We start from the raw sequence: 101,566 nt of genomic DNA, 5'->3' as shown, positions 1-101,566 counted from the left end.
CAGCAGCAACTCCCGGCCCCTTCACCGGTACACAAGAGTACCACAGGGGACCCAAACGACTGGTTGGGAGGGCCGCAGGCTGGGCCCGTTACCTGCCACCGCCACGCGCGTGTTGGTGCCAGGAGGGCGTGGGGAGGCGGGCCAACCTCGCCGTGAGGTTTGAGACACGCAAGAGACAGGGTACGTAGGTGCCGCCGTGGAGCTTGCTCAAGTCGCCTCGATGCACCGCAGATCGCCCGAGGTGCAGATTGCTGTATGTTTCGGATAGAGCCGATCTTTCTGCTAAGCATAGGTTAGTCGATTATTCATTGTTTGAAGGTCGGCCCGGTGCACTCACCGTGGGCCAAGGCCTGAGCCTCAGGTGGTGTGGGCTTTGATTTGCGATGTGTGCGAATGCCACAAACACGTTAACACCTGACCCTGAAGTTCTTGATGAGCCCGGCTTGCTGCTTTGCCTTGAGCATCTGGAATCGAGAGCAAACAGGAAGAGATTGGACAGAAACGAGAGAGCAGTGGCCTAGCCAGGTGAAAGAAAATGAAGAAAAAGGAACAGTACGGAGATCATCGTTGGTCCTGGTACAAAAAGCAGCGAGTGACGATGACCCGAGAGTGAATGAACCGGCCCACCCGAGACCAACCCTTCACCTGAGTTGGTGACATTCGTGTGTGAATGATCCGTAGTCGAGGACGGTGTCAAGGCTAGCAAGCCCAGGTGACATTGCCGGTCGCCGGCCATGGTCTCAACAACGATTGAATGCGACCAGAAGGAGGTCATGCTGCGATGAAGACGGCCGAAAAGCTTGGTACCTCCGCACCTTAGGAGGTTGTAGTGCCAGTGTTGATCCAGGGGACGACCCTGCACGTCATCCAGATCGCGCCGGGTCAGAAGTCGAGTAGTTCAAGCAGGGAAGATGGAGGTTCGCAGACAAAGTTGCTCATGGTTGTCGGGACAATGAAAGCGGGAGGCAAGGTTCTCAGAACCATGGTTCCCTAAGAGAATAATCCCGCATCAGCTCATCAACTCTCGTGCCGATACATAGATGGTTCACCCTTCCAAGCGTGCGCGGACGAGCTCCTCCATCAATCATGAGCCTCAACGCAGTAGCGCAGGCAGCGTAACCCCAACCGCATGAGCAGTCCCAAGATCTGGGGGAAGAGGTGGGAGCCAGGGACCTTCATGCAGGCCAAGCCTTTCAATATGGCTCGTCGCTACCTTCTCAAGCTCAAGATGGCCCTCTAGCTGAATGGTGGTATTGAGAGCATGAGAATGGAGAGACCCCAGTTGGGATCTGTGTCGAAGCAAGAAGAGCAGACCAGCACACTGCTTGGACTTTTTTACGCAAGTTGTCAGAACAGACGTCACTTTGTCCCGCAGGGTCCACTTCAGACCAAATTCAAGACACCAAATAGATTGACTACTCTCCCGCTGCTGCTGCATACTTGTTTCTCCAGGCGAAGAGTCCATGTTTGACCACCCTTCTTTGCACTCCTTGGCTCGTCAGACTGCAGTGCGGTAGGTGACGAGCAGTAGGGTAGCAGCCACATCCGACTCTCCCCCTCTCCTCAACGAATGTGGAGCGAAAATTGCAATCTAATAATCACAGCGCGCATTGCTTGTTAAGATCCGCAACATGCATGCATGATCTTTATCGCCGATGGCTGGGAAGACAGTCCGTTGCCTTTCGTCTCCCGGGTCAGCCAAGGTCGAAACTTGACTGTGAAGGTCTTTGTCACGACCTCCTCCAGACGGCTTCGCCAACACGGCACTGTTGTCTCTCCACTCCTCTCGCTTCCTCTCAGTTATCATCTCAAACTTTTCACCAACTCAAACCTTCGACACAGCAACTAGAACATCTCGTTTCTTGCAGGAGTACGCACTGAGATGGACTGGCGTGTTCCGTTGTGTGTGAAAGCACTCTCTTTGGAAGGACTGATGCCCCTCTCGAGGTGTTAACCTTGCCAGGTACGGGATTGAGGCCTGAATCAGGCGGCCCGAACTAGAAGTGGCATGGGGCACGCAGCTGCTGTTGGAGGCCTGCGCGTCCAAATGAATGGGTCATTTGCTAAGCCGGCTCGGATTTCAAGTCATCAAGTCCTGTAAAATATGCCGTGAAACGGCCTAGTCAGTGAACTGATCGCTGGGGGACAAAGGGCTGCTGGGGTAGGCAGCGAGGGGGTTCATCTCGTCCGATATGTTTGTTTACGCCCATGGCAACAAGAAGGCCGTGGATGCGGAATTGCCACAGTGAAATCATCCATGGTGTCATGGGTTTCGGCATCCTCATTCACAGGCCCCAGATCGGATTTTGATAGACGCTGTAGCTGTCGCCGTGTGCGGACGCGCCCAGGAACGTCGTCGAGCTTTTCTATGCGTGCGGAATTCTCATACCACTCAAAGTCTTCGAACTGGAGCTTCTTGACTCGCTGTCCTGGGTTTTTGTTGTTGGCCTTGTCGTAGCGATGGTTGTGATGGTGGGTAATTGGCTTGCTGTCAGAACCTACAAGGGAAAGTAATTAGGTCTCGTCCTAGCGAGGCACTTGTTATAATAGAGACTCACCCTCTTCCCCATCGTTCTCACGAAGGTCGTAGTTGAGCACGAGATTCTTGATGCGCTGCTGTTCCTCTCGCTCCGCCTGTTGCTGGCTTCTCATAGCAACCGCAAAGTGGGAGTCAGTGGGAAGTTCCAGCGTTCGGGTCTGGTCACAATTAGCTCTTATTCCCGCATTAAACATGGAGGAGCTGACCTGTTGCTTGTTCCCCTTCTTCGTGAGCACCGAAAACGCCATTTTAGGGGCCGGGGCTGGTGCCTCGGAATCACCATCGCCTTGGTCCATGGAAAGGGTTGCCTCTCGCGGCCTCGACCGGACTGGGAGCGCGACGTCAAACACAGGGCGTCGGTCGAGCTTCCTGGATTCGAGACTGTCGGACATCATCTTCGCATACTCTCGCTCGAAGTCAGCATCTTCCTCGGGGTCGATTTCCTCTTCCTGCCGAGTGACGATGATAGCCTCGTCGACAGATTCCTCAGAAGTCGTCTGCCGGTCCTCGTCCTGCTCCGCAGATTCTTGGTCAGTGATTGTGTAGCTGGATACCGGAGGAACCAAACGCACTTCATCGTCTTCGTCTTCATCTTCATCGTCAGATGCTGCAACCTCATCCTCATCGACCTCAGCATCGTCATCATCATCCACATCTGCCATCTCGTCTTCTGTCGACGAACCACTGCTGTCATCATCTTGTTCTTGGAGCTCTGGTCCATCAAGCCCAGCCGCCTTTCGATCCTGTGCTAGGACCAGCTGGAACGCCTTGCTGGCCTCCTCCAGGTTTGATGCCAGCTTCCACTGCGGTCTGGTACCAGTGTAGATGTCGTGAACTAGAAATTCGATGTCCATAGGCAGAGGATTCTTGGTGAAGATGTAATACTGTACGTATGTCAGTTGAGCCACTTCTCGGTCAAGTGGGGGGAACATACCTGAAGGAAGGAGAGGAAGTAGTCAAGCTTCTTGCCTGCAGGACCCTTATTAAAGTAGACACCTGAAGCCTCGAGGATGAAGTAGATGAGGCGGATGCGGAAAAAGTCGTCAGGCAAATCGAATGGATTCAGCCGCCCTGGAACCGGCGGACCGCCGTGACCGAAGGTCATAATCTTGTACATGACATCGAATACAACGGCGTGTTCGACCAGACGATAGTTGTAGATCTCCGCCAAGTACTTGACCTCCGCGATGCGCCGCTGGTTGTTCTTGAAGTCATGTTGCTCCAGACCAGCACTGATAGACTCGGCAACGTTGTCAACAACGTTCACGACGAACTCTGTGCGATACCTGTAGAGGTGCGCAAGCAGAGAGGCGAGAAGGTGGATTGCACCATACTTGACCTTGCCGGGCTTGGAGAAGACCTTTTCGAGCGCCTGTCGGACCTAGATGAATTTGTTAGGGCGGACTTAACTCTGCAGCTAGCGAAACCTGTCACTTGCCTCGGCTTCTTCCCAGTGCATCCTGCGGATTTGTCTCGCGATCTTATCGAGAGTCCGCTTCGACAAGTCCACGTAGATCAGCTTTCTCACGAATAGCTCAAGAGGAGTTCGTTCCTTCTGCTGGATGGCAGGTCTCTCGGGTGGATCGACATAGTAAATAGCGTTCTCAATCAGCATCCGCTCGTTGGGTCCGATGTGTTGCACGGATTTCTTGCGCTGCAGGGTCTCCAAGAAGGAGGTCATGCGAGGCGAAGTTTCCGGGTTCCGCAGCAGGTACCGACCGCAGTTCTCAAGGAGGTCGCAAATGATCTGAATGTTCATTTTGGAAAAGTCGTCCAAGCAGACCTTGAGGCAGTGGAAGACGGTGTGCTCAGGGACAATGCCAAATTTGGTCAACTCCGCTAGGTAGCGAATGTTGCCAATCCGGACTTGAGCCAAGAACTCCTTGCTCTTGCGGGCTTGCAGACTGCGGAACTCGGCATCCAAGTACTCGATCACACCTTTGGGAATATCCGGCATGTAGCGACCGAGGGTGGCAATGAGTCTGGCCCAGCAAGGGAGAAGATCACCGCGGTTCTTGGGGACATCCGTGAGAGCCTTGACCAAGCGGTTCCGCGACGCCTTGGAGTTGAGGAAGCAGAAGTCGATGGCAGTCTGATCAATGGTTTCCTTGGTTGTAAGGTCAGGCAGACGCAAGATGATGGCATCGACCTGAGCTCCGATGGTCTTGTTGGCGATCGCAGTCGTCTGGTCGTCCAAAGAAGTATCGGCTGCCTTCAACGCATCACCGTTTTCGGCAGAGTCAGCCTTTTTGCCAACTTGCTCATCACCTTCGGGCTTCTTTTTCTTGGCGTCCTCGAGGAGAATTCCAGGAACCTTTCCCTTGAGATCTGCAAGGTTTTCGTAAAAGCGGCGCTCATCCTCGTCCTGCCAGATGCCTGCTCCATCTCCCTGTCCACGCAGGTATTCGCCCGCCTTCACGATGCCGATACCCCCATTCGCCAGCGCATTCGAAGCTTCGTGGTCCTTCAGATCTGGCATTTCTAGCCCTAGAGTGTCGGCGAGAATTTGGGCGTTGGCAACCAGGCGTTCCTGGGCTTTGAGTTGCTTGTCAAAGTTCGCCTGTCGATCTTCGAAAACCTCTCCGGATTTGACGTATGCCTCAGCATTCTTACGGGACTGGGAGAAAATAGCCTTCTGATCTCGGAGAAGGTGAGTCTTCACATCTTCGAAATAGCGCTTGAGGATGTTCTTGAAGCGTTCCTGAAGTTCAGGTGAGACCAGAGGCGGGTCATCACTTGACAGCTCGCCATCCTCGTTCTCCCCAGAACCCTCGGTTGCCTTGCCTACGCCTTCTTCATCCGCAGCTCTCCGACCTTCGGTTCCTGCTGTCTTCCTGACACCCAAGATATCCCAGGCAAAAGTCTTGACAAAGGTGACGAGCAGGGGCAAATTGGAATGATCACGATCGTGGCCCAGCAAGTCCTTCAGGACCTCTAGTGGGAAAGGCTCCGCGCCGCCTCCCTTCGTGCTCCGGGCCTTCAGCTCCGGGATCTTGCCGGAAGCAGCCTTGACAGAGTCGTCGGGAATAACGTCATCGAGGGTCCTCAAAACGCCGACGAGCCAGAGCTCAGTAATAACTCGAAGCAGGGCCTTCTGGCGGAGTGGCCGCTGTTTCTCCTCCTTCTCTCGTACATCCGGAGGCAGGGATTTCAAGTAGCTCTTGTCTAGAGTGGCGATGCCCCGGCCAAGCTGCCATGCAAGCTGCTGGGTGAACTCATCGGGCCCGAAGCGCTGGTGCAGGGCGCTCACAATCTCGACTCCAGCCTCGACGTCGCCTCCTGTGGCCTTCAACTTGGTGAGTCCTTCGTAGCAGGCGGAAATTATCTCGGACAGGTATCGGTGCAGGCTGAGGGTTCGGATTTCTTGAATAAAGGTGGGCAGGGTGGCGGCTGTCACGGCGGTGCGCAATCGCTTGATGTAGGCGGTGTGCTTTGCCAGTTTCGAGTCGAGGGGCTTATTGACCTCGAACAGGTCTGGGGGTACGCCTCGTCAGCGTCGCAGGAACCACGGAGTGCGGAGTCATGGGGGCACTCACCAGTCTCGCCCGCCCACGCGCGCTCGTTCAGAGAACGCAATTCACCTGTGGCGTACCATGTCAGACTCCAGACCGAGGACGGCACTCTTCGAAAAGTCTCAGCTCTCGTGGGGGACTCACGTTTTCTAGCGCGATCCATCTTGGAAGCAATGGATCGCGAAGGGGTTGATTTTGAAAGTAGAACCAGAGACTAAAGTGGCTACATTCGTAAATGTTTGGTGGGCCGGTCTAACTAAGGGTTAGACAGCCCGGAGCGTTGGAAGCGACAGTCGGCGTCAACTTCGGTAGGCATCGGGGAGGCAAAGGCGACCAAGAGAGCCTTATGACAAAGGCACCCTCTGGCTGATGGCGATGGCCGTTGTCGCTGTGCTGGGAGAGTTGGGTTGTGTTTGTACTTGGGGAAGGGAGGGCACAGCACAGGCAAGCCAAGCTCGTGTTGGGCTGCTGTGGTCTCGCGGCTGGCGGGTTGTCAGGGGAGGGAAGGGGCGGGTGGTGGTGGTGTTTGTCTCGGTGGCAGTCAAGGCGGACGGGATCATTGAAGTTCGGCTCCCAAGGGTGGCAGTCGTCGATCACGACTGACTGCACTGCGCTGCAGGAGTGGAACCTTGTAGGTGGAAGGAGCATGCATACCAGTCAAAGCGGCCGTCAGGGAACCTGGTTGGGCCAGACAGTTGTGGTGGGGCCTCAGAATATCGGATAAACTTGGTGAATTACAAGGTGTGCTAGGCCTCCTGGTGCGGGGCGCAGGTATATGTAGCGCGTGGTACTACCCACCTAGATACCTATCTAGACTGCTGCTAGACCACTGCTAGACCACTGCTAGATAGGTATCAATGTACAAGTGCCAGACAATGCATCCCAACACAATCGATACACTGTCGACTTCGAGTAAGAAATCCCTCGACAACCAGAAGCAAGACTGGGTCCTGGACCCGAGAAAGCATCGACACAATACTACATTGTAGCCAAAAATAGATTTGGGAGGTCTATTTGTTCATCAATAACTCTACTGGTATACACAGCTCCTTACAGTGTACATGCATGTAGACGACCATGCAAACTGGCGGGTAATTATATACACAACAGCATATCAACAAGGGTTCCGTCTTTGTCAAACGGTCGGCCATAACTCATCGACACATCATCTATCCTTGCTGCCACCAGCTTTGGACCCGTGTGAGGCCGACGTTCGAGGAGGTCTCGCAGCAGCGGACGTGAATATCGCAGGCTTCTTGGTCGTGAAAATCGCATCCTCAGCCTTGCGCAAGTCTTCCGAAATAGGATCGCTCACAGGAGATCCCAATGTCTGCGAGTTGCGGGAAGACTCAGGCCTTCTGGGCGTCCAATCCTCGCTGGCTGAATCATGCACATCGCTCCACTGGCTGTCCCCGTCGTCGCTCCTGGCGTCAGCCATCGTTTCGTCGTTCTCCTCGCCCCAAGACTCCTGCTTCACCGAGGTGCCTTGGCCTGCCCCGGCGAGATCCATCATGTCCAGGAAGGCCTGGGGCACCTCCTCGTCCGCGACATCTCCCAGCCGTTCCTTTCGCAGCTGTTCCCTTCTCATTTCCTCCTCCAGCTGCGACTGCTTCTCGCTCATGAGGTGCCTTCGCTCTGTCTCGTCATCCGTCCGAATCAACGTCTTGACAGCCGCCATGACTCCGGGGCACTTGTCCACGATGTAGTTCAAAAGCCGGTCCGCCTCAGGACTCCAGGACGCCATTTGCTCCAAATCCATGTATGCCTTGGTCAGTGTCAAAAGCGTATGGGTGATAGGACGGTTGACCCTAGGGCTGGCACCCTTTCGGCGCATGTCGAGCGGCAGCCTCGTCTTGGCATCGGATACCGCGCGGCGCACCCGCTGCCAGCCCAGCCAGTGAGGCATGAGCTGCTCCTCACACACGATGAAGGCCTCACGGAACTTCTTCATCGAAGCAAGGAACTGGACATAGTAATTCCAGTTCTTGCTGTCCAGCTGGAACTTGGACTGTAGGACCGTGGATATCACCTGGCGTAGGCCATCGGCATCACCCTGTGCAGCATACATGCGCTGCATCGTCTTGAGCGGGTTGGTGAGGATGTACCGCATGGATGGGAGAGGCTCGTCCCTTGTCGTTCCCGGTGCTCCCACATGGCTCATGTGAATTGCGCGGTCGAGTATCATGTTCCACAAGTCTTTGACTTCGGCATAGTTTCCATCGTAGAAAGCCGATAGCATCAGCGACTCCAGCAGTCTCAGCGGAGGCTCCTGCATGTTCGCCGCCTCCGGGGATGAGTTCTGCCACAGCTGCAAGATCTCTGGTACCGCCATGGTCTGCCTCATCTGTGTGAAAACAAAGATCAAGACAGAGGCTAAATCTGTGCGATTTGCTACGGTGTCTGGGAAATTGAGTGTCTGAATCCATATATCTCCAAGCTGCTGCGTTCGCTTGGGTCTCCGCGCGGGCTTCATCGCTTTTCTGAATTGTCGCAAGGCCGAGGTTAGTAGGACATGTTGCTTGCCGTCATCCTTATCTGGCGACCTTTGGGCCAATCCACCTAGGGCTTTGAAGACTCGAACCATAGCCTCGTTGCTCTTCGGCATGCCCAGGTCCCGGAGGATGGTGCTGCTCTCAAGGGCTTTCATAGATTGCCCGCTCCTGAGGAAGGCACTCATCAGCAAAGCATAGTGCCTCAGAGTAGGCTTGAATGAGTGACTTTTGACGGCAGAAGTCAGGAGGTAGAGCGCATGATGAGGTTGCCTGCATAGTGCCAGCCCTCGGAGGAGGTGATCGTATGTTTCGTTGTCATAAGGGACGTCGTGTTCCGTCATCGCCACGAGAAGGCGGTTGACGGCCGTTAGGTCGCGCCGAGAGGCCTGGTGATACAGCAGGGTGTTCCACAACACGGTGCATTCCTCCCGCTTGAATCGGCGCGCTTTCGTTGTCATGACGCAGATTCTCTCCGCATCGAGGTGTCTGTCGTTTTGGGAGTAGGCTTCTACGACACAGTCGACCATGGCCATATTCGGTTCAATGCCATCGTTCTTGGCCATGCGGTATAACTCCAGCGTGAACTCGAGATCTCCTCTTGACCCACTGAGGCCCATCATTGTGCCGTAGCTGTACTTGTCAGGCTTGCAAGCGTCTTGCAAGACGGTGAAGACACGGATCGCCGTGTCATATTCCCCGGCCTTGGCATGTGCATTGAGTAGCACGTTCCAACAAATGACAGGCAGGTTGGTACCGTAGTCACTCTGAAGCTTATTGAACACGCGCCGCACTTCGCCGAGCTCGCCCTTGACAGCTTGGACGTGGAGCAGAGGGAGATACTCCGGGTTCCTGCTGCCCACGGGGGATTTTCGATCAGGGTAGTCTGTCCCGTATGCATCCCACAGTCGCTGCACGGCAATTGCATCACCGCGGCGGGCATGAAAAGTCATGTAGAGCCGGTAACCAGGTATATCCAATTCATTGAAGCGTGTGTGCCAGTCCCTCATCATCATTTCCATGCCGCCAGCATCATCGGCAGGGAAGAAGACTTTCTGCATCATCTCACGCATGACGTGACCGCGGAGCTTCACCCCTCGCAATTTTCGATACTGCCTGTAGAGCTTGATTGTGAGGCTGGGGCCTAATTCTTTGGAATGGCAGATAAGATCTTCGTAGAGCAGATGATCCTTGAGTAGATGCAGCAACAGGGCGAGGTCGTCTCCCTTCATTTCTCGCCAGTATTTGCGGATACATGGGGTGACCACCCTGTCCAGCAAAGTCTTGGAAAACTCTGGATCCTGGCGCACGACGGAACGGCTGGACGTGTCTATGCGGAATACGAGGGCCTTGATTCCGTTCCCAATCTCCTCCATGGAAAGGACACTCTCAATGTGCTTCCACTCGAGTTCCTCGGCGTCGACTCGGTGTGCATCCGGATATCTTTCCCAAACGTCTCCAAATGTCTCCCACTTTGAAAACTTGATGGCCAAGGCGAGTAATTGCTCCATACTTCGACATTTTGTCGCGTAATCGAGGAACTCGTTGCGAATCGCCCTACGTCGCTCTATGTTTGGGGCACTATGGTACAGCCGCCATGCGTGGATGAAGTCGGAGGGATCTTCAGTCTGGAAGATGTCATGCAGTGCGTCCCATCGAGACTTCGAGGGCCGCTTTGCCGTTCTCTGCGCTGGACGAGCCGGAAGCGCGGGCGATTCTGCTTCTGGGTCCGTAAACGAGGTGCTCTCATCATACTCGTCTTCGTAGTCCTCGTAGTCTTCGTCGAATCCTTCTTCTTCAAACGCAACTGCATCGTTTGTCGACTCATTGCCAACAGCGGAAGTTTCTGGTATCTTCTCAGCCGGGGGCTGCGACTGAGACTGCTGAGCTGAGGCCGCTGACGAAGTAAAGAGCCGAGGCACAGCACTTCTGAGGAACAGCCTCGGCCGCTCGTATTTATCAAGAGCTGAAGGGGACAGCCTCCTCAACAGTGACGTCGCACCATGGGGATTCAAGAAGTCGAGCAAGAAAGTAGAGGCCGTCAGGGGTTCCGACCTTGGGTGCCGAGAGACGGGGAAGATATTGAGTGACCCGAGAGGGTCCCGGACGAGTGCCTGCCAGACACTGGACAACTCGATCTCAGCAGCGCCATGGTTCCAAAAAGTGCTACGGAGTCTTCGGTGCGACTTGAGCGAGATTGTTGTCGGAGGGAGCACTCGTTGGAAGTTGCATGGTTCCAGACTTGCGGCCGTTCTTTCAAGCATTGGTATGAGGCAACGGTGCAGACTGCTGGGTTCGGGGAGGGTTGGGATAGCTTCGATTCAGGTCATTATATGTCGGCACGACTGAGGTCCGGAGGGAAGCACGTCAGAGGTCAGCAGTCTCGCTTTACGACTCAAGTCATTGAACTTGCCGCTTCAAATGCGGCCATGAGTCCGTAAGGGAGGTGTGCGTACTTACGCGCTTCATGCTGGAGTATGATGCCGTCACTGTCGCCGCTGTCGCCGCTGTCGTTCAGAGATTCGCCTTCCCGGTCGCGCTAGCACTGGGTATGGATTACTTTCGTCATGTGCCTGGAGTTTGAGGACGGATGGACAGTTGTGGGCTGAAGCATTGAGGAGGGCCACCTGAGCTGAGTTGTCGTGGTGGAGCAGCTCGGGCCTGGCTGGAAGGACTCTGGAGTAATTCTGCCGTCGATGATCTCTTGACTTCGGCCAGTGGCGCAAGGTCTACACGAGAAAAAAAAAAGAACGGCCCGGGACCGCAGGGAGCTCGTGCCCGCCCGCGTCCGGTTTTTGGCAGGGATGTGTTCGTTGCCTAGGTAGTGGACCTGCCAACTGACCGCGACCCCAAGCTTCCGTAGCTCCCCCAAAGGGCCAATTTTTGCGGGGCACGGTTTGCGATGGATGCTTGAGTGAACATCGAAGCAGGAGCCCCTCCACAACTTCATGTTCCCCAAGGCGCATACTGCACAAGACCGCCTATTCCCAGCCCAGAGAGCAGTCTTCGGCCAGCACAGTTGGCCTCCACTCTGCGTCTGCTCTCGCCCATGACAGCATAAATCATAGATCATAGATATCTTGATTGACAGGATTCAGAAGCACGCGCGACCATCATGGACACCACAAAGATCATCCTCGACACGAGGCTGGAGCTGCTCGACTACGCAAATGACTACACCACCTACGCCTCCAAGCTGACCACTCGCCTCCGAAGCACCAAGAAGAGGCTGGGAATTCCGGGAAAGAGCCATGGCAAGCCATCGAACGTCGACATAACTCCCTCGCAGTTGGCGCAAAACCATGAGTGAGTGTGCGCCCCGGCCTGTCTTTCGCGACCAGCACGAGGAGCTAGGCGCTGACTCCCACGCACAGGTTCATCCAGGTCCCTCTCCTCAAGGCCGAGCGCTGCTGGGCCAAGTCCATGGCGTGGCATTCAAGAGATACCATCAATAGCGACACCCGTTCCAACATTGTGTCGAAGCTCGTGAAAGCTGTCAAGGTTGTCGAGAACCTCGTTGCCACGTTATCCGACAGCGCAAGCGGTGCGATAACTTCAGATGTTCTCAGCGCAAAGGCATACGCCGCCGTGCTGAAGGGCGACTCGTCATTCCGGGCCAAGAGGTGGGAAGAGTGCCTGAACAACTACAGTGTTGCAAAGGTCATCTACAGCGCATTGCCGTCGTCCAAACTGGAGGGAAATACCTTCAGAGACTATGTCTCGGGGTCTGTGGATACCCCTCTGCGGTTTGCGCAGCGCCAGCAGAATATACCAACATCGCTGTCCCTCCTGTCTCTTGCGAAACAGCATCTGCCGCAATCCGACAAGGCTCTGGTCTCCGGCGTGGAGGAGGTCGCCCCTGGCTTCCTCAAGCAGGACGAAGATGCCGATATGGCCAACGGTGGTCCCCTCAAAACTGTCACATGGAGGACTAGGGAGGTTCCCGTAGAAGACGCTGAGATTGCCTCGAAATTGGCAGCCCTGGAGACTGCTGCTTCCGAGTTGTCCCAAAAGCTGGGTTCTTCCCCTGACCTGCGGCCGAATGTTAAGGCTGAGGCCTACGACAGTGTTCTTGAGATCAGCAACTATGCGATTGAGGCGACGCTTCAGGCCATTGACGAGCTCAAACAGCAGAGCGTGCCTCAAGGCGACCCAAGGATGCAGAACCTGGCCATACTGCGAACTAAGCTTAACTACGATTTGTTGAGTTGGCAGATAGGGCGAAACCGCGTTCTGCTGGGTCAGCAGGATGGCGCCGTGCTAGAAGACGGCCCAGGCTTGAAGAAGGGCAGCGCTGCAGACACCGAGGCGCCCGCAATCAAGGACAGCCAGCAAGTCAAGCAGCTGGAGAAGAAGGCAAACGTGTATAGCAAGACATTGCAGATCCTGGATGCGGCAAAGGAGCTTCCAGGTGTCGCGGCAGACGAGCATCTTGCAGCAGAGATTGACGCCGTGTCCAAATATTTCACAGCGTTGAAGTAAGTGTCTGCCGGGTTGGTAGTTTCAAATGTCTTCTTGCTAACCTGCAGTTAGGTCTCTTGCAATTGCTCGGTCTCACACACTGATCGGTAATCCTGCGAATGCGCTCGCTCTCATCAAGCACGCTCATGACCAAAGCCAGGCTGCTTTGCCAGTAATTGTCAAGCACAATGAAAGCAAGGACACTGGCCTGAAGACCATCGAGGTCGTCAAATCAGACGCTGAATTCCTTCAGAACCTACTGAAGGGAGAGCTGCAGCGTTGCCGGGCGCTGGTCGAAATTGCCAACCTGCGGAAGCAGGCCGACAAGGGAGACTCCAAGGCGGCACAACGGCCCCTGATCGACAAGCTCGGCCAGTACCCCTCCAAGGGAGTTAACCTCGAGAACATTGTCACCTATCCTCCAAAGATGGAACCTATTCCCATCAAGCCATTGTTCCTGGACGTGGCGTGGAACCACGTCCAATACCCCCAGAAGCAAGCAGCGAAAGCGGGCGCTCTCGAAGACAAGACGAACGCCAAGTCTGGAGAGCCTGAGAAACAGCCTGCTAAGAAGGGCTGGTTTGGATTCGGCAGGGGCTAGGAGGCTCTCCAGCGGCAGGAGATTGGGAGCCGGAGCCGAGGGCCAGCCTGTCAAATGGCCCGTTTTGTGGTCGGGGGCTTTATATACTGTATGCCACTCCATGGCGATGCCTCGTCGTCTTCGCGAGGCGTGGAGGGGTAAACATGTATGACGACAAAGACCATAGCTAAACCAGGCGCCGTGCAATATCAATTAATCAAGTCAGCGAGGCGGGCAATTGGCTCGTTCGATCTCTTCGCCCCTATTGCGTGAAGTCCCTGCCCTATGGAATGTGGATGTGTATTGCGCGGGATTGCCTGGCGCGGAGGCGAATCCTCATTCCTGAGGATCCGAGGAATCGTGCCACCATTCGATTGCATCTTATAGTTAGTATGCACAGTTCAATGGACTCTGACTTCAACTCCTTCATGCGTCAATGAGACTCAGACACAATGCAGGATGCAAGCGAAGTCGAGGGCTTCCTCCATCAACAGCAGACACGGAGGGAGCCCACCAAAACACGATCATTGTTCGAGTACACCAAAAACCTTCTGTTTCCCCAACAACAACGAAAACAAACCACAGAGCCGGACGAGAAACCAAGAGACGACATTGATGAATTTGAAGAAATAGTGCTCCACGATGACAAGACCCGGCTATGGAAAAGACTCCAGCTCCGCACCTTCATCACCTCCCTGACAGGCCTCATCCTCACCATACTCTCCTTCGTCTTCGGCGTCGGCTGCGGGCTAGGCATTGGCATTCCCTACTACGGCGGCTCCTCGCTCTCGCACGTCTTCAGCCGGCCGTCCGACCACCCCAGCGGGATACCCGACAACCTCCCCATCATCTCCGGGGCCCAGCTGACCAACAGGACGGAGCTGGACCTCGACACGGGCTTCGCGTTCCGTGGCTTCCCGCAGGTGAGGGAGTACGACTTCACCATCACCCTGGGGCTCGCCGCGCCCGACGGCGTCTGGAAGCCCATGGTGCTCGTGAACGGGCAGTCGCCCGGCCCGCTGATCGAGGCGGCCACGGGCGACACGGTGCGCGTGCGCGTGACGAACATGCTCCCCAACAACGCCAGCACGAGCGTCCACTTCCACGGCGTCGACCAGCGGGGCACCCCCTGGATGGACGGCGTCGCGGGCGTGACGCAGTGCGGGATCCCGGCGCGCGGCGGGTCCTGGACGTACGAGTTCACCGTCGCCGGCCAGAGGGGCACGTTCTGGTACCACGCCCACGCCGCCGTGCAGTACACGGACGGGCTGTACGGCCCGATCGTCGTGCGGGACCCGGAGGGGGAGATGGTGCCCGCCACCGACGCTGAGAGGATCGTCTTCCTAGGCGAGAATTATCATACCTACGCTGGGGAGCTTGCGGGCCACTACCTCGCGCCCTCGTCGCCCTGGGAGCCCGCCGAGGCCGGCGTCGAGCCCCTGAGTGATAACCTGCTGATTAACGGGCAGAACACGTTCGACTGCTCCGTGGCGTCGACCACTTTCAACTCGACGTTCCGGCAGAAGAACGCGCCGGAGTGCACCGGTGGGCAGGTGTATACGACGAGTGTCCGGCCCGGGACCACCATGCGGCTCCGGCTGATCAACCATTCCTCGTACCTCTCATACTGGTTCAGCATCGACAGGCACCCGCTCACCATCGTGGAGATCGACGGGGTCGAGGTCGAGCCCATCGTCAGCCAGGGGGTGCACGTCAACATCGGGCAGAGGTATAGCGTGGTCATCACCGCGACGGAGAAAGTGGGTGACTACACCATCAGGTCGGCGCTGGAAAAGGAGTGTTTCTTGCCTTATAGCACCTACATCAGTAGTGGATTAGAGTCAATAGGGTATCAGGCCAAAGGGATCCTGAGGTATGAGCGTGATGAAGAGTCGGAGGGAGAAGAAGCATTGCAGGAACAAGACACGGATAAGGAAGAGGAGGAAGAAGCAGAGACGAAAAATCCGTGGAGCTGCGGCGACATGCCATTCGATATGCCAAGCCCGTGCGGCAGAAGGAAGCACATGAGCTACGCGAGGGAGACCCAACCCACATCGTAGACTTCCAGTTCCGCCAGGTCGGCGAGATCAATCGCATCTTCCTGAACAAGGTGAGCAACATCAGCACGCTAACCCACCGTCATCCCAAATACCGTACAGCACCAGACAAAGCTGACCGTGAACCAAAATTCAAACAACAGACCTCCTGGAGCCCCTACCAAGACGACGCAACCCTATGGCAAGTCGCAGCCAACGAGCGAGACAACGACTTCACCACAGACGCAGGCGGCGTGTACCACAACTGGGGGTTCCGCCTGGACCAGCAGGTCCTCCTGGTGCCAGACGGCAGCGGCGCCGCGCAGGTGGCCATCAACAGCCTCGACGCCATGGAGCACCCCTTCCACATGCACGGCCACAGCGTGCAGGTCGTGGGCTGGGGGCCCGGGCGGTACGACCCTTCTTCCTCTTCTCCCTCATCGTCGACGACGACGACCTGGAACCTGGCCAACCCGCTGCGCCGCGACACCTTCACCGTCCCCGCCGAGTCCCACGTCGTCATCCGCTTCAGGGCCGACAACCCGGGGATCTGGGTCATGCACTGCCACGTCGCGTGGCACCTCGAGGCCGGGATGCTGGTTTCGTTCTTGGAGCGGCCGGGTGATCTTAAACGTCTTGTGGGCGAGATGGACACGGAGACGAGGGCGCGCTCGGAGAGCTTTTGTCCCAAGAGAGCCGGCCAGGGTGTATGATTTGATCAGGGGTAACATTAGCGGTGCAACATTCATGGCGTTCATTTCACCCGGCGCATTCGATGTCTTCACTATACAAATGGCAGGACACAGTAATAATTTGAGCCAAGATGGTTGAGGGGGGTTGTCGTATTATCTTGCGTTGTCATCAACATCTAACAATTGTACACACATTTCGAGAGACCTCTGTCCCCCCAAAACCATGCCGTCGTAGTGTCATCCAGAACCCTTTCGTCAAATGACCTGGCCCCAAAAAAATCGAACGCAAAAGAAAAGTTTGTTTTGATGCTCAGAACGCCGTCACCGCCCAGTTTGGTGATTAGACACAGGATAAAGTAGCGTAAAATGAGGTGTTGTGGCAGCCCGTGAAGCTGCCGGAAGGGTGCGGAGTATATGAGTACAGAGTGGATACAGGGGTGAAGAAAAGAGGTCTATCATGCTCCCGCGCTGCTTAGACACACATGGCCAAAAGTTGGCGTGAAAGGGGTATAATAATGTCGCTGATCCGGTTTTTCCGAGACTAGGTTTACTTGGTCTCGTCCTTCTTCTCGCCCTCAGCAGCACCCTCAGTGTTGGGAGCCTGCTGCTCGCCGGACTCGGCACGGGCCTTGTGCATCTTGTCGAAGAGGTTCAAGCTGGCCATCTGGAGCTCGTCGGTCTTCTCCTTGATCTCGGCAGCGGTCAGGGTACCCTCGCCGGCCTGGCTCTTGGAGATGAACTCGCGCAGGGAGGTGATCTTCTCCTTGATCTGGTCGGCCTCAGACTTGTCCAGACGGTCGGCGAACTCGTTCAGGGCCTTCTCCGTGTCGTTCACAACGCTGTCGGCGCGGTTGGCAGCCTCAATGGAAGCCTTGCGCTCCTTGTCAGCCTCGGCGTACTTCTCGGAATCCTGCACCATCTGCTCGATCTCGTTCTCAGACAGGCCAGATCCGGAGGCAATGGTGATGGACTGGTCCTTGTTGGTGGACTTGTCCTTGGCGTGGACGTGAACAATGGAGTCGGCATCGATGTCAAAAGTGACCTCGATCTGGGGAACACCACGGTGGGCAGGAGGAATGCCAACGAGCTGGAAGTTTCCGAGCATCTTGTTGTCGCGGACAAGCTCACGCTCACCCTGGTACACCTTAATCTCGACAGCGGTCTGGAAGTCGGCGGCAGTGGAGAAGACCTGGGACTTCTTGGTAGGGATGGTGGTGTTGCGGTTGATGAGACGGGTGAAGACTCCGCCGAGGGTCTCGATACCCAGGGACAGAGGGGTAACGTCCAGAAGCAGGAGGTCCTTGACCTCACCGGAGAGCACGGCACCCTGGATGGCGGCACCAATGGCGACAGCCTCATCAGGGTTCACAGACTTGGCGGGGTCACGTCCGAAGATGCTCTTGGTGACCTCGGTGACCTTGGGCATACGGGTCATACCACCAACCAGGATAACCTCCTGGATGTCCTTGGCCTGCAGGTTGGCGTCCTTGAGAGCCTTCTTGACGGGCTCAACAGTCCTGGAGATGAGAGGGTCGACCATTTTCTCAAGCTGAGCGCGGGTCAGCTTCAGGTTGATGTGCTTAGGTCCAGAGGCGTCGGCAGTGATGAAAGGCAGGTTGATGTCGGTCTGCAGAGAGGAAGACAGCTCGATCTTGGCCTTCTCAGCGGCCTCGCGGATACGCTGGATAGCCATGCGGTCGCCAGACAGGTCGATTCCAGAGGTCTTCTTGAAGTCCTGAACCATGTGTCGCACAAGCTGGATGTCAAAGTCCTCACCACCGAGGTGGGTGTCTCCGTTGGTAGACTTGACCTCGAACACGCCGTTTTGGATCTCAAGCACGGAGATATCGAAGGTACCACCACCGAGATCGTAAACAGCGACAACGCGGTCAGCCTCCTTCTCCAGACCATAGGCCAGGGCAGCAGCAGTGGGCTCGTTAACGACACGGAGGACGTTCAGACCAGAGATCTGACCGGCATCCTTGGTGGCTTGACGCTGGGAGTCGTTGAAGTAGGCGGGGACGGGTGACGACAGCATTCTTAATGGGCTTGCTAAGGTAAGCCTCGGCAGTCTCCTTCATCTTCTGCAGGACAAAGCCACCAATCTGCGAAGGCGAGTAGTTCTGGCCACGGGAAGACACCCAGGCGTCTCCGTTGGTGTGCTGGACAATCTTGTAGGGCACCTCCTTGATGTCGCGCTGGACCTCAGCGTCGGAGAACTTTCGGCCGATGAGTCGCTTAGTGGCAAAGAGGGTGTTCTCGGGGTTAACGACGGCTTGACGCTTGGCAGCGACACCGACGAGACGCTCACCGTCCTCAGCGAAAGCGACCACTGATGGCGTTGTGCGGGCACCTAGAAGTGGGTGTTAGCGGGGTTCGCGTTTCGACTTGAACGTGACAGTAGCAGCAATGTTTGAGAAGTAAATGGAAACTAACCCTCTGAGTTCTCGATAATCTTGGGGGTCTTGCCCTCCATGATAGCCACGGCAGAGTTTGTGGTTCCGAGATCAATACCGATCACGGCGCCCTGAACCTTGCCATCTGTTGACTGGAACCGCGACAGGGCGGGAGTGGCGGTTTTACGCAGGAGACCTGCAGAGCGCGATGCTCTGGGGAGCTGTGGTGATGGCAAAGATTGTCAGTGTCCCAGATCATCACGACTGTGGCGAGCACTAGATCACGGGAGGCGGGCGTGGACTTACAGCTCTGGACATGCGCGAGGCGAGCATCTTGATCTAATTAAAGAAAGATATTCTACAATACAAAGTATGGTGTAGAAGGTGAGGATTGCAACAAGGAGAGAAACAGGACGTTTCTTCTGATGGAGGTTGAGGGTTGAGGGAAGGGAGACTGTGGACTTTGTGGTTGGGGATGGACGAAGCAGAGGTGAAAAAAGCTCAGAAAATATTTGCCAATGGTCAAGCAAGGTAATGACGCTCGCTCGATGAGCCGCCGACCCCCCAGCCTGTGGGAGAGAAGCTTCCCGAAAGATTTGCCTGCCAGGCCTGCCCGACCCCAGCCGACGCCTGGCCCGTGCTTCCCGGAAACGCGGGCGGGCGTAGGCTCTGGGGTACGTACCTCCCTAGATCCAACCGCCCCAGTACCTCTCCCAGCGAAAACCCGCTCAAAGGAAGAAGAGGGTCCATTGTCCAGCCAACTAGAGGCGTAGGAATTGATTGCCAATAGAGCCGACTCACGACAGATGCTGGCTGCCTCGCCTACCAAGTAGGCGGACGAACCTCGGTAAGTATCTATTAGTCTCGATACGGTATGCACCTCGAGGAACGATGCTGCAAATTACCTACGTATGGTGACAGAGCCTGAGCAAGCAAGTAATTGGAAGGCAAAGGGACAGAGTGAGAGACAGTGTTCCGTTGCACAAATATCTGGACTATCACAAGCAATTGAGCCTCTCACCAGGCAGTCGGGCTGACGATGATGGGACGCTGGACACTCGGTGGTGAATGTCACGGTCCGTCAGATGCGTGCAAAATCGAGATCCACGCCACAGGGTTTGGAGAAGGTGGACAGAAAGGTGATACTTTGGATCTGCACCAAGTGGGCATATTAGCCGCAAGTACCTCTCTGTGCCCCTGTCGCAGCTATTCTTTATGTGGGAAGCGGAAGGTTGCCGCCTCATTGACTGCTGCTGGCAAATGAACGTCATTCAGATTCCTCTTTGCCTCGCCCTTTGCCTGGGCAGATCACTCCTCAGCTTTCAACCTTGTCATCCAACCTTGCCTCGCCTCGCCTCGCCTCACATCACCTCGCTTTGGGCCAGACGACCTGCCTATCTATTCGGTTATCCGTCTCCGAACCTCGCTCGCCCCTCTGTGACAACGACGACCTAATAACGCGATCTCGGAGCACCTCGTCAATCTCATTCAGCCGCTCATCTGCAATCCATTCCATCACCCCCATGACTCGGCAGCCTTCAGTCTGAGCCTCGCAGTCGGCACCATGGCCGTCACGGACGATAGAATGTAATCAGTCACCTCCAGCCCTCCAGCCAATGTCGCATGCACTCTCTTCCTTTCGCACACGCTCACTGTGCTGTGCTCACCCCCCTGTGGTGGGGATCGGCTTGGCTAACGGATGCCCGCATGTAGCTATCATCCGACGGACGCCCTCATTCTCCGCAAGCCCAAGCGACACTACCGCGTCGGTCTGCGCGTCGAGTATGTTCTGGTTCCCGGCGCTGTTTCGCCCAGGTGTCATGGTCTAACCTCTTTGTCTTAGACACTGGCAACTGCGCTCCCAAATCGGCCTGTCCTCGCCGCGCTACATCTACTACCCCGGGGGGAACGAGAACAACCAGATCCATCGACTCGACACTGCATCCCACGAAAGCGAAACAATCAAGATCCTCACCTTCGCCCCCCGATGCCTTGTGGCCAAGTATGGTTGGATATGCGCCGGTGGTGAGAACGGCGAGTTCGTGGCCGTACAGGTGGACGATGAAAGTGAAGGGGGCGATCTAGGCCGCAACAACGTCGAGAGAGACCTATTTTCGAGATACCGTCGATCTTCCGCCAACAACGGCCCCTCAGACCAAGACCACTGGCTCAATGCTTTCCACGATCATGTCCGAGCCGGTTCACCCGACGAGCGACTGCGCCTAGGCATCGATCCGGCCTCCCACAACGACAGTGACGACTCTATGCCACCCCTGATCCCAACCAGCCCTAGGACGCAGCCGAGTTCCGACAAGAGTCTGCACGCTCGTTCCAAGACATTTGGCAGGGATCGCGTGAACTGCATCACGCTTTGGACTCCGCAGGTTTCCAGGGTTGGGTTTTTCGAAGGAGCATACTCTACGCCAGTGGCAGTTCTTGCAAATAACGACAAGCACGTCACAGTGGTGGGATTGCGGGATCAGGACGCAGTGGACGAGCTGACCTATCCAGACTGTGTCAATCGCGCCCTAATTTCACCAGACGGCCGCCTGCTTGCCGCTGTCTGCGACGACCCTTACTTGTATGTTCACGAGAGGGTGGCAAGGCAGAACACTTGCCCCGGCCTGTTCACGCGCAAGGAGGATTTCGAGTGGAGACTGTGTGCAAAGATACCCCTCAAAAGCCAGCGAAAAGAGGATCGCTCCGACCAGCGAGGTAGTTTTGCCGCCTGCTTCTCGAATACCGGACGGTTCCTCGCTGTGGGGACTCAGTATGGCGTTATCTCCGTATTCGACACTGCCTCATTTGTTGAGCCAGGTAGCGATCCCCTGATCACTGCTTTCACTTCGTCAAGAGCAAAAGATGACGTGGGTGCCGTTCGTGATATGGCTTTCTGCCCGGGACCATTCGACCTGTTGGCATGGACAGAACACCGTGGTCGCGTCGGTGTTGCGGATATTCGGAGCAATTACGTTTCGCGTCAAATGCTAAATTTGAACGACCACGACGGGTTCGAGCAGATCATGATCACGGAGAGGGGTTCAATCGACCCGCGACTGCTGGAACGGAACGACAGCGGAGAACTCAGCTACTCAAGTATCTCGACTGCAGAGAACCGACGGGCAGCACGGCGCCAAGCCACCGACTACCACCCTCCGTTGACCCCGGAGGAAACCATGGTGATAGAGGCGCTTCAGGAGCACCGTAGGCGCAGGGAGCAGGCTGCTGCTCGGAACAATCCCACATCCGGCTCCAACATGTCGAGGTTGATGGAACGCCTACACAACAATCGGCAGCAGCGCGAGAATGCCACTGCACTGGCCCTGAACGACTCCAGCTCTAGACTACGCTCTGAGGCAAGTAATTCCCGCCGAGTAGGCGACATATTGAGCGACATCCAAAGCCAGCGCGACCGTCTCCGCGACCAATCTGACCGTCTTCGCGAACAGTCAGAACGAGTACGCGCGCGCCGCCTCGCAGTCGACGAGGCAGAGAGGCACAGGCTGTCTGGCGGCTCGATCCGGGCCCTGCGCGCGCCCCTCGTGCTCCCTCAGAGCAGCGAGTCGCCGCGCCAAGTGTACATCAACAACTCGTACACCGACCTCGAGGCCCTGTACCAGTCGGCGTTCGAGGGTGGGGCCGCCTCGGGGGACGGGCCCTACGAGCCGGGCCAGGGCGAGTCGACCGGGAACAGGACGAGGGACTACCTCTCCGTGTGGAGCAACATGCTGAGGGACAGGGACAACGAGGGCGAGCCGACCAGCCGGCTCGGGCGGGCCCGCCTGGACCGTCTGGTCAACATCCCCGGTGGCCGGGTCGACCGCGAGGACGACGACACTGCCGGGCTGGCATGGAGCGAGGACGGCCGTATCTTGTGAGTGACCACCGTTCCACACAAAACAGAAACAACCTACTGACAAGGACATCTCAGAATCATCGGTGCCGTGGACGGCATATACGAGTTCCACGTCGACCTGTTCAGCAGGCGGGTCTTCCCCAGCGTGGAGATGCGGTGAGAGGGTGTGTGAGTGAGACAGTAAGACGGCGAAAGGGCCTGCGAGTTTGCGTGTGTGCCTGGTGTATATTCCTTGACTGCGGGGGCGTGGGGACTGTGTTACTTTCATAAGGATTGGAGCTTTGCAAACGACCATTGGCGGTGCATCGGCGTTGGGACGGGTAATGCTAGCAGCACGGCATTTGGAAATCCCTCGTGTCTACAGGCGTCTTGTTTCTTGTTTCTCCTCTTTTTTTTTTCTTCTCTCCTTCCTGCATGTTATCAAAGTCAGCTCAAACCCTGGTCAACCTCCCCCCGTCTCTCTCGGAGGTCTCTTGTCTTGGTCCTGCCCCCGTTGTTGTCTTGTCTAATTACTTCCCCCGATCGAGAGCATCGGCTTGACAGAAAAAGAAAAAGTTCGTCGTCCTATTGTGCTTATTGCTTATTTGCTTCCTTGGCCGCACATGTGTACATTGCTATTCTCAGGACGACGCATCCTGTTCCGGTCTTGTGCGTGTGCGAGTAAATAATGGTCAAGTGCCGGAGACCATGCGGCTTATATAGTTCAGATTGATAATTGCCCCCAAAGAGTGGATTGACTTTGACAGTCCATCCTCGGATCTGGGACTGCCTCCGACGTGATAGCGGTGACTTGCAAATGTGAGGCCGAAACGGTTGCTTCGCAAGAGACTCGGGCAGAGATCTTACGTTCGTCTCGGGCTATGGGATCTTATATCTATTGTTGCGATATCAAATTACGGCGGCGAGAACGCTCCATCCCTGGAATCGCCGTCACTCAGACAGGCTCCAACGTCATGTAGCTGTTGAAGAGACACCCATCTGAACATCTGTCAACCTCTACTGCCACGATCAGCCAACGACATCTTGACCAAGACTTGTATGCCGCCACTCATCTATACAGCAGCCCCTCGACCGTCTCCCCAATAGCAAGCGAGCTCGTCAGCCCAGGGCTCTCGATGCCCAGCAGGTTCACCCACCCCTCATACCCCTCCTCGCGGCGGATCACGAAATCATTAAACCCCTTCCCCTCCATGACCGCCTGCCGCGCCGCCAGCTTGGGCCGGATCCCCGCGTAGTCGGGCGCGAGCGCGCCCACCTCCACGCCGGGGAGGTACTTCTTGATCTCCCCCGTGGCGGCGGCCATGCGCGCCCCGCTGACGGCCAGGTCCTCCGCCGAGTCGACCCACTCGACGTCCGGGCCGAACCGCACGCGCCCGCCCATGTCGAGCGTCAGGTGCGTGCCCAGACCCCCGGCGCCCGGCTCGGGAGCCGGGTACACGAGGGTGCCGACGCGGGGGTGCGACGCCGAGTACGAGAAGTAGTTCCCCTTGGCGTAGTAGGTCCGCACGTGCCGCTCGCGGGGCACGACCATGTTGTGCACGTCGCAAGCGCCCAGCCCGGCCGCGTTGACGAGCGTGTCGGCAGAGATGGTGCTCTCCTCGCCCGACTGCGCGTCCCGCACCGTCACCTCCCACCCTGCCTCCCCCCTCTGTCCCAGGGGCGCGACCCCAATGACGTGGCTGCCCGGGCTGAACGTCCCGCCCGCGTCCTCGAGGTGGCCCAGCAGCGCGACCATGAGGCCATGACTATCCACGATGCCCGTGGTCGGGCTCTCGAGGCACCCCGCCTCGGCACGAACATGCGGCTCCCTGCGCGCGAGCTCCTCCCGCCCGACCCAGCGCACGGGGACCGCACCGCCCAGCGCCCCGGCGCAGTGGTCGTGGACGCGCTGCAGGGCCCCGCGCTGCCCGGGGGTCTGGGCGACGATGAACTTGCCCGTGTTGCGGTGGGGCACGGCGTTGGCCGCGCAGTACTCGTACAGCAGCTGCTTGCCGCGGATGCAGAGGGACGTCTTGAGCGTCGAGGCGCCGTAGTAGATGCCCGCGTGGATCACCTCGCTGTTGCGCGACGACGTCTCCTGGCCCGGCTGCGCGTGGCGCTCCAGCAGGAGCGTCGCCGGGTTGCGCTGCGCCAGCGCCCGCGATACCGCGAGGCCGACCACGCCGCCGCCGATCACCTGGGGGGCAATGTCAGCATGGTGTTTTGCGTAGTAAGGTCCCGTTTCCCGGTCTCATTGGGTTCTAAGGGGGAAGCGATGGTATGAGATAGACGGTGTGAGGTGAAAGAGGGGGGGGGGGCTGAGCCGGCCGATGCTCCAACCATCGCCTCAACTCCACGGCGAACCTCATAGCTCAGCCAAATAACTGAACTCACTCACCACATGTGCGAAATCAGCCCGTCTCGAGACAGTAGTCGAGAACAGCCGGCCATGCCCAGCGCTGCCGCTGCACTCTCCCCCAAGCAGTTGGCGTGCTGCGATCTGCCTTCTCGCCACGCTCGAAAACATGTTCCCTTCTTTTTAATTTTTCCCTCCCTTTCCCTAGTGAGAAATCCCCGCCTCTCACTCCCCAGCTTAACTATGAATTCTGCCACGAATCCGTGAGGATATCCGCAGACAGAGTCTTCTTGGTGCAGGTCCCAAGGGCCCCTGACAGTAGTGTGGATGACGCAATCGCAAAATACCCACACGGGGGAGTTGAGATGGAACAGGACTGGAAGGCTTTTCGCCAGAGGCAAAGCTTTTCAGGTAAGGAAGGGAATTTCCATAAAACATCGACTTGATACAACTTTCGAAGAAGAAGGGTCCATAGTTGGAAAGATGTGCGAGATCGGAGAGGCCGATAAGGACGGCTTCACCACTTACTTGGTCGAAGCCTGCTCTGCCCTCGTAAGTGGTGGAACGGGCAGTAGGTATCTATGCACCACTGCTTCGGCATATCACTGCGAGCAAGAATTCAACACAGAAGATTTACAGCTACGCACACAACGCACTTCTATTTTTCGAGGTATAGTGAGACTTTTCTATTCACTTCCCACATGTACACTCAATCTGCTTCCGTCAATCAACAAGACACAAGACCAACAGCGCCGGAATATGCGGAAAGAATGGTATCTCAAAAGCAAAACTTCTCCTACCGCCAATGCTTCTCATGTTACCATGCACATTCCTGACCGCACATCCTCTCTCCTCCCTACTGATACTGATTCTGCATCCCTACTACTCCTCAGGAAACTTGTCCGTCGTGGGCGTGGATGGCCCGTTGGAGTGGGAAGACATGGAGTAAGGTGCCTGTCAAGAAAATGTCAGTAAGGCCCGACTCTATCCCAGTTTCAGAAAAGAAGAACGGGGAGGTATGACACGTACCAGAACCTGCCTTGCATTACAAACCCGCCAGGCCAGCCTCCTCACGTTCCCATCCGCAGGCACAACCGCCGGCGCGAACTCGATGCCGAACATGTTGCGGATCGCATACACCACCCGCTTTGCATATTTGCTGTCCCTCTCCACGTGGCTGCCGAACCGCTCGTCGACCGTGCTGGGCGCGATGTCGTTGTCACGGTCCAAGCAGTTGCGCACGACGGGGAGGAGTGCCGCTTCGATCGCCTGCTCGTCTTCCTCCTCGAAGCGGCCGATGCCTACCTCGAACGGCTCGCTGACCGACATGACCTGGTGCGAGCCATCGTGGTGGTAGCGGAACTCGAACACACCTTGGGTCCACCAGAGCTTGTCGCCTTCGAACACCATCTCTCCCGAGACCATGTCCGAGTTGGGCACTGGCTCGTCCGATTTAACCACGCCGGTGCTGTAGGACTCACCGTAGAATTCCGGGGTTGTCGGAATCCAGCGGCCCAAAGACGGTACTTCAGTCTTTTCCCGAGATCGATTGTCGGTGACCATGTAGAGCCCAACCCAGTCCTTCTTGCTGTGGTTCGCGGGCGCCGTCCACTTGACGCGGATGGGAGCACCATACTCAAATACATGTGTCTTGAAGTCCTTGTCCACGCGGGCCGTGAGACTCTCTTTTCCGGTTGCCCTCTCGCTGACAGGGGACACGGTGGAGGTGCCAGTGAGGCTTAGCGAGTAGTCCTTGGGATTGAGGCCAGCCAAGTCAGGAGGGATCCGCGTGATGGTTAGCCGAGCTGGGTACTTGTTGAACAGCGCTGTGGTGTCGCGAGCGATGCTAGACACGCCACTCGCAAGCATCGGGCCTGCAGTGGTGATGACATCGTCGACGAAGTGCCTAGTCTCGTCCAGGACTTTGTCCACGCTGGAAGACCAGCCCTTGACTGGAGGAGGAAGGGAGTTCTTGATAAACTTAGTGAGACCCGCCTCCTCTCGGAGATTCCCAGACCCATACACCTTGTGCATGTGTGGTCTCTCGACGAATTCGATGTGGCCCATGGTAAGGATTTGACTTAGGAGCGCGAACAACGCAATGGACCTGCTCCATGTAATCACCGCCGCGCCCCATAGACCCGCCAGTCCGATTATGCGCTCCGGGTTGTTCAGGAACCGGTAGATGGAGTTGTAGGTCAACTTCGCCTTGTGGTCAAAGAAGAAGTCGCCGTAGAACCAGCCAAACTCGCCCAGGGAGTCATAGACACTGACGAACGTCCAGATCTGCAAGGCGATGAGACTGACGCCGATGACATGCCTCAAAAGAACCCAGCCGTGCGCCCAGTCCTCTGGGAGGCTGTATATCTTCCAGCAGACTGCGCAAAACGACGCCACGGACAGTGTCATACTGAAGTGGTACAAACCCTTCCACTGGCGCCAAGCCTCTCCGGCGCTCTCTCCATACTTGACGAAGTGACGCGTGATCATCCTCTCCTTTGATTGCAGAGTCAAGAGGATGCCGATTCCAACACAGAACCACAGCTTCCACAAGAGGGCGTGCAGGAAGAACAGCGCCTGGTAGAATGGAGTTGAGGGGGTGATAATCGCCAGCAGCGCCACATACATGGAAGCCAGGATGACGGAGTAGTCCGTGGAGCGAAGGAGATCAATGTTCCGGAGGCCAAGGAGGTTGTGCACAGGTGCCAGTGCCTCTCTAGACGCTTCATCAACAGGCTCGGCCGGGATGTCCTGCTCTGAATCTGACTTGGACCTTGGGGCCGGGGGGTTGTAAGTCTTGTCGATATGCGGGTTTTCGACCACAACCAGAAAGGCAAGCTGGGCCAGGTGCGCCGCAATCGAGATGAACAAGACCTCATAGCTGGCAGCCATGGCAGAGATACCATAGTATCCGGCATAGCCAACTGTACCACCTGGAGTTAGCCATCACACGATTTCAAAAGAGCATGCCCCACATGTTTGTGGATGATTACGGCATTGCAGTGGTCAGACAAAGGCGCTGGCCACCAGGAAAGACAGATAGTATCGCACTGGCGTGCAATAGGGGACCGGGACCGGGCGTGCCCTTGGAAGGGCGGAGCGGGCGCTGGGGATTGCTTACTGCTGTACATGGGATGAGGCGCCATCTCAAAGACGCCGTCAAAGGTCAGCTCCTGGTCGACGAGGTAGAAGAAGTCACCCCAGTACCAGGCGTAGTCCTTCACTACTCGGTGGGCATCAAGCTTGACCCAGACGTTGAACACGAACAGCGCGACGCCTACAGCCCAGCGACACAGGAAGACCAAGGGGGTTTCACCCTCGGGCACGTGGGCGCAGACAAGAGCGAAGAGGCAGTAGGACACAAAGTCACACATCAGGATCAGATCGACGAGGCGGCGGAAGACGAGCCAGGTATTGTACTCGAGCGGGGCGTCCTCAAACTTGTAGTCCTCGGGAATCTTTGCCTCCAGCTCCTTCTTGAGCATGTTGTAGAGCCATGGCCTGGGCTGCTGTCCGGTGGAGGGGTTCACAAACAGCCTCCAGCGTTTGGCCCACGTCACCATCAGCTTACCGTTGGACTGTTCCTGGAGCAAGACGCCGATGCCAAGGTTGTACGATGCCCTCCAGAAGATGAAGACGGCGGCCACGACCGGCTTCTTGAGCTCGGTGGGCAGGGCATAGGCAAGCAGGATGTGCAGGGCGAGAATCACGAGGACGACAGCATCGGAGAGGTTCTTGGGCTCTCGGGGGTCAAAGAGTTGGCTGACCATGTCGTGGGTGGTGGGGACGATGAAGACTGTGGTAGGCAAGGAGATTGGTTAGCCCGAGATTATCTGAAGTTAACGAGGACGACACTGGATGGCATAGCATGGCATACCGGTCCCATCTGGAGTCCGCCCGTAGGTCTTGCTGGGCTTGTCATGTTCGCCAGGTTGTTGAGCATCATGGTTGGCGTCGGGACGGGTCGGCTCCTTTTCAAGAGGGTGGTTAGAGGCCGAGTGCTCGGCGGAGAGGACGGGTTGTGAGGCCACACCAGTTCGCTGGCGCAAGGAGCCGTCGCCGGCAGGGAGGTCCGCAGCAGAGCTCATCCTTGAGGTTGAAATCAAGGAATGCCAAAAGGTTTCGTTCGTTGAAGAAGGAAACAGAAGAAAGGGGAGGATTTATTCCCCGTGGGCGACCATGCGAGGGGGGATGGTTTTGGTATGATGAAGTACCGAGTGGATGGTTGGGAAAGTTGGGAAGGTGGAGGTGGGAGTGGGAGCGGGAGTAGGAGTGGGCAGGCTCGACAAGATCAGGAGGGGAAGGCTAAAGCAGGAACTCGTGGCTAGTTCGGCTTGTAATAACATGCAGTACGTATAGAGGGTTCCCACGAGGAGGCCCGTTTGCTTGTGCTACTGCCTGTTACCAAGACATTCCATGACTGTCCACCTGCACCTTGCTCCTTGCACTTGCATCTTGTCACAATTCGTAACAAGCTTGCCAGGCAAGCAAGTACCCATGTTGACAGTAAAAATACACGGTTGGATGCGGCTTCCCTGGGATGCGGCTTGGCCGCATATGCATTAGAGGATGGATGACTGTCTCACACGCACGTCTTGTCCTTCTCTCCCCACCCTCTCCCCTCTGATCCCTCCGCCCAAAACAAAGGAATAAGATGGAAAGAAAGAGAGAGAGAGAGAGAAAGCAGGCCATTTCGTCACTCCAGCCAGGGCAAGCTTCTCACCCCATGCAGCTTGAGGCCTGCTGCATACGCAGTAGACCGTCCTAGGTACAGCATGTACGTACATCGATACCGTTGCATCACATTAGACTGGGGTTTAGAGCCGAATCTACCCCTCACATAATGCACTCTTTTCTGTGGACGTGTTCTCTCTCCGTGGGGGTATGGGGGTTTGTCTTAGATAATTACTTCTGTGACACAAATACCCAGACTCTGGGTCTGCCAGTTACAGTCTCCCTCTGACTTTCTCTGTGTGTGCGTCAAGGCCGTTGGAGTAGACGGGTGATGCAGTGATGCAGCACTGCGGCACAGCAAGCGTCATCACGTCAGTGTCACATGCTTTCCTACCAGTTTTGTTGGGGCGTCCTGTACCTGGCAAAACGGAGTCTTCCGTCTGTCCGTGCATGCAAGGGCCCAATTGTTAACGGCCGGGCTGCAAATTTGTATCCGGGCAGCCGACCAAAACTCCACCATGTGCCTCTTAGCCCCTCAGCTTCACCACGTCCACAATATATTTCACAACATCGTGCTCGTGATTGTAGTCAAGTTCAAGAGCCGGTGTAAACAACGACGCGGTCTGCTGGGGCACCTCGAAGGAAGCTACCAGCACACTGTCCAGCGAGGTGGGCAGGACGTTCGCTGGCGGGGCAAAAGCTGTGAATGCAGGGGGCTCAGATCCAATGCCCAGGGCATCCAGCTCATCACGGCAGTCACCATCCTCGCAGCACACGAGGCTGAATCTCTCGAACAGCTCGCCATCGATCGCCTTGCGGGTGGAATTGCCCCCACTAACCCAGAGTTTTCGGGGCCAAAGTCATCGGCATAAAATGCGTCGCCACCTCTTTTCTATCGCCCGGGGACATTGGTCCTGCTGGTTATGATGTTGGGTGCCGGCGCGTTGCATGTAGAGACGCGTGGATTTCTTGACCGCCTAGTGGAAATTATCTTATGGGTAATTCGTCAACAGCGCGAAGCCCGGGTCATTGGACAGGGTGCGAGGCCAGAAACAACTCGCTTGCAGTTCCGGACGACTTACGCAGCCGTCATCGCGGCTCATTCGACGTCATCCTATACCGGCCGGATAATTGCGTATGTGGCTCGACCTAGCCCATGTCCAACCAGTCGTGCTCGTCTTTCAAAATAACCGTGTGTGCCGCAAATAGCAGCCTGGAGGAAATTTTCCTACCAAAATCATTAAACCCCTGCAGCGGCCCTGAGAGGGGCTGCTTTCCACCTGGAGATTATCAACTTTGCCTTCAACACACTCACTGTATGAATGGCGTAACTTACCCATCCGCTCAAATGCTCTCTTCTCGTGATACAGGGGTCATCTTGTGACGGACAGAAACAAGCAAATACGTTCCGTGATGTCAAGCATGATCTGTGTTAGTGTAAACTTGAAGTGCAGCGCGCCATCGAGAACCGCAGGTGAACGATACCAGTATTGTGAAAACAAACTCCCCATGACCACTCTACGGGCACGCTTACTCGGATGATCAATTCAACTACAGTCCCATAGTTTCGTCCGGCCCGGCGACGCTGCTCCAGCTGGACGCGGGAAGTGCACACTGCAGCATGCGAGATAGCAGGGACCAGTGTGTCCATCCGCGGACATGATGCGGCAGAGACGTAACATATCCACAGGACTATTCTCGAAATGCTAGAAATTTCGTTTCCATAATTCCTGTGTCAGGTAGATGGTCATTATTTGGTATGAAGTTTCAATGCCACTCCCGTCATCACCTTCAGCTGAGGCGTTTTGTACCTCTACACCGGCTTCACACGTCCCCAGTCCATTAGGTCACCAGTAGTAACAAACTTCATGCCCGGAATTTTCGAGCGCTGCCTCTTTGCTTCTATGGCCCCATTCTTACGTAACTGGGACTACATGTTTGCCTTCCTGGGCCATGCTTAGCGTGGATGGCACAGCAAATATCTCTGGTTGACCATAGTCTGGCGCGCTCCTTTCCTCGTATTTGTCTTTTCGTCTGGGCGTAACGTCCGTCTAGGAGGCCCTATATTATCATAAACGTCTTCACGATGCTTTAAAGGTAGGTTTGTTTCTCTACAGCTCAAGTGTAATATAATATATAGTTGTCCCGGTGAATCTAATTTAAAGTGTGATTGTCTACAGCCTTTTACGGCATATCTAACAGCAACGGCCTGGTTCCTGTGGGCAGGAGGCAACAAGTATACATCCAAGCTGCAGGTCAAGTGCAACTGAATATGCTTACAGCTGGAGCACTCGAGCCTTTCATGGTGCCTGGCTTTCTGGCAGCTGTGCCCCTGACGGAAAGTAGACAGCAAGCCTGGGGTTTCTGCTGACACTGACTTAGATGAATGGTGTAATATCCGCGTAGATGTATCGAACCAGTGCTAGACCCGCGTTCATATGGGGCCACACTCTAGTCTCTCGACTGTCTGGTGTTTACATGGCTTTGGTAGTGGATCGTCAGATGGATCTACAAGAGGCGTCAAGCAGTCAAGGAGAAGGCGATAACAGATGGGGTGTTGGTTGTTAGCGCCGCCAGATTTGAACGATCGAGTGTTAGGCTTTACTTGCCAAATCTGTCACCACCAAGAGGTTGAGAAGGACTTTGTCGAAAAGATAGTGACAGATGCAAGGATAGTGCTGATGAAGATGGTGCCTGGCTATTCTTCAGTTGAATTGGGGCCTTGGAGTATAATAAGGCTAAGCTTGGATTGGCACTGCCAATACCCATTACTTACAGTACGGAACCAGGAGCAGGCGCGTTGCGCACGGCACAGCGCCACCAACTACATAAACACCTGCTAGTCTGCATTGCTGCACCTTCGTACAACAACTGTTGGTTTGAATCGTTTGCTCCTGGTCACCCCTACCTAGTTATGCGAACAGCGTTGGCCCAACGGCTCTCACCGTGCAGACTCTGGCATTCCACCCATCACCATCACTCCGTCTTTCACGCGCGGCCAACACCGTCAGCTCTCGGCCAACCCGCCTTTTCCAGGAAGATGTACAGCTTCACGCTAGAAGATCTCAAAGCTTCCGAATGGGGGGAGCACCCGATGGCCATAACCGCCTTTAGGATGAAGAAGTCGGGCTTCCGTCGCTTTGGGTTTGCCGTTTACCGGACAACATACGACGACGACGCAGCGTGGGAACGCTACCTCGAAGTCCTCAAGGTGACCGCGCGCAGATCCCTCGTGCACCAGGGCCGCGACGTGCTTCTTGAGCAGTACATGGACTGTAGGTGGACGCACCCGCCAAGTTTGCAACCGAAGACTCAAACCGAGACATTGTCTGACACACATCCCACAGTTAGGGCCGGTGATATCTGACCGGGCCAAGCTCGACGGTGCGTCCAAGGCCGACGTGCGGCCGCACTTCAAGTCCTGGTGCGCAGGCCGCAGCGAGGAGCGTGACGGCCCCGGCGCCACGAAGGACAGGGCCGGACGGCTGCCGCGCTTCAAGCACTGCCTCTACGTGGACCGCAAGAGCCTCGAAACCCTGGCCAAGATGCCGGAGGGCTTCTGCGAGCTCGAGCGGACGGACCTCGAGTCCAACGTGGTGGTCGTGGTGATTGACGGCGCTTTCGACGAGAGGATGCCCGGCTCAGACCAGGGCCTGCACCCCGATGTCGAGGGCTGTACGAGGTGGTACGTGGGCTGGCGGTATGAGCAGATTGATCTGGTCATCTCCACGTACCAGGAGTCTCATCAATGGCCGCTGAGCCACCAGGCTTACAGGCGTCCGTCCGCCGCTCATCGCGCCCTTCGGGTTCAAATCTATGCCTACCTAGGCAATTACAAGTTTTCTGTTCGCTCTGTGGCGTCTCCTTTTCAAAGGGCAATTTTTATTCGCGAACCAATTGAATTCTCTAGATTTTATGTTCGGAGACGCTTGTAAATTCCTACTCTAGCCACTACCGATATCCCCTTGGTGCGGCAGAGGAAGCAAAGGCCGCGGGTGGTGGAGTAAATGGGTTTCAATCGTACCTAGGCATAGTCTTAATTACTGATAATCTGTGTGTTTCCAAGGTACGGTTCTGTCCGCATCTAGGTAGAAGTCTTGAATACGATCGCCAATCTCATTCTACTTGCAAGATACCTGCAACTTCCCTCTTTGAACGAAGCTTCTCAGGCTCTGCTGGTTGCACAAGTCTTGAGTCCAGAAACATCGACCAGGATTCAATTTGAGACGACCTGCGCACATGGCATATTGAGTACTACTTCTACAGCTGAGTGCTAATGTAAATTACCAATACAAAGTATACAAGTTACCTACAGGATCTTTTCAATGTCTCAAAATCGCTATAGTTGATAGTCACATTATATAAAATAAATTAAAAATGGCGTATGAAGTAAGTATTTAAATCTCATATCGAACAATGACTGTCAACCTGACACAGTAATGATAGAAACGAAATTGTGAAAAATTTGAAAATAGTGCTGTAAATATGTAAGGACGTCTCCAAACAGGGTGGCATTCGAGAGCCCCATTATCCGCCTCGCTACTGATCTCCTGCACAATGACAGCATTATCCAAATAAGGGGACCTGGACGAGCATTCACATCTCCTGGTGCGTGGGACGTCCCCTCTCGGACTGATGCGGATCGGCATCCAATGAGTGCACTTGTGCGAGTCAGCGTACGCCCACCCAGCTTCTACAGTACGCCCACCCAGCTTCCAGCGTTGGCCCACCCAGTACAAAGAAAATTAGCTGCATCCGCATTAAAATGCAAGTATTGCGGGGTTCCCAATAAGCTAGGGTAGCTATTTTCCAATTTAAGCAATACTTTAAAAATATAAGCCTAAAAAGCCTAAAGGGCCCCAGAGCCCCCAGAGCGCCCCCGAGCCCCCAGAGCGCCCAGAGCGCCCCAGAGCCCCTAGAGCGCCCCCAAGCCCCCAGAGCGCCCAGAGCGCCTAGAGGGCCGCGAGGGCGCAGAGGCCGCAGAGGGCGTAGAGGGCTGCAAAGGGCGTAGAGGGCTGAAGAGGGCGCAGAGGGCGTAGAGGGCTGCAAAGGGCGCAGAGGGCCGAAGAGGGCGCAGAGGGCGTAGAGGGCCGCAGAGGGCGCAGAGGGCTGAAGAGGGCGCAAAGGGCCGAAGTAACTTTTAAGTTGCAAATAAAGGGGTAGCTATAAAACCCCTCTAAGGTAGCTATGGGATTCCTTTAAAATAGCTATAGCTATGCTTTATTAATAACCCCGCAGTACTAGCATTTTATAGCGTATGCAGCCAATTTTCTTTGTACTAGGTGGGCCAACGCTGGAAGCTGGGTGGGCGTACTGTAAAAGCTGGGTGGGCGTACGCTGACTCCACTTGTGCGCGTGGAACAAGCCGGCGTCACCCTGCAGGAGCCATGAAGTGTGCGGAGTAAAGAGGCGCCTCTACATCTAGATCCCGCGTCCAAGACAAGTGCGCGGCGTCTCATCCTCAATCGCTTCTGGAAACCACATACGAGAAACACCAAGCTTGATTTGAGCAGTGATAACACACGAGAAAATATGCCTTCCTTACCGGAGGACACAGTCGCCTTCATCGGTTCGTGTGGCTTATTACTAGTTTGCCCAACTGAATTTGACGACAAACCTGCTGACCAGAACCTCGCCACAGGCATCGGCGTGATGGGATACCCGATGGCAAAGAACCTGCGTGAGGGACTGGAGCCTACAAAGACTCTACTTATTTGCGACGTCAGCAAGGAAGCTCTAGACCGCTTTCAAGCTGAGACGGTGGGCAAAGGGCCCGTCGAGGTCGTCAAGAATGGCTTTGAAGCGGCAAAAGCAGCTGTAAGTCGTCATCGTCAAGGCCAGCCAATTGGGCCTCGAGACTTAGTATGGAGGATCGCTACTCATAGTTTCACTGCAGAACACGGTAATTACGATGCTTCCGGACTCCAAGGTGGTCAAGGCAGTCTACCTGGACCCTGAAACCGGCATTCTCGCCGGCGCAACATCGGCACCAGCACCAGAAGGAAAGCTCATCATGGAGTGCGGCACGATCGAGACGGACACCATCCACGCAGTAGCCAAGGCGGCCCAGGAGTCCAGCAGCGCCTCCACGCCGCTGACCTTCGTCGACGCCCCCGTGTCGGGCGGGCCCATGGGCGCCGCCGCGGGCACGCTGACCTTCATGGTGGGCTGCGAGCCGGCCGCGTCCGCGGCCGCGTTCCCGGCCGCCAAGTCGCACCTGCGGCACATGGGCAGCGAGGAGGGGATCTTCCTGTGCGGCGGGGTGGGTGCCGGGACGGCGTTCAAGGTGATCAACAATTACCTGAGCGCCATCACGTCGCTGGCGGCGTCCGAGGCGCTCAACATCGGGGTCAAGGCCGGGCTGGACCCGGCGCTTCTGACAGAGGTGATCAACGCGAGCGGCGGGCAGTGCTGGGTGACGAGCAAGAGCAACCCCGTGCCGGGCGTGCAGGCGGGCGTGCCCAGCAGCCGCGGCTACGAGGGCGGGTTCCGCATCGAGCTCTGCGCAAAGGTGCTGGCCATGGGCTCGCGGCTGGCTGAGATGGTCGGGGCTCGCACGGTGTTGGACAAGCCGACCTTGGGGGCGTTTGGGGAGGCGATGAAAGACTCGAGATACCAGGGGAAGGATGCAAGGGTGGTATATAAGTGGTTGAATGAGAGTGAGAAGTAGTGGTCCCAGGCGGATGTATTGATATCTCTACAAGCACACCTGATCAAAGAACATTTCCAAACCTGGAACAAGTCTAAGTAGGCCCTGCTCTAGGGCAGACGAGGTGTGACTTTACGGTAATCAATCTCTGAGTTTCACTTTTCTTGGGCCCTGGATATTGTGCCAGCTGCTGCGACTAAAGTACAGAATCAAAGCAGCAAGCCCCGGGTGGGAATCAGATCAAGCCAGCATCTGGACAATTCTAGCAGCCGGGGCGACTAGCAGACAGTTATTAGGCCGGAGGTTGCCAGACACTGGGCCTCATACAGTGCCCAGATCCTCATATATAATGACGGTCACATAAAGCTAATCGATTTTGAATGAGAACAAGCTGGCTCTGGTATGGATTTAGGCCGGGGGGTGGTAGCCCAAGTGCTTTATACACTCAACGTCACTAAGCGTGCGTGGGCTAATGAAAGCTAGGTTGCGAAGTAACCTAGTTGGGACATGTCTGTAGAAAAGTCAGGGAAGACTGCCTAAAGTAACTACGATACTGCCAGGTAACCTGTATCTGTTTAGATGCAGTATAGAGACTATTAAATTGCATCATTTTACTAATCTTCAGCCGAAAAGAGATCTGATGATTTCCCGCTCGTGAAGCAATGCTTAATCATTACTTTCTTATATGTATGACTCGTTGTCTCTAATCTAAGTCTTCTAAATATGTAATCCTCCTCGCATGGCTCATGGTGATGATATGAGGAGTTTCCGGCGGTTGTCTATTCTTCCCTCCTCAATAGCATCTTATACGCCCATTTGGAGAACTCTATGGCCGTTTGGTCAACAAACCTGGTGGTGAGGTCGGAAACATAGATGGCCGCAGGCGCCCATAGGATAAATGCCAAGAAGATGCCAAACACGTAGAACGTATCACTCTCTCCACCACCGACAAGAGCCACAGTCCACCGACCTAGGACCAGGCCCAATGAATAAAGCAGTGGTCCATGAATCATGTATAGTGAGAAAGAGATCTTCCCCATGTACTGGGAGAAGCGGTTCGTAAAAAGAACCTGTAAAAATGTAGCTTGGTCAACGACGAGCACTGTCAGCACTGCGCCGACCGGTATGACAAGGGCCTCTTGGAACCCCGGCGGAACCCAGGATGCCAGGGTCACGTAGCCGGGTGCCTGCGCTGCCTCCTCCACGTCTTCTGGCATGCTGAGAAGCCACAGCGAGAGCACGAATGACACGAGCCCCACAGCCCGCCCGAGGACGCGATAAGCCGTGTCGCTTGGTTTCGCGGTCCGGGGCACAAAGCCACCCAAGGGTGATGCGCCCTGGTGTTGTAGCTCGGACCGTGGGGTCGACCACCACCACATCCTGCTATCCTCGAGCTCGAAATGCAGGTCGCACAAGAACATGCCGCCCAGGAATAGGAACATGCCCCAGTACACGAAGACCCACTGGAGATAGAGAGCCAGGCCGAGGGCAAAGAGCATCCTGACTTTGTTGTGCACCCTGGCGAAGGCCGTCAGGAACGTGAACACCACCATGGAGCTGGTGAACTCGATAGGCAGTGTCCAGAGGTGGGGGTCATATGGAGGGTCCGGCCGGCCGACGGTATCGCCCCGAAGATGGGGCTGGCCGATGGGGTCGGTGGTGAAGACCTCGGCGAGGACGTAGTGCCGGAGCTGGCCCCACAGGCTGTCGAAGCTCGGCGGCAGTCTCGTCGGGACGGCCACGCCGGGCAGCCCCTGGTCTGGGAACCACTCGAGGTAGGCCATCATGGCGGTGACGAAGCTGACCACGGTGGCCGGCAGGAAGAGGCGCGTGTGGCGCCGGAAGATGGACGACGACATGGCCGAGCCTGCCTCCTCGAACCTGCCCTGGCGGGCCAGCGTCAGGAAGCGGTGCGATATGGTATAGCCGGACACGACGAAGAAGACGCAGACTGGAGCCAGCCCCGAGACGAGGAGGCGCAGGATGGGCAGTTGGTACAGCCACCACTGCCGGGGAGGGTTTGGTGTCCACGCCGACTGGATGTCCCATGAGAACCACACCAGGCCGGCGTGGACGAATACCACACATAAAGCTGCAATTCCGCGCAGACCGTCTGTGACAACATGTCAGTCCCATCAACCGAAAGAATCAGGTATGATCTGCATTACCTAGCCAGGCTGTAGAGCGAAGCGGCTTTGCATCAGCCCGCTTTGGTTCCAGGAAGCTTGGGACCAGCAAGGCGAGAGTTTCCAACACCCTCCTCAACCCATCCTGTCGCTGCCAGTGTGTTCCTTTGGAAAAGGATTGCTCATCTCCCTGCAAGTGTGAATCTCCCTCTACCTCGTCGACCAGGGACTTGAACTCCTTGCTTTCGTCGACATCTTCTAATGGAATATACGCGTGCCGTCGAGTGGCCTCGTCTGAATCGTAGCGTCGTCTGAAGAATGAGGGCAACATGGCCGCGTGCCGCCGAATTTAATCTGCACAGCCGCTCAGCTCGAAGAAGTGATCCTGGAAATTCGAACTTTGTACATTCGCCAAATGTGACTGGCAATGGTGATTGTCGAAGTAAACAGTACGTGTACGAAAGCAGGAATGTTATATATGGGCCATTGTAGGTCAGCTTAAGCAGAGCTCAATTTGGTATTCGAAGCGCCTCTACTTCAAGGGGCGAGATCAAGGGCCGTGGACTGTATTCTTAAGACCGGATTGCAGTGCCCGGTCTCAACATTTGTGGGCTTCCAAAAAGCAACACCTCCACAGTGTTTTGCGCGCCGGGTGGTCAACCTGCAGATTTCACATGCGGTAAATGGGAGGAGCGTTTCATCCAATTGGCAGAGTTGCGGGTTGTCCGTGACTGGGTGAGTTCAGACGACCCCTACAAAGGTTGTTTGCGAGACGCGGTTCCTCAGCTGCTCCTCCGGTGCTCTAGTTTGTTGACCCAAAGAACTGGGATTCAGTCGTTGCAACGTTGGAAAGGGGTGTTTTGTCGTGAACTGACGTGAAGTAGTTTCCTCTCAACAATAGCGCCGACTCTGGGGCTAAAACCCAGATTAAACTCGCCTACTGCCCTTATGCAAGCCAGAGTACGCCTACCTAGCTTTCATAATACGCTCACCTAGCTTCCAGCGTGTGCTTACCTAGTACTTTCTTTTCTTAATATTATATTAATAAGATTAGGTATTTTTTTAAACAAGCATAAAGTTTACCTTATACATAAGAAGCTAAGGTAATTATTTTTTAATTTAAGTAATACTTTAAAAATATAAGCTTAAAAAGCTTAAAGGGTATAAATAACTTAAAAAGGCCTAGAAGCATATAAGAGCGTGCAAGAGGGCGTAAAGGGCGCTAGAGGGTGTAGAGGGCGCAAAGGGTGCAAAGGGTATAAAGGGTAAAGGGTGTAAAGGGCAAAGGGCAAAGAGTAAAAGTAACTTTTAAATTATAAATAAAGGGGTAGTTATAAAACTTCTTTAAGATAATTATAATTATGCTTTATTAATAACCTTATAATATTATTTTATAGCACATATAGCCAATTTCCTTATATTAGGTAGGTTAACGCTGGAAGCTAGGTAGGCGTACTGTGGAAGCTGGGTGGGCGTACTCTGGCTCCCCTTATGCTTCGACCAGCGCGCGGCACCCTAGGTTTACACCAGAAACAATCCCGGTTGTCAGTTGCAGGGGATGTTTTCAGCCTCTTTGGCGAGGATGTGATAGCGATACCAGCTGCGGACATATGGTTACATTTTGGGGGTGTTCAGCAGGGACCAGGTCGGTTGGTTATCTCGTTTGATGTTTGTTCGGCTTCTTGACTTTGCCTGTACAGCGATCTTGAAACGGTGCTGCGGTTGTACGCCAAGACTGGAATCAGCGGGATGCCAGTGGCTGAAGCATAGTCTTGCCTCAGCTATTTGACTCCCTCCTTCAGACAACTCTCTGTTGTCTGCTGTATGCCTTTAGAAATCTATTTTTCGAACAGCATATGTACCTCACAACCATTCTTTGTAACAATGAGAGTTTCATATCGTAAGCATACCTGCACGTCATACTGGATAGTGCGTGCTTGTATAACTCGGTATTCTATTCTAGGACACATCAGGCCGATGCGTCAGTATCTTCTCCAACATAACTCAACCAGGGATAATCAGTCTCAATCTCTTCGACCAGATCTGGTGCTGCGTTCCACTGTTCAGCGATAAGTTTCCTAACACCCATACTATCCAGGCGACACTCATCCCAAAAAACCCATCCATACTCTTTCAAAGGCACTGGAATGTAGCCCCCACAAATATTCACATATCTTCCCCTCTATAAAAGAACCCAGGCTAGAGGGGGTCCCGTAGGAGGTACTGTATCCCCCTGGAACGGTAAAAAATCGCGCCCTTGGGCGTCATCTTGAGCATTTGGGGGTATAGTTGAGATCTTCTCGTCTGTCGCACTGCGCCATCGCACTCAGGGCCTCGCTCATCTGTGCATCTAGGTGATGAAATGGAGTTAGACAACGGGCCATCTCATCAACGAGCTGGTCATGGTTGTTGACAACGCTCAGGATTCTTGCTGTCATTTCAAGACCGCGTGACATGGTCCCACGCATATAATCTACAATTACGCAACGGATCATAGTTACGTTAGTGACCGTGAACATGCAGAATCGCCTAGTGGCGTTGGGGCGTTAGAATTTGAGCTCACCATCCCAAAATATATCCAGCTCATAGGAACCGTCAGGTTCTGGCCCCCGCCCACCCCTCTGATCATCAAACCTGGGGCTATCTGGATGAAGGTCTGCTTTGACCTCATTGAAAACATGGGTGTACTTTGTTTGGATAAACAAATCAATACATCCTATTTCCTCCGCTTCCCAAGGCTGAAAGATGTTGAAGAATATTTCTGCGATTTCTAAGTCGCGGAACCCGCCGAACCGGTTGCCTTTATTTCGACCAAAAATATGGTAGTAAGTCTCACACCGATACAGGGCTCACATTATACGGATTCGTTCGCTGTTGCTTATTAAAGATAGATCCATTTTCTGTGTTGCTGCTGGCTCGTCCTGAATTACATTCTCAGATGATGCAGCAGCCCTTGTAAGATTTGTATAGGCCCAGTGGCAGAAGAACTCGGCCAATGGTAATATAAATGACAGGTGGAACGAACAAAGCCAGTGGATGTCTGAGCAACTGATCGACATTGCATTCGATGCAGCTGCCAGTGAATCACAAGGCCCTGATAACCACTGGCGGTAGGAGCCCAAGAAGGTGGTGACAACCTCATTGGTCCTTTTTTGACCCAGCTTGCGGACACGAGACCTAAGTGTAGCAAAAGCATCGATGTAGAAGCCGTCCAGGTCGGATTCTAGACAATGCTTCAGGATGTTGTCGCGGTCCAATCTGTATTGCTCGTGGTATGTGGGAGACGAACGGACGAGCGACCTCAATGTGGGTAGGTCTCCGATGCTGCAAAGGATTTGAGAGCGCAACTCGGATGGTAAACCCTCCAACGTCGTTTGCGCTTCGCTGGGCTCAATTCGACGGCCAGTTGCGACTTGTCCGTCCTCCACACCGCTTGTTGACATGTTATTTGCTGATTCAATGCCACTGCAACCTGCGTTGGTTTCAGCGGTCGAGGACATGATGAGGAAATGGCAGGCAGCGAGGACAAGATAAATTGAAGTGTAAGTGATCTGGTGAAAGAGGGCGCCAAAGATGCGGAGAGAGGGTTTATGGTGTGTTGGTGAGGTCAAAGTCCCAAAGTGGGCCGCCATGGCAACGAAATAGCTGCGCCGTGCTGCTTAATGAGTCACCTATCTGCAACTGGTCTCAACGGCTTTTCTTTACGGCCAGGAGACCGGTCACCGCGCAGCCACCACCACATAGACGCTGTATCCCAGTATCGCTTTTGCAACCTGCAGCCCTTGAGCTGAACCTAACCGCGCTTTCCATACTGACCAGTCCACTTCTCGCTCCCAGGTATATCTTGACTATCTGTTGTGACTTGTACGTACTCCACCTCTACTCATAGCTTCGGCCGGACATTACGACTCTTCACCAGCGCATTACCCTTAGCGCGTATCAAATGCTTCTGATACTTGCCACTGCCAGTCTTGGGCAGTTCCTCGCCAACGTCCGATTCTCCGAGCCAGAAGATGTAACGAGGAGCCTTGTGGTAGTCCATTTCCGCCGTGACCCAGGATCGTATCTCCTGGTCAGCCGGCCGCATCCCCCCAGCACCTCCCAGGAAGCAGGACACCACTTCGCCGTACAGGGAATCCTCCAGGCCTACCACACAGCATTCCCTGACGCTGGGGTGTTCGAGCAGGCGGTCCTCGATCTCGATAGGTGAGATGTTCTCACCACCTACAAAAAGGCGCCAGACCCACGGTTAACGAATACGGAGAGGGGCTTCTAAAGGGAGACAAAGAGGGCCTACCTCGAATGATTATGTCCTTGATACGGCCAGTGATGTGCATATATCCGGCCTGATCAAGAAAGCCTTCGTCGCCGGTATACATCCACCTTACCCCGTCCGCGTCTGACCTCATAGCCTGTGCTGTTTGGGCCTCGTCCCTCCAATAGCCTCGCTGCAGCCCATACCCGCTCGTGCAGATATGGCCCCGCGTCCCACGCGGCACGATGTTATCCTCGCCATCCACCACTTTGGCGGCAAAGTGCGGAAGCACCTGGCCCACCGTGCCGAGGATATTGTTGCGGGTGTCCTCAACCGAGGTGGCGAAGGTTACTGGCCCGGTCTCGGTCATGCCGTACGCGGAAAGCATGTGCGGGAGGCCCATCTCCTGCTCCAGCCGGCGTATCAGGACCGGGGAGACTGCCGAGCCCCCACACATCCCGGTGCGAACCGTCTCGACACGCCTCTGGGGTGTCTTTTGTAGTTCCTCGAGCATAGCCAGGAGCATGGACGGCACGCCGAGCAGTACTGTTGTCTTTTCCTGAACCAGGGCGTTGACAGCCGCGCCTGCGTCGAATGTCGGGGCTGGAAATACAATCTTGCTACCGTTGCAGAATGATGTCAGGAAGCCTATGACGAGGCCGAAGGCATGGAACAACGGCGGTGGGCAACACAAGACGTCGTCTTCCGTGATTTGCATCGCGAGGCCCAGGTAGCGACCATTATTGATGATGTTGCTTGAAAGTGATGCGATATTAGGTCAACAGAGACTTTCATTTTAAAAAGAGAGGGACGCACTTGTTGGTCAGGGCGGCTGCTTTTGAGAGTCCAGTTGTACCTTTTGCTTGGGTTAATACTCTCGGGCTCATTCTCAGCATCAGGAGAAATGGAGCCTCACCTGATGTGAACGAGAAGTTCACAACGTCCGAAGGCGCCACCCTGCTCTCGGCCCGACTCAAGATGGAGTCGCTCACAAAACCAGCCTCTATGGAAGCCATATACTCGTTGTATGTCTGGCATTTGGCGACTGTCACGGGAGGCAGAATGTCTGCCAGAAGAACCAACAGACGAACCGGAAGCTCTCCTCGGGGGGCGTCCAGAATCATCCGCAGGTGGCCCTCCAGGCTTCTGTTGCCAACCTCTGGGGCCATGAAGATCATCTTGCAACCTTTATCGGGTTTGAATTAGTACGTGTCATCGTATTATCTGGGTGTTCCGGTACGAACCGGTGCGCTCGATCATTGCCTTCAATTCTCGAGGCGAAAATGTATTGTTAAAGACAGCGACGGGACAGCCGATGCGCCCGGCCCCAAGGAATACCTCGATGTACTGGTAACAATTCCCAGCCATGATGCCCACGCAGTCACCGCGCTTGAAGCCTCCGCCAAGTAGAGCCTTGGCCAACAAGGCGCTACGTTGCCCGAGTCTGCTATAAGTAAGACGAGTTGATTGCCAGGGCACCACAACCGCTTCTCGATCCGCATACTTGGACTCCTGCTCATGGATCAGATCTGCCAGTGTCTTGTTCCATAGAGGAGGAGAGCGTGGTCCGTAGACCAGGGACAACGGCGAGGACATCTTGTCGCTGCGTTTGCTGTTGAGTGCGTTAGGTGGGGCTTTACTTTGCTGCGTACTGGGCCATGATCGTGCGCCAAGCTGAACAAGCTTCTGCTAAGGATGTGTCAAGCTTTTATTCAGTTCGACAAGTCTGAATACGGTCCACCTCCAACGGGATTTTCGTACTGAGTAAGCTTACCATCTGCAAGCCTGTGCGGGGTGTTGTACAGAAGCCAGTCCAGCTGGCCCAATTTGATGGACAAAATGAGTTTCGCAGATCTGTAAGACGGCAATTGACATATGATCTACACAACCTGATATGATCACGTAAGCCCTACTGAAACGTCGTTACTATTCGCCGTCTCAGAATGAAGCTTGCAATTTCAGGACCTCGATTTGGAAGACATGGAAGAAACATGACGGGCCATGGCAGGACTTTTAAGGCATTCCTAGTGATTGGAAATTGTGCAGTTGCATACTCCAGGGCTACCGCGAGTGCAGACACGCACAGCCCTCTTGCAAGTATTTGTTTCTGCCATAGCCGAAGCCATACTGTACAAGGATCGGCTTCATGATGACTTGACCGGTTGGCCTATCTTCGCAATAGGTGACGTGTCCTTGGTGACCAGACGCAGATGTTAACAGATCAAACGTCGTCATTGGACCAATGTGGGAATTGATCATCAGAAGCGTAAGCAGTGAGTCTCTGCGGAATTAAGCCCACTATGCGTGCACATGAAGAAAGCATTCACAGATACAAATAGTTTTACAGTTTAGGGATTTTGCTCTCACAAGGTCGTTCGAATTCTGTAGCCTTGACCTTTTAAGTCAATAATTTGGCTCCCGGAGGTTACCTAGGTATAATTGTTTTACAAGTTGCTGTTAGCTGCAAAGGTCGTCTGTTCACCCAAATCCGGGAGACACAAGTTGCTTGCCCTCCCGAGGCAAATCAAAATCTCTTTGTCATTGTGGTATGAATGGACGAATCCGGAAGGCAGAAGTATTTTTTGTCATTTCTTCTCAATATTGAGAACAATGCCGCAAATTTCCAGCCAAAAGTACTGTGGCGCTTTGTCTCCGATTGAGTGGGGACATGGGAAACGATGATTTCCTATGATCGAAGAAATTTCGAACGTAAGCTCCAATGTTTCATCGAGGACATATACCATATCCCGCGTATAACATCAAGTGACGGGCCCGAGTGGCGTCCAACAGGATAGTGTCAAATGCAGACGATATGTTGCCCAATTCACCTGTAAGTCTTCGAAGCACACGTGCATTGGGGTTCTCGTAAAAGCCGAGCCGCATTCTAGAAGATAGGTCTTTTTTTTTTCTCTCCCAAGGACTATTTCTGACTTTCATACAATAGGGGCCGAAGCTAGGGAAGTTCAAGGATGGAAACCACGGCACTGTCCGGTTCGTAAAAGGGCTCGGCAGCGGCGCCCACAGCCACGTCTGGAAGGTCAAGATCGACGGCCACAAGTATGCGCTCAAGATGTTCAGGCATATCAGGGCCGAGGAGGAGAATGCCGCCAGCGCTGAGAAGCTCGAGAGGTTCGGCGTCGACCTGCAGCTGCTGAACGACCAGCTCACGCCGTTCAACTGCGAGGCGCGAGCATACGGCCGCCTAAAGGAGACGGGCAACGAGGACATAGCCTGGCGGTGTTACGGCTATCTCGCCCTGGACGAGGCCACCTACGCCTCGGTCGTGTGGGACAGGATCGGGCTGCCGCGCAGGGAGTGGTTCTCCCAGTCCATATCCACGGACGCCGAGGTGGCCGACAGGCCCGTATTCCCCATCTACGCGCTGGTCAAGGAGTTCATCCCGGACGCGAGCAGGCTGGGCGCCCTGGACATCGGCAAGGCGCACGACATGGCGCAGGGGATCAACAAGCTGCACAGCATCGGCATCACCCACCGCGACATCCAGGACAGGAACTACGTCGACAGCCGCATCATGGACTTCAGCACCTCGTGGACCGTGCCCAACATCCGCCTCGACCGCGCGCTCAGGTGGGACCTGAAGCGCCAGATCGACGAGGCCGACACCAACGACTACTTCATGTTCGACGACATGATAGAGAAGTGGAACGACGAGCACCCGGACTTGCCGCGGTCGAGTTACCGCATGACCCAGGGCGACAAGTACCGCCCCGTGGCAAAGGCACCGCGCACGCGGGGAGAAAAGCGCGGCTCGTCCTCCTCCGGCGGGTCCTCGTCCTCGGAGGAGATGGAGGAGATACCCATCCTGGAGAGGATGCGCGACAACAGGTACCTCGTCCTCGCCAGCTCGTACGACTGGGTGGGCAGGAAGCCCGCGGTCGCCCAGCCGCACATCATCGCGCCGCCCACGCCGGGTAACGGCGGCGGCGGTGGCGCCGTTCCAACGCCGCCGCCCGAGAGCTCGGGACCGCCCGCGCCGCCGAGGTGGCCGCCTCTTGGATTCTTTGTCCCGGGGTTCCCCATCACAGGGTTCCCACTCCCTGGATTTCCAACGCCGGGCTCGCCGTCGTCCACGGGGTCTCCCACACCAGGCGCCTCCGGGACGGGGCCCTCCACGACGGGGGCCACCATGCCCGGACCGTCCATGCTGGGACTTCACACCACAACGGGTCCTTCGACATCCAAGATGGGGCCTGGGGATGGCACGGCCGGCGGCAATCACCCTCGCAGGAGGAGCCGCGAGGCCAGGAAGCTCGAGGCCATCAGGGAGGCGGCCGGCGGCCTCAGCTCCGCGTGCGACGCCCTGAAGGCGGCGGCGCAGAACATCGTCGACATCATCAATGCTGGTGACAGTCCTCCCGATGATGATGACGATGATGATGATGATGATGGCGACAACGGCGACCCCCCGCCCGGTACGCGGCAGCAGCAGCAGCAGCCTGCTCAACCGCCCGGCTCGGCGCTGCCGCCTGACAGATGGAGCAGGCGGAGGCGGGACCGTGAAGACGACGACGCTGACGACGGCTCCGCGCGGCCCGCGCGCAGGCCCAGGTGGAGCCGTGGTGGCTTTCTGCGACCCCTGCCCGGTCGTACTCATCCGGTTTCTTGAGGATGATGGGCCATCTTTCAATTAGTGGTGGTGGGTTGTCGTTGGCCCCCCCCCCTCCACAGCAAATGCCCCCGGTCCGCGGAAGTACTAGTGCTCAGCAACCGATCTGGTGAGGATGCAGCCTTGACACGGGGGTGAGAGAAGGGGCCAGAGGTGACGACGTCGACGACTCGCTGGAGTGATGTTCAGGGCTGGGTTGGATCGCTGGTTTCATGCATTCTATGTGCGGCTCTGTGTTTTGATTCTGCTTTCGATTCTGTATTGATTAGGTTGACGGAGGGAATATTACGTTTTTTGCGCAGCCCTATCTGGGGTCTTGCCTCGTTATCATGTCCGGTCTTGGACTGCGGTTGTTCTTCTTGCAACTGAGGTAATCTGATAAGACGGATTGTGAGTTGATCCTCTGCGAAGCTGACCGCGGGAGTGATACCTGTGCCATGAGTAACCGATTTGAGAGAGACAATTCTGTGTTGTCCAGTTGACTTCAGCATCTTGTCGCTGTTGAATCTTGTCCTATGCTGACATCTGGAGTCCATCAGTTCCAATTAGCCTGTTTGTTAAGCGATTGAATATAGTCTCTCTTCCGCCTTTCAGGGAACAGGCACTCATTATCAGCTGCCTCTTTTTCATTATCTTGTCGCCGAAAACTCGATTCCAGTCCCCCTTGCGAGGAGTGGATAGACCACGGCGGGATATTTACTGCGAGAAGCTATAGATGTAGCCAGTCAGATGTGGTGTGGATTCTTGGAAAAAGAACGCGCCGTATCACTCATGCAAGGCCGCGCTGGTCCCGTTTGTCGTACCTGGGTAGTTCGTGCGAGCAGTTGGAGTGATGGGACGTTGCGCTGTATTGTGCCCAGGGTCGAGGGCAGCAGTATGATTGTTCTATTTAGTCAGTCACAAGCTGCGAAACTCAGACCTTCCATCGAGTGTAACTGTGGGAGACAGCTCCATCGGAATGTGAAATCCGACAGTGCTCGGGAACCTCCTACGGATACAGCAGCAACGTGAAACGTATTCCTTCAGCCACATAACCAGTGCAATATTACGGTGACCAGATGATGCAACTGTGAATGCTATTATCACGTCTCTCGCTTTATCGCCCCGATTGAGCGGTGTACTCATCGCTGAGAAGCCGTCTATGGCCAGTAACGCCGCGACTCGGGCTAAGTTGGTGCGTAACATATCTCTAACTTCGATTCATGCTCTGCGAATCGTGCTTGAGGTAACATTACGACCCGAGCCCATATTGCGCGCAAATATCTTGACAGATTGGCCTGACATCACCGCGTATCCAACAGGGCTAAGGGACCACGCGGCATGTTGCAGCCCGACAACCAGGGGGCGAGGTTCCAGAGGCTTGTGTCAACATGCAAGCCAGACGCATGAGAACTAGAAAAGGTTCACAATTGTGATTCCAGGCCTAGATGGGAAAGCCAACACCCCTCCTAGCGCGCACCTACATCACACCAAGAGATTGACGACCCGGCAAACTCCTTGTCAAGCCACACAGGGCCGCCATGCCAGGACCGCCTGGGCGCATCAAGGGCTTATCCCAGTCGGAACAAGGCGAGATCCCACTTCCTGTGTGATCCTTCCCAGGAGAGGGGGGAGGGGGAACCCAGATCCCACATCGATCCGTCCAAGGTAGGCGTTTGTTTGTTTGTCCTATATGCAAAGTCGAGACCGATAATAGTGGCAGCAAAATTCCATTCCAAGGAATCCCTGCGCTCGCCAGGTCCCGTTCGGCGCGATCTCGGTCCCACGCGATCTCCTTTTCTTTTTTGCCCTATCCTTCCTTTTTTTCCCTCTCTCGGGATCTGGACCGAAAAAAGAAAAACCTGGGCGCGTCGACCAAAAATACGACCGTCCCCCAGAAGCATCTGACTCCTGCCCCTGCGACGGACGAAGCCACCGAAGCCTAGTCAGGGCCGAGGCAGCCTATCTGTCTGGTCTGTCGGCGTGTGTATATATGTGCCAGCCGAAAGGCGGTTGGTTCTTGATGTAATGGCATTTACATAGCTATCATATTTTCGCAACGCCGGTCTTCTCCCCGGCGAAGGGGCGCGCTGGGCGCGCTGGGACAAGCCTTGTGGCCGCCGAGTCCGGCTTCTACCATAAATGATGTCCGTTCCGCCGTCCGCCCTCTCACTGGGGGCTGGAAGCGGGCCGGTTGTCAAACTCCAGAATCCGCCGTTCTAAGCCGTATTATCGGCCGCCCACCCGTTAATCCTGACCCTTTCTCCCCCACAACAAGAAGAGCCAGGCCGAGTATTGTTTTTGACTATCCGATCCTTCCCTCTCTACGCCGGAACGGCCCTCATGGGCCGAAAGTACACAGCTATGATCTCTCATTGGAGCCCAGTGCTGTGGAACCTGAGGCTCCCCTTTCGCTCGACCTCGACGCAGCGGCCCTGTGAAGACGGTGGCCAGGGATCGGTCCCGCGGACTATACGGGATCCTTTCTCCCCCAATGATTGCCAAAGTTAGTCGGACTCCCCATAAACACTAGCATCTTTTTAGATTCGCGCACTAGCGCCGAAAGACATGTCTTAGAAGAAAGAACAGCTAGGTCGCCCTGATTCGCCGTGGCGCCGCTCTTTAAAAGGGGCGGACGCCCAAGGGAGCAAGGAAAACTTTGGCTCACCGTCATCCAGTCCTCCAGCCGCTGCAGTCGGTCGTCCAGCGCGTCGAATCTCTGGCCCAGGTCCCGGTGCAGCCCCTCCATCCTCTGGTGAAGCCCGGTGACACCATCCAGTATGCGTTGGAGGACGTTCGCGTCCTCGACTCCCACCGCCTGTGGGGGCCCCGCAGAGTCGCCCACCTGCCCGCCCCGTATCGGAATCTCGCCCGCGGGGTTCCCGTCGTCTGCCGTCGGTGGCTCTCTCTTCGGTTCGGGATGCGCGCCGTCGGCCTCGATTGCGTCTTGCGCATGTGCTGATCGTGGTCGCTTCGCTGGCGGATAGGGTAGGTCGTGTGCTGAGGCCCTTTTGTTGCTGGCGTTGTCGCCATGGTGATGTGATGATGATGGTGGCGGTGGCACCGCGACTTGGGCGTGTCGAGGGAATAAGGGCGTGCGCGGCGTGGCCGAAGATGCCGACGGCGTCTGGTCCGGTGTCTGCGGCAATGGCGAGGCCAGGATGTGCTGCATCTTCATGCCACCGCTGCTTATGGACCTCTGGTGCTGATGCGAGTGTGGCACGTGGTGGGCTGGGTTCGGCTGCCGCAGTGTCGGCTGCAGGTCGGGCTGCAAGGGCGTGACGACGTGGATGAAGCCGGGCGCCGCGGTCCTCAGCATGCGATACACCTCCAAGCCCTCCTCGTCCAGCGCGTGGGCGTCCTCGACAACGCGGATGATCTGGTCCCTCAGGGCTGGCTGGACCAATGGGTTGCGCATATGGAAGCGCCACTGAATGACACGCGTTGCAAAGCGCGCAGCCCACGTCTCGTCTGTCCGTGGGCCGTGGGTCTCCTCGTACCGAGACTTGTGCATGTAGACGGGCTTGTTAAGCTCGGCCACGAGCTGGACGAGCAGCTGCTGCAGTCTGGACTTGGTAGAGTCAGGCGAGTCGGAGTGCGAGGAGCGGGAGCGCTCGGGCTGTTGCTGACCCGCCTCCCTCTGTGCGAGCATGAGCCCGCGCACGACGCGCTCGAGTGATTCGCCATCCGGACAGGGTCCTCGATCCAAGCGGGCGTGGGCTGTGCCGTAGGTGGCATTGAACTCGCGGGCGAGATTGTCCTGGAACAGGCGGAGGAGCTCCTCGTCCGGGTCGCCTTCCTTGATGCAGGGGTCGAACTCGTGAAGGTGGAGGAAGAGCTGGAGAAGGTAGATGGTCTGCACGAGGATGATGGTGTCGAGACTCTCGTCAGGAACAGGGTAGCGAGGCTCGGTGAGAGCAGCGACGACGTCTTCGTCGACGCGCCATTGGATCTGCAGACACCAGTATGACGAGAGGCCAGGTATTCGCGCCCAAGTGTCCGCGACGGTGTTGCCCCTCATCTCAAGGCGACAGGGCGTCAGGGGGAGCGAGCAGGACGGCCGGAGATGGCACGGGGGTGAGGTAGGCGGAGGCGTGAGACAGGAGGAAGAGGAGGGGAGGAGGGGAAGGGGGAGGAAACGAGCGGGCTATGCTATGGCATCGGCTGGCCGTGAGAGTGTGGTTGGTGGTTCGCGCGCAGCCAAGGACGGGCTGGGGGAAAGGAAGGCAGACAGCAACAAAAACAGGCAGGTGCACCCGGTAGTCGCGGTGGATGGGCAGGTGCGTGGGTTGGAGGGAGGGAAGGAAGGCTGGGTGGTGGTTGAAGAATCGGGGGTCAGGTGAGAAGGAGACAGGCAAAAAAAAGAGGAGTAAGCCGTGCCTGGCAGTGCGAGAAGCGCCGAGTTTTCTCTTCCCTCTCGTCTTTCTTCTCTACTTTTCTTTTTCTTTTTCCTCGTCTCCGGGGGTCAATTGGGATGCTCCAGGTGCTCCTCGGATTGGGCAGCAGAAGATGGGAAAATTGAACATGTGTACTACCCAGACATGCTATGCTGTACACCGGTCAGACCAAAATGGTGCAGGTCTGGGGCAGTGGGCTGCGAGGTGGAAGAGCAACCCGGGCAAGTGATCAGCGCCTGGATGTGGGTGTAGTGGGTGCAGGTGCGGGTGGCTTGTTCCTCTTCCAAAAGCTCGACCTGGCCACGGAGGGAAAAGGTTTCCCGCTCTGGCCTGGGCTGGGCTGGGGGGAACGGCCCGCCCCTTCCCGCTGTGAAACAGGGTTGGCAACGGTTGGTCTATCTTTGCTCACCTTTTTTTTCTTCTCTCTTTCCTTCCCTGGCTTGATTCTCATCTATTCCTTTCCCTATCCTATCAGATGAGACCAGGCCAGGTCATGCTCTCCTCTCTCGCACTCTCGCACCGGACCACTGCAAACGGCAGTAGGGTCAAGGCTGGTGGTCAAAGTACTGTCGCGTGCACGCACTCACCGTGCTGCAGCGGCTTGATTGTCGTGTGCTCGGAGGGATGTTGGACGTAAACGGCACCTCTTTGCTGCTTATTAGGCGAGACCACCTTATCTCAGCCGTGCGATGGCATCGGCGAGGATATAACCTAGATTGCATTACATACGCCAATACCGAAGCACATATACCGGTAGAGTAGTAGCAGAGGCCATGCATCCGTGCGGCAAGCAAGACATGTCGGCATCTACTCGTGGACCAGGTTGCCGGGGAAAAGGCTGGCGGCATAGCATGTTTTCCTGCCACGAACTCGTGGTCCGTGTACCGTGGCAACTGGCTGACTACAGTCAACAGAGTGAGTACGGGATCAAAGAGCCTGCCGAGGAAAACTTGCATGTTGCGGACGCATAAAATGACAGGCGCAGTATACGTTCAATGCAGCAAAGTGCAGCTGCTCCATCGTAGTTTGTGGCACGTCCACACGTGCGTCCCGACAAGGCATGGCCGGAAATCCAGACCAACCAAACCAGGCGAGCTTAGAACTGGAGCCCATGAGCGAGAGCCGCGGCACAGGACAGAGCCCAGATAGCGTGACCCACAGGCTGGCATCTGTATGGCGGGAAAATGCCAAATCAAGCGGCAGTACTCCCGTGACAGGTCGACTCTGCGCGGCTCTTCCCACTGCATGCCTGGCTCTGCCGCTCAATCATGTCCTTCAGGCGGGCATTATTAGTAAGGCTTAAGACCGGGGTTTCGTGCGAAGCATAATGTCATACGATATTTGTACATATGCTCAACACAAATCCCAAAGAGCCCACTGCTCGCATCTGCCCGCCCTCCATGCTATCCCCGGTCATGTTTCGGAGAGTTTGGCACCAACCACTGCGAGAAGAGCGACGAGATCCACCGCGTCGAGATGATAGGCCCGTCCCTCCCATGTCCGTCTCGACCATCAATTGCCAGCTCATGCATCCAGTCAAACAGTACAGTAGTAATGCACATAGTAGACTCAACCAGCTTTCTCTGCAGCTTATACCTCGTGCCGGCTGACCGGGTGCAGATTTGCAGACCGGCTGTGTAATGGCAGCCCACAAGGGGCATAGCAATTTGGAGGTGTAAGTGAGGGGCAGTCAATCTAGGTACTGTACCAAAAGCCCTGTCCCTACCTAGGTACCTGGGTACCTAACAAGGCAGTCTTCCCTCACTTTGCTCCCAACACGTCCCAGCCGGGTTGGGTCTCTGGAAGGTGACATTGGCCTAAGTCGGGACTGTTTTTTTAATTATACGCTTCACCGGTTTGATTGATTGAATTCAACAAAAGTCACGTCATATGTCGTCTCAGATGTACATTCCGTATCAATAGCTGCTCTCGGCACCCCTTCAAAGGCAAATCCGGCACGCTGCCCGGCTCCCTCTTCTATTCCAGCTCCCTCGGCGCAGGCGGCGTCGGCTCCAACTCACACGGCCGGCGGCCAACGTCATGGCTGTAGCTATGGTATGGTTGCTGATATTGATGATAATGCGACGACCACTCCGCCGCCGCCGCTGTGGTAATGTCCCCATGCCCTGTCGGCTCCTCGGCCCTCTTCCGCTGCTGCTGCCCGATTGCCCCGGACGTGATACGGCCCTTGGCAACCCCGCGGCGGTACAGCAGCCAGCCGCCTAGGGCCATCAGGAGCGCCGCCGCGCCCGCGCCCGCGCCGATGCCGACTGCCGCCCCCGTGGAGAGGCCGGCGCCCGGCAGCGCTGCTGTCGCGGTGGGGGCCGGGCTCGTGACGAGGCTGCTGGCGACTTGTGATGTGTTGCTTGCGGCAGGGCCAGTATTGCTGTCATTGTGCTCGACCGTTGCTGTTGTGTCCCCGAGGCTGCTGGAGCTCTGGAGCGACCTGAGTTAGCAACAAGCATTGCGTCCAAGACGAAGGGTTGGAGAACCGTTCTCATGAAATTTGGCCCGAGGATAACGAAAAGGCTTACCGTGGACGTGATCAAAACCGCCATTCCCCACAAGGCGCCTGTCCCAGACCCGCGAAGGTCAGAGGCGAGAAACGGCCCGGAGGTCGTCACCACTAATAGCGACTGTGTGCCCTGGTCATTTACCCTTACTGTCGCGGTGTACGTCTCGAGACTCTGCAACCCCTTGCCGAACTTCGTGTACGATGATACAACCCATCTCCATGTGGCATCGCTCGGCCAGGCTGACCTACAGAACATGGTTGCGGGGCCCAGCTCTTTTGAGATACCGCATGTGAACTGATAGGCACTGAAAAGCCAAAGGTACATAGTTAGTTGTGGAATTGGGCTCAGCCAACCAAACCAGAGGATTTGTATGGGTTGTCAGGAGTTTCATTCTGTCGCGGTGCTGGTGTTATGATGTCCATTGTGACTCACGTTGGACAGCAGACAGACCACCAGTTCCCCAATGTTGGCGTCGAGCACGCTGGGGTGAATGCGTCCGGGCATGTGTTAGTGGCATATATGATAGTGGTCATTGGCTGGTAGTCTGGAGGATAACAACTGCTTGTCGCTGTTGGCCCTCCGAGCATGTCTCCGTAGAGGCCCCCGTCAACTTGCCATCCCCATAGATCATCAGTGGACAAGCACCCAGGACTCTGTGTCCATCCCGGCGGAATAGTCCGAGCCATTACGGCGGTAGTAAACACGAAAAGGCAAGGAAGGAAAACAAAAAGGCTCGCGGAGCAGGTGGGGAGGGGGCGGGTAAGCTAGTCAAAAGAAAACTGGAGGGACTTTGCTACAGTTGTTTAGGTTAAGGAAAGCATGCAAAAGCAGGTTGTGGCATGGGGGATTCAACGATTTGGAGCGAGATCAGAGAAGCGCCCCTTTTCTGCCTGCCATGAGTTGATTAGGATTCTGGCCCCCATCATCACAGCCGAGGGAGAATTGGGCGGGGGCTGGAAGAGAAACAGTTCACACATTGGCGGACACAAAGAAAGTATAATGAGCTGAGCTTTAGTTGTGCAACTCAGTGTGTGCAGTGTTACGATGGAAGGAAGCATTCATTGGTGAGCTGTAGTGTGACACGACTTGTAAAGGCGGAGGGTGCTTCTATCGGGTTCTCTAAGAAAAGGTCTTCTAGAAATACCATGTAAGCAGCCCGGGGGCCTATCTGCCCATCTGAGCCCGGCCGGGGGGCCGGGAGCCTTGGGGGGGGGGCGAAGGCCGCTCTGGCTTCCCGCAGCATGTGGCGGTGACGGGGTCGTCTACTTTTCTGGGGAAGGGGGATGCCCGGCCGTCTCAGTGGCCTCCCAAATCATCTTTGGGAGACTTTGAGGCTGTGGCTAAAAACGCTGACGAAATATTGGAGGAGTGGTCCAGCTTGAAGTCGGCCCTGCCCGAAGAGAAAGGGAGTAAGTCAAGCTCCAGCACCACTGGTCAGCGATGCGCTCAAGGCTATCGTCCAGCACCTGGGAGATGAGTTTGGTGGACATAACCAGCTTGCTTCCATCTCCCAAACAAAACGGCTTTTCCATGTGTGAGCAGAGCTGACCGGCTCAAGCTGCGGCCCACCTATACTAGTACCAGTCTTTGTGCATCATCAATGGCAGCCTGTGATGGATGAGCCTCCAGTCGTCACAGGCTCTCATTGGGATCGGTAGCTATGATTAGCTCTTCAGCCTCTTGATCCTAACATGATCCTGTTCATCGGGCTTGGAGATATAGCACAGCTCGTATAGTTTTATACAGCGAGGGGAGGGGAACAAGCATAATTTGCCTAACCCTTCTAATATGCAATCACGACATGTTTGGCAAATTTGACTTACGACCTATACAAAAAGGCGTCATCAAATAGCGTAGAATCGAAGAGTACACATTCCTATGTGGAAAGACGAGTGTAAAAGTGGGGCACACCGGCTGCACGGCGTCTTTGGCTTCTTCCGCGTATCTAAACCGCCCTGACACAATTCGTCCAAGTGAGATAGACTTAAACATCCATGTTGCTCGATGAGAAAGCAGCGATCCAAATCCTACAAATAGGACAATGTTTGCACACAGAAGAAAGAAGGATCTCCTGGGAGAGAATCCGATATAATTACATTATTTAGAATCGCACTTGAGAAGCCGAAAGCAACAATGCCCCCAAAGACATTCAAACATATATTGGCTTCCCGAGAAGAAGGGCTTCCCAAGCCTGGTCCTTCGAGATGTCCCGTTCGAGCCTCCCAAATTCGGACAGGTCCTCGTCAGGATCAAAGCCGTCTCGCTGAACTGGCGGGACTGCATTCTAGCCCTGGGGACGTACCCCTTCCCCGGGCCAGACGCCGTCGTCCCGGGCAGTGATGGCGCCGGTACGTAGCAGATGAAAAAAAAAAAAAAAAAAAAAAAAAAAAAAGTAAACAAATTTTCCTACTGCTGACACCTTCCTCGCCAACAGGGATAGTCGAGGCCGGCGACCGCGTGCTCGCGAGCTTCACGCAGGACCACGTCGCCGGCCGCCTGACGTACGCGACCTCGCTCACCCAGCTGGGCGGCGAGGCCCAGGGCCTGATGGGCGAGTTCTTCAACTTCCCGCGCACGGGCATCGCGCGCATCCCGGACTACCTCACCTTCGAGGAGGCGTCGTGCCTGCCAATTAAGCAGCTTCCGGATACAATTTCAACCCTCTGAGGAACAGTTTCCTATCTGTAGCCTGTACCTCAAAGGCATTATCAGACTGCAGGTTTTGAAACTAGCCATGGCCAAATTGTGGCCTGGTCATCCCTATATTCGAATAAAAATAAGTTCTCGGGGCTTTGATAGCTGACTCCTTCCGCTGCAGTGCGCGGCGCTGACGGCCTGGAACGCCCTGTACGGCCTCGCGCCGCTCCGCCCGGGCCAGACGGTCGTCCTGCAGGGCACGGGCGGCGTGTCGACGTTCGGGCTGCAGATCGCGGCGGCGGCGGGCGCGAGGGCCAGCGTCACGTCCTCGTCGGGCGCGAAGCTCGAGGCCGCGGCGGCGATGGGCGCCTCGCACGGGATCAACTACGCGAGGACGCCCGACTGGGCCGCCGAGGTGAAGAAGCTCACCGGCGGGGTGGGAGCTGACCATATCATTGAAGTCGGCGGCACGCTGACGCTGCAGGCGTCGTTCGACGCTATCGGGTTCAACGGGGTGATCCACGCCATCGGGCACATCACGAACCCGGACCCGCTCGGGGCGGGGAAGGGCCTTAAGGGGCCGGACGCCGCGTTCCTGGCGCTGGATCGGCATGCGGTCCTCCGCGGCGTGGTGGTCGGGCCCTGGGAGCAGCTGCAGGACATGCTGGCGTGTTTCGAGGCGAATGATATCCACCCGGCCATCAACAGGGCTTTCGAGTTCGAGCAGCTGGTGGAGGCGCCCGAGTACCTTTGGTCCGCCACGCATACTGGCAAGGTGGTCATCCGGATACCTTGAGGAATGTTGTGGGCGGAGCGAGGTGCCAGCACGAGGTGTTTCGAGGTTTTCCGAGCATGTGATCGCTTTGAATGGATCTTCACGTCAGCAAGAGCCCTCCCTTTTGGTTGAGAAGGATGTCTTTCCAGTCCACACTGTTGCACTCGGTAGCGGTGGTCCGAGTTCGCCAGACTTCTTCCAGAACTTCGCATGCACGTGGAACGTTGCGAAACCCACGTATCGTGTCGATGGAACGCAACCTCGAGCGAATTATTTCCATGCCCTGAAGGCTGGCTGTCTCTCCCCCGGCCATGAAAAGGGGGAATAGGAGGATGCCATCGGGATGAGCGTCTTCTGGGATCTTGGCGATATTGTCCAAGACCGTCTTGACCTCACCAGAAACCACCGAATCCGAGGTCCCGGTCATCGGAGTTATCTGCCGCATCCGCTGCTAGAGGTATATGAGCGCGGCGCTCTTGTAGGCATATGCTGTGGCTTCCAGGATTGGATCTGATGATAACGGATGCCACGAGCGGAGCTCTTGCTCAAATCCGATGTAATGCCGCCATTCGATCAACAGTCTCGTCCCCATCTGACCGTTGTTCATCCGCGGCCAACATGTCCCCAGGTGCATGCAATGCACTGATCTGGGATATGTATACCAGCAGCTGGGAATGAACACCAAGGTACGAGTCAACAGTATCACCCAGGCCCTCCAGGTACTCCCCAGGGATCAGCGCCGGCCGTCCAGAGGTGACACTCCCCAGGATATCGTGGTTACGCAAAGTTGCGCAGCAGCCACTCACCCTCCGTACTGCCCCGAAAAGCTTCCGGGCCCCGGAGCTCCTGCTTTCCCGAGCCCGGGCCGCGCAGACGGGCCGACATGATGACGGACCGCGTGCCCGCGAGGTGCTCCGACCACCCGGTCCGCAGGCCGAGGATGGCCTCGGAGGCGGAGAGGAGCAGGCACGACGCCAGGGCGGTCTCGTAGTCGTGGATGGCCGCGAAGGGCCTCGACACGTCCGCGCCGAGGCCCCGCAGGGCGCGGGACCGGGCTTCTATCGCCGCAACCTGGTAGGTTGGGTCGAAGTTGGACAGGTTGCCTGAGGCGAGGGCGACGACCGAGTCGAAGAGTGTCTGTGACTCCATCGCCATCGGCAAGAGAGCTGTGATGGCTGGGTTAGTCGAGGGTTAAGGCGGCCTGGCACAGAATGTGGTGACGTACCCGAGCGGAACGAGTTTTGGTAGCCGCATGCTGTTAGCTTCAAGGCGAGGAAGTTCACGTAGTATCTCATGAAAACGCGCGTAGACGGGCTTCGGCCGCGGGCAGACCCTGGTACAAGACCATCTTGAGGCGGCCGGGCATCAATGGTCGCCTCCTCCCTGGGAGCATTTGATGCCCCCGGCACTCGCCTTACGGGCTCACGGACGCACTCGAGGTTGAGGCGCACACAGCTCCCGCACCTGGGGAGCGTGTTCTCGACGCACTTCTTGCGCCTCGCGCGGCAGGTCAGGCAGCCGGTGCGGTCGTGCTTGGTGCCTCTGCGCCTCTTGACCTGAGGCTGCTGCTCGGACATCTCGGGCGGAGCGTGGACAGTGATGCTGGCGAAGAAGACCGCCGTGCATGAGAACGGTAATGAGCAGCGTCCGGAGCGGGGCTAAGCAAGTGAGGTGCACCAGGGGGAAGCTTGACTCGGCCGTGCCGCTGCGTCATGGTTTGGTCGTCCCGGCCGGGTCAAGCACGGGACGGGCGGCCGCTCTCGGTCCAACACTTGTCGGAGATGACGTCCGCCCCGTCTTATACGAAGAAAGAAAATCCAGTCTTTCTAGAAGCCGATCTCCGGGGTCCTGAATGTTCGATGGCGTCTTAGATCTGGTCCACAAAAATATACTCCCATGCCAGATCGAGCCGAGTAAGGCAAGTTGGTCGAGCTCGCACCACAATCTTACCAGAGACCGAGGTGCATCGAGATTTGGCGACCTCATTTCAAGAAAAATGGGTTCCACTCAGATGCAATGCTCTATCGGTCCATCTCGTGCACATGAACGTCAGTGAGTGAGCGCCCGAGGCAGTGACAACATAGACACGCCTGCACAGTCTGGCCAGACTGAGAAGCATCTCGCCGTCGCCTGCAGGCCACGGCCGGATCACCCCATCACTGCGCTGCAGCGCTGCAGTCTCAGTCCGGCGGCAAACAGACTCAACGACTGGCAGAGGAGGAACACAGACCTGCTTGTCAGTGAAACTCAAAAACGAAAAGATACCGTACCCATGAAAGCGTAAGCGTTTACGGGGGCCCACTGCAGACAAGAAGCCAGGCCTTGGTCTTAGCACGGCGGATATAGCGGACGGCAGACAAGGGTCTTCCCGTTTACGAGCGCCCGACGTGGCACGCGTTTGATTGGAAAGCTTCATGCCCTCCCTCTTCCTCTTTTCCCACTCGGGCTGCCATGTCAACAAAAGCTCCACCACAACCACAGTCACAAGCAGCGCAGTGTTGTACCGCGAACAGCGTGACTCGACATGGTGGAGCCAAGGGTATCGCGGCTCAGGCAGGGGGCATGATGGGATGACGGGAAGGGATGGGCTGCACAAGGAGACTGGCAGACAAACTCGACTGGCCCACATCGACCCAAAAGGGTCTCCTCTGCTGTGATGATGGCTCATAGCACCAATTTCCCTGGGCTATAGGTGGTCCCTTCCATCCCCCCTCCCCCAGCAGCGCACGCATGAACTCGGGAATTAGCGAGCACCGGCCAAGATGGACGGTCCAGTATGTTCTTCTGGCTTCTTCTGCTCTGCCCTCTCCTCTCAGTCAAACGCGGTCGCGACCCACCCACCTCCATGGAGAGCGCGTGCCCGCCCCTGACCCCAGCGCGTATGGAGAGGGCAGGAAAGACAGAAGGGGCGGTCTATAGGTGAGTCACAATATACCATCGCAGCATGATGGTGATCGGATATCAGGCGGGTAATGCCCTCCTGTCCGCAGAAAAGTTTCCGTGGTTCCCTTCTCGTCTCGAGTCTCGAGCTTCCTCTTTCCGTCGTTTTACATACACATACACGCGCTCTTGTTGCTCGACTAGGGAACAAGAGTAATCAATACTACCACTAGCGGTATAACATCGTGCCTTTCCTATTCATCAATTTCCTCGTACGCAAACAAGGACCAACGAGGCAGACAATCTATGTCCAGCGCCTCCTGAGACGCCGATCCGCCCGCCACAAACTCTGGCCAGATCCTCGGGGACCTGCCACCTCATAATACCACCCTATCATCGAGGACACCATCTAAGTTCAATAAGAGAACCCCTCAAAGACCCCTCGGAACCAGGAAGAAAACAACCACCCCACATGGGTTTCTTCTCAAAGACAAAACCAGAAATGGCCCGCGAGACCCCCAAGTCAGGCTCGAGCGACGGCGCCAACAGCAACGCCTCGGAGAGCGGGGCAGCAGCATCGACATCGGCGGAGCCGCAGCGCCCGGGCACCTCGGGGACCGAGATGCTCCTCGTCAACAACCGGCGGCGCGCCTCGGTGCGCCTGCGCGACGCGCAGCGCAAGGAGCGCGCCTACAAGACCAAGAAGCGCAGCTCGCAGGCCCGCGCCAACTGGACGCAGGCCAAGCAGCACTTCCGCGAGGGCCTCAGCCACAACATGAACGGCGCGCGCCTGACGTGGCGCGTCGTCTCCTCCGTGGGGTACCTCTTCCGCGCCAAGAACGACAAGCTCAAGGCCGAGGCCGAGGAGAAGAGGAAGATGAGGGCCGCGGACAAGCAGCGGAGGCTGGAGGAGAAGCTCAGGCGGGAGAAGGAGCTCGCTGAGAAGGGCGAGGGCGCTGAGGGCGCCGAGGGTGAGGGCGAGGGCGCCGCGAAGAAGGAGGGTGAGGGCGAGGAGGCTGCTGCGGCGTAGACGGGTTGCGTGGGATGACATGGGGAGAGACTGAACGTTGATTTCAGCTCTGCGTGTTGGGGATGGAACTTGCGTGCGTATGTGAGATCTCTGAAGCGACGATATTGCTGGGACACACACACATGCCTCGACGATCCCCCATCACCGGCGCGCTTTTCCTATGTCTTGTTTTACTGACGTCTTTCCGGGACACGAACCCCCCTCCACTCTTTCTTTTCCTACAAGTCATGTCTGCTTTCCTGCCTTTGTTTTCTGTTTCGTTTTGATTCCCACTGTTATCACGGCTTTCACGAGGCAACGATCACGACCAGCACAATCACCTTTTGAGATCCGACATCGAAGAGAAGGTGGAGAAGGAGAGAAAGAGGGGCTTGGACTGGTCAAGTCGTCGGTCGGGTTCCTGAACCTGGGCCTCACCACATCTATACATGGCCCTCATGGAAGGGCCATCTTTTCTATGTCAACGTCACTCGGAGGAGTTGGACTTTTGCTTGTTTTTCCAGAGATATCCAAGGTTTACAATCAGGGTGTGGGAGAGGGAAGAGGACAGACAGACACAAAGAGAGAGAGAGAGAGTATGTGCGGTCAAGTGGACGGTAGCAGCAGGTCATGAAACCGATAATATCTAGTAGTCGAGGGGGCAGATACAAGGTTGATCATTGAATTTAAAATGATATGCACAAATGCACGCATATTTATGAAACCCACGGAATCCATTTTCAGCGCTCTGTTCAAGCCAGGTCTGACGTCTAAGAATCTCGCATGCTTGGCCTGCACAACTGTTTTCGTCATCGTAGCCAGACGAGCCGTAACTGCCCCAGGCCTCCATGTGAGGCCCTGATTCATCTCGTGCACATCTGTGGCTGGCTCGAGTAGCGACCTCCACAAGCTCGCAGTCAATTTTCACCAGACACCACGTAGTCACCCAAGACCGCCCACAGAAGCCGCGATTATCAACAAAAGTCGCGGCACGAAGCGGTCAAATCATCCATTTCAAAGACCCTATATCTTCATGCAATCTACCCGCCCCCGTCGTCCCCGGATCACCCAAGGCCAGCCACCTAAGCAGCCTTCTTCGCAAACTCGACCTTGAGGATAAGGTGCTTGAAACCGAAGCCGTCCATCTTCCCGCAGGCCCTCTCGGCGTCGGTCCGGTCCGCGAAGCTGATGAAGGCGAAGCCCTTGGCGCGGCCCGTCTCCCTGTCCTTGGCCAGGAACACGCGCGTGACGCGGCCGAAGCGCTCGAACATGTCGCGCAGCTCCTGCTCCTCTGCCATCTCCGAGACCTGGAAAAAAGGAGTCAGCATTTGTGTGATCTGGGCGCAGTAGAAATGGTGGATGAATAGAAATAGAGGAAAAAAACATACGTTCGTGACACGCAGCGTGGCAAAGTCGTCGCGCTCGCCAAACTTGCCACCGCCCATCCTCTCGCCCTCCCCACGCGCGCCGCCGTTCCGCAGCGCAGGCGGGACGTACGATCCCTTCTTGCCCGCTCCGGCACCACCGGCGGCCGCGCCCGGCGTGGGGTCGTCGCCCATGCCCGCGGCGACGTCGGCGTTGACGACCTCGCCGACGGGGGCCATGGTCTCCTTGTAGGGGCAGCGGGCAGTGAAGTGCTCCTGGGAGCAGATGCGGCACTTGACCTTCTTGTCCTTGAGCTTGTCCTTCATGCTCTGGGCGTTGGGGTCCTTGCTCTCGTCCTTGGCCTCCTGCTTCCAGTTGGCCGAGGGCCGGAAGATGATGTTCTCGCCGACAGAGGTCGTGTCCGCCGCGGGGCCCGCGGGGTCGCTGCCCGACAGGCCGAACTTGGACCACTTCTTGCGCTCGGCGACGCGCGGGTTGACGACCTCGCGGTGGGTGATGAGGCGGATGCGGCGGGTGGTCTTGACGGTCTGGCCGTTCTCGTTGAGGCGGTAGGAGATGATCGTCTTTGTGCCGTCGCGGTTCTGGATGGTCTCATCGCTGGGGAGGGCGGTACTTGGCACCTCTTCGTTGTCGTCGTCATCGGCCCAGTCCCTGCGCACATCATGTTAGGGGGGAAAGCTCTCGTGGACACATGGGTGTGGTGCTGTGACGCCGATCGTGGCTCGCCAAATGAGCGATTCGAGCACACAGGACAGCTTACCTTGCTGGGTTGTTCGTGGCGGTAGCAGCCATCTTGGATATGTGATCGTGTCTGTTGCTGACCGACTGGCTGATGGATTGTTCGGATGGCTGGTTGTCTGGCTGGTACGGGGTTGATTTGGCGATAGTGTTCGGTTGGCGTTGGATGTGGGGTTGGATTGTGATGGCCGAAATTCTGAACTCTGGTATGCGGCAGCAGGCACAAGGCAAAGCTCTTTGTGGGGCACATTTTGCTCTTAGCGCCAAGAGGCGACCACACCAAAGCCCGTCAGCTCCCGTCCACCCATGGCCACCCAGGCAGCCAGGCCACCTCCACCTGAACTGCACTGAACCCCGAAGCTGTGTGCCTGAGGGCCGGTTTACGTCCAGTGCCACCGAACACCTCTAGGCCAACATCCAAACCCCCAATTACCTAGGTAGTCACCCTCTTCATAGGTATTGCAACGGCCCAATTTCCATCACACTCGAGGAACGCGCTGCCTACTACGAGAGCTTACACGCTCGTCTCGTTTCGATGCATCTGACCATGATATGACTCACAATCTTGCTACTTTGATAGGGCCAACTAATGCGCAGTGTGCCACCGTCATAGTGCCATGTCGTCTCAGTCATCAAGAGGCCCCGTTCGTTCGCTGGTCCGTTGCACCTTTGATCACGACACATCCAACAAGTGGTGTTGCCACTCAGTAATAAGAATATTCAATCAGATAGATATTCGCTTACAAAAACACCTAGGCTCCGACCAAATGCCGGCGCGTGGCCCGTGGTCCATCACCCAGCTAGCTAGCTTTCTCTGTCTCAAAACCTCAAATGCTGTGCTGTATTCCCTTTATGTGACGGTGACCACAGTTGGCCTTCTCCCAGGCGTGAACCATTTCCTCTCATCATGCTGCACATGCTCCCGTCCTCTGATATCCCGCCCACCAGCTGTCCATTTCACTTTGTCCTTACAAATAAAAACACACAAGGCTCAAAAAAGACGGTAGCGCTCACTCGTTCCAAAGGGACGCCGTCGGTCCTGGCCCGTCCAGGATCCGTTTGCTCCGCCAATTGCCCACCGTTCTCTTTTCCCTTTTTCCGTACCGGCCCAACACCGTCCCTAAAAAGCCAGACAAAGGAAAATTGCAGTTAGCGAAGTGAAGCGCACCACCCAGTAGTGCTATGACGACGTTGTATAATATACGAAGCCGATCTTCCAATCTCGGACCCGTTCCAATTCATACTTCATTCCCATCTCACCGTCTCAATTCATGATTCTTACTTTAAAGGAAAACAAAGAGAAGCAAAGACACATATAGTGTCTGTCGGCTCGTTCAAATATCCCCTCCGACCAGAGTCGCAGCAGTCCTCATGCCCATCCTGGGCGGGATGCTGATTGACCTCCTCTTCCTTGCCTGAGGGATTGGCGGCAGCGCCTTGGTCGGCGGCGGGGCGGGAGGAGGAAGCAGCGGGGAGTTCTGCGTGTGCGCGTGCGGCATCTGCGGGAGGCTGCGCCTGTTGTTCAGCTTGTTGCTGCTCCTCGGCGAGGACGACCCGGACTGCTTCTGCCCATGCCCAGGGATCGTCATGGCCGACCCCCTGCGCGGCCCGCGGTGTGGCGACGGCGACGTGGCCCGACCCCCGGGAGTGAGCTCGTCGCGGTGGGACGACTGCGCCGTCGCCCGGTGTCGGCTGGTCGTGGGGAACATCGAAATCGAGCGGTGGCGCGCAGACGCCTTGGCGCTGGGCAGGCTGCACATACTCGCCCTCTTCTGGGCGGCTGCGGCCCGGATGATGGGCGAGCGGCTCCTGCCCGAGGTCTCGTACGTGTCCATCGACGACATGCTCCTGGGGATCTCTGCCGCCTCTTCTGCCCTGTCGCGCAGTGAAGACCCGCTGAATGCGGCGTGGATGGGTAGGTCGAACTTTGGCGTCTCGCCCCCCCAGACCGAGTCATCGGCAGGGCGGAGCGTGTGCATGCTCGCGTACTTGCGCGGGCTGTTGTGTACCGACACTTGGTAGCTCGTCCTCATCGAACCACGGCTGGATGCTCGTGACGAGAGATCATACTCGGGTTTGGCGTTTCCTGCGGTCCAGCCCGTGAACATCGATGGCGAATTTGGACGTTCTGAAATGCCGGTGCTGTCGTCGGTCTTGAGAGGGCTTCGTGGTGGTGGCGACAATTTCGAAGGGGAGGGCGTGTCTGCCACAATCGACAATGGCCTAGATAGGCCGAGCGCTGAGGGAGGGGGACGCCTCATCCTCCGCGGTGGCCGCCCTGATGCGCCGTGGGCATTGTGGACATGGACCGAGTCTTGCGTTGCAGAGCGGCGACGTGTTCCCGAGTACGGGAGGCTGAAGTTGGGCGGCTCCTGGATGGAAGACAGGGAGGAGTGTGCCTTGTGCGGTGGTTGGCCTGCGCTTATATCATGGACCATGTTGGAAGTGCGGTAGGACTGACGTCGGTCCTCGATCTCCGCGGCATTGGGTCGGCGACGAATCTCGGTCTCCTCGGCCAGTGGGGTAGGTTCGTCAGAGTTGCTGATCAGGCTCCCAAAACTGTCTCGGATTGGCGAGTTGGACGGCGAGGAGTCGGACGTGACAATAGTCCTAGCTGCGGATGTGAAGGAGTACCGGTTGGAGCTGTCTCGGAGGCCGTCAAGTTGTCGGCCGTCCTGGGAAACGAAGCTGTTGGTTGTGGAGTTGTCATCGAAACTTCGATCCGGGAGCAGCTCCGTGAGCGTCGCGTCAAGGTGCAGCTCCGGCTCGTCAAAGGCTACCGAGGCATCCCATCGCGACTCTGGGCTGGTCATGGCCGGCACAAACCTGTAAGGGTCTCTCACCACCAGTGCCCTTTGGCTTGGCTGAGATTTCAGTTGGGTGTGTTCCACCGGCTCCTTCGGCGCCCCTGTCTCTGTCACAGGCCGTTTGCCCCCCAATGATTCGATTTCCCTCCGCAAGAATGACATCCAATCCTCCATGTCATCGACGTTTTCAAAGACCATCAAGATGTCGGAGGCCAGGCGCTTCTCCTTCTCGCGCATCCCAAACTTCCCGAACAGCGACCTGGTGTCCTGGCTTATAAGTGCACCATCTTCAAACACTGAAGACACCTGAAGCACCCAGTGCTTTCCAGGGATGATGTCGCTCGCGAAGGCGGCCGAGTCTTTACACAGCTGGATGACCTTCTCTGGTAGGCGGTCATGAGTGCCATCGCCGCTGTACTGAAGCAAGTAACCCGAGGTGACCAGGACGTAAAGCTTGGTGGTCCAGTCAAGCTTGACAGATGAGCTGTTGCGCCTGTGCTTCTTGCGCGCAATGTCCACGAACAAGGCCTTCTGGTCACCGAGGTCTGGATGGTTTATGTTGCTGTTGTTGATCAATTCTCGCTTTTGGTGCGCCCGGAGAAGGCTGTCTGCTTGGACACAGGCTGGCAAGGTTGCGGTGCGAACAGCCTGCGGGTACGCCTGGAACAGAGGCACAGGATCCCAAGTGGCAAGTGATCCCCGCCTCTTAGTTGTTGGCCCGAGAGGTGACCTCGGCGCCATGAAGGTTGGCGACTTGATCGTTGACGTCCGTGGTCTGAGAATTGGCCCATCACCTGACACCGGCGCGAGGTGTGTCTCTGATTGCACTGCTGTCGGCCGCAAGGCATAAGGTGGGCAGCCGTCCTTGTCCGCCGTCATGGATTCCCGCTTCCCAGCCCTCGCGACGTTCCGAGCCGCCTTGATCTCATCAGCTTCACCCGACCCTCGGTGCCTGGCGAAAATGCTCCTGAATCCCAGCCTCGACTCCCTCTTGCTGGACCTGGCTTCCTTGGTAGCACGCAGCGGGATCCTGTTCTCCATGGCGGCCGTGATGTCAATGTCCGGCGGTCTCTGCCTCCGCGAGAGTGTAGTCCGAGGCTCGCTTGAGGTTGCTGAGGAGCTGCTGGTGGCAGGGCTGGCTGTGTCGAAGTCCGCCATGTTGACAGATTGTGAGTGTGTGAGTGTGCCGTTGAAACGATGGCCCAGAGAGGTAGCCTCCGGGATATGGTTACAGGATGCGCGGCTGCTTGTATATTGTTGCTTGGTCACGAGGTGACAGCTTCATGCAAACGAGGAATGACGCAAACTTTGAGACAGGGTATCCGGTGGGAGGTTGACACCTGGTTACAAGCGGGGTGATGGAGAGCAGAAAAGACACCGAAGTGGGCATGAAAGCGAGTGTGATGTCTGAGGGACGGATGAGACAGGTATCGTGATGCGGGAGCGACAGGAAAAAGGCGGGCTCAGACACGAGGGGCACGAGAGACACGAGGGGAGGTAAACATCACCGGCTGAGACGTATCAGTCGGTGCAGGAGGGCCGTCGGTGGCGTGTGGAGTGTCTCTGTAGGTGCTCAAGTGATGCTCAAGTGGTGCAGAGTCCAACAGCAGCGGTCTCACGAGCGTGATGAAAGGAGGAGGAAAGGGGAGGCGTCGTCGTCGGGGTCTTGAGAGGGAAGGTTTGTGTGTAATATGAGAGAGTTACAACCCAAGGGGGAAAACAAACTCTCATGCGTAAGAGGGTTGTGCGCCAGCAACAGCTGCAACAGCTAAGGCACAGCCCAGAACGCAGCGCGGATCGAAGACGGGTTTATCAGGCGATGATATAGCACATAGGACCACATTAATATCGAATGGAAGCTCTGGGGGAGAAAAGAAAAACATTGGCCGGGTCGACGCTGGGAGAGGGAAGATGGGCACAGGCTCCAAGGTCGAGGCTGGCGGGCTGGATGGGATGTCCCGGCCGGGGTGTGGTGGTGCTCTCTGCTCCTGTTGCTGACCGAAGTACCACCCGGAGCTTGCAGCAGAGCAGAGGTACATAGGTACGGGTGTACAAGCGTGGAGGTGGCTCGGGGTTGGCAGGTGCGGTACGTACCCCAAAGTACCTCCGTACCTGGTAACTGGGCAGGGCAGGTGCTGTAAGGTTGGCGGGGGTCCAACAATGCAGGGACCAGGGCACGACACACCCCTGACCCCTCAGCGCCCTCCATTCGCAGTGACAGTGACAGTAGCACCACCAAGACCCAAATATTGCATCTGCTATGATACTATGGCATTTACTATTTACGCGAGGAATACATGGACAGTAATAGTGCATCACATCACGGCAGGTCGGAGTAGAGCACTGCAGGTGTGGCTGTGAGCGTGTGGGGGAAAGAAGGAACAGCAAGACTTGGGATGAAAGACAGGAACGGTTGAGTGAATCTCTGTCGTGGTCGGATAAGGTTGTGATGGTGATCGAGATGTGATACTCAGGGACTGCTCGGGGCCACGAAGCCGTTCTGTCTGGTACGCCGAGCGTGCTGTGTGAGTGCGAATGTGTGTGTGTGCTGCTAATGCTCTGTGCTGCAGACAGTCAGTCCAGGCAGGTCCAAGTGCACCCTGTAGACAACCACCCTTGTACAGTACGGTGCCCAGTCTACACAGCTACATGTGATGTAAACATATCCTGCTGGGGCTTTTCCCAAGCTGGCCGTGACACCTGGTTTGATCCCCTACAACGGCCGTGGAGCGAGCGAGCGAGCGAGCGAACGAATCTGTCAAAACTTATCTGAGCACTGGTCTTGCTTGCAAGACAATTTATCTGCTCTTGGCCATCTCTCGGGCGGGCGGCAGGACCAGCGCGAGAACCCAGCAACTGCTCCTGGGCTTATTTACTTGGTGTTATTAGCTGGTTGGCTGCACAGCCATCCTTGGGGTCGAGCCGCCAGCCTGGCGTGCCTGGCCAGGTTTTTAACATTGCAGTACTTCCCAGGGCCACACCGGCGCGAAGTAGCAATGATCTCATACTCTTCCTCCCGTCGCGCGCCGCACCACCACTCTGCAAGGATGCCCGCCGATTCTATCTCGCAAATCTGACTTTTCGATCTTGGGTCCGACCACTCACGCTCTTGCATGAACGACACGACGCGCTTTTGATGAGCGTGTGCCCTCCTTCCCGTCCTCGTCCACCACCTCTTCCACCACCAGGCGCGTCCTGCCCTGCCAGGCACCGCGAAACCCTATTTGCTCGAGCTTGAGCTGCAAGTGGCGCGAGCTATTCCTTCTATTGCTTACTGCATACAGAGCAGACTCGGTATGGATAAGACTGCGGTTTCTTGTGGGTTCACAGAAATCCAGCAGCTCAACAAGTCCGAGTGATCCAACTAGACAAGACACAAAAGGAGACAAGAAGAGAAGAGCAGAGTGGTCCTGAGGGCCTGCCATGCCCACGCCACGCCACGCCATGTCTTCTTTGCCCAGCTTGGCACATCCGGCCACACAAGGCAGCAAAACGGCAGGGGGAGGGGGCGGGCGGGCTGACGGGCTGACGCTGCTGGAATCTGCCGCCCCAAGTCCAACAGCCAACTTCTGGTTCGTGGACCCTAGCTCCCCAGGAAAAGTTTTCGCCTGTCCAACCCTGGCCCATGACGATGGTCGCGACCACGGCCACGACCGCGCAACGGGATGGGTGAACCCGTGGGTGATGGAGAAACGCAAGGAGACATCGTGGCCGTCAAACTGTTTCGGCGTTGGACGACGCCAACTGCTAGGCTGGCAGCACCATTTTCTGTGGCTTTGGAAGTTCAACAATGACCCATCTCGCGTCTTTTTCCCACTTGACGGCTGACTTGACATGACAGTAATTGCAGCGCAACCCGATTGACACTTTGACAGGCAGGCTGACTCTCTCGCTCTGACAAAAGAGTCACAATCGACGAACTGACCCCGCCCTCTGCCCTGCCGACGGCTCCCGATCCGGAGCCTTCGCGGGTGTCGAAACAAGATCCTACATGGTAAAACACCCCACCCAGTGGCACCCAGGACCCATTTTGCCCTGCCCATCTCGAGCTCTGCCGTTGTTCCAGAATCCAGAGCGCATCAGTACCCACTGCGACATGGCTGTGCGGTGCTTCTGCACCAGTACTGTGTAATCTACTTTGCTGTACACAGTAGACGCCAGCCAGGCCGTCGACCAGGTCCAGGTCTTGCCCAACCCGTCAGATCTCCTCATACAGTATAGCACCTGGGTCTCCTACTCGTGCTCCTGCTGCTCGCCAGGTCTTGGTGGTGGAGTTTGCTTTTGTCATAGTTCGCGCCGTCGACGAGAAATGGGCCTCGATTGATTGCCCATATCTATCATGCTTTTTCCCCACGAAGGATTTTCTTGTCTCTCACATATCCCCACACACACACACACATAGGTGGGCAGACAAGCCAACTCCATATGGGCCAGACACTGGTCCCAGAAATTTGGAAAACAAAACTCAATCAGGCCTTCCCGCAGATGTCTGCAGATGCGGCCGTCAACGGGGCCTCCTGCCGACAGACTCGATATTATTTCCCCTTGCGGGATCCTTGCAACATACACGCGCGCACGCACGACGCACGGCGGTAGTTGAAGAATGCGCCTCATCAATGACAGACCCAAATTAACTTGACTGCAGAAACTGACTAAATGACTGCCACAGCCCCTGGCTATCAAAGCCAAACACCGTCGCACAGGCGATCGTGGGATGTGGGCTGTGGATTGTCGGAAGGTTTGGGCTCAGGACAGGGACGAGGAGTACTGTACCTTGTCTTCTGTAATTCCAGGGACCTCTGGAAGAGGAGGAGAGGGTCACAGAAACCTGGATCCGGTCCCGGCGTTACGCTGAACCCACTCGTCCACCCACCCTTAGGCCCATGTCTGCCACGAAATACAGGGGCCGCACGGAGCTCTTGCTGAGACGGCCGCGGAATCTCTTTTCAGCCTCTTCTGGGGGTTCGACTTCACTTGTCTTCCACGGTTTCTGCCCATCGACGCAGTGGCACATCGCTATAACCAAGCTGGCGCACACGTAACGCGGAAGAGGAAGAGAGAGGATCAAGATCAGCAGTCCGTAGTCCCTGTCTCGTCCCTGCGACTGACAGGTCTCGGCAGCTTATACACGCACTGACGCGCCGAACCCCGCCGCCCGGGGCGGGGGAACAGTTCGTGCGACGTGAAGGAACGAATATACTGTAGCGATAGCTGCAGACAGACATGGGATGAGACGAGACAAGCAGCGAGTGAGTGAGGGTGGGTACGATCCGGCTCATGTGCAATTCAAACCACCCATTCATTCTGCACCTCTCGCTGTCGCTTGTCGCTGCTTGATGAGCATTCGTAAGCACTTGGGGCGATGCGATATTGCGTAGTCGCTGGGGTCGTATTGCAGTGGTCGCATGCACCTCGCCTGCGAATAAGCAGGGGCTGCAGCAGCTGGTCGGGACCGACCTTGGAGTCAGGGAGTGAGGGCCTAACTACTGCGCGGCCAAGGAAAGAAGACGAGGAGACAGTGTGCAAAGAAAAAAAAGGAAGAGGGCAGAGGAGCAATTACCGCCCACTTGTTTTCACGAGATGAACTGGCAAAGGCCACGTATCCGGCCGACGGCGACCGGCTCGTTTGCATATTCTTGAGGTCGTGCGCGGCAAAGAGACCCTCACGATGTTCTCGGTCGCAAGACAGCAGCTGGACACGCACCCTCTTCTCGAATGTCTCTCGCTTACTCGCGTCGTACCGCGTCGAGCTATTCCATTTCCAACTGCAAGATCCCGCTGGTTCGACTCAAGGTTGCGGGTTGTGCTACGCGCTCTCTGGCTCCCTGGGCCGCCCCTCATGGGGGACACGCGCACCGGTTGGTCTGTATCTGCGCCCGCGCCTGTCTTGGCCCCTCCTCCTCCTCCTCCGTCCGGATCATTTTCCCTCTCGAAACCCCCCTCGTGCTGCTACACCCTCCGGATCTCATACCACATCCCGCCGCATCGTGCCGCCGCGAAGAACTTTCCGGGAAGGATCATTTGTCAACCACGATTTCTCATTCTCTTGGTCCTCCTACATACATGCTCCGAGTTTCACGAAGCAGCCGGCAGAAACAGCTCCAGCCGATGTACCATTTCACTCGGGACAGACTCCCGATGTGGTCGTATTGGCCCGGTGTCACACAGACGTCAGGCTACCTCTCACTCTTACCCTCTCTCCCACTGTGTCTCTCTACTCTCTAGCCTAACTTTTCTTTCTGTGCCCGCCCGCCTATCGCAACAATGGCCTTCTGGGCCTCACAAGCGTCCCGTCCTAGCCCACCCGCCCGTCATATTGTGCCCCGTGGTTGTGTGCATGCACGTCCCGGCGCCGTACCGCAGATCCCTTCGTAAAACTGGTATCGTACCTGCAGTAGCGCCGTTCACAAAAAGGAAAAAAAGGGTTGGGGTGGGTGGCTGTCCCATGGATTGCCCACACAGAATCGAATTGTTCGGTATATGTGGGGTCATTGCTCACGGTAGTCTGTTTCCTACCAGACCTTATTGCAGCCAGACGTCTGCAGTGTACTACCCTGCCTGAGTTCTCCCAGGTTCGGCATCTCGACCGCAGATCACCCTTGGCTTGTGTTTCGAAACGAGCGCCATCGCGCAGTATTTGAGCATCTAGTATTTGGCCTAGTGCCATTAAATGCAAAAGTTTGCGATGCTTTTTGATATGGTCGAGCCTTGCCACATGTTTCTGACAATACTGCTGGGATCTCGTATTCACAAGCTTCTGTCTCTCGTCTCAGGCAGCCGAGGGTGTTTATCTTCCGAGAAGGTCTAGACAACAATGATGACGACGATATAGGCACGGCGCAAACCTTCATCCGGCGCGAGAAAGTCCCCTGGATCGAGGCTATAGTCTGTCTAGTCGATGCCCAGAAAACCTTCTCATCCGCATCGACCAAGCACAACATCCCGCTCACACTCACCCCGAAGCTTGATGAGCGTCGAATGTGCCGTGCCACCCGATCCAATGCTCCCCGGCTCCCCTTGAGCCACACACAGTCCTTCCCAAGAGCTGCACTGGACATGTGCGTGTATATGTATGTAAGCATGCACACACATGCACACATGCCAAAACCCAAGAGACGCAGCGACATGCGACACCCAGCAACGCCCACCACTCGCCACCCGCCTCAATCACCAACATCATGCCATCACCCCCAACCCGCCAAGCGGAGGCGTCCCACCCTCAGCCGAGAAAGCCAGGCCGGCCGGCCCGCCCTCATCGCCTTGACGCGACAACGGGGGCAGCCTGGCAAGCAAGACTGCCTCGCCCAAGCTGGACCTGGGCGGTGATGTGCCAGCCGGCCCCTCCTGTCAGCCCGCCACAGCCTTACAAGAGCATGATGAGACGAGACGAGATGTGCCAGCCCTCCCCCTCCGACAAATCAACTCTCCCAAGCTGACGCGTGCCGCGTCGAACCAATCTCCCCTCCGCTGCCGCCGCGGAGTTGGTGGTGTCGCGGGCCCTGCATGCGAGCTGACCAGACTATTGACTGCAAGGCACCCTCACCTCACCACTCTGCCGGTAGATCTTTGATCTTGGTCCACCTGCCAGCCAGCCTGCCTGCCTGCCAACCTTCTGCCTTACGCCGCCACCCCCCTCCCCTCCCCCCAAAAATGCCCGGACCCTCCTGGGGGCCCCGTCCGTTGCAACTGTAGATCACCAAAGTGGGCGTCGCGGGAAGGGGGGCGGGAGGGAAGGGAGCTCCCGAGAGATGGTGCTGATGTAGGCTGAAAAAAATATCAGTTCTCGCCACCACCCCCGATGAACACCCACCAACACACACGCCAACATCCACACACCCGTAGTTACACGCATGAAATCTCAACTTCAAGCTGGCGCAAGAGAAGGCTGGCTCTCCGCACCACAGGATGGACCGGACCCCTCGCTCGTTCGCCGGGCATTCCCTGACCGGTTCAGCCACCCTGCTGACCATCCCCCCCCCCGACGAACCGTGGTGAGCAGCGGGAACCCAAACGACCGGCACACCCCTCCGCTGAGAACACCTCCTCCACGGTGAGTGAGACCTCCGTCAGCACCCAATTTCTTTTCTTCTCTTCTCACAGAACCTGAGAGAGAGAAAAGATTAGCTAGTCTGAGGATCGCGATCCCTCCGGAGCGGGACGGGAGAATAGTTCGTCCCATAGTCTTCCCACCTCCATAGTAGTGCGTTCCCACTTCGGGGACCAAGCGCGGCAGGTCTTGAGAGGCGCCACATTTTCTTGGGACGGACGCAAAGAAAAGAAAAGACGAAAATTAGACAAGGAGAGGCTAACAAGGTACGCGCGGCTCGTGGCGCTATTTTGAGAGACAATCTGCTTCTTTTTACGTGACCTAGTCTGTCCGGTTGATTCCCCTGCTTCCGTGACAAAGGCGCTGCTGGGTTCATTTCGTAGCATTCCAGAGCCGCAGCTGTTTGTTCTACTGTTGTAGTCCCGCGTGTACGGTACTGTACCGGCTGGCTGGTCCCTGATGCTCTAGTCCTTTCTTGTCTTCCCTTCTCAAGTGGGTTACAAGGCCATTGATAGACTGCATTGTTGTAGCACAAGGCACATTGTCAGAGTCATCAAGTCTATCGTCGCAATGGGGGGCATTGTGGGTATGGCGGCATACCCAACATAAGAATCTGAGCATTCAGAACAGATCCGTATTACCCCCGAGAAAAGGTCTCTGCAATAACCACCTCGGCTCACACCAACAGAACAAAGTGAACAAGCGAAGTCTCTGGACCTGCAGTGCAGGTAGATACTTCGATTCCCTAGGGATACTCCTCGACGAACTTGCAGGCAAGGACAACAAGAGTGCGCAAAGGTAAGACCACCAGTAACACACACGCGCCGCCATCGCGAGGTCCATCAAGTTGATGGAGCCTTTACCCGATGATGACCCCCGGTCCGTAGATCCAACACCCGGGGCAGCCCAGTGGGCACTCATGGCCCTCAACCCAAGCGGGGAGAGGCAGCTCATGGTCGAGTACCTCGGCTCCGGGTACCAGGGCACCGTCCTCCTGTGCCGCGAGCTCGCGGGCGACAAGCTCTCGGTCCTCAAGTGGAGCAGGAAGGCGCACAGCAAGGCGGGCATGGAGCGGCCGGACCGCGAGGCGCGGGTCGCCAGGCTGCTCGGCTCCTCGGAGAGGGCGGACCGCTTCGCGAGGCTGCTCTCGTCCCAGGACATGGCTGGCGGCTGGCGGACGAGCTGGTGGGAGTTCTACAACATCGGTGGCATACAGAACCTGAGTGAGTACATCCCCCCGCGCACGAAGCCACCGCTCAGCCTTGTGTGTCGCATCGTGGCCCAGGGCCTCGAGGGCATACAGCATCTGAACGAGCTTGATATGCGCCACATGGACCTGCACGTAGGCAACGTCTTCCTCCATCTAGCCGACGGCGCGTCGTGCCCGGATGCTGTGATTGGCGACTTCGGGTACTCTCGTCTTCCAGGAGAGGGCCCTCCCAAGCACACCGCCTGGGACTGGCGGAGGATGAGCTCCTCCGAGAAGGCAGGGCATTCATCGCCGCCGTTGGCCTACGGGCCTGAGGGAACGATCGAGAACCGTTCCTGGCGCCTGAAATGGGATGTCGACAAGTTTCTATATAATGTTAAGAGAGAGCTCCTGGACGGATTCTACGAGGAGGATGAAGAGACCCCACTTGTATTCTCTCTCTTCAAACACATGTCTGACATGATTGAGCAGGACACCGAAGACCGTAAGCTGCCAGAAGCTGAGAGGCCCCCTCTCCAGGATCTTACTCAAATGATCCAAGACGCGAAGACCCTAGAGCGTCTTTACGCGGACATGGCTTCAGACAAGCAGGCACTCGATAGGCTACGAGAAAATCTGCTGAAAGATCAGAGGCGGAGATACCTAAAGCCTCGCGTCTTCGACAACGAGTGGGTTGCTCGCAACAAGTTTCGGGAATATCTCGATGTCGGACTGGTCAGGGTTGTCAATCTGGCTGACGAAAAGTCAATTGAAGTCGCGACGGCGGAGCTTGCATCGCTGGGAGTCGAGGGCGCCGCGTACGTGGCGGACCATAGTGACAGGAGCGGCTCCAGCCCTGATCATAGCACATCGCCCCCTTCGAGTGAGACGCGCGAGAGCAGCCCTGTGGTACACCCTGAGCAGCAGCTCTCTGAAAGGGAGATTGCCGAGCAGCAGGTTTCTGAAAATGGCAGTGCTGAGCAGCAAATCTCTGAAAGGGACATTACTGAGCAGCGAGTGTCTGAAAATAGCAGTGCCGAGCAACAAAATCCAGCCACATCGTCTTGTCCGTCGACTCGTTGGTCCCCTTCCACACGTGGCCTGGCCTCAGCGACAGCCTTCGCAGGCGGCGACGCCTCAGCCGTGGGCGGGCTGCTGGGGGTTCTGGACCTTGCGGAGAGAGCCCAGGCGTTGGTTCGTGATGAGCATGCTCGCAGGCGCCGATGGCAGCGTTTGAGAGATCTGTTCCTCCGACGGTGAGTAGTAACGACATGAGACCCTTTGGCCGCATAGGTAAGTATAGCAGATAAATCTATTGTTGATATTCCACTTGGACAATAATGATATATTACATTGTGATAGCTTGTAAACTTTTAACACGGCCTTTCATTTTCTAGAGAACACTACTATGTTTTTTGCTTCTCCCGTCTTTTTTCTCTCTTAATCTTTGAGACCACTTGGAACTCATGGTTGCATGAAGAGATGATCACTGAAGCGTGATGTTCCACTGGCTGTGACCGAGCAAGCCAGGAGCTAGCTGCCTTGCAGCGCAAGCTGCTGTGACTGCTGCCACGTCCGTTCAAGTAGATACTTAGTGCACCGACTGAATGGCTGAGCCGCGGACGCGTGATGCGGCGCCTACTTGAGCTCCAGCCGTGTCGCGTTGTCTGACGCGTGACGGAGGCGACAGCATTGGTGCGGTTCTGCCCGTCTCTCTGCTGTCTCGAGGCTTTTTGTTCTAGCCCTAGGCCAAGATGGAGGGTACCTAGGTAGGGTAGTGTCTTTGTTCGAGACCGGCGTGTGGTTCCGCCTATCGCAAGGAGCACACACGTGTTGAGAAGACTTAGTCGACCTTTGTTAATGATTAGTCTGGTCTGACCTCCGGTACTCGAAGCACCCCTGCAGAGGCATCATTGTTAAGGCAAAATGTCTGAGATGCGGCTGTTGGCGTCCAAGCTGAGGGCATGGCATCAGGGCATGTGCAACCGAGGACGGGGCTCACGACCACAGCCACAGCCTCGACACGCAGACGTTGCTGGAGTGGGCCGAGGAAAGCTGTCAGGTGAAGGTATAAAGTCATCGGTGATCTCAGCCACTTCGGGGTCAGGAACCGAGCCGGCCGATCTTGGCCACCCCGGCTCCCCGTCTAGCAGCCAGCCTTACCAGCTCACCATCCCACCATACATCCCGCCAGTTTCCCACGGGGGTCGTGGCTGCCCGAAATGGAAGAGCAGACCTTCAGGGTCTAGATTTTGCTGTGTCTAAGACCCGGTGGTCATGAGGTGCAGACCGTAGATTGAAGTATCATGATGGCCGAGAGGAGCCATCTACTGGGAATGTTGCAGAGAGATGACCGAGCGCCGTTTTGGGACGACAGCAAGCCACAAGCCCAGAGAGTCGTACGGTGTTTGTGGTCGTGTGCGTGTCAGTGGTGCGATGTGTTGACTGAGTGCTCTCACTTCTGGCCGGGGAACGGCCTCGAGGGCAAGAAGCATTGGTTGCAGTGTTCCAAGTTCCAGTGCTGGTGGACATCGAGATCGAGCGTATTTGCCTGTTCCGAGAGGGTCAGGTGGCCGCCCAAACCTGGCTCTGATCAGCATGACGGGCTGCCAGGCCGACATGAGAATTGCCTGTGCGGCCGACTGTCAGTCGGGCAGTTTGTCTGTCAGTCCGTCGGTGGTGTGGGATGGCATGGCATGAATGGATGGCGTGTAGTGCCAGGCCTTTGCTAACGGTGGAGGAAGACCCTTCTTGCCTGATGAGTGCCTAGACTAGGTAATATACTGTACTGTGTAGACTTGGTGGAATGAGATGAACGGACCCCTGCCCGGTGGAGGGTGACTCTTGAGTGGGCGCAGCCCTGTGACGCAGTTGCCCCTCCATCTCACCTGCTATCGCCCCCATCCGGTAGGCACAGCAAGCGTGTTCTCCCCACTTTTAAGTCCCTGTCATTGCGGTAGCTACGAGTGCTGCGGTACATACAGCTTCCCCCATGCTTGGCCCCGCGCATCATTCAGTCAACCCAACCCCAGGAAGCAGTTGCCCGTACCTACATGGATTGAGAGAGAACCAAACATCCCCAGCCGCATTGTTCCTGCCTGATCTACCATCATCTAGCTACCTACCTAGCACTCACCAGAAGTGACTTGTCGAAGACCGAACGGCAGGAAATTATTACATGGTCCTTTAAAACCAGAACGACGGGCCTTCTTCGGCAACCACCACTCCACTCACTCACTCCAGCATGCCAGACATCAACTCTCTCCCTCCCTCCGCCCTACCACCACCGCTTTCCTCGTCAGTTTCAGCCTCATCCCCAGTCGCAGCCTCTAGCTCAGTCTCTGCCTCTGCCTCTGCCTCTGCAATGTCGACCAATGCCAACGCCAACGGCAGCGAGCCTGTCCCGGCTCACGGTCCCAACAGCTCGCCCTCCCCAAGCCGATCCGCGTCTACGTCCTTGCAGGCCGCAGCCGCCGTCAATGCTGGTCTGCAGCATGAACGCTCTTCTAACTCGCGACGTACGATGCTACCCAGTCCCGACCCTAGCCCCGGCCAATCGAGCGCCCTATCACCGGCTGTCTACCTTGCTGACATGACATATACTTATGCGCAGGATCCTCTGGCTCCCTCTCGCGACAAGTCACGTCTCCCAGCAATGGACGGAGACGGTCCCAAGTCCTCATGAACCTACAGATCAACGACCCCTCTGTTCCTGGTCCCGGCGAGATGGTTCCTGATGCCGCCCACCCCCATACCCATAGTCACACCCACAGGAGCAGCTTCACGAGCCCAACAGGGCCCAGCATCGGCTCGCCCTTGCTGATGGCTGATCCGCATCACAACCGAGCCCCCAGCTTGGGCGAGCTTCACCAGGAGTTGGAGGCCGAGCAGGAAGCTCAAGTGGTATGACACAACCTCGGGCGTGTTTAAACTTTGATCCTGTTCAAATATGCTGATGCTTGCTTTTCCTTCCAGAACCGCCTCCTGTCTCAGATTCGCCAGCAACAAGCTCAGATCCTACAACTCCAGTCTCATCAGAACCAGTCTTCGTCCGCGATCGCAGGCGACGAGTCGCCCGGTGTCACCACCCCAGCCCCTGGCGCACAACCTATCCCTACAGCTTCCAATCCTACTTCTGCAGCACCCAACATTTCAGCCTCTGGCTCACTCCCTCGGTCACCCATCTTCCCTCGCAGCTCCTTCGATCTTGCCCGCAACGACCTACGACACAGGTCCCGAACCCCCAGCCGCGGTGCATCGCCACGGCTTCGATCTACGTCCATCAGCCAGGATAGCGGGGAACCATTCGCGCTGGGCGGAAGGGACGAGAGCGCGTTCTACCAGGCCGAGACTCAGATGTTGACCAGGGAGAACCAGATGCTCCGACATCGCATCCGAGACCTAGGTAAGTCTGGGAGTGCGACTTCTGTAAAGCGTGACATGCAGGCCGGCAGTTCGCTGACGTGTTCTTTCATAAAGAACGACAACTTGCAGATATAACTCCCGGCGGCAACAACGCTTCGGTCACACACGAGCCTGCACACCATTCAGGCTTGACCCGGTCAGAGTCAGTCTCTGAAGAGGCTAGACCTACCGGCGTTACACAGGGCACGCACACCCTCCCCATTCGAGAGACTCCGAAAGATGAGTGAAAGCCTGGCTCTCGGCCAGCTACGGGTGCGATTATCGTGCTACCCGCGGCAATACGAGTAGCATATTGCGGCTCAGGCTCCCATTTTGAGTGAGATTCGGAACGAGGAGGGTTCTACGAGACTCTTCAACATGACTGTACGACTATTCACCTGTAATGCTGTGTACTGGGGGTGTTGGGCGTTGGCGATAAATACCTAAAATAGCCCGCAGTGATAGAAACCCCAACGGTTTCAAATTAGAAGACACAGAATATGCCCGTCCACATGGATTCGTGTTCCGCGAAGAAGGATGAGCGTGATAGAATGGGTAGGCAGAGGAGGCTTTGAGCACTCCATGGATGCCCTGGAAGACAGGCGTGCGTTTTGAAGCCTGACACGACGGCTGGAATGACCTGACGAATGACCTGGCCGGATCACCGCATACATCTGTCTGCCTCGCTGAGTGAATAATTTGTTGCTTCTGTCTAGAAGGCGACCGTCTGTGAGTACTGCACGTGCGATGCGTAACAACGTCCCGCAGCACGATCGATCGCATGGCAACAAACTCACAACCTTCCCGCCGTAGCTCAAACAGGGTGAGTGGTTTACTTGGTCCGGATGCTCACTGTGGGTATCATCTGTTCATTCTCGTGCTCCTGATCCCGACCCTGGTGCCGGTGCTGTTCCGTGGTCCCCCCATTCTCCCTCCCCACACGCTCAAGCGCCAACCATCCTCTTCACCTTGTCCAGCAGGACCTTGCTCTCGCGCCCGAGCTTGGGCCTGCCCCGCGGCTTGCCCGACGCCGAGAACCCCTTGGCCTTGAGCATCGCCCGCCGCGTGCGCTCGCGCTCGTCGATGCTGCGCGCCCGCTCCTGCTCCCGGCGCTCCGCCTCGGCCGCCCGCGCCTCCGCCTCGGCCTTCTTGCGGCTGCCCTCCTCCAGAGCCTTGTCGTAGTAGTCCGGGCGGCGCTTGCGCCTCTCGCGCCGGGCTTTGGGGTCTTTTGAGGTTGGTGGTTCTGCTGGGAATGGTATCGTCGTCGTTGTGGATGTGGGCTTCGGTGGCGTGGGGCCGTCCTCGTGCTCGCCCCGTTGTCCCAGTTCTTGCTGGTTGCCACCGGATGTCGGCTCTTTCCTCCTCGCCTGCCTCCGTGGTGGTGCACTCTCGCCGTCGACGTGCTGCCTGTCCAACTGCTCATCGTCCATGCGCTGCTGGCGGTCCGGATGGATCTGTGGCTCCTCTGCAGCTGCCGTGCCCGGGGCCGGATTCTCCTGCCTTTCCCTCTCCTTCTGCAGCTCCGCCTTGACCTTGGCGTAGTCCTTCTTGACTTTCGCTTTGTGGATCAGCTCGTGCTTGATCTTGGTGTTCTTACGTCGCCATGCGCCGTCCGGGAGGTTGTCGGGCCCGACGCGGAAGCCCTTGCGCTTCTTTGCCTCTGGGGCTGCGGGTGGGGCTCCTCCCTCGCCCTCGACCTCGTCGTGTGGTCGTTTTGAGCCCATTGTGCAGGACGTGAACTGGTTTGTTGGTTGTGGGTGGGGTAGGCTGCGGTTGAAGGTACGTTGGATGCGTCGCGATGGGTTGGAAATGGCTGGGTGCAGAATAGAACGTTAGAGTGGAACCTTGATGGCCAAGACCAGCGATAAGCCTAGCAGATAGAATAAATTTTAGCGGAGCCGAGCAGCTCGGCGAGATGGCATTCTTGGGGCCGACCCGAGTCGGGTATGTTCGGCCATGTCGGAGTAAAGGCAAAATGGCGCAGGATCCCTGTGGGCGAATCTTTTTAGCGGCTGGCAATGGCACCCGCAGAGGAGCTCCGGCCCAGGCTTGGCTCTGGGTTGACGTTTTGCTGTGTGATCTTTGACAACCTCAACTTCAACTCCAACTTTACTCTCGACCTCCTCTTCTCTCTCCCCCCTCAGTCTTCAAGCACTCCTTTCTCCGTGATCAACCCTCACCGGCATACTTTCATTTGTTGCCGTGCTTGTTGCTATTCTGGTACCCCTCCGAATTGGGAATTGGCATATATCCTAACCCACCTGCTCTTCTTCTCTCTCCCTCACACACGCCCACAATGCTGGCCGTCCGCTCCATGGCCGCCCCTGCGCGGCGCCAGTTCGCCCGCGCAGCTCCCCGCGCCACGGTCGCCTTCAGCCAGACACAATGCCAGAGGAGGTGGATCTCGGGCGAGAGGGTGGCCAAGTACAATGGCGTCAAGGACAAGAACGGCAACTTCCCCGTGAGCCTGATCGAGGGCGACGGCATCGGGCCCGAGATCTCGCAGGCCGTCAAGGACATCTTCGCCGCCGCAAAGGCGCCCGTCGCGTGGGAGCCCGTCGACGTCACGCCCATCCTCAAGGACGGCAAGACTGCCATCCCGGACTCGGCCATTGAGAGCATCGAGCGCAACAAGGTCGCCCTCAAGGGCCCGCTCGCCACGCCCGTCGGCAAGGGCCACGTCTCGCTCAACCTGACGCTGCGCCGCACCTTCAACCTCTTCGCCAACCTGCGGCCCTGCCGCTCCGTCGCCGGCTACAAGACCCCCTACGACAACGTCGACACCGTCCTGATCCGCGAGAACACCGAGGGCGAGTACTCGGGCATCGAGCACACCGTCGTCGACGGCGTCGTCCAGAGCATCAAGCTCATCACCCGCGAGGCCTCGGAGCGCGTGCTGCGCTTCGCCTTCCAGCAGGCCCAGGAGATCGGCCGCAACAAGGTCCGCGTCGTCCACAAGGCCACCATCATGAAGCTGTCCGACGGCCTGTTCCTGTCCACCGCCCGCGACGTCGCCAAGGACTTCCCCGGCATCGAGCTCGACGACGAGCTGCTCGACAACACCTGCCTCAAGATGACCACCGACCCCATCCCCTACAACGACAAGGTCCTCGTCATGCCCAACCTCTACGGCGACATCCTGTCCGACATGTGCGCCGGCCTTATTGGTGGCCTCGGCCTGACCCCCTCGGGCAACATCGGCGACGAGTGCTCCATCTTCGAGGCCGTCCACGGCTCCGCCCCCGACATCGCCGGCAAGGGCCTCGCCAACCCCACCGCCCTGCTGCTCTCCTCCATGATGATGCTGCGCCACATGGGCCTCGGCGACTACGCCGACCGCATCGAGAAGGCCGCCTTCGCCACCCTCGCCGAGGGCAAGGCCCTGACCGGCGACCTGGGCGGCAAGGCCAAGACCAACGAGTACGCCGCCGCCATCATCTCCAAGCTGTAAAGTAGGTCAGCTTTTCGAATGAGATTTCCACGCGCACGGGGGGACATGCCACAGTCCCTAGATGCCAACCATGACGACCACGAATCACCACCGAGAACTTTTCTTCAGTTCTACAAATCTTCACACTCACCTACCTACCGCTCACATGAGGACCGAGGCTTGGATGGGGGCCACTGTTGGAGTACAGGGGAGGCATGCATACTTCGTTCAGCATATCGACTACATACAGACACCACCGCCCTCGTCGGCACCTTTTTCATCAATCTCGGGGAGGGGAGCAGAAACGGGATGATTATACAAATACACACATCGCGCACAAAAGGGGATGCAAGGGGGGTGGGGAAGGGTGTTGCTGCCGGGGGGCTACGATACGAAACTGTAGACTGTAAAGTAGTTAGGGCTCTGCAAAGCAATGCATCAATTATAAATGCCATCCATCTAACAACTCCAATCGCGCTGGTGCTATTGAACTCATTCGCAACAAAGATCCAGCCCACCACCTCACTAGATCGACCCAGCCATGGACATCGTGGTAGAGACACTGCTCGTGTCGCCCCTCCCGCCGGCACCAGGGGCGCCGTCCCTCCGCCTCGGCTTCCGGAAGCACGCGAACTCGTTCTTGCTCGCCTCGCGCAGCCTCTTGAGCACGCTGCGCATCTCGGGCAGCTCGGCCTGCAGGCGGGCGCGGGCGTCGTTGTCGGTGCGCGAGTCCAGCTCCTGGTAGATGGTGGTCTGCAGCTCGGTCGCCTTCTCGGTCATGTACTGCGACAGCGTCTGCGCCACGAACTCGACGTCCAGCGTCGCCTGCATCAGCGCGGCCAGGTCGTAGCGGGGCCGGGTCCGGAACGCGTCCAGCAGCTCCCGCGACGACAGCTCCAGCAGGTACGACAGCACCTGGCTCGTCAGCGTCGCCGCCGTCGTGGAGACCTGCGTGTGCACCAGCACCAGGCTCAGCAGCGCCTCGTACACGTACGGCTTGACCTCGCGCGGCTTGTCGTTCGGGGAGGCGGGCGCCCAGTCCGGCGCCGTCACGCCCGTGCGGATCACGGACCGGAGGGATTCTATGTACGGTCGCGTATACGACTGGAAGAGGCGGGCGTCGATCTGGGCGAGGACGTCCTTGATTTTCGAAGTCTCGTCGGTGAGCTTGACCGAGAAGGCATTCTCGAACTGTGTGTTTAGACCTGGGACGACTTCTGCCCGAAGTGATTGGAAGTTGCTCAGGGTCAGCAGCATGCGGACGTTCTGCATAAAGTAGTCAGCATGTGTGTAACCCGTATGAGATGCCTGCAGGCTTCCGCTTACCCTGTCGCTAGCGTTGATCGTTGCACCGCTCATGCTAGATACCCTTGACCCGCCTCCGTTCACAACAACGAAACCCTCCTCAGTCGTCCACTCATCATCCGTCTTTCGAAGCGAACGCTCTGCATTCTCCACCATACCACTCAAAGCCTTGTAGAGCGTCGTGACGTACTGACTGCGCACTGTCTGTAGCAATTTCGTAGGAGGCGGCTGTACGATATCGCCTGCGCCAGGTTTCGACATGGCTTCTGAAATGTACAGTATCTGCTGCATACCCGTGAGGAGGGCGCTCTCGAATGCCTTGAAACTGGCAGGCATCTTGGTCACATCTTTCCTCTCAGCAGACCTGCTCCAGTCTTCCACGTATTTGATGTTCTCCGCGTCCTTGTTCCACGCGGCGCACAGAGCCGACACGCACCGCTCTCTCACGGATGCGACAAGGGTTCTCAGCTTTTCGAGAACCGCACCATCGCCCCGGGCAACAGGCGCCAGGCTGGCCATGTCGCATGACCCTGAGCCTATCACGGCGAGTATCTTGGCTAGATAGTGCACGGCACTGACCGAGTTCGACCATGGCGGCCAGAAAGCATACTTCTCCCATTGCTCTCCACGCCTTGGAGATGGAGGTGGGATGCTGCCTGGGTCCAGGTGCATCCGAGGGTCTCTGAGTGTGTTGGGCGTGAGAGCTACGCCGCCCAGAGCAGCGGATAAAGGCGTGCTGGGCTCCGAGGGCATAGGGGAGAGGAGCATCGAAAGATCCTCGGGTGGCGGGCCAATAAAGAACAGGTAGACGTGCTCACGGATCATGTCGACAAGTTCCAGGGTGCCTTTTTGTAGGTCCGCTGCCCATCCTGGGGTCAGCTCGTGGTGCTTCTGCGATTCGCCGTTGTAGCCAGTCGGCATGGATGTCTGGGTTCTTCCTTCCAGAAAGCCTTGGACAGTCTGCCAGAAGTCGACTACTTCTCCGATGATACCCTGAGAAGACATCATGGTGTTGAGGAACGAGTAGATCTTCTCCCACAGCTCCATGATATCGGCTGAATCGAAGGAATGGGACTTGCTCTCCATCGACTGCCGTGCGATAGTCTTCAAATGCGTTGCGATTGCTTGAGACCCCGGCTTCTCAGCGCTCGCAATACGCCGCCTTGCCACCTCGATTTCGACCTTGGTCCTATCTGCGGTCGACGTAGCCTTGCTCTTGAGGTACTCGTAACGACTGAGAAGCCAGATCCATATGGGATTCTCTTCCACGCCCAGCTCGAGTAACAGACTTATGATTTCCATGTGCTGGTCCTGGCGTCCAGCGGTTTCTGATTTTGGTGCAGTGTGGAGATTGACCAGCTTCTTCCACATGTCCCGCTTGAAAGCCTCGATCTGCTCGTGCACATCGTGCCACATCCGGGCGGCCAGAAGGATCTGGTATAATTGGTGGTCCGGCAACTTCTCCTCCTTGCTTCCGCCCTGAGAAAGCAGCCGAGCTTCGTCTGCGAACGACCTGGCCCTGTTGTACTCTTCGACCAACGCCTCGTGGTCCTTCCGCTTGATGCTCTCGGCGATAGCCGCACTGACTTCGACGTATTCCCGATGCTTCTCCAGGTTCGCAGCCACGTCCTTGAGCCTCTCCTCCTTGTCTCGCCCGCCCAAAGCCGGTCCCCATACGTCCTCTGCCTTTGCCGACACGTCCAGCAGCGGTCCCTTGATGCCCGACACTCCGTACTCGCTCTCTTTCACAAGCGCGTTCTTCTTCCTCGGGTCCGGCACCATGGGGCTCGTCAGGCCCAATCCGCTGCTGCTCCGGAAGCTATTCCTACTAGCATGTCTCGAGTGGGCGCGGGGTCGGCCGGTCGGGGGCGTGGGGTCTACTCCGCGATACTTCATCTCCTTGTAGACATTGTCGATGGTAGCTTTTGCGCGCACGAAGCGCTCAAAGTTGGATTCGACGAGGACCTTGAGGGAAGCGCTCTTCTGGTCGATAGATTGGGACAGAATGTCCAGGCCATTCAGCAGGGACTGCGTGTCCGCCGTCGAATGCATTTGGGAGAGGAACAGCGCAGGGGAGAACGTGGTTGAGGACATGAGGAATCGATTTCGTAGTCGCGGGTCTTCCTGCACGGGGACGCCGAGCTGCTTCAAGGTCCTGACGACGCTGTCGGTGGTGCCCAACGGGTCCGGCTCGTCCTTCTGAACGATGTTTCCCACACCATTCGCAGACTTCTCTTGCCCGGGAAGCATGCTAACTCTGTTGCTGACGGCCCTTTCCAGCGCCTGATATCTCGACTTGCGCCGGTTGATCTTCTTCTTGGCCTCCTCATCTTCCGATACGTCGCTGTTGTCCTTCTCGGCCGGCCACTCGACAGGATACGGGTCCGACAGCTGGTAGAAGTCCAGCACGGTTCTTTCGAGGTCGGCCATAGTGGGCTGGGCGTTCGGCCGTCTTGCTGGCGAGTGACAGCCACCAAGCTTGAGTGGTTTTCAAATCGTGGTCCGGATGGTGGTTGATTGCATTGATTATGTTTCACATGTCCTTAGCTAGAGCTGTCCAGTGTCCAGCGAAGCTACAGGCCGCAGGGGATGGGCACGGACCACAGCTTATTGTGACCTCCCCTGGCCCACGGCGCTCACTCCACCAACTTGTAGCTCGCAAGCAAAACTCATAACGACAATTTGATCTGTGTAATAACACAAAAGTCGATTAGCTTCGCAGAGCCCGCCTGTCGCCCTGCAATTTGGAAGGCATGGAAGCTTCGGGGTTAGATCGAGGAGCTTAAACTCACACATGCAACCAGACCATCTTTCGTTGCAAGGAGTCGTTTTGTATCTAGTAGTTCTGTTCTCTCTTGGATAACATGACGCCAACGGACACGATGCAGTCGAAAACGCATCACGACGTCTTTCTTCATCTCAATCCACCTTCTCCATCCATTTCTCGCACGCTCCCCACAGCCCGCCAAAGACCTCCTGATCCCATTCCACCACCCGTTCAAAGTATTCCTCCCCGTGCCGCTTTGTAGACCAAAGAAATCCCACCACAATCAAGTCCGCATACCCAGGCACGTCTCCCTCTAAGAACGGCCCTTTCCCCTTTGCCCCCTTCCACCCGCTCCTCACCAACCCCGCCAGCTCCCGCCCCGGGCCCCCCGCCGCCTTCCACATCTCCTCGCCTTCCCGTCTTGCCCTCTCCTCTAGAACCTCCACTTTGCCCAGCATTGGTTCCCGCGTGCGCCTGACATACTCTGCACTCGGTCCTGGGAGCAGTTTCTTGCACACCGCGGGCAGGAAGATCGCCACCAGTGGGGTTGCGATCTTCATAACCAAGGACTCCACAGTCTGTATCAGGTCCGCTTGGGATTCAAGTCGCAAAGACGGCGCATCTGGATAGGCACCTTCGAGAGCACGGGCAATGGAGAGCGAATCGGTGATCCAGGTCCCGGCAATACGCGCGGTGGGCAGGGTGTACGGAGCAATGGACGGAGGGGAAGGACGAGGAGGGAGAGAAAGCGGTGGAGAAGAGAGGACAGGGCAGATCTGAGGGTATAAGAGGAAGCGGGTGGTGTAGGGATGGCCCTTGAGGTTAAGGGCGAGGCGAGCTAGAGAGACGGTAATTAGTTGGAGGGAAGGTCTGGTGGGGATGTCAAATGGGACGCACTTTTCATGGAGGTGATGCCGTAGGGGAGGCCATCTTGCGAGGCGAAGTCGAGGAAGATGTCTGTTGATTCATTTGAGGGGAAGCTGGCGATGATGGCTGCAATAGCCTGGTCAGCGTTGCTGCCCATTGCAAGTGGTGGTGAAGGTCTATTTGGATCGGGTAGAGAAGACATGACTGAGTCCTCGAGGTCGATATACTGCTTTGCACTGAAAGAAAACAGACAAGGGGGATGTGTGCAGGTTTCCAATTTACATCTGTCATCTGATGAGGTCCGGGTATGCAATCCTCCTATTCGTGCAGGCAATCTGCCCTTGCTGACAGTCCACAATGCCAGGGCCCTGCACAACGCCAAGCCGCGAAGTCGGTGTAAGCGGCCGGCCATGAATACGCTGGGACAAATAATGATAAGTATAACACATGCTGCAAACCGCGCATTGTGCCCTAATGCAGTCCACTTTCACTTTCCCAGTGATTCCTCTGTAGCTCATTTCAACATTGTGTCCTTATACCTTTCCATGACACCATACTATTACTAGGAACCGGCTTGGTTTTTCTTTCTTTTCTTGTGTTACCAGACGTGGTTGCATCTGTCTGTTGCATGAATGGTGGAGTCGCCAGATTTATGTTCACTTCAGCTCTCTTCAGCTCGCGCCTCAGTGAGTGGGGATGGGCGGAGTATCAGCATCCTTACAGGGGTTCAACCTATAGACGCCCGTTGCAGCCTCGTGCCAATCCGAACCTTACGGTAGAAGGATTTCGCGCGGCGTCAACTCATTGGCTCACGACCGTTGTGGCGCGGCTGCTTGTCAGGGGTGTGTTTGAAGTGGCGTGTTAGCAGCCTGTATAATTTGAAAGCTTTCCCAGCTTAGAGCTGAGATCGCATGCTTGATCTTTGTCCTCACTATTGTCAGCAGGAAGAGCTTTTATGCTCGGGTGAGACCCGTCTTAGCTATGGAGCGCAGTCACTTCAAGGAGGATCCAAAAGCCATCACTTCTCCAGACTCTGTCTTTAGGTTCGGTCTCACACCCGAGAAAGACTCTGGACGTGGAAATAGGCAAGCAACCGGTATGAGTTTATTCAGAAACTGAAAATCGCTGATATCTGGCTAAGCAATTCGAAAGTTCTCCGACCTGATGGCCGGCCCATGGCCTACAAGTCTACAGAAGCAGATGGCAAGAGAAAGCTCGGCCGCTTTGCAGTCGCTGGTCTCATTCGATGGTTGATCACAGCTCTGCTATTAATGGGATTCGTCCTTGCTGTGCATTTTTACCAAGGAAGGGTCCTCAGTAACAATGACAAGTCGATATTCGAGTCCATTATCGTCACCCTGAGTTTGGTTGTGGGTCTCAACATTGCGAGCGCCCTCAAGGACATTGCGAAGCACATGCGATGGTGGTTCCTCAGCCTCAAAAGAAGGGATCTGTCTGAGGTATGTGAATTTCCTCTTGCTGCTCCCGTCCTAGCTTTCTCAGATGTTGACACCGAAGATATTTCAGGTCGTGCTCATTCTGCATAGTGACAGCTTGGTCAATGTTGCCAAGTTGATATGGCGGTCATCTTCAAGTGTCACCAAGGCTACCTGTCTTACGTGGCTTTTATTGAATATTGTAAGCCTCAGATCCAGAATGTTGGAAGATTTAAATGTTTTTGAGACTAAAACATGCACTGATTTAGGGGATGCAAGCCGCTATAGCTGTCATCAGCTTGACATTCCAGGCTGAGCCCCACGTTGACGATGTGTACCTGTCGGGGCAAGGTCAAGTCTTTGTCCCTGATATGAGCAACTTTGCGCGCGGCACGGGGCGCTTTGAAGACTCTCGTCAATTCGATCTAGATTCCACTCTACAGAGCTTGGGAGCAAGTATACTAGGAGATATCGGAAGCAGTTATAACCACTCAGTGCTTCCGTCTGTGCCGTTGGCGGGAGAACCTCTCGGCAAATTCCCCGCCATGTTCTGGAAGGCCGACGACCACTGGGAATATCACTATCTCAACTCGGCGCTAGACACTGTGTCCGCTGGAACGAACTATTTGGCGATCTACTCGGGCAGGAAAGTCTCATCGTCAGCCGTGTGTGCAACGCCAGAGTACAACTCAACCATTGACCAAGCCCAATCGCTCATCATCGTGAACCAAACAAGCGGGAGAGACTTTACTTTCGACTCCATCGCGGAGGGCCTCGAGTCCAACACATATGGCACGGTGCCCATCCTGAGGCAACTCCGGACCGACGTCTGCGGGTCACGGGTCGGGTGCAGCACGGGCGAGTGCGGGCCGGGGTGCAGCACCGTGCATGTGCTGGAGCCAAAGAGTGGCGAGGCCGTCCCGGGATCCTTCGACAACCCGACGACCTTCTTCTTCTACTACGAGTGCAACGTCACCGTGTCCTCCGACCCGCCGCCCGTCTCGGACCTGGATGACCTCACCTTCGCGCCTATGCTTGCCGCGGCGGCGGCCCAGGCCATCGCGCTGAACGGGCTCACATCGGCTGACCCCAACGCGCCGCTCAGTCGGAGTTACAACTGGGAGCTCCCCTTCGGCACGCCCTTCAACAACAGCGCCCCTGACATGGCGGACCAGCTCGCGCGGTACGCCATCGGCGTCGTGGCTGCTGCTGCGTCGACGAATCCGCGCATGGCTATCCCGGGCCGGCCCCCGGCCCAGGGTGTACGTTTGGAGTTGCAGGACCCGGTTGCGTTTGCGGTAATTATGGGAGTAACGGCCGGCTTGCAATTGCTGTTACTTGTGGTCGCGGTAATCCTGGTTGGAAGGGTATACGTTCCGGAGAACCAGGAGTGGATGACCAGAGAGACATTAAAGCAGTTGTATTCGTATTGAAATACGTCTGGAGAAGACCCTTACCTCTTCATATAAGCAGGTAATCGACAGAAGAAGTACACATAAACACAAAAAACCATTGTAAATGTTTGCAAAATTAGTTAATTAGGGGATCTGAACGAATTATTTCGGATATACCCATGTACCTGTGTCTGATTCTTGTGGTCGATTGTAGACTTCAGGCATTTGCAATGAATACATTACTATGTTAGCTTCCCTCTTTGAATGTTTAAGTCCCTCGCCATAATAAGCTTGGGTCGACCTCCGCCATGTCAGCTCCAGTATCCCCGGATGCTCCGAGGTAGTAGTAGCCTTGCCCAAACTTTTGGCTCCTTCTAACTCTGCTGTGCCAATAAATCCCGTCCTAAGACTGCTACCACATGGATGTCATCAAGTCATATCAATTTATAAACTATCTGGGACGAATTAGCAGTCATTTTCTTCATTTATTTCGTCGGTTAATCTACCCAAGAAGCTGTTTTCGCACGCAGCGAACCGCCTCATGAAATCCAGCTGGTCCTCGCCGGCCACATCAATCTGCAAACTTGGGCTAGACTGAACCTTACCTGTGTAGGAAAAGTCACTCAAACATCTATCTTATCTGAATTGTGGGCCGCATGCACCATCCTTCAAGTTCTGTGTCGGTTCCGTAGTTTTAAAGACCAGCAGCGGGCGGAGGATGTCAGAGACTGCCGAACACTCGTTGTTCATCGGCATTTCGTAGCACTGGTAAAACCAGTACGAGTTAATTGTTTTATGACATATTTATATCAGTAGCCTGGAGGCAATCAATGAAAGCCGTGCATTGAAACACGCACAGTCTACGTAAGTATTTCGAAATTATTTCAAGCAGTGTACTTATATAACTTAGGAAAAGGCTCTGTATGCATTCCATCCCTTATAGTGATGGCGCGTGACTATTCGGTGAAAATTTCACATGGTTAAAGCATAGTTAGGAGCAAGTACTCGCGATACCTCCTCGGGTGGGCGGGTATGACAAGTGGATCATGACGCCGCAGCTGCACGGTTACGCTTACAAGAGAACCCTGGCAGAAAAAGAATTATGGACTTGAATCAACCGAATTTAGTGGTGTACCCTGTTCGATGAGATGGCAGCCTCGGGTCATACCATGGAATGCGTGAGTAAATATTGCTCGTGGTTCACAACGTCTGTTTGCTCGCGCTTACCTCCAATGAAATGGCAAATAATTCTCGTCTGATTGCGGGAAAGCATCTAGTGGCCTTCATAGGCATCGCACAAAGTCACTGCCGAGGTGTACAAGATGCGTGTCGGTGTCTGGTTGGCCCCTCTGATGGGCAGGTTGTGCAACCACCCATATCCAGCCCCAAGCCTATCAGAGCGGCCGGCTTCTGCCTGGAGCCATTTCAGTGATTCTTCTCGTCCATTTCGTATTTCTAACCGGTATTGAAACCAACACGGCCCAAAAGTCTGACAGACACCTAGTTTTTCTTTACCAGAGACCAGCAACAACCCAATCGGTCATCTCCGTGAAATTTACCTCTGGGAAAGATTTTCTGACGTGCACAATGGATCCGCTCACTGCCGTCGGACTTGTCTTGAGCGTCATCACATTCATCGACTTTGGATATAAAGCTGTCTCAGCTGCCAAAGAAGTTCATGCGTCGGCTTCTGGGACAACTGCAGCCAATGATCACATCAAGTTCCTCAACATACGCATGGAAGCTCTGGCGACAGACTTGGCAGCCGCGAAGTCGTATCCAGGAGGCATGTCGGCAGACAAACTGCGGCTGGTCGAGCTCGCTGACAAGTGCCTGGGACTCTCGGGTGACCTGAAGAAGCTCATTGACAAGTTGAAAGTGAGCGATCCAAAGACTAAGACGCAAATCATGTTTGCTGTTCTCCAAAGTCTGGGAAAAAGGGACCGTAAAAAAGACTTGGAAGCCAGACTGGACCAATGCCGCCAGCAGCTACACTTACAGCTCTCCCACTCAACGAGGTACGTGTTGGAACTCTCCAGGAGCATGTGGTTGCCTCGTACAGTTGACTCACCCGGATTGTGCTTCAGACTCGAAAGCCTCGGTCGATTGAGCGAAATAGCTCAGAATGGCAGATGCCACGAGGAAGAATTGAGGTCTCTCAATCGGCAAGTCGCAGTACTTAAAGATACTGTTACAGGCATGAAGTCACACTCTAAGCTTCAAGATGAGGCACGCATCGTTCTCGAGCTGTCTGATATGGCTGTCTCCAAAGTCTTGCAGAACAGGATACTGGAAGCTCTACGATTCGAGAAGATGGAGAGCCGTTTCTACGATATTACAGAGGCCCATGTGAGAACCTTCAAATGGCTACTGGAAGAGGGGATGCCGAGCTCTTTGACAACACCGACTGTGGATATGCAAGATCTTGAGTCTACTAGCATGCTTGGCTATTTCAAGGCAGATGATCTCTCTCGACGGTGCATACAGAAAAGCTTCACCGGCTGGTTGTCAGACGGGAAGGGGATCTTCCACATCTCCGGAAAGCCAGGCGCAGGCAAATCAACTTTGATGAAGTTTCTCGTAGAGAGTGACGAGGTTAGAAAGTATTTGAATATCTGGTTAGGTGAAAAGGAGCTCATTTTTGCTTCATTTTTCTTTTGGAGACATGGGACGGAATTTCAAAAGTCTCTTTAGGGGCTGCTACGATCCCTCCTACACTCCGTCCTGGATCAACACCCAGATCTCGCACAAATGGTTTTTCCTACGCAATGGGAGACAGCAACCAGCAATCCTGCTAAGCCGTTACAGTTCCGCCATTCTGACATCTAGAAGGCATTTCTCGGCCTCATGAAGACACCTCAGGTTTATCTCAAACACAAATTCGCGTTCTTTGTCGACGGACTGGACGAGTTCCAAGGGCACGACGATACACTCATCAAAACTTTGTTTGAGTGGGCTTCTTCGGGTGACGAAAACGTCAAGATTTGCGTTTCTAGCCGCGAACTACCTATATTTCAGCAACGGTTCTCAAGGTGCCCCAAGTTCCGACTACATAGCGTCACCCGTCATGACATGTTCATTTTTGTCTACGACCACTTGCGACATAACGAAGATATTTAGTCGATGTCGAACCCGCTAGATATGTTCGAAATTATTGAGATTCTTGTTCTGAGAGCTGAAGGCGTTTTCCTATGGGTCTCTTTAGCGCTGAGGCTCGTGGAGCGAGGACTTGTGCTGGAAGATGACATTCAAGACCTCAAGCGTTCCATCAACACGCTTCCCACTGAACTCGAGGAACTGTTTCGAGTTATTTTCGACTCCATCAAGACAGAACCTGATCCCGCTAAGCGTCGAAAAGCTATGAGGATTCTTTCACTTGCCGTGGATGAGCGTGAAATGGACGCATGTAGCGCTATGCTATATTTGACACATCTATCGTTTATGGACGACTACGACCATGATCCAAATTTCGCAAGTCATATTAGCTGTCACCTTAGTTAGATAGATATTGATGCGCGCTTGTCTCGATGTCAGAAGCAACTCACTGGTGTCTGTAGAGGACTGCTTAGCGTAATACCTCGCGGTCGGATGGCCCATGAATCCCCGAATGATCGTTTTAGGATAGAAAGTGTCACACTAGCGCACCGTTCCCTGATCGAGTTCTTTAAGATCCTAGAAGTTTAAGTGTGCATTGACGAGCACTCGTAAGGTTTTAACAAGCTGCACTTCTACTGTGAGTCGCTAATTGCGGAGTTGAAATCCTGGGCTCCTGGCCAAAGTATGTCACCTCGCCTGTTGCAACATATGCTCGAGAGAAACATCCTATGTTTAAGGGTTGTTACTAATTTGTAAGTGATCAGTTGAGCTGTCCTCATATAAATATTCGGCGACATCCTTTCTACATACAAAAATCCGGAGGGATAATTACTTTCCACTACCGGCCGAATTTTCTGAATCCCGAGGACGGCCCTGGTTTCTCAGTGACGTGATACGCCTTATCGCCCTTTACCATGCCAGCCAGACTTCAGATACGGCAAAGCTTGTCTTGACTCTGGAGCAGCTCATGCAGTTCGCGAAGGTTGAGGCAAAGCCGACTTCGCGATTGCTCATGGGACACGCATATGCATGGACGAACGGCCACATCGCTGGCAGCAGATTGTACCATGGCTCTGACCAGGTTGATTGTCCCTCAGCAGCCATGCTTGTGTTGGAAGCGTTAAAATACGGCCTACACGAGTTTTGGTCAACAGAAAGCCTCGACAGAGGGCTTCGCGAGATCGCACTGCATGAAATAGAGGAGTCCCTGATGAATTTTTGGGACTGACAGAAACTGGTGTTCTAAGATTCCCAATCCAACTTTCGACAGCTTGCTCCGGAGCCTGGCAAAGTGCCTCGCAGATGGAACATCTCCAAATTTGCTCGTCCGAGTCGATGAAAACCGTGTACCTGTTACAGTTTGGCAGAATCTGATGTGGAGCAGCATGATATTATCAAATCCGAGGGCATCCCCTGTGCTGGTGTGGTTGCTATTCCTCCTGCATGGGGCCGATCAAGATTTCACACTCAGTTTTGAGCGGTCTTGCAACTTCAGTAAAGTTGATAAAAGAGGCCAATTGGTCGCAGTTACGGGTCAATGGGGTGCTGAAAAACGTCAAGTCTACTCGCCAATATATGTCCACGAAGATCATCGCGGAATCCTCGAGCTGGCCGAATGTCATAGTTGGTCACTTTCATTGAAGGACATCACCGACTTTTGGTTTCCGAAACATGCGGACCAATTTCAGAGAATTTACAACTTGCGCAAGAACAGAACTGGCTCATCGATGGAGGATTTAGAAAAGTTAAGACGAGATTTCGGGTCTGACACTGAGTCTTGGCTGAACCAGAAGTGGGACGTCCCTCAGTCTCTCTTTCGGAGTTGGGAGGGCTGGAGCTGCATCATCAAGAATTCTGATTGTGGGGAAGACTGCAAATGATTTCGGACGAGGCATGCTTTTATAGCGTGAGTTTTATTACTTCTTCTTGGTATATCACAATTCTGAGCTGCAAACTGTTGCTGTGAAGGCGGATACCTCGGGTTAATATAAAGTGTACGTCAGAATGGTAAGCTTCTTACAAGGACAGCAATTCAATTGCGAGAATTTGAGCACTTGTAGGAAAACCATTGTCGAGTCCAAATCACCAAGAACAGACCGCCATTTTCAGCAAGACGAGTCGCTTGTTGATTTCCTGATACTATTCAGGAGCCGATTGGCATCGAGTCTGAACGACTCATCTGGGTCATGCTGCTTCCTGTATAACATTATTTATCGTGGACTAACATGTGGCAAGCTGGATCCTGCTATCCTGAGTATGATGAGGTTTGTTTCGCACTAATCTGATTCGAATCAGGCATTATGGCCTGATCTGGGAATGTCCTTACATGCGCGTGTCTCTGCCAATCAAGGCCAGGTTAGATTTTGGGTGGACGCGACACACGTTGGACATCCTCTGAGCATTGCGCACCGCCATAACGCGTTCCTGAAAATATTGGTGTTCGACTTAGCATTTCGAATGCCTCGAGTCTGAGGCGGTTCTATACCCAATACAGACACCTAGGTCTCGATCGAACTTTGGGACAAGTGTCATCGCAAATTTAAATCGACTTAAGCTGAACGATGACGAAGAAAAAGGATTGTATTCAGTTCTCATCGTATGGAATATTAACAAGAAGTTAGGGTAGGGCAGCTGGAGAAGGAGGCCCGTTAAAATGGGAGTCAGGGGCATGGTGCAATTTATTGTCTCCACTAGGCTAGACAGGGTGCTTTTCATTCGAGCCCGCTCCCCGAGGGATCAAGGTCACGGGATCTGTAAGATGGACATGTAAATCGGATGCAGAATCACCTGAACTGGAACTGGCATTTGTTGTGTGGAGCCAAGAAGCTTTAAAGGGGCCTGCCACCCTGTTCTTGTCAACTGGTGCTTGTTGCGACGGGCGCACCTGGAACGAGGCTGATCGACTCAGTATTGACCAGGACGAGGAATTCCCTGAGGGCCTAAAGGAGAAATTGTTCCGCGGGCACGAGAACGTTGACTGAGAGTTGCGGGGGTCATTGGCGAAGCTGAAGCTCGTTGGCAGTGTGCTGTTCCATCTGCGCATCGAGGACTGGGGTCGAAAGGCATTGACATGTCGAGACAGATGGGTTGCCACTCTGCCTAAGCAAACAACTGTCAGTGACCACCACCCCCACGTCGTCCGCGTTTCGAAGCACGCCTCGTACCAAGACCACGCCGAACACACGCAGGACAACTCATCATGTGGCCATCGCCAGCGGGCAAAGCCAGGCGCGCTTGAATGGCGGCCGGCGGGATTCATCGGCAGCAGCCGCCACTCATCGTCAAACAGCACGGCATTGGGCGTTCGGGCATGCAAAGTTTCGGGGGGGGGGTGGGCGAATCAGGAAAACGAAAGACGACGACTCGGCATGTCTCTCTCGCAAAGCGAGACACGGGGTGCAGCTCGAAGGATGCTGCTGCAGCTTTGACGCTTCCGTCTCGTGTTACCCGAGAGGGGACTTTCTGATGCAGTCACCGCATGCGCCGGCGCATTGTTGAAGTCCTGTGTGCATCGAGGGAAACGTTGAGGGCGTCTGATGCGAAGTTGACCGACTGAACGAAAGGTTGAGGTCATGTATGAAACCTCGTGACTTGCCAAGAGGGGTTCGTCCAATGGGCAGGAGCTCGGGCTGCATTGTGCCTGCCAAGTCGTTCACCAGATGCAAGCTCTGGGGCACTGCAGCCCTGTTGAGCAACAAACACGCCCCCCCGGGACAGACAGAGAGGACACGACCACCAACGACGGCGGGTCGATCGCCGCCCCATGAGTCGTAAAGCCATCGGCAGGGCGAGCACCCCGATCGCGGAAACATTGGAACCAGCAGCTGGAGACGCACTGCGATTCGCGAGGGGGCACATCCCGTGCCGCCCACATCGCTAGCCTGGGGAAATGATGATGCGCCGCTATCCCACGGGGGCATCGTGGGGCACTGGATGGCTTGTACTACACTGCCTAGGCATGTACTGGGCCAAGTCAAGCAAGCTCCACAGGACGCACCACAAGACCACAGGAATGCCAACCAACCTGGCCAACTTGAGGGGCTCCTCGGCGAGAGCCCACTGCTGTAATCTGCGTCGCTGGGCTTGCTTTGAGGAGTGAGGCGGGCAGGAGGGAGCATCCCGGACGCACCAGTCTCGTCGACGCAGCATGAGGTGTGAAACCTGTTTGACAAACAATACCCAGACAGACGGACAGCATGCAGTGAGAATCCCCCTTCCTCCACTGGCTCGGCAATGGCGGGTCACACGTACCTGGGTACTCTAAGTTGTCAGGAGCTGTCACGCTGGACGATCTCTCATCGGCGGTGAGGCACGACCGTCCTGGGAGATGCACCAACATTACTGCGTACTGCGTACCTATAGCATTATCCTCACGAGGCGTGGTTGATCGTCGTTTCGACTTCGACTCCCGCCAGCCGGTGTGTCTCCTCGGCTCGGAGATGGGTCCAGGATGGCAGGAATGCAAGCCAAGGTCGACAAATTATCCGAAAAGACGTTCCATCATGCAAGCGTCCTTCTAGAAGCACCAAATCACACCCTCGGCTCGAGTAGCACCGGATGACACCAATCATGCTGGCATGGAGCAGGCCTTACACCACAGTAGCCTATCCCACACTTTTCGTGCTGCACTGCACTGGCTGCAACATGCAGTACACGCACACACGCGTAGCTCAGGCCATGCTCGGAAAAACCAGCCTCGTCCAAGTGGTGAGGTTGTTGTTCGTGCTCGTGCAGCGCAGGCTCCGTCGTTGCCGCCAGTTCCGTGCGTGCCCCTCCACACCAGAGCAGAAGTTGCAAGCGCGTCAGATTCCTTCAAGCCCTGAAGGGCAACCACACACGTGTGCGCCATCACTCAGCGCACACGTATGCACCTCATAGGCTCGCCCTCGGCTGCTCCACAACATGACCGTTTCGGCGCCGAATTGGGGGGCAAGGGGAGTGGGCGGAATTCAGGTGAGCAACACACACAAGCGCACGAGCTTCCCTGGACCCTGGTGGTCCCAGGATGGGGTCGCCTCTGCTGCCCTCGATCCCCCGGTCCGAGCTTCCCACACCAGACCAAGGACTGCCCGAGAGTGTGGTAATGACAATGCTTCATCAATCAGCAACGGGCAGGAAAAGCCTTTTGTGGGGTGGGCTGGACCCGTCGGGCCTGCGGCTGCGGCTGTTGCAAAATCGCTCAGTGACACAGACGAGTATGGGTATGGGTCACGGAGTACTCCCTCGTTCAAGGTACCCGTACCCCGTACCGCGTATCCGTAACGTGCACTTGCACAATCTCATCTCGGTCTTCGGTGACCGCGTCCACGGCGGTTCTCTGGACTATCCGTCCCCACGAGAGACGTACCTCGACGCTCAAATATTTATTTGCCTTCTCGTCCGCCTTCATCTGCTCCTTCGTCTCTGCCCTGTCCTATCTGCTCTTGGCGCTTCATCCTATCTCAGTGTTCTTCCAAACCCAGTAAAACACCAACTTCGCTGTCAAACAAACCCCATCTTCTCCATCCCACACACAAACCTCACAATGGCCGGTTCTGCTCCCGCTGCTGCCAAGGACATCAAGTCCGTGCTTGATAACAAGCCCCTCAAGTTCAAGTTCAAGACCGGAGGCGCTTCATACATCGCCCAGGTTCACACTGATCGCTCATCATAGTAAGTCGTCCAGCACTAGTGGATATTGCTACCTTCCCATGGCGCTCTGCCTCGGGTTCGCAACAATGCAAGCCAAGAGATGTCGCCAAGCCTCCCCCCCCCAGAAAACAAATGCTGACCAGCACCTCTAGCGAGCGCGTCAAGTCAACCCGGACGAGCTCCGCCGATTCCATCAGCTCGGCCTCGACAACTGGGTCCAAGTAGATCCGGCTCTAGCATGAGTCGAGCGTGGGGTTGATGGTCGCAACGGAAATGCGGCTCCATCCCACCTCCCCAGTATCATCCCACGCATCACCCCAATTCCCGCAGCGCAACCCACCTCGACCAAAACCATGCTGAAAAATCACCGAGAAAAATGCCTGGACGCATGTGCGCACACATACACACACACCTACCTGCATGGACGCCCATCCCGGGCCTACACCGGCACCTTTCGGTCTGCATTGACCACTACTGGGGCGGGAGTGCGGTAGCGCGCATAGCTTCCATCGCCGGATAATGCTTTTTTGGTCGCATCTCTCCCAAGCGCACGGCGGGGACACCGAATTCTTTCTTGCGGTCGCGGCTTTGCGTCGCATCCGAGTCGTCTTTTCTCTCTCTCTCCCCCTGGTGCGAGGGTCCGGGCAAGGGAAACCCCTGCTTACACATTCTCGCTCTTTTTCCTGCTTTTTGTGGGGGCCTAGATTGATGAAATGGCTGGAATGATGGAAATGGGGACACTGCGGCTGCGGGAATATCACGGGATTGTGGGTGGGAGGGATACTGGGGCAGATTTTGTTTTTTTGCTCCCCTCGCTCTCGTGCTCGGGTCCAGTTCTCCCGCCGGCAGGGCCGGGAACCAAAGCGGGCCGGTGGCGTGCGGGCGCCAGCCATCAATACCCAAGACTGCCCCGCGCACGGAGACCCGGAGTTGCGGTTATGTGTCGAAGCGGAAAGCCGGCGGCTCTCGCCTCTGCTCGATGTAACGAAGGGCCGACGTCAGCTCTGCCTGCTACCTTTCTACGCTAAAGTAGTCGGGCCTATGCAGCCTGCGGCTAGCGGGCTGTGGGAAAGCTTAATTGATGCCTGCATTTGCGGTGGTATCTATTTGTCTTGACGACGCAACACTTCGGGATGTTACTATATACTTTCGTGTGCCCCCCCCCCCCAGTGCACGGGCGGCGCCGCCTTGCTTGTGCTCGCCTTGTCCCCACCGCCCGACGGCCTTCAATTGAATAGGCCGCACAAGACGCTCCCAGAGAAATGCTCACACCTGAACGCCTGGTAAAGCACATCCGCGCTGGGCCCAAGCCCAAAGCGCGAATAGGGTACACGTGTCTGCCGGGAATGGATCAGAAATCACGGCTAAGGTGTAATCATTTCTAGTACTTGGGAATCAATGTAGATGACTAGGGCTCAACGGACTCTTCTCTGGCCCCCCTATTGCGTTCCACTTGGATATCTGCACAGGGGAGCATGCATGTTGTGGCCCACGCCCAGCAGGCTACACATCCCACACCTTCAACTTGTAATGTTGGTTTTATGGAAATTTGCTACAATGGACTTGTATGAAATGTTACCATTCCACTAGCTCTGAAGAATTCGAGTGACCTGCAGCGATTTCATCATTTTCTTATCAGATATCCTAAA

At 56.0% G+C, this 101,566-nt stretch overlaps 30 protein-coding genes across 30 annotated transcripts; 14 read left to right on the top strand and 16 right to left on the bottom strand.

The window, feature by feature from the left end:
* Positions 1–2,119: 2,119 nt before the first annotated feature.
* On the bottom strand, positions 2,120–6,214 carry INS49_000030 (uncharacterized protein; the record flags this gene model as incomplete). The annotated part of the gene is made up of 7 exons (XM_043160868.1): positions 2,120–2,182; positions 2,245–2,498; positions 2,559–3,423; positions 3,474–3,920; positions 4,068–6,013; positions 6,076–6,120; positions 6,196–6,214. The coding sequence occupies 7 exons, from the start codon at positions 6,212–6,214 to the stop codon at positions 2,120–2,122; spliced, it is 3,639 nt and encodes a 1,212-aa protein (XP_043029374.1).
* Positions 6,215–7,216: 1,002 nt separating this feature from the next.
* Positions 7,217–10,804, bottom strand: INS49_000029 (uncharacterized protein; the record flags this gene model as incomplete). The annotated part of the gene is made up of 1 exon (XM_043160867.1): positions 7,217–10,804. The coding sequence occupies one exon, from the start codon at positions 10,802–10,804 to the stop codon at positions 7,217–7,219; it is 3,588 nt and encodes a 1,195-aa protein (XP_043029373.1).
* An 851-nt stretch (positions 10,805–11,655) lies between these two features.
* INS49_000028 (uncharacterized protein) lies at positions 11,656–13,602 on the top strand (the record flags this gene model as incomplete). The annotated part of the gene is made up of 3 exons (XM_043160866.1): positions 11,656–11,846; positions 11,915–13,018; positions 13,074–13,602. 3 exons carry the CDS (start codon positions 11,656–11,658, stop codon positions 13,600–13,602), a joined length of 1,824 nt encoding a protein of 607 aa, XP_043029372.1.
* A 431-nt stretch (positions 13,603–14,033) lies between these two features.
* Positions 14,034–16,330, top strand: INS49_000027 (uncharacterized protein; the record flags this gene model as incomplete). Its single annotated transcript, XM_043160865.1, has 3 exons — positions 14,034–15,454; positions 15,520–15,691; positions 15,782–16,330. 3 exons carry the CDS (start codon positions 14,034–14,036, stop codon positions 16,328–16,330), a joined length of 2,142 nt encoding a protein of 713 aa, XP_043029371.1.
* Positions 16,331–16,856: 526 nt separating this feature from the next.
* On the bottom strand, positions 16,857–19,038 carry INS49_000026 (uncharacterized protein; the record flags this gene model as incomplete). Its single annotated transcript, XM_043160864.1, has 4 exons — positions 16,857–18,278; positions 18,340–18,662; positions 18,746–18,926; positions 19,012–19,038. The coding sequence occupies 4 exons, from the start codon at positions 19,036–19,038 to the stop codon at positions 16,857–16,859; spliced, it is 1,953 nt and encodes a 650-aa protein (XP_043029370.1).
* Positions 19,039–20,269: 1,231 nt separating this feature from the next.
* On the top strand, positions 20,270–22,721 carry INS49_000025 (uncharacterized protein; the record flags this gene model as incomplete). The annotated part of the gene is made up of 4 exons (XM_043160863.1): positions 20,270–20,292; positions 20,419–20,487; positions 20,549–22,579; positions 22,637–22,721. 4 exons carry the CDS (start codon positions 20,270–20,272, stop codon positions 22,719–22,721), a joined length of 2,208 nt encoding a protein of 735 aa, XP_043029369.1.
* An 888-nt stretch (positions 22,722–23,609) lies between these two features.
* Positions 23,610–25,067, bottom strand: INS49_000024 (uncharacterized protein; the record flags this gene model as incomplete). The annotated part of the gene is made up of 2 exons (XM_043160862.1): positions 23,610–24,737; positions 24,939–25,067. The coding sequence occupies 2 exons, from the start codon at positions 25,065–25,067 to the stop codon at positions 23,610–23,612; spliced, it is 1,257 nt and encodes a 418-aa protein (XP_043029368.1).
* A 711-nt stretch (positions 25,068–25,778) lies between these two features.
* Positions 25,779–28,984, bottom strand: INS49_000023 (uncharacterized protein; the record flags this gene model as incomplete). Its single annotated transcript, XM_043160861.1, has 4 exons — positions 25,779–25,850; positions 25,926–27,820; positions 28,018–28,692; positions 28,774–28,984. The coding sequence occupies 4 exons, from the start codon at positions 28,982–28,984 to the stop codon at positions 25,779–25,781; spliced, it is 2,853 nt and encodes a 950-aa protein (XP_043029367.1).
* A 1,113-nt stretch (positions 28,985–30,097) lies between these two features.
* On the bottom strand, positions 30,098–30,663 carry INS49_000022 (uncharacterized protein; the record flags this gene model as incomplete). Its single annotated transcript, XM_043160860.1, has 2 exons — positions 30,098–30,404; positions 30,653–30,663. The coding sequence occupies 2 exons, from the start codon at positions 30,661–30,663 to the stop codon at positions 30,098–30,100; spliced, it is 318 nt and encodes a 105-aa protein (XP_043029366.1).
* A 1,947-nt stretch (positions 30,664–32,610) lies between these two features.
* INS49_000021 (uncharacterized protein) lies at positions 32,611–33,285 on the top strand (the record flags this gene model as incomplete). The annotated part of the gene is made up of 3 exons (XM_043160859.1): positions 32,611–32,845; positions 32,922–33,245; positions 33,281–33,285. 3 exons carry the CDS (start codon positions 32,611–32,613, stop codon positions 33,283–33,285), a joined length of 564 nt encoding a protein of 187 aa, XP_043029365.1.
* Positions 33,286–35,102: 1,817 nt separating this feature from the next.
* Positions 35,103–36,240, top strand: INS49_000020 (uncharacterized protein; the record flags this gene model as incomplete). Its single annotated transcript, XM_043160858.1, has 3 exons — positions 35,103–35,139; positions 35,212–35,387; positions 35,467–36,240. 3 exons carry the CDS (start codon positions 35,103–35,105, stop codon positions 36,238–36,240), a joined length of 987 nt encoding a protein of 328 aa, XP_043029364.1.
* A 758-nt stretch (positions 36,241–36,998) lies between these two features.
* INS49_000019 (uncharacterized protein) lies at positions 36,999–38,676 on the bottom strand (the record flags this gene model as incomplete). Its single annotated transcript, XM_043160857.1, has 2 exons — positions 36,999–38,225; positions 38,560–38,676. 2 exons carry the CDS (start codon positions 38,674–38,676, stop codon positions 36,999–37,001), a joined length of 1,344 nt encoding a protein of 447 aa, XP_043029363.1.
* A 3,552-nt stretch (positions 38,677–42,228) lies between these two features.
* Positions 42,229–44,196, bottom strand: INS49_000018 (uncharacterized protein; the record flags this gene model as incomplete). The annotated part of the gene is made up of 5 exons (XM_043160856.1): positions 42,229–42,569; positions 42,643–43,248; positions 43,517–43,786; positions 43,845–44,029; positions 44,105–44,196. 5 exons carry the CDS (start codon positions 44,194–44,196, stop codon positions 42,229–42,231), a joined length of 1,494 nt encoding a protein of 497 aa, XP_043029362.1.
* A 1,216-nt stretch (positions 44,197–45,412) lies between these two features.
* INS49_000017 (uncharacterized protein) lies at positions 45,413–47,227 on the top strand (the record flags this gene model as incomplete). Its single annotated transcript, XM_043160855.1, has 2 exons — positions 45,413–45,430; positions 45,545–47,227. 2 exons carry the CDS (start codon positions 45,413–45,415, stop codon positions 47,225–47,227), a joined length of 1,701 nt encoding a protein of 566 aa, XP_043029361.1.
* A 2,351-nt stretch (positions 47,228–49,578) lies between these two features.
* Positions 49,579–51,227, bottom strand: INS49_000016 (uncharacterized protein; the record flags this gene model as incomplete). Its single annotated transcript, XM_043160854.1, has 2 exons — positions 49,579–49,641; positions 49,875–51,227. The coding sequence occupies 2 exons, from the start codon at positions 51,225–51,227 to the stop codon at positions 49,579–49,581; spliced, it is 1,416 nt and encodes a 471-aa protein (XP_043029360.1).
* Positions 51,228–53,580: 2,353 nt separating this feature from the next.
* On the bottom strand, positions 53,581–54,374 carry INS49_000015 (uncharacterized protein; the record flags this gene model as incomplete). The annotated part of the gene is made up of 2 exons (XM_043160853.1): positions 53,581–54,039; positions 54,138–54,374. 2 exons carry the CDS (start codon positions 54,372–54,374, stop codon positions 53,581–53,583), a joined length of 696 nt encoding a protein of 231 aa, XP_043029359.1.
* A 159-nt stretch (positions 54,375–54,533) lies between these two features.
* Positions 54,534–57,552, top strand: INS49_000014 (uncharacterized protein; the record flags this gene model as incomplete). The annotated part of the gene is made up of 5 exons (XM_043160852.1): positions 54,534–54,625; positions 56,265–56,467; positions 56,554–56,740; positions 56,808–56,838; positions 56,938–57,552. 5 exons carry the CDS (start codon positions 54,534–54,536, stop codon positions 57,550–57,552), a joined length of 1,128 nt encoding a protein of 375 aa, XP_043029358.1.
* A 756-nt stretch (positions 57,553–58,308) lies between these two features.
* On the bottom strand, positions 58,309–59,108 carry INS49_000013 (uncharacterized protein; the record flags this gene model as incomplete). Its single annotated transcript, XM_043160851.1, has 2 exons — positions 58,309–58,697; positions 58,757–59,108. The coding sequence occupies 2 exons, from the start codon at positions 59,106–59,108 to the stop codon at positions 58,309–58,311; spliced, it is 741 nt and encodes a 246-aa protein (XP_043029357.1).
* Positions 59,109–60,883: 1,775 nt separating this feature from the next.
* Positions 60,884–61,441, top strand: INS49_000012 (uncharacterized protein; the record flags this gene model as incomplete). The annotated part of the gene is made up of 1 exon (XM_043160850.1): positions 60,884–61,441. One exon carries the CDS (start codon positions 60,884–60,886, stop codon positions 61,439–61,441), a length of 558 nt encoding a protein of 185 aa, XP_043029356.1.
* Positions 61,442–62,502: 1,061 nt separating this feature from the next.
* On the bottom strand, positions 62,503–63,598 carry INS49_000011 (uncharacterized protein; the record flags this gene model as incomplete). The annotated part of the gene is made up of 3 exons (XM_043160849.1): positions 62,503–62,727; positions 62,809–63,457; positions 63,567–63,598. The coding sequence occupies 3 exons, from the start codon at positions 63,596–63,598 to the stop codon at positions 62,503–62,505; spliced, it is 906 nt and encodes a 301-aa protein (XP_043029355.1).
* A 1,280-nt stretch (positions 63,599–64,878) lies between these two features.
* INS49_000010 (uncharacterized protein) lies at positions 64,879–67,509 on the bottom strand (the record flags this gene model as incomplete). The annotated part of the gene is made up of 1 exon (XM_043160848.1): positions 64,879–67,509. The coding sequence occupies one exon, from the start codon at positions 67,507–67,509 to the stop codon at positions 64,879–64,881; it is 2,631 nt and encodes an 876-aa protein (XP_043029354.1).
* Positions 67,510–75,248: 7,739 nt separating this feature from the next.
* Positions 75,249–76,847, top strand: INS49_000009 (uncharacterized protein; the record flags this gene model as incomplete). The annotated part of the gene is made up of 1 exon (XM_043160847.1): positions 75,249–76,847. The coding sequence occupies one exon, from the start codon at positions 75,249–75,251 to the stop codon at positions 76,845–76,847; it is 1,599 nt and encodes a 532-aa protein (XP_043029353.1).
* Positions 76,848–78,951: 2,104 nt separating this feature from the next.
* INS49_000008 (uncharacterized protein) lies at positions 78,952–80,239 on the top strand (the record flags this gene model as incomplete). The annotated part of the gene is made up of 4 exons (XM_043160846.1): positions 78,952–79,105; positions 79,201–79,490; positions 79,563–79,992; positions 80,067–80,239. 4 exons carry the CDS (start codon positions 78,952–78,954, stop codon positions 80,237–80,239), a joined length of 1,047 nt encoding a protein of 348 aa, XP_043029352.1.
* A 696-nt stretch (positions 80,240–80,935) lies between these two features.
* INS49_000007 (uncharacterized protein) lies at positions 80,936–81,715 on the bottom strand (the record flags this gene model as incomplete). The annotated part of the gene is made up of 1 exon (XM_043160845.1): positions 80,936–81,715. One exon carries the CDS (start codon positions 81,713–81,715, stop codon positions 80,936–80,938), a length of 780 nt encoding a protein of 259 aa, XP_043029351.1.
* Positions 81,716–82,287: 572 nt separating this feature from the next.
* Positions 82,288–83,442, top strand: INS49_000006 (uncharacterized protein; the record flags this gene model as incomplete). The annotated part of the gene is made up of 1 exon (XM_043160844.1): positions 82,288–83,442. The coding sequence occupies one exon, from the start codon at positions 82,288–82,290 to the stop codon at positions 83,440–83,442; it is 1,155 nt and encodes a 384-aa protein (XP_043029350.1).
* Positions 83,443–83,946: 504 nt separating this feature from the next.
* INS49_000005 (uncharacterized protein) lies at positions 83,947–87,156 on the bottom strand (the record flags this gene model as incomplete). The annotated part of the gene is made up of 2 exons (XM_043160843.1): positions 83,947–84,687; positions 84,748–87,156. 2 exons carry the CDS (start codon positions 87,154–87,156, stop codon positions 83,947–83,949), a joined length of 3,150 nt encoding a protein of 1,049 aa, XP_043029349.1.
* Positions 87,157–87,645: 489 nt separating this feature from the next.
* Positions 87,646–88,517, bottom strand: INS49_000004 (uncharacterized protein; the record flags this gene model as incomplete). Its single annotated transcript, XM_043160842.1, has 2 exons — positions 87,646–88,331; positions 88,391–88,517. The coding sequence occupies 2 exons, from the start codon at positions 88,515–88,517 to the stop codon at positions 87,646–87,648; spliced, it is 813 nt and encodes a 270-aa protein (XP_043029348.1).
* Positions 88,518–89,341: 824 nt separating this feature from the next.
* On the top strand, positions 89,342–91,229 carry INS49_000003 (uncharacterized protein; the record flags this gene model as incomplete). Its single annotated transcript, XM_043160841.1, has 5 exons — positions 89,342–89,408; positions 89,502–89,609; positions 89,666–89,820; positions 89,888–89,998; positions 90,066–91,229. The coding sequence occupies 5 exons, from the start codon at positions 89,342–89,344 to the stop codon at positions 91,227–91,229; spliced, it is 1,605 nt and encodes a 534-aa protein (XP_043029347.1).
* Positions 91,230–92,777: 1,548 nt separating this feature from the next.
* INS49_000002 (uncharacterized protein) lies at positions 92,778–93,884 on the top strand (the record flags this gene model as incomplete). The annotated part of the gene is made up of 3 exons (XM_043160840.1): positions 92,778–93,068; positions 93,145–93,208; positions 93,388–93,884. The coding sequence occupies 3 exons, from the start codon at positions 92,778–92,780 to the stop codon at positions 93,882–93,884; spliced, it is 852 nt and encodes a 283-aa protein (XP_043029346.1).
* A 5,926-nt stretch (positions 93,885–99,810) lies between these two features.
* On the top strand, positions 99,811–100,142 carry INS49_000001 (uncharacterized protein; the record flags this gene model as incomplete). The annotated part of the gene is made up of 2 exons (XM_043160839.1): positions 99,811–99,938; positions 100,070–100,142. 2 exons carry the CDS (start codon positions 99,811–99,813, stop codon positions 100,140–100,142), a joined length of 201 nt encoding a protein of 66 aa, XP_043029345.1.
* Positions 100,143–101,566: the final 1,424 nt, after the last annotated feature.

This window comes from Diaporthe citri (genome assembly GCF_014595645.1).
Source record: "Diaporthe citri strain NFHF-8-4 chromosome Unknown scaffold_1, whole genome shotgun sequence".
NCBI lineage: Eukaryota > Fungi > Ascomycota > Sordariomycetes > Diaporthales > Diaporthaceae > Diaporthe > Diaporthe citri.
The sequence above is the reverse complement of the archived record's forward strand: the minus strand, read 5'-3'. Positions and strand labels throughout refer to the sequence as shown.